The sequence below is a fragment of the Papaver somniferum genome, chromosome 5 (assembly GCF_003573695.1).
Source record: "Papaver somniferum cultivar HN1 chromosome 5, ASM357369v1, whole genome shotgun sequence".
In the NCBI taxonomy this organism is placed as follows: Eukaryota; Viridiplantae; Streptophyta; class Magnoliopsida; order Ranunculales; family Papaveraceae; genus Papaver; species Papaver somniferum.
This window is the reverse complement of record NC_039362.1, coordinates 193,696,812-193,840,990: the sequence shown is the minus strand read 5'-3', so window position 1 is coordinate 193,840,990 and position 144,179 is coordinate 193,696,812. Positions and strand designations below refer to the sequence as shown.

The following is a 144,179-nucleotide window of genomic DNA, read 5'->3' as shown; positions in this document are numbered from 1 at the left end:
AGAAGTCTTATATAGGATGTTAAGAAGGAAAAAGGAATGTAGGGTTTGAAACCTATTGACAGGTTCGTATACGCCCAACTCTAAAACCCTATAAAGAGTAGAATTATCGATAATAACCCTTTCTTTTATATGATAGATAGAAAATAGCAAATCTAAGGAAAGAAGGAAAAACTTTACTGAAGCCTGAATCAACACTCAATCTTGTATCTTTTGGATCAGGCACATGAGACAAGATTTTTCCAACAACACAATCAAGTTGTGTTGCAATGAACAACAATTTGTCCATCTTTTTCCTCAAGGGAGGAGTCTTCATACTTCTGCCTATCAAAACGATTCGACCATACTTTCTTTTCTAATGGTCTTACTCTATCCCTGGAAACCAACTTCTTAGACGAAGATAAGATCCTACATACCTCAGTGGTCTTCTGAGAAAGTTTCAGCTTCCTTGCTAATCGATATGCTCTTCGTTGAATTTTGCTGGCGTGCCTTATTTGGTGCTTGTACTTGTAACACCTTGATAGTTCGTGTCCCTTCATCGAACAAAACGAGCACGTCAAACTTGGATAGTATTCAGGCATCTGAGATGTGCAAGAAGCTAGACATATAGTAGATCCTGAAACATTACTGACAGGGTTCCCAGTTAGAGAATCTTACAGCTTGATTGGGTTTCATTCTTCTCCGAACCCATTGGTGGGCCCGGAGAAGTGTGAAAATTAAGAGCAATAAAAACGCGGGCCTACGTGTAATACCGCAAGTGCACGGTCGTCAGATGTAGCTCGTGCAAGTACGGGTCGATCCACAGAGATTGGGAGTGTTTGGAGTTTCTAGCTATTTTGGGTTCTAATTTGCTGTTGGGCTTTTGAGTGGTAAACGGGCTTTGAGTACCCTTTAGATCTTTTGGAACTGTACTGGGCTTAGTAAAGTGATCTGGGCTTGTGGTTTTGAAGTGCACTAGGCTTGGGCTCAGTGAAGTGAACTAAGCCTCTGATTTAACCAAACAATGAGTTGTGAACTGGGCTTGGTAACCTAGTAATGAGCTGGGCTTTGATCCTTTTGCTTTACAGATTACAGTGGGCACAAAATTACAGAAGATTAAACTGAATTTGGGAAGTGAACAAAAAGTAACAGGACAGTAGCAAGATAGTAAGAAGAAAGGAGCAAAACAGAAAAGAAACTAAAGACACAAAGAACATGAACAAGAGTGATAAAGAAACAGTTGCATACCAAGGCCTAAGCCAAGGGCAGTGATGTGAAGAAAATAGCAAATGAAAGAAAGAAAACAGTAAACAATGGAATGAGTCTAAACATGAAAAAGAGCAAAATAAAAACAAAACAGTGAAGATAAGAGGATGAACTCAACTAATCATGCCAATTCTTCCTTAAAGCAGGTAAAGGTAAAGGTTCAAGCCTGCCTTTTACCTAAGGTGTTTCACCAATGGACAGTTGAATCACAACTAAAGTGTCAATCCTAAGCACTAAATGTCTGACTAAAGCACAATTAGTCAGAGAATTTGACAATATCAATAAGGTATGAGTTGTGGTAATATCACATAGTTTTATCCTAACTACAATGCATACATGATATGCACTGTGAGAGTAAAATGTGGTTTACCTTGATTCAATTCTATCCTAGAACATTTCACACATCTAAGAATGACATGAACAACATGAGAACATTACAAGACAGAACAGAACATACACATTAAACAGGTCAGGAACAGTAAGAACAGAACATAATATGTTTTGAACAATAACAGAACTAAAACAGAACACACATGATAACAATGCTAACAGAATGGATGGAGAAACAGTGAACATACATAAATTCAGAACAAAAATTAACAGAACACAGTTATGGACGCTGGCTATTCCAGCATAACCTTTACATCACACCCACAGTCCCCTTTTTATACCCAGACACCCAATTTGGGTTTTCCCCCAAATTACAAAATTAGGGTTTGGTGAAAATCAAAATTTAATCAAAATAATCCTACCTAATGTCACTGAATCTACTCAATAACACTCACCCATGCCTCTATTTCTAGTTGTAATCATCAATTCCTAAGAATCCCCAATTTGTAAAATTAGGGTTTCCTGTTGAGATAGGAATCGAAATTACTCACCTAACAACTCTGATTTCTTCCCAATAGTCTCGACCCATGCTTCCTCAACGTCTTCTGCTCCTTCCCATGCTTCTATTTCTTCTCTAGCCCTAGCTATTGTACCAATTTCTTTCCTAGGGTTTTCTGAGAAAGAAAAGAAAAGAAATTGGTAGGATAGATGGCTAGAAGATGGGGGGAATGATTATAGTGGAGTTGGTGGTGGTGTTTAGGTGGCTATGGAGTAGGTGGTGGCGATGGCAGTGGCAGGGTGATGGTGGTGTTTCTGCAACAGGGATGGGTGAAGAAGAAAGAAAGAAAAGAAGAAGAAGTGGTCGATTTGGAGGTATAGGTATTAGGTTTTTAGAGTGTTGAGCGGCTTCATCAAATTTTGATGTTCTGTGACTCTGAGCTGCGGGATGCGAAGATGGTTGGTAGATCTAACGGTGAGATGAGAGATGAATCGATGCAACCGTTGGATTTTGAAACACAACGAAGTCAACGGTGTTAGATGATGTTAGGTACTGTAGTGTAGATCGGGAGTATCTAGTTTTGATGAACAGGCCTAGAAGCGATCGTTGGATTCAACTACAATCTAATCTGAAGGCTTGGAATTTATGCGCTGTGGTGTTTGGCAGAGACTTCAGATTTTGATGCTCTATGAATGAGCGACCGTAGGATGATGAGTTGGATCCAATCTGACGGCTGAGAATGGAGGCGGTTTTGGTTATAGAAAATGGGTTTGGGTAAGGGTTTTGGGCCTTGGGTATGCCAAGCCCATATCTTCTTTAAGAGCAATTCTTCCTTCTTGAGCCCATTTCTAGTCTTTTGGGCTTATGCACACCATTCTTCGCGGCTTCCTTGTGTAATTCCTCCCGGCTTTTCACTACTTTTCTGCTCTTTTCGTTCCGCAATTCATCCAAACTTTATTTACAACCTAAAAATGCAAAATTAAGTAAGAAAAATATTTATTCTTGAAAACAATGAAAATACAGAATATGGGATAAAATGTAGAATTAATGCATAAAAGATGAGTTAAATGCCAACAAAAAGATATAGAAATATGCACTTTTTAGGACTCATCACCCATTGAGGTTGATATATGTATTGCTACAAGTATAAAATCGAAGTTTTCACCAAGGAGCCCTACACTTGATTTCCTATCTTCATCGGAATCATAGGTTTCAGACATTTCATCAAGTGTTACAGCTAGACCTTTGTTCCCAATGTATTTTCTACGATTTGGGAATTCGTTAGCAAAATGATTAAAACCCTTACACTTAAATCACTGAGGCATGTCCTCGTCATCATCCTCGTCAGCGTCCCTGTTTTTAGGATGTACGCGACCGTGAGGTTTGTCTGATGACCTAGGTTTGTCTCTTGAAAACCGTTTACTTCTCTTCAACAGAAGATCCCTAAACTGTCTTGTGATCAAGGAGACCGACTTGTCAAGGTCTTCATCTGAAAAATCATTCTCAGACTGATCATCCTCAGAGACACGAACACTTTTACCTTTGGAAAGTAATTTAGTGCTCTTCTGTGCTTTTAAAGGCAACATCCTTACCGACTTTGGATGTATGCTCATGATCAAAGATCTTTAGATTCCAAACCAAGGTGTTTCTGGAAATATTATTGAGGTTATTTCCTTCAACGATGGCATGCTTCTTAGACTCGTATCTAGATGGCATCGATCAGAGAATTTTCATCACAATGTCGTTTTCAGGAATAGTCTTACCCAATGCAAAATATGCATTAACAATTTAGGAAACTTTGTGATTGAACTCATCAAATGTTTCTTCATCTTCCATTCGAAGGTTCTCCAAATCGGAATTAAGGCTTTGAAGCCTAGCTTCCTTTTCACTGGAGTTTCCTTCAAATACGGTTTCTAAGATATCCCAAGCATATTTAGACCTAGTGCAATTAGACATACGGTGTTGAAGACTTGGGGAAATGGCATGTATGATAGCGTTTAACCCTTCAGAATTCTGCTTTGCAGCAAGAATCTCGGCAGCATTATATTCACCAATATTCTTGGGAACAGTTCCGTTTCCAGCTGCAACAACGGGCGCATCATAACCATTCACCACATATACCCATGATTGAAAAACACGCGATTGAAGAAAAGCTCGCATAGAAATTTTCCACCATAAGTAATTGGAGCCATTGAAGACTGGTGGTACGTTAATAGAGATAGCACCTCTGTCCATAGAGTCAGATCGCTACAAACACAGACTGATGAGGTCTTAAGCGTGTTTGCCTGCTCTGATGCCAATTAAAAAAGCGGGGGTCTAACAACACCACCCAATATTTCAATTAGCAATTTGTATGGACTAACTCCGAAATACTTTGCTAGAGAATCAACTAGACAGTCGGACTCAATCTAGATAAAAAGTTTCTCAAAGAGTTATTATATCAATCTCTCGATTTGATCTTTACTCAAGCAAATAGAAATCTGCGAGTCTTTATCAAAGAGAGATAATTTGGACGGTACCAAAGACCAATGTCCAAGGATCAATCAACTACAATCAACAACCAAAGGTTGGATTAGAGAAGTTGATGATCTTAACGCACAACCTGTATTATTTCAATTATATAAAATATAATGCGTAAAAGAAATAACACAGACACCAGAAATTTTGTTAACAAGGAAAGCGCAAATGCAGAAAAACCCCGGGACCTAGTAAAGATTGAATACACACTGTATTAGGCCTCTACAGACACTAGCCTACTTCAATTTAACTTCGGACTGGACTATAGTTGAACCCCTATCAATCTCCCACTGATACAAGGTACAATTGTACTCCTACGCCTCTGATCCCAACAAGATACTGCGCACTTGATTCCCTTAGCTGATCTCACCCACTACCAAGAGTTGTTGTAACCCAAAATCACAGACTTGACAATAAACAGATCTGTCTCGCACATAAAAGTATATCAAAAGATAAATCTGTATCCTACAGTTAAACCCTAGGTTTTGTTCCGTATTAAGATATAAAATCAAGGTGAACAGGAACCAATTTATAATCCGGTCTTATATTCCCGAAGAAAAGCATAGATTAATCAATCACCTCTCTACAATCCTTCCTAACTACACAAGAGGATTGTCGAGGAATCACAAACAGTAAGACGAATATGTTTGTGAATTCTTTATCTTGCATATCGGAGTACTCTCACGATCTCAATCCAATTAATCGATTGTACTCGTACGATAGAAGATGCAAGATCAGATGACACAACTACGATAAAGTAGTATCGGTCTGGCTTCACAATCCCAATGAATTCTTTAAGTCGTTAACCTGATTTTAGAGAAGAAAATCAAAGGTTAATTGAGACCGAATCTAGCGAGAGCACTAGTAGCACAGAGACGTGTGGGGATTAGGTTTGCTCAATGCTAGATGTCTCCTTTATATAGCCTTGAAATCAGGGTTTTTCCTTAGTTACAAAGCAATCCTTATTCACCGCTAATGAAAACCTTATTTAGATTCAAGCTAATATTTCTCAACCGTTAGATCGAAAACTTAGCTTGTCACACACACTTGGGTTTACGCTTACTGGGTTCGTTAAAACCATGCCCAAACGCGTACGTTCATGTTGGTTCAACATAGTAACCCAAAAGGTCAACCATATGAGCATTTCATATTAACCTTGTTCTTCTTCACCATAACTAGTTCAATTGACTCAAATGAACTAGTTAAAGAGTTGTTCAATTTCTATGAGATCACTACACAAGACACAATTGAAACAAAGATGATTCAATTCGATTGAATCGGCTCATGAACATTATAGCCACGGTTTGCATAAAGCATTCCTTAGTAATTTAATGTTTCTTGTTCAGAGCACATCTTTAGTTCATAACCTCTTAAGTTCACAAACAAGTTCGCAGACTTAAGTTAATCGGTTGAGTTTTCCAAACTCAGCAGAAATTCTCGGCAAGAGAACTTCTGGGTTCGCGGACTTAGCACACAAACGAGTTTTGGAAATACGAGCATAAATTTTCGGTCGAGAACTTCCGACAGTTCGCGGACTTGGCAAGCCAATTCCACAATCCTCCCGATTTCTCTTAATCAACAAAGTTCGAAAACTTCGGTTCAAGGAATACATGGTTATGTAATATAAACTCTTATTCCAATTATTGAGACATTCTCATAGGACGCTATGTAGCCGTTATTCACAGACCGATTCACGTCAGAGCAATTCTCAAAGTGATTGAAACTTTCATGACTTTCGTCACTAGGTGAAGATAAACTTGATCAAAGTGAAATGCTTTACCAACACACAATTTCGAGATAAAAGATAAGCAATGAATGCTCAGATCGAAATGTCAAGTGTGTATGATCTAATCCATATAGCATACGACTTTTGTCTAATAAGAAGTAGGAGATAGAATAAATAGACTTTTGAGTGATAGATAAGTTCAAGTCTCCACATACCTTTTTGTTGATGAAGTTCCACGGCTCCTTGTATAGATCTTCGTCATTGTATGAGGAATCACCATGAAGTCCTTGAGCTCAACTACACTTTTCTTATCCTAGTCCGAGACTTAGCTATGTAGGCTAAAAATCAAGACTCATAGTTTTGATCACTAACATTGACAAACATGCTTGAGATAGCAATGCATGCGAGGTTGAAAGAGCTATGCTCTAACACATGGGACCAACAGATGGCCGTTTGAGCAAATTCCAAGTTGGTTGGAAAGAGTTTGGACCCAATATGAGCAATTGAGCAAATTATGTCTAAATTATGAGAATGTGTTAGACCGGCTCCTTGCAAGCCTTAAGGACGGCCTTGTTCGGTAAAGGAAGCATGCCCGTGTCTCTACATTGTTCGTGTCTCAGTCCTGAGAGTTTCGGTATGTTCTGATGTGCGTTTGAGCAATATTGTGGATTTTCAGAAGAGTTTGGTCTTGACTGAAATTCTTGTTTTTTTCCTCGAATGAGCGTGTGTGCTCACTTGATCAATATTTTGAGAATATTAAAATGAGTATCTTTTAATATTTGTATTATTGTGAATAGCCTAGCCGGTCGTGTGACAATGTTGACTTTTGGCTTTTTCGTGGTTTTAGCAATATTTGAGAAAATATGAAGAAACCATGATTTTTGCTCAAACTGAGGAGTTTCATGAGATGAGAGAAATAATAATTATGAAAGATTAGGGACGGTAAGGTGTGGGACCGGACACGTCTAGGGCATGGCCAGCCGGCTAGGTTGCCCGGTCCCGCAACACCTTCCCATATTTTATAATATTATTTTTCATGAAACCGTGAAACCATGGAGAAACCATAATTTTTGTTGAAACGGAGAAGTTTCATGAGATTAGGGAAATAATAATCATGAAAGGATAAGGGATTGGAAGGTGTGGGACCCGCCACAGCCAGGGCATGGCCGTCCGGCTAGGTTGTCCGGTCCCGCGACACCTTTTCCTATTTTATATTATTTTTTCTCATGAAATCATGAAAATATGGAGAAACCGTGAGTTTTTCTCAAACAAGGAAAGTTGCTAGCATGAAGGAGTTTTTCATAGGTTCATGAAAATAACAAAATAAGGAAAAATAACGGAAGAGGCATGGGACCGGCCACGGCCGGCCAGCCGGTGGGCCCGACCCATGAGCGCCTCTTTTTTATTATTTTAATATTATTATTTTGTCTCTCCTGTTTTGTGTAGGATTCCTCGTTGGTCGATATTTTCGAATGCTCGTTCATGCATTCGGATGCTCGGTCGTGCATCATTGTCGAGTAACAATTGCACCATTTTCTTGGGGCTTACTCAGTGATACTACATATGCCCGGTTGTTGAATATTTATTACTAATTTATGAAATTCAGTGGAGAATGATTCATGAAACTGAGTAATAAAGGTGAGTAGTTATTTATTATCAATTCATAGGATCAACCGTGGATTCGACCATGAATTCGAAATAATAAAATGAGCATTACCATTCCATGGGATCGTGGATTCGACCATAGAATCGAAGTAATAAAATTATCTATTACCATTCCATGAGATCAGCCGTGGATTCGTTCATGAAATCGATAGTAATTAGATAAGATAATTATCTATTACCATTCCACGAGATCAAGTCATGGATTCGACCATGGAATCAGAGTAATGGGATAAAATAGATTATCTTCTAGGAATTCGGTGGTGAATGTCACAGTATAATTAATCTATTGCAGAAGGGATATTATCCAGTTAAAGCGTCATAACCGTTCTGAAAGGTGCATAGTTAGGAAACATCGAGTGTTGTTGAATTCCTGAAGGCGTTAATCCTCTCAATATTATGGAGAATCACCTGCATCTATACACGGTATCTCTACATAGTCAGGGAACAGTGAGTGTCACCGACGTCCTTAAGGCGTTATTGCTCTCAATCTTACGGAGAACCGCCCAATCATTCTTCTATATAGAGGGGGGTCTCTCTCATGTAGTCAGGGAACAACGAGTATCACCGACGTCCTGAAGGCGTTAATGCTCTCAATCTTATGGAGAACCACCCAATTATGTTATTCTACATAGAGGGCGTGATAAAATGCGAGGCATCGAACCCTCAGCTAGTGGAGGATTTTCAAGAAACATATTCATCATGGCTCGTAAAATATGAATCGTCACATGCTTGAAAGTCTTGTCAGAAACATGCAGTATCATGATTTTACGGTTTTGACCTTTATTGAAAATCCACCATCAACACTATCACTTGGAAAGTCTATTTATAATATCTCCTATATTGAGACATAAGTCGTGTTACGATATAGTTTTTCATATACGCATTTGAGATTTCGAGCTGAGTATATCTCGCTTACATATTTCTCGAAATATGTGTTGGTAAGCTTTCGATTCGACCAAGTTCATCGTATATCATGAGAAAACTGCCGAGTAACATCTTACATGGTTTGTGTGATACAATCATTTGGTGTAAGACTTGAAAGGTTTCAATAATGATTATTTCAATATCTTGAAAATTGCTTTGTTGTTGATAGTGTGTAAAAACGACTATTAACATTATAGAAGAATGTTTCAATGATTGAAATAAAGCGTTGATGATGTAACCATCTTTGGATATAAGCATATATAGTGTGTTCCCACATTAATGTATAAGTCCATAAACCGGAATCCAAGAGTATGCATATGTGTGTATACGGATTTGGTGAAGGATACAGGTTAAGTATGTGTACCCGTACGCATACTGGCGGAAGTTCTCAAACCGAGAATTTCTACTGAGTTTGGTTTTGGAAAAACTCACAAACCAGTCACCTTAAGTATGCGTATGATAGGCGCCAAATATTGCATTATTTATCATCGTTTTATTGGCACTTATCCCATTTTTCATACCATAATTCCCCCTTTTGTAATGAATTTTGTATTTTACTCTCCTCAAGGATAATTACTTAATGTTGTTTAATTTTGTATTTTTAGGTACCAAATAAAGACTAGATGAGTTGCGGAGCCAAAAGAGCAAAGACACGGGAGAAAGCCGGTGGAATCTCTAGCGGAAAAGAAGTGAAGAATGTGTTATGGAAGACTCAAGGATAAAAATGGGCTTAAAAAGGAAGAAATTGTTCTTAAAGAAGAAGTGGGCTCAAGATTACCTAAGCCCAAATCCAATTCCTAAGCCCAAATCCAATTCCTAAACCCAAATCCATATCCTAAACCCAAAATTCAATACCCAAACCCGTTTTCCTTCTTAACCGTAAGATTGGATCCATTCCATCATCCAACGGTCGCTGCGTCATCATGCATCAGATTTCGATGCACCTTACCAACACTACAGCACCTAACTCCATCTTGAGCCGTTAGTTTCGTTGTATTTTTGCATCCAACGGTCGCTCCTCTCTCCCTTCCATCTCGCCGTTAGATCGATCTATCATTTCCGCATCACACGGCTCAGCTTCGCGAAACATCGAGATTTGATGAGCCCGCTCAACACCCAAACAACCAAATACCTATACCCGCAAAACAAACACGCCCTTCTTCCCAAACCCATCGACTCCATCTTCTCCATTCCTCTACAGCAACCATCACCACCACCATGTCCGCTCAACCACCTCTATCACTGTACCCCATCAATCAGCCTCCCCCTCCATCACTAAAGGACACCACCATGATACTCTCTAGCTCCTTCTCTCTCAACCCTTTTATCTTTTCAAAAACAGTGAACCTAGAAACTAGGTTTGAGAGAAACATAGTTAGTGAAATCAAACCACCAATTACGGAAGAGGAGAAGCAATAGAAGAATGGGTCGAGACCATTGATTGATTTCAGATATTAGGTAAAGGTCAATTTTAGATTTTTTTTGTAAACCCTAATTTTACTGATTTGGGGATTTTGGATTTTTTTTGTTGTAACTATAAAAGGGTGTTAGGGTTTGAAAAATTGGGCATCTCTGGGCTAGCCAGTGAGCACTATTTGCAGTTCATTATTAATTTCGAAATTCATTTTCAATTGATGTTGAATCTCTCTTATGCATAAAAGTTGAATGTGAATTGTATGCTGTGTAATGTGGAGCATGTTTATACCTGTTAGTATCATGATTACAAGCATGTACATGTTCTAATTCACTTGCTAGGGTTTAGAGGAAGCTCTTGATCATATGCTAGGAATGTTAATGTATTTGTATGTTCTTTTATTGAGCTGAATTTCCTTAGGATGAATGCTTAGCCATTTGGGATACCTGCTTGTGATCACCTGTGCTATTAGAAGACAGCTGATACTAGGAGTGGAGCTAGGTCTTTGGCCAAGAATTCAATCCACTAGAGAGACTGCCTTAAGCTAAACTAGCTAGAGAAGCTAAATGCCTGTGATTAGTTGTGCTGATTAAAGACAACTGATGCTAGGGGTAATTTGGCTAGGATAGTTAGTAGAATCCTCATTGTAATCTTTCAGGAAAGAAAAATACATACATTGCATCATAATTTCCTTAGCCTAGGGTCAAGTAGTGGAATCAAAAGCCTTAGTACCTTCCTTTGAACTCAGATAACCTTAGAAATTTAGAAAACTTTAGCAAATCCTCCAAGTCCCTGTGGACAAACCTCTATTTACATTCTATCTTCATCAAGACCATGTATACTTGTAGGTAAAACATAGGTTGTAGTTTTTAGGTCTCATTCCTTGAGCTACCAAGTTTTTGGCGCCGCTGCCGGGGACTCGGTAGCGGTTTGCTTGTTTTCTGTTTTCTTTCTTGTTAATCTTACTTGTCCTGACATGCAACTTGTTCCTTGTTTGCTCTTGCTCTTGCATTGATCTTGTTCTTGCTTCACTAAGTGCATTGCCTTGCACTACCTTGCACTGCTGTTGTTGTTGCTGTGAAGCTGCTGTTGTTGTTGCTGCTGTGAAGCTGCTGTTGCTGCTGCTGTTGTTGCTGTGAAGCTGCTATTGCTGCTGTTGGTGCAATTCTGCTAAAGTTGCTAAGGAAGATCCAAGCCCAACTGGGCTAGTGCAACAAAAAGGGATAAAAAGCCCAAATTTGGGCTTCCCTCCAAAAATCAAGTAAGCCTAACCCATGAGCTAACCCAACTGGGCCTCATTAAATTTATTTGGGCTTGTATTTAAGTATTTATATTTGGGCCTGTAATAATTTTAGTTTTTCTTTTTCTTTATTTTCTATTTGGGCTTGTAATAATTTTTATTTTTCTTTTTCTTTTTCTTTTTCTTTTATGGGCTTGTAATTATTTGTTTGTTATTTTTCTTTTCTTTTGTGGGCTTGCACTTTATTTTGGACTATAGGTTTATATCCCATCCATTGGGCTCCTAACCTTACAAAAAAAAAAGAGAAATTCTGTTGGGACGTGAGTTAAGATTTTTCTCACCAAAATTCTCCAAAGAACCCAAGAACCAAAAGCCTTTTTAGTTGGTTGGGCTTTGTCCCAATTAATCCAAAATTTTTCCAAAACCCATTGTGAAACCAAAACCCAACAAAACCAAAATTCTAGGTCATGTTTTTTTTCATTGACTGTGGGCTTGTTAGATGTTATTTCATCGATCAATGATCTTGTTAGGATATGGTTGTGACCTTTAGAGACCAATCAAACCGACTAATTAGAGTCAATCCAATAGACCCAATTGACATACCCACATCTTCTGAGGAAAACACACCGGACCAACCTGAGATAATGGAAGAACCCCGTAGTCTCAAGGATTACATGTATCCCACAAGGACAAGTCAACCCTCGTGCATTGTTTTACCAGAAGCTGCTGGTCATTGTGAGCTAAAATCGAGCACAATACAAATGCTTCTCGTGTTTAGAGGAATTGAAAATGAAAACCCTTACCATCACGTGAGAGAATTCGAGGAGATTTGTGGAACTATACGTTTCACTCAGATGTCTGACGAAACCCTAAAATTGAGACTATTTCCTTTCTCTTTGAAGGAAAAGGCCAAGTCATGGCTGTATGCTTTACATCCACAGTCAATTAGGACATGGGACAACCTCACAAAAGAGTTTTTCAAAAAGTTTTTTCCTAATCACCAGACTGCGACAATTCGTCAAAATATGAACAGCTTTGTACAATTAGAAGGTGAAACCTTAGCTAGATATCTTGAGAGATTCAATGAATTGTTGCTTAAGTGTCCCCATCATGGTTTTGAGAAATGGAGACTTGTGAAAATTTTGTATGAAGGTTTAGATGTCTCCACCCGAACAATTGTAGAGTCTATGTGCAATGGACTCTTCACAGATAAAAGTGCTGATGACTCTTGGGCTTTCCTAATTGAAGTTGCTGAAAAAACTCAACAATGGGAGTCCATTCGTGAACCTAGAAAGACTACACCTGTAGATAAGGTCCATAGAATTGAGTCTAATTTTGAGGGAAATGCAAAAATGGCAGCACTAGCAAGAAGAATAGAAGCATTAGAACTTCAGAAAAACGTAAAACCTTCTACCACTGCTTTCTGTGAACATGTCGAAATGGCTATCTGTGATATATGTAACGGTTCTGACCATCAGGTCAGTGATTGTCCGGAAATGCATGCATTCCAAGAATCTAGGCTAGAACAGGCACATGCTATGTTTCAAAAACAAGAGCATAACCCTTATTCACAGACCTACAACCCAGGATGGAGGAACCACCCCAATTTTTCATGGTCTAAAGGACCCATTCAAGGTGGACCATCTCAACCCACTCAAAGCTATCAAAACAATCAAGGCTATCAATACCCTAAAAATCCTCAACAGCAGTCGTACCCTCAATACACTGCTGACAAGAAATTGTCTAGCATTGAAGAGAGTATCAATCAGTTGACCCAACATCTGATGAAGAATGAGAAAGCAACTGATCAACGAGTCTCCGCTCTAGAACTACAGATGGGTCAAATTTGCGATGCACTGAATACAAGAGAAAAGGGTAAACTTCCTAGCCAGCCCCAACAAAATCCAAAGAGGATATTTCAAGCAGGCACATCATCTTGCAATGAAACCTCACCCGATCAAGCCCATTCCATCACCACTCTCCGAAGTGGTAAGATTGTTGAGAACAATGTAGGCATACCACAATCAAATGAATCTGAGCCTAGCATATCATTGCCTACACCACCAAAGAACACCTCCAACTTATAAAAGGAGCCTGAGCACATTAGCGAAGCCGACAATCCCACTGTTGTGAATATCCCTCTAACTCCTAATGCTCATGTTGCTCCATATCCTCAGAGGTTAGTTCGCCAACAGATAAGCACCCGCTACAATGAGATGTTAGAACTGTTCAAAAGAGTCAACATCAACATTCCTTTTCTTGAGGCAATTAAGCAAATCCCTGCATATGCCAAATTCCTCAAAGACTTGTGCACTCAAAAGCGCAAGATTAATGTGCACAAACGTGCTTTCTTAGCTGAACAGGTGAGTTCCATCATTCTGAACAAAACTCCACCTAAGTTTAGGGACCCAGGTTGTCCAACAATTTCTTGCACTATAGGAAACCACATGGTCAATAAAGCTTTATTAGATCTAGGTGCAAGTGTGAACCTCCTGCCATATTCTGTTTATGCGCAGTTAGGTCTTGGAGAATTGAAGCCAACACCCATAACTCTCCAATTGGCGGACCGATCCGTCAAAGTCCCTCGAGGTGTAATTGAGGATGTTTTAATTAAGGTTGATAAGTTCTACTTTCCTGTAGACTTTATTGTCTTAGACACTCAACCTGTACAAAACCCGGATAGTCACATTCCTGTCATTTTAGGACGTCCTTTCTTGGCGACGTCTAATGCGATCATCAATTGTCGTAATGGAGTGTTGAAGCTGTCTTTTGGAAACATGACTGTAGAGCTGAATGTTTAATGTTAGTCAACAGCATGTGAATCTTGATGATGAGGATGTACATGAGGTCAATATGATTGAGAGTTTGATACAAGATTCATTGACTGGATTATGTCAAAAGATCCCTTGCAAGCATGTTTGGAAGATGTTAACTTGGAGTTGTATGATGATGAATACATTGGTGAAGTCCAATCTTTGCTCGAATCTGTACCTCAAATGGACATCACTAAATGGCAGACTACAGTGGAACAACTCCCACTTTCTGAGAAGTCTGTTATATCTTCGGATGAGTCTCCTAAGGCCAAACAGGAATTGAAACCATTACCTGATACTTTGAAGTATGCATTTCTAGGTCCTTCTGATACTTTACCTGTTATCATTTCTTCACGATTAAACATAGAACAGGAAAACAAGCTTTTAGAGTACTTAGGAGCAGAAAGAAGCCTTAGGATGGACCATCTCAGATCTCAAAGGGATAAGTCCCACCATTTGCATGCATCACATTAATCTTGAAGAGAATGCCAAACCATCTAGGGAAATGCAAAGGAGACTTAATCCTAACATGAGAGACGTTGTTAAGAGTGAGATCTTGAAGCTACTTGATGCGGGTATCATATATCCGATTTCAGATAGTAAATGGGTTAGTCCCATTCAAGTTGTGCCTAAGAAGTCAGGCATTACTGTAGTTCGGAACGAAAAGAATGAGTTAGTCCCTTCACGTACAACCACAGGATGGCGAGTATGTATCGACTACAGGAAGTTGAACACAGTAACAAGAAAAGATCACTTCCCCCTTCCCTTCATAGACCAAATGCTAGAACGTGTGTCTGGACACAGTCACTACTGTTTTCTAGATGGCTTTTCCGGTTATAACCAAATTCACATTGCACCGGAAGATCAGGAAAAAACTACATTCGTGTCCATTTGGGACATTTGCTTTTAGACGTATGCCCTTCGGGCTGTGTAATGCACCTGCCACTTTTCAGCGTTGCATGATGAGCATTTTTTCAGACATGATAGATAGTTTTCTCGAGATCTTTATGGATGATTTCTCTGTGTTTGGTTCCTCTTTTGATGAATGTTTGGACCATCTGGTCCTTGTGTTGTCTAGATGTAAGCAAAAGAATCTGATTTTAAACTGGGAAAAATGCCACTTCATGGTAAACTCCGGCATAGTTCTAGGACACATCGTTTCGGAAAAAGGAATTGAAGTAGATAAAGCTAAAGTCGACCTCATTCAACATTTACCACAACCCCACTCTGTGAAGGGTATTCGATCATTTTTAGGTCACGCTGGGTTCTACCGGCGATTCATCAAAAACTTTAGCCAAATCTCAAGACCTTTGTGTAATCTACTTGTCAAAGATGTTGTCTTTAACTTCGATGCTGCTTGTGTGAAGGCATGGGAAGAACTCAAGACTCTCCTCACCTCAGCTCCTATTGTCCAACCACCCAACTGGGAACTACCGTTCGAACTCATGTGTGATGCCTCTGATTATGCCGTTGGCGCTGTTTTAGGACAGCGTGTTGATAGACTACCATATGTGATATACTATGCTAGTAAAACTCTTAATGATGCTCAACTCAACTATTCGACTACCGAGAAGGAGTTACTTGCCGTGGTATTTGCATTAGACAAGTTTAGATCTTATTTGATAGGATCTAAGATCATCATATACACTGACCATGCGGCTTTGAAGTATCTTCTTTCTAAGAAGGATGCTAAAGCTCGCCTTATTCGATGGATACTCTTATTACAGGAATTCGACATCGAAATCCGTGATAAGAAAGGTTGTGAGAATGTGGTTGCTGATCACTTGTCCCGATTAACTAGTGAGTCTATTGATGAATCTGAGCTGATTAGAGAATCATTCCCTGATGAACAATTGATGTCTGTGTCAAACCTTCCTTGGTTTGCCGACATTGTTAACTACCTTGCTACAGGTAGAATGCCCTCACATTGGTCGAGACAAGACCGCTCCAAGTTCTTGGCTGAAGTTAAACATTTCCTTTGGGACGACCCATATTTGTTTAAGTACTGCCGAGACCAAATCATTAGGAGATGTGTACCCGACATGGAACAGAAAGATGTGATATCTTTCTGTCATGACCAAGCATGTGGAGGGCATTTCAGTGCCAAGAAGACCGCTGCAAAGATCCTGCAGTGTGGGTTTTACTGGCCATCGCTGTTTAGAGACTGCCATGAGTATTGTATTGCTTGTGAGCGCTGTCAGAAACTAGGAAGTATCTCGAGGAGAAACATGATGCCGTTGAATCCGATTTTGATCGTTGAGCTATTTGATGTGTGGGGGATTGACTTTATGGGTCCATTTCCTATTTCTGAAGGCAAATTATACATCCTAGTTGTTGTTGATTACGTTTCGAAGTGGGTTGAAGCTGTTGCAACCAAGACAATGACCACAAGGTGGTACTCTCATTTCTGAAGGAGAACATATTTTCACGTTTTGGTACCCCTAGAGCTATAATCAGTGACGGTGGTTCACATTTCTGTAACAAGTACTTTGAGTCTTTAGTACGCAAGTATGGCATAACCCACAAGGTTGCAACTCCGTACCACCCTCAGACAAGCGGACAAGTAGAAGTTTCTAATAGGGAAATTAAGCACATTCTGGAGAAGACGGTCAACCCGTCAAGGAAAGATTGGTCATTGAGATTGAATGATGCTTTGTGGGCCTATAGAACAGCTTATAAGACACCAATTGGCATGTCCCCTTATCGTCTAGTGTATGGAAAGCCATGTCATCTTCCTGTGGAATTAGAACATCGAGCTTACTGGGCTATCAAGAAACTTAACTTTTCTCTCGACAAGGCGGGTGCACAACGGAAACTTCAACTCAATGAGTTAGAAGAATTGAGGAACGAGGCTTATGACAGTGCCAAGCTGTATAAGCAAAAGATGAAGTTGTTTCATGATAAGCGTATTCTGCGCAAGTCATTCACACCGGGTCAGAAAGTTTTGTTATACGACTCTCGGCTGCATCTTTTTCCAGGAAAATTGCGGTCCCGATGGACCGGCCCATTCCTAGTACGCACGGTATTCCCTCATGGAGCTGTGGAACTTGAAGATGTCTCCAACAAGAACATGTTCAAAGTGAATGGGCAGCGATTGAAACCGTTCCTTGAACCACTTCCGCCTGACATTGAGGCAACCGATCTGGAGGATCCCGTCTATGCGGCCTGATTGGTCCACCCTTGTACATAAACCAGGTTGAACGTTCCATTTTATTTTATGTTTTTCCTTTTCTGTACAGTTCTTTCTTTTGCACTTTTTAAACATTGAGGACACTGTTTAATTTAGGTTTAGGGGTGATAATCAGTATATACCCTTATAACATGCTATAATTGAAAACAAAACTCCTCCCTCTTTTTGAAAAAATGAAAAATCAAAATAAAAAATTAAAAAATGAAAAAAATCATAAAAATGGAGCTCATTTACCTTGAAATGTTGACTCTTGTGCAAATATGTAATTATTAGGAGTCTTAGTCTAGATATTTAGGCACCCTGATTCTAGCACAATTCACATAGTGATAAGAAATTTGCACGTGCACGATCTACCAATACATGTATAGCCTCGATCTTCAAGGTGTTTGATAGGAAGTTACGATTGCCAATCACTTTAGAATACTGAACGAAACTTGACTAGCTTGTTCTTTGGTTGGTTGGGATAGAAGGTGGAGGTTACATTAAGAAAAACAACCATCGAATTTAACTGGGTGCATCAAAAAGGGCTACCTCTTGCAAAGTGTCATGTAATCTTTTGTTTCCTTTTGTTTATGTATCAAAAGTGTTTTCTTATTCAAAAAAAAATAAAAAAAATCAAGTATTCAAATTCCATTTGTGTCATGTAAAGAAAATAATTCTCTCTTATCCAAAAATAAAAGAGAGTAGTCAATGTAAATAAGAGTCATGTAAAGAGTCATTTTTTGTTTTATTAAGCAAGGAAGGGTGCATGCCATTGATGTACAACGCGAGTAATTGTGAAATACCTCCAACTCATTCACAATTCTCGTAAAGTCCGGACAGCTAGCTAGATTTCGACCTTGGTTCTTAGCCTGAGAAACTATCTCTTGGTGATTAGTAGTCATAACTTCAGATCTTTCTTTACACATGTGTAGATACACTTTACACTCTTATCACATGTATTTTTTTTGTTATCATTGCTAGGATTGTGCCTTTGATAGCTAGATTGACATCTCCATTTTGCTGTGAGCTTAAACTGACTTGCACATGTCACATTTGATGGAATCTGAGCTTATATTTTGACCTAGAACTTTGTAGGTACGTTCTAAGCAAACCTTCACGAGACTTCACTCGTCCACTAGGGACACTTAGTGGTTTAAAAGGCTTAGTGCATACGCTAAATGCATTCGAGAGACCAGCGACAGTGGTATAGGTAGGATTTCCTTAGTTTCTGTTTTACTTGAGGACAAGTAAAATTCAGGTTTAGGGGTATTTGATAGGCGCCAAATATTGCATTATTTATCATCGTTTTATTGGCACTTATCCCATTTTGCATACCATAATTCCCCCTTTTGTAATGAATTTTGTATTTTACTCTCCTCAAGGATAATTACTTAATGTTGTTTAATTTTGTATTTTTAGGTACCAAATAAAGACTAGATGAGTTGCGGAGCCAAAAGAGCAAAGACACGGGAGAAAGCCGGTGGAATCTCTAGCGGAAAAGAAGTGAAGAATGTGTTATGGAAGACTCAAGGATAAAAATGGGCTTAAAAAGGAAGAAATTGTTCTTAAAGAAGAAGTGGGCTCAAGATTACCTAAGCCCAAATCCAATTCCTAAGCCCAAATCCAATTCCTAAACCCAAATCCATATCTTAAACCCAAAATTCAATACCCAAACCCGTTTTCCTTCTTAACCGTAAGATTGGATCCATTCCATCATCCAACGGTCGCTGCGTCATCATGCATCAAATTTCGATGCACCTTACCAACACTACAACACCTAACTCCATCTTGAGCCGTTAGTTTCGTTGTATTTTTGCATCCAACGGTCGCTCCTCGCTCCCTTCCATCTCGCCGTTAGATCGATCTATCATTTCCGCATCACACGGCTCAGCTTCGCGAAACATCGAGATTTGATGAGCCCGCTCAACACCCAAACAACCAAATACCTATACCCGCAAAACAAACACGCCCTTCTTCCCAAACCCATCGACTCCATCTTCTCCATTCCTCTACAGCAACCATCACCACCACCATGTCCGCTCAACCACCTCCATCACTGTACCCCATCAATCAGCCTCCCCCTCCATCACTAAAGGACACCACCATGATACTCTCTAGCTCCTTCTCTCTCAACCCTTTTATCTTTTCAAAAACAGTGAACCTAGAAACTAGGTTTGAGAGAAACAGAGTTAGTGAAATCAAACCACCAATTACGGAAGAGGAGAAGCAATAGAAGAATGGGTCGAGACCATTGATTGATTTCAGAGATTAGGTAAAGGTCAATTTTAGATTTTTTTTGTAAACCCTAATTTTACTGATTTGGGGATTTTGGATTTTTTTTGTTGTAACTATAAAAGGGTGTTAGGGGTTGAAAAATTGGGCATCTCTGGGCTAGCCAGTGAGCACTATTTGCAGTTCATTATTAATTTCGAAATTCATTTTCAATTGATGTTGAATCTCTCTTATGCATAAAAGTTGAATGTGAATTGTATGCTGTGTAATGTGGAGCATGTTTATACCTGTTAGTATCATGATTACAAGCATGTCCATGTTCTAATTCACTTGCTAGGGTTTAGAGGAAGCTCTTGATCATATGCTAGGAATGTTAATGTATTTGTATGTTCTTTTATTGAGCTGAATTGCCTTAGGATGAATGCTTAGCCATTTGGGCTACCTGCTTGTGATCACCTGTGCTGTTAGAAGACAGCTGATACTAGGAGTGGAGCTAGGTCTTTGGCCAAGAATTCAATCCACTAGAGAGACTGCCTTAAGCTAAACTAGCTAGAGAAGCTAAATGCCTGTGATTAGTTGTGCTGATTAAAGACAACTGATGCTAGGGGTAATTTGGCAAGTATAGTTAGTAGAATTCTCATTGTAATATTTCAGGAAAGAACAAGACATACATTGCATCATAATTTCCTTAGCCTAGGGTCAAGTAGTGGAATCAAAAGCCTTAGTACCTTCCTTTGAACTCAGATAACCTTAGAAATTTAGAAAACTTTAGCAAATCCTCCAAGTCCCTGTGGACAAACCTCTATTTACATTCTATCTTCATCAAGACCCTGTATACTTGTAGGTAAAACATAGGTTGTAGTTTTTAGGTCTCATTCCTTGAGCTACCAGCGTACCCGTATGCATACTGGATGAAGTTTTCGAACCAAAAATTTCTGCTGAGTTTGGAAACTTCACAAAATCAAAACCGGTTGCTTAAGTACGCATATCCGTACGCATACTTAAGCTAGTTACTTTGTCAAATCGGTCAAGTCCATGAACTTAAACATTTAAATCATAAGGAATGCAATCTTTGCAAACCGTAGATATAATATTCATGATTGATTCAAGTGAATCAAACCGATTTGTTTTCAATTTTATTTTCTAAACAATTGAACAACTCTTAACTAGTTTTATTTGAGTCATTTGAACTAGTTATGGTTAAGATGAATAAGGTTGATATGAGAGTAATCATATGGCTAACCTCGGTTAACTATTTGTGAACCAACATGGTGTACACGTTTAGGTATGGTTACATAAACCTAAATGAGGGTACATTTTATTTGTGTGTAACAAGCTAAGTTCGATATAACGGTTGAAAGATATTATCTTGGTTGAATCAGGTTTTTCATCTAACAATGAATATTGAATGCTTTGTTACCAAGGTAACTTGGATTGCAAACCCTGATTTGAAAACTATATAAAGGAGAACTCTAGCAACTGGGAAATGTAATCCCCATACCTCCTCTGTGTTACTAGTTTCGTTACTAGAGTCGATTCCCCTTTAACTTTAGGTTTGTTCTCGAGACCCTGTAGGTTAGCGACTTGAAGACTTCATTGGGATTGTGAAGCCAGACCCAACTATTATCTATGTAGTTGCATGATCTGATCTTTTTGTTTCTATCGTATTGAGTGCAATTGAAATAATTGGCTCGAGATTTTATATCTCCGATAGGCAAGATAGAAAAGTGATCACAAACAAACTTCGTCTCATCGTTTGTGATTCCGCAATAACTTGTTTCACTAGTTTATTAAGTTTATTGTGAGGTGATTGACAATACAAGGCTGTTCTTCGGGAATATAAGTCTGGTTTATCAATTGGTTCATGTTCACCTTGATTTTTCAAAAGATGGAGCAAAAATTCTTGGGTATTTCTGTGGGAGACAGATTTATTCAATCCTATAGACTTTTCTGTGTGAGACAGACTTGTCTATCAAGTCTTCGACTTTGGGTCATAGCAACTCTTAGTTGTGGGTGAGATCAGTTAAGGGAATCAAGTGCGTAGTATTCTGCTGGGATCAGAGACATAAGGAGCGCAACTGTACCTTGAATAAGTGTGAGATTGATTAGGGTTCAACTACAGTCTAGTCCGAAGTTATTTGGCAGTAGGCTAGTGTCTGTAGTGGCTTAATACAATGTGGTGTTCAATCTGGACTAGGTCCCGGAGTTTTATGCATTTGAAGTTTCCTCGTTAACAAAATTCTAGTGTCTGTGTTATTTCTTTTGCGCATTATATTTTGTTATATAACTGAAATATCACAGGTTCTGCATTAAGGTCAATCGATTAGAATATCCAACATTTGGTTGTTGATTTACATTGATTGACACTTGAACGTTGGTCTTTAGTACCGTTCAATTAATTCCTCTTATATTCAATCAGGATCGCAGATTTCTATTTGCTGATTACTGATTGATTTAAGAGTTAGAGATATTTAAACTCTTTGATATACTTTAATCTTGATTGAGTATGACTGTCTAGTTGATTCTCTAAAAAGTTTATTGGATTAAGTCCTCTCATATTGCCAAACGAATTGTTGGGTGTGGTTGTTAGGACACCGCATTTTCAATTGGTATCAGAGCAGGCAAACACATTAAAGACCTTATAAGTCTGTGTTTGTAGCGATCTGAGGATGGACAATATAGTCTATTAAAGAGAAAGATTTGTCAATCTCAAATATAGAAGAACCTTGTGTTCAAAAGAAACAGACAAACATTGACAAGTGTTTCCTGACTACCTTACAGAAGAGTCTTTCTCTGAAGATGAAAGGAATACAGCCAAAAAGAGTGATGTGATTCTAAAACTTGTTAGAACCCAGGCTGATAATGTCAACCATTTGAAACACAAAGTCAGTGTTCTTGGTATGATGAGTGAGCGCGAATATTGTTCAAAGATTTTTCAAGAAGTAAATCTCAAAAAGGATTCTTTGAAAATTGAACATCTCTTAAGTAAACTCTCAATTCAAGAGTGTTCAAAAGAGTTCGCCATACAAACTGCTTTTGGTTTAACTGTAAGAGAATCAGGTTCAGAAGCAAAACCGAAAACCCCTTTTATTGAAAAAGACGTGCCTATATCTTCTCCTAATCAAGAAAATCCCACATCTCACAGAAGGAAGAATTCTCCCAACAATGGTGTTAAGACTGTTTTATCTAATCACTCAGGTGATCAGAAAGTGTGTCTCTTTTGGGATTCAAAAGGACTAATTAAACAAAAAGAGAATTCTAGGTTAAATGACAGTTCTATTATTCGTATTCAACACACCTTAGACTTAATTCTTAAAGATGTAAATGACATTCGTATGTCTAAACCAATTGGTTTTAGTACTCACCCTGTGTATTCCACCAGGAAATCCAGATCAATGTGTTCCTCGAATGTTCAAATTAACACATAACAGTCTTCCTAAGCCATTTCGACGAAGAAGAACTCATGGATATTCTTCATTCAAGGAGGGAGATTATGTTGTTCGTGATGTGAAAAAGGTCCTAGAAGAAGAAAGCAAAATTGGAGGAATGGAAGACAACATAAAAACGATAGTTGGAGGATATAAAGAAATTATCAACAGGTTGTCAATTCCCCCGGGCCTAAATTCTTCAGGTAAGAATCAAAACTATGTGTCATATTTTGATGATAGTAAGTTTCATGATATTTTTTCACATCATAATGGTTTCCCTCCAAAGATCAGGAAAAAGAGGCTTAACCATAAGCAACAATCATTTAATGAGCTCAAGGCTCATACTTGTGCTAATTGATCACAAGGTTGAAACCTCACTCTCAATAAAATCTTGACTGAGTGAGATATATTCAGGTATACTTATGATAAAGAATTTATTTCTTGATTCTTTATGTTGATTTCTTATCGTTCTTAGCTGGATTATCATTCATAAACAAGTCTTGCACAAGTATTTGTTTGTTTCAATAAGTGTTAGGTTTTCTACAAATTTTTTGTTGAAATTTCTTTTGCGTAAAAATTGCTACACTTTTATGCTCTGAATTTTTTCTCATGTGAGAATATAAGATTTATTGAGCCTATGTCTGTGAATCGTTTCACGTGGAAAACACCTTTGTGAATAAATAATTTTCTTGGTTGTTTGATCACTTCTCAGGTCCTTTTTGGTAAACGGGCAAGTTTGTGTACGTGCAAGTACCTACTTTCACATTGGCCCTGACCAAACTTGAGAACCCTAATTTCTGGTTTTTGCAAAACCAATAAATACCAAACCTTATATAGAGTACACATACTCTCGTTGTGCTCTTTTAAGGATGGGGTCCACTTCAAGTTCTTGGAATTTACCAGCCGATTCAATTGATGATTCGGTCTATTTGGAGTTTGTTTTGAAGAACAAAAGAACCCTTGTTAAGCTAGACGATCTCGAATCATGTGCGTCATGCTATTATGTGTTTTCTCATCAAGATCGAGAGAATGCTGAGATGGGGTCTCTGCTGAAGTGGTTCATGGTTTTCTCACTGATCTTGGGAAGACTCAACTTAAGATCCAGAACTCTGTAAAGGATCTTAACCTGTTACAAACTGAGTTGAAAAAGATTGATACTGATATTGTTCTCATGAAGTCATAGGTTAAGGATATTCTTAATGAGGATATCTTCTCCGAAGATGCAGTTGATACGGTTAGTCACAAGTTTGAAGGTCTTGGTACCAGTGAAGCTTCCATACCGGAACTCTAATTCTCATGTGTGATTACTCTTAGAGATTGTTTTGGTTTGATTTTATCTAGTAAATCTTCTTTTAGAGAATTTATTTCTTGTTTTTATAAGAATAACTAGGTTTTGGAATAACCATTATTGTGAGTACACATAGCTATTTCCAACGATTTTCATCTTCATTGTTTTTAGATTTATTTATTTAAATTCTAAAGTATTTTTTTTTTGGAAGATGATTTTTGCAATTTTTATCTTTATGATTTTATATATTGCAAATTGTTATGGGATATGTTGTTTACGTCCGTGAACCTTGACTATCCCATACTTGTTCAAAAGTTATCTCTATTATGTCGATATGAATGTATTGATGGAAGATAGAATGGACTTTTGACATTACAAAAGATAAAGCCTTTTATGTCATATTTTGATGGAAGAAAGGATAAAACTTTTGTTTACAAGGATTAAGTCTATTATATGTCATTGTGCAGATAGTGATGCAAAATAGAATGAATCCTTGTCTGTTTTGCAGTATTTGGTCGATCTCCGATCCACAATCTTTGTGCATATAATGTGTTGTTCCATAAGGTTTGTAATGTTGAGCACAATCGACTGAGTTGATTATTTTCTTATGATTAACTTAGTTGTTGCTCCGTGAGGTTCCCAATGTCGAACATGATCAACTAAATTAATCATTCTCTTTTGGTTATTTAGTTGTTGCTCCGGAAGTTCGCTTATGTCGAGCATGACCAACTAAATTGATCATTTTTTTGTGATTAATTTGGTTTTTATTGTTTGATTGAACTAACTATGGGTTTCCTTGTGGTTATTTCAATTGAATTTTGTGGATACAAATTCATGTTTTCATCTGATTTGTTTGTCCAAAAGAAATCTTTCTTTTCTTGTGAAAGTAAGGTCTCCTTTGTTGTTCCTTCGGGGATGAGATTTTATGGGAGATAGTTCATTTTTAACTTGTTCTTAATTGCCAAATATTTGTGGGAGTGCGACTGTGGAATTTTTAGGGGTTATCTTGTATCTTCACTAACTCCTTGATGAATGCATTTAGCTTCGGCTTTATGATTGCATCTAAATCTGTTGGTATGTTAATACACCTTTTGGTCATGATGTATCTCCGTGGAAATTTCATTAGGATCCCACTAATTTTCGTACCTTTGCTAATTTTGTTGACAAAAAGGGAGAGAATTAAGGTGTAATTCACACTACAAATACATATGGTTTACTGATCATTATGTAAGGGGGAGTGTTTTCATGTTGAGATATGTATTGACTAAGGGGGAGTGATGCATATCATCATAGTTTTATTGTCAAAGTTATGGTACAATTTAACTTTGATGTTGTGTAACAATACTATGACACTGTATAACAATGATTGAGAGCATTTGTTTTCTCATTGTTATAGCTACGGATCTTCAACAACTGTGATTCTGAACTTACAACCTTTAGGATCATGGAGTACTTGGAAATGATGAAGATTTCGAGTTGCGTTGAAGATGCCAAAAAGATCAAGCATGTGGATAAAAAGCTTATTTTTTTATCTTTTTTGTAATCCATATGTATTGATAGTTTTGTCGCCAAAATTGACAAAGGGGGAGATTGGTAAAGCACTGCTCGGTCAAACTCGCATGCGTTGTTATCTCAAGCATGTTTGTCAATGTTAGTGATCAAAACTACAAGTCTTGATTTCTAGCCTATTTGTAGATGTCTCAGACTAGGACATAAATAGTGTACTTGAGCTTAAATCTCTCGACGTTCATCTCTTGAAGATGAAGAACTACTAAGGGGACCTTGTGGAACTTCTTCGACAAAAGGTATGTGGAGACTTGAACTTATCTATCACTTGGAAAGTCTATTTCTACTATCTACTATATTGAGACATAAGTCGTGTTACAATATAGTTTTCTCTATATACATTTGAGATTTCGAGCTGAGTATATCTCGCTTACATATTTCTCGAAATATGTGTTAGTAAGCTTTCGCTTCGACCAAGTTCATCTTATATCATGAGAAAATTGTCGCGTAATATCTTACATGGTTTGTGTGATACAATCATTTGGTGTAAGACTTGAAAGGTTCCAATAATGATTATTTCAATATCTTGAAAATTTCTTTGATGTTGATAGTGTGTGAAAACGGCTATTAACATTATAGAAGAATGTTTCAATGATTTAAATAAAGAATTGATGATGTAACCATGTTTATGGGTAAAAACTGATTCTGCTGTTTTTGGTAATTTGGGGTGTGTTGAATGAGAAACGAATATAAAACCTAAACAAATGCACCGCACGAGAATGTTTTTAGGTTCGAGAAATCAATCTGTAAGACTCTGGCCTAAACCAAGAAATGGTCGTTCCAGATTCAACTCGGTCACAAGGTGAAGAAGAAGGGTTGATCTTAGGGAGGGAAGCGAAGAAGGTGTTTGAGATCAATTTGTTGAATGAATGTGTGGCTGTTTATGACTTGTGTATCAGAAAATGGTTTCTGACTACTTGTGTTGATAACACTTGTCCTTATTTGAATATGTTGAAAACCTATTTATACAAGTCATTTGAGCGCAACCTTGATCTCGTAGGAAGTGGATAAAGTTAAGTGGTGGAGTAACAGAGTTGTGTAAGAGGCGGTGAACATTGAGTGATCACAATTTCACCCACTACTCCATCATTGTTAACCATCCGTCTTTTCCTAACAAGTTATCATAATGAGCGCATTGCACGCTGCATGTTGTAAACCGCCAGACTAATACCCCAGTAAGCATCCCCCAGTTTGTGACATGTTTGATGTCTCGAATAAGTGGGTCAAGTCGTAGGACCCGCCACGGAGAATATCATGGTGCTAATATGTGAAACAACTAAGTTGTTTATGAGGCCAAAATAAAATATGTATGTATTCGACACATGTAAAGAAGCTCAAATTAATCGATTTGTATGAAGCATCATTGTTTTTGAGATTGATTGAATAAGTCGTGAATGAGCGTCTTAAAAGTGGAAGCGTGACCGACCTCATTTGGGAGATCGTTTGGTGGCTCTGGGGCCCGCCATTACTTGGCCGATCGCCTCATGTAGAAGAAGGATGGTCGGTCTTCACAATGTTGCTTTGCTTGTTTTCTAAAAATAGATCTATACCATCCAACTAGGCTGGCGAAGTGATGAGTGCTAAAAAGTGCATATTTCTATATATTTTTCTTGGCATTTAACTCATCTTTTGTGCATTAATTCTACATTCTATCCCATATTCTGTGTTTTCGTTGTTTTCAAGAATAAATACTTTTCTAAATTAATTTTGCATTTTTAGGTACTAAATAAAGCCTGGTTAACTCACGGAGCGAAAAGAGCAAAGGAACGGCAAAGACTCCCGCTAGGAGGAAGCGAAGAATGATGTTTGCAAGAGCCGGATCAATTAGAAGTGGGCTTGAAGAGGAAGAATTGTTCTTAAAGAAGATATGGGCTTGGCATACCCAAGGCCCAAAACCCTCACCCAAATCCATTTCCTATATCCATACCCGTCTCGGATTTCAGCCGTCAGATTTATTCTCAGAAACATCCTACGGTCGCTCCCTTGCTGTGCATCAAAGTTTGATATATCTGCTTCACACTACAGTACCTAACTCCATCAAATGCCGTTCGTTTCATCTCTTCATCCGACGGTCGCTCCTCGCCTGCCTCCGAATCGCCGTCAGATCTACCTACCATCTTCTCATCCTACGGCCCGGATCGCATAACATCTTCACTCGCTGAAACTGCCCAACACCCTAACATTCGAGCCATATACCCCTACCAAACACCCCCTTCTCCTTCTTCCATCGACCTCTCCCCCTCCATGCCTGTTGCAGACCACCCCCACCTTCTCCACCTGCTCTGCCTTCACCACCACCATTCCCTGACACCACCAAACCACTCTATTCCACCCTAAAAGCGAAACCCATCATTTCCCCCATCTTTCTAGCCTCCTACTTCATCAATCTCGCACCTTTCCTATCTCTGAAACCCTAGGTTAGAGATTGATGAATTAGGTGAAGCTAGAGAAGAAATTGAAGCGTGGGAATGAAGCAGTGAAGTCAGAGGAACATTGGGTCGACATTGTGGGTAAGATTTGACCCATCAAATTAGGTGAATTCGAAACCCTAAATTCACTGTTTTGGATTTTTTTGGGATAAACCCTAATTTTGTAAATTAGGTATTTTGAGAATTGGGTGTAATTATAAATAGAGTTGTGATGTGCATGAAAAGGGGTCATGCCTGGACTAGCCAGAGCACCACCAAGAGGCCTGGAATAACCAGGACCTCAGCTGTTAATTTTGTTTTCAATATCAGTTCATTTTAAATTTCAGTTGTCAATTCATCATGTTCTAGTTTAATTGCTAAGGGGGAGATGAAATCATGATGCTTCTGCTAATTCAATCCAAGCTAGATATTGTGCTTGTTGTGCTGAAATGTTTAGGATAGTCTTAATCAAAGAACATCCTTTAGGTTGTTAAAACACCTAAGTGGCTTCTCTGCGGGTAGTTGCAGTGTGAGAGCCCCAACTATCACAAGGTTTAGAATTATCTTAGTGCCTTTAGCTTCCTTTCTAACCCAACCCTTTGATGAGCAGCAGGCATAGAACCTCCACTGCCATCTAGTTAGTCAGAAAGCCTAGAAGCTGACTGATAACTAACAAGGGACAAGAGCAGTATTGAACTGAGATTGCCTTAGCTTAGGTAAAATGGTGGATTCGAAGCCTTAGTACCCTGTTGCATTGCTTTACTTTCTGTCACTATTTCAGTCACATACCAAAACAGCTCAGTTGTGTTTCAACACAACACAAAATTCATTCCCACTGTCACTAGAAAAGTAGAAACAACACCAGCTCCCTCCTTGTCCCTGTGGACTTCCCCTTATTTGCTCACTCACTACTTTAGATCCTGTATACTTGCAGGTTTAGGTTAAAACATAGTTTTAGGTTTAATTCCTTAGCTATCACGAAGTTGGATGGTCGTGATCGTTTATGGCAGTTTCATACTGTCGTTGACGCAACTTTAGGGTTTAGGGAGCCGTGTGGCCCACCACTCTTTGGACGCGCGTTTCGAGGCATTGATCCCTAGTTTGCGTAGGCCGGTCAATCACGTGTAAAGGTGGGTCCGCAGTGATCTCGATGACATCTCTGGGGACGTTTGAGATTAAATATAAGCCACTCAAATCAGCTGGCGAAGATGAGTGGTCGATATCGATTTGCGACAATAATGTGTTGCCGCAAAGTAATTTTAGGTTTTTGAAAACAGCGTGCTTACACTACTTTGGGCCGGCGATTTGGTGCGTTTTGGCCGTGCTATGAGAAATCCGTTTCGCCACGTGTGGGGTTGGTTCGACAATAGATGTGTTGGCATCTCCCACATCGTTTGAAATAAAATCTAAGCCGTCCAACTAGGCTGGCGAAGTTGGACGGATATGATCGATTAGCGACAGTTGTACAACGCAGCTTATTAGGGTTTTTAGAGGTTCCGTGATCACCCTTCTTGGGGCCGGCGTTTTAATTTGCTTTGATCCCGTTGGGGACAGGTCGATCGACCAAGGGAGAGCTTCGGTCGATGGTGAATACATCAACATCTCTTTGATTGTTCGAAATGCGATCTAAGCCGTCCAACTAGGCCAACGAAGTTGGACGAACGTAATGCGTTTTTGAGACCGTTTTTTCCACTCTCAATTCGTTCGAGTTATCTTACACAGCGTGAACGCCCATGTTTTGGTAAGCGATTGAGGACTATATAGGTTTGTCGCATGCGAGTCGATCGACTAGGGCACTAGTGCACCCACTGATGATCATGCTTGCGCTTCCTTAACTTTTCGTGGGAAAATCTAAGCCGTCCAATTAGACTGGAAAAATTGGACGGTCGCGACATTTTTTGAGACTGTCTTAGACAGTTTAGCTCATTCGAGCTTATTTCAATAACGCGATCACCCTGTTTAGGGTTAGCGTTCGGCAACACTAGGACTCGTTGAAGCAAAGTCCAGCTGGCAGGGACGTTGGTGGGCCCACGTTCGGTCAATGCAGTAATCACCTATGTTAGAGCATAGCTCGGTCGACCTCGCATGCGTTGCTATCTCAATCATGTTTGTCAATGTTAGTGATCAAAACTATGAGTCTTGATTTCTAGCCTGCATAGATAAGTCTCGGACTAGGATAGAAAAGTGTAGTTGAGCTCAAGGACTCCATGGCGATTCATCATACAACGATGAAGATATACTCAAGGAACCGTGGAACTTCATCAACAAAAGGTATGTGGAGACTTGAACTTATCTATCACTCAAAAGTCTATCTCTTTTATATCCAACTTCTTATGAGATAAAAGTCGTATGCTTTATAGACTGGATCATACACAGTTGATATTTCGAGCCGAGTATATCTCGCCTATCTATATCTCTAAATCATGTGTTGGTAAAGCGTTTCGCTTTGATCAAGTTTATCTTCACCTAGTGATGAAAGTCATGAAAAGTTTCAATTACTTTGAGAATTGCTCTGACGTGAAACGATATGTGAATAACAGTTATATAACATCGTCTGAGAATGTCTCAATGATTGGAATGAGAGTTTAGATTACATAACAATATATTTCTTAATCCGAAGTGTTCGAACTTTGTTGATTGAGAGAAACGGGAGGAATTGGCTTTGCCAAGTCCGCGAACCCAGTCTGCGTACTGACGGAAGTTCTCATACCGAGAATTTCTACTAGGATTTTCCAAAAACTCGTTTGCGTGTTAGTCTGCAAAATCAGTCCGCGAACCTAGTCCGTTAACTAGCGGAAGTCTCTTTGCCGAGATTTTATGCTGAGGATTCCTCCAATGAAGAAAAAGATAGACAAATCATTGTTCATCGCAACACAACTTGATTGTGTTGTTGGGAAAATCTTGTCTCATGTGCCTGTTGGAAAAGAGACAAGATTGAGTGCTGATCCAGGATTCAGAAGAGTTTTTCCTTCTTTTCTTAGATTTGTTATCTTCTGTCTATCAAATAAAAGAAAGGGTTATTATCGACAATTCTACTCTTTATAGGGTTTGTGAAGCCAGACCGATACTACTTTTATCGTAGTTGTGTGACCTGATCTTGCATCTTTTATCGTACGAGTACAATCTATTGATTGGCTTGAGATCTTGAGAGTTCTCCAATAGTCAAGATAAAGAAGTCATAAACATATTCGTCTGACTGTTTGTGATTCCTCGACAAACCGCCTGTGTAGTCAAGAAGGATTGTAGAGAGGTGATTGATTAATCTAGTCTGTTCTTCGGGAATATAAGACCGGATTATCAATTGGTTCCTGTTCACCTTGATTTTCATATTAAGACTGAACAAAACCTAGGGTTTTTCTGTGGGAGACAAATTTATCCTTTGATAGACTTTTCTGTGTGAGACAGATTTGTTTATTATCAAGTCTGCGATTTTGGGTTGCGGCAACTCTTGGTTGTGGGTGAAATCATCTAAGGGAATTAAGTGCGCAGTATCCTTCTGGGATCAGAGGAGTAGGAGTACAACTGTACCTTGGATCGGTGAGAGACTGATTGGGGTTCAACTATAGTCCAGTCCGAAGTTAGGTTGGAGTAGGCTAGTGTCTGTAGCGGAAATATAGTGTGTATTCAATCTGGACTAGGTCCCGGGGTTTTCTACTTTTGCGGTTTCCTCGTTAACAAAACTTCTGGTGTCTGCGTTATTTCTTTTCCGCATTATATTTGTTATATAATTGAAATAATACAGGTTGTGTGTTCGTGATCATCAATTGAAATACGACCTTTGGTTGCTGATTGATATTGATTGATCATTGGACATTGGTCTTCGGTACCGTCCAAGTATTCCTTGTGTTTGATTAGGACTCGCTGATTTCTATTAGCTTGAGTAATATCAAAAACAATAGAGAAATATTAACTCCTTGAGATACTTTTATATAAGAATTGGTGCATTAATCCCGAAATATTAACTCCTTGAGATACTTTTATATAAGAATTGGTGCATTAATCCCGGAATTGGTGATTTCTATCGCTTTCATCATGCAAAGGAACAAAATCCATTTGAAGATGATGAGTGTTCTTTTACTTATATATGTATTGAATAATTCAACATATTTTACTAAATTTATCAGAATTGGTGCATTAATCCCGGATATTCTATAAAAATTCAACCAATTGCATTAATTATTAATTCATTGATCTGCATGGTATTTTCCTATGCTATGTTCTCAGTCGAACCCTCATTATTGACATGACATGACGATGAAGTGTTTACTCTCATCAGAGTAGCATGAATCTCCCGAAGTGTCAGTATTGAGATTTGCATGAAAATACCCCACGAGCTACATCACTCTCTGACAAAGAGAATTCATATCAACGTTCTTTTAAGTCATCTCAATCGCGCTTGAATTTCTTAAAAGAAAATCTAGACTGATTATATCAGTCTCAGAAACAATCGTGGCCACACAACTTGGCTGCATAATTCAACAAACCTAGACACCTCTTGGCAGAACTAGGTTGAAAAAGCGGGGGTCTAACAACAACACCCAATATTTCGCTTAGCAATCTGTATGGACTAACTCCGAAATACTTTGCTAGAGAATCAACTAGACAGTCAGACTCAATCTATATAAAAGTATCTCAAGGAGTTAATATTTCTCTATTGTTTTTGATATTACTCAAGCTAATAGCAATCAGCGAGTCCTAATCAAACACAAGGAAGACTTGGACGGTACCGAAGACCAATGTCCAATGATCAATCAATATCAATCAACAACCAAAGGTCGTATTTCAATTGATGATCACGAACACACAACCTGTATTATTTCAATTATATAACAAATATAATGCGGAAAAGAAATAACGCAGACACCAGAAGTTTTGTTAACGAGGAAACCGCAAAAGTAGAAAACCCCGGGACCTAGTCCAGATTGAATACACACTATATTTCCGCTACAGACACTAGCCTACTCCAACCTAACTTCGGACTGGACTATAGTTGAACCCCAATCAGTCTCTCACCGATCCAAGGTACAGTTGTACTCCTACTCCTCTGATCCCAGAAGGATACTGCGCACTTAATTCCCTTAGATGATTTCACCCACAACCAAGAGTTGCCGCAACCCAAAATCGCAGACTTGATAATAAACAAATCTGTCTCACACAGAAAAGTCTATCAAAGGATAAATTTGTCTCACACAGAAAAACCCTAGGTTTTGTTCAGTCTTAATATGAAAATCAAGGTGAACAGGAACCAATTGATAATCCGGTCTTATATTCCCGAAGAACAGACTAGATTAATCAATCACCTCTCTACAATCCTTCTTGACTACACAGGCGGTTTGTCGAGGAATCACAAACAGTCAGACGAATATGTTTATGACTTCTTTATCTTGACTATTGGAGAACTCTCACGATCTCAAGCCAATCAATAGATTGTACTCGTACGATAAAAGATGCAAGATCAGATCACACAACTACGATAAAAGTAGTATCGGTCTGGCTTCACAAACCCTATAAAGAGTAGAATTGTCGATAATAACCCTTTCTTTTATTTGATAGACAGAAGATAACAAATCTAAGAAAAGAAGGAAAAACTCTTCTGAATCCTGGATCAACACTCAATCTTGTCTCTTTTCCAACAGGCACATGAGACAAGATTTTCCAACAGAACACTCCTTGAGATACTTTTCAATACATAATGACCCCGAACCAAAAGACCACCATCTACATTAAGTCCCCTGCTTAGTACGTAACAATGACATTGTTGCGGAGTAAGCACTAGATGGTGATAGACAAGAATAAATCGAAAAGGAAAGATATGGAAGCATTACCAGGAATCATTGATGCACTGTTATCCCGACCATGTAACATTGGCGCTCACTGGGAAGCTGCCCTCCTCAGTGCGTGGCGTAAAAGAAAACCTTTCCTACATTCGGATTCCAAGATGTTCGTGCGCATAGCAGGGAGGTAGTCCTTCCTCTTTATTATTCGCTCTGCCCGCGCATCTTCTTGTGGCAGTTGGTGCTCTGTGTTGATCTCCCCCAGAGAGGTGGTTGTTGCTTGAATTTGGAACAACGACCTCGCATCCCTAGTCATGATTCCGAATTGGTTTGAACGCATTCCTTTTTTGATCATCCAACGGTCCCTTCCTGGCTTTTAATTATGGTTGCAACAAGAAGCATGACTTAGTCAGTGTTGAACCCTTGCTTGTCGGATGAATCTTGTTACAGCTTTTCAGTCTTGTTGTATGGTTTTTCCATGTATATATACATACGCCCTAATTGTTCCGAGATAAAAGTCCTCCTGCTGGGATTCCCTGCTTTCATCATGTCAGATAGAAGTGGATCATCTTCCTCAGCTCGGTCGGATTCTTCTGTTAAACACAAGCGGATTGTATCCAGAGTACGATTCTGAATACCTATTGATTTTGAAGTAGTGATTCTTCTTTTATTTCGACGTCTAATCATCATTTTCTTTCAGAGAGGCCGAATCCCTGAGCCTTGTGACAGTTCTCCTGCTCGAATTATACGAGTCAAGAAGATCATACCGGTATGACAGTTCTCCTGCTCGAATTCTTTTCTTTTTGCATACTGGTAGGTAACGAGATCTTTTCCTTCTTCACTTTTTTGCATAGGTATCCTTCTGGAACATGTGTAACAGAGGTTGACGATGATGATTTAACCACTCCTCCCCCTTCAAGCTCCAACTCGCCTGCCGCTGACCTGGAAGACGCTGATTTGGGTATCTCCTCATACGAGTACCCCAACGCGGGCTTGCTTTTCGATGTTCACATGAGATGTTTATCTTCTAGTTACCGGGTTGTTGGCGGTTTTCTAGTGAGGAAGGAGTTCATGCCTCTGTATGCAAAAAAATGGAGAAGGTACGGCCATATTGCAACTAGGAACGTGGTGCGGCACTGCTCGTTTGCTTTATTTACTACAGTGAACTGTCTTCTACCGATGATTGCCGAGATGGAAGGCGCATCCATTCGTGATGTTGGTGAATCAAGCATTGAGAAGTGGGAAGATATGATATCCATCTGTGAATCCATGGAGTTCAACGTGAGATGGTTGCGGCAGCGCCTTGATGTTATCAAAGTTGATCGAGCTGGTATCATTGCCAATGTTGTCCCTGCTACAAAAACCATCTTGGAAGAGGAGAAGGCCTTAGCTGCGGAATCTGAGAAGGTGGAGCAGGTGATCCGCGACTTGAAGAATATGACTGAAAGGTATCAAGAGAGACTGAAAATGATGCTTTCCAAGGAACTACAACTTGTTGGACGAACTTTTCTGAGTCGTACTTTTGTCTTGATGTTTGGATCGTTATTTTTTTTTCGGTTTTGAAAATTACTTTGGAAAATAAATTGCATTGGATTTTGTTAAGTGAATGGAGTTTACATTAACATGTTTTCATTAATGGAGAATTTAATAACTGAGACGTGAGAATAGTGACAATGTCTGATTGTTGCGTTGCGATGCGGCAAAAGATAGAATGATGGTCAGGCGTAGTATGCCTTGAGCCATTTTCCGTTGATGATTGCTTCTAAGAATAATCATGTGTTTAAATGGGAACCTAAACATGAAGCTACTTTTCAATTACTAAAGAAGAAGATTTCAGAAGCACCAGTTCTCACTTTACCTAATTTACAGAGGCCTTTTGAAGTAGAGACAGATGCATCTAACTATGCTTTAGGAGCAGTCTTATTACAAGATGGAAAGCCAGTCGCTTATCTCTCAGAGATGTTCACAGTACATGGCCAGTTCTTAACTATCCTACATATGACAAAGAGTTGTATGCCGTGCATCAATCTATGAAGCATTGGAGACCATATTTGCTAGGAAAACAAGTTGTGGTTCACACTGACCATAAGCCTTTACAGTATCTTCAGGCTCAATCGAAGCTACAATAGGCTCGACATATGAAATGGGCATCTTACTTGGAGAAATTTGGTATTCACATCAAATACAAACAAGGAGCAATAAATAAGTTAGATGATATGTTATCCAGGCCACCTTCTAGTATGGCTTTTGTGGTAGCAATGCAGACTCAACCAATACTGCCAAGTGATTATGCTCGAAAATATGAGGGAGATGAAGATTATGAAGAAGAGCACAAGCAATTAAATTAAGGGAATTTGAGTGAGTGCCGCTTAGTGGATGGATTAATATACAAGGGTAATGCTCTGTTCATACCACGCTGTGAAGATAGAATGCACTGGATTAGAGAGGCACATACTTCTCGCGTGGCTGGTCATTTTGGTACGGAGAAGATGTTGCTCAATTTAAAGCGATATATGTATTGGACAAAGATGTGTCTCGATGTCTCCAAGTATATTCGAGGATATGTTCTTTGCAATACTTCAAAACCATCTAATAGGAAGAGAGGGTTGTATATTCCATTACCACTTCCTACCAGGCCATGGGAAATCATTTCAATGGATTTTCTGGGAGGTTTATCAACGACTAAAGCAGAGAATGATTATATTTTTGTTATTGTTGATAGATTCAGCAAGATGATCAATCTGATACCCTGTAAGAAGACAGTGATAGGAGAAGGTGCAGCCAAGCTATTCTTCCACCATGTTTGGAAAAAGTTTGGACTACCCACTTCCATTATCTCCGATAGATATAGTCGTTTTCTAGGTCAGTTTTTGACCAAGTTATGGAGTTTAATGGATACAAAACTCAAGCATAGCATTGCATTTCATCCTCAAACAGAAGGACAAACAGAAGTAATGAATAAAACTTTGGTTCATCTTTTAAGAGGGTATCATTCTAAACACCCTAAGACTTGGGATGACAGTTTACCTTTTATACAATTTTCTTTTAATAGATTTTCATGGAAGTACTCTGAAATCCCCATTTGAAGTTTTTCTAGGTTATTTACCTCAGTCTCCATTTGATATGGGGTTTACTACACCACAAGGTATGGTATCTACAGAAAAAGTAATCGAGCTCAGAAGTTTATGGAGAAAATAAACAAGATACATACTGTAGTAGAAGCTCAGTTACAAAAGTCACAAGATAATTACAAGTCTAAAAATGACAAGCACCATGTTCCTTGCAATTTATATAAAGGAGATTTGGTATGGTTACGTATAGGGAAAGAGCGGCTCAAGGGGGAAGGGAAGAAGCTTAAACCCATACGTTATGGTCCATTCAGGATATTGAAGCAATTGGGAGATAATTCTTTTCAGCTGGATCTACCGCCTTATATGCAAATGTATTCTGTTATTAATGCAGAGTATCTGAAGCTGTTTGAACGTCCACTACTTAGTGAAGAAGAAGATGAACAAGAGTTGAAATTACCACCAGTGGAAGACTTATGGGTAGAACGAGAAGAAGTTCTTAAGGAAGATTGTATTTTTGAGACAAAAGTAACGCCTACCAGAAGAGGAGATCGTGTAATGTTTCGCGTGGGACATGCATGTCAATTACCAAGTAAAGGAAGGTGGTTCAACAAGGAACAAGGGGAGACTGAATTTCCCCACCTTCAGTTCAAAGCTTACACAAGAGTTCCAGCTTCCTAAAATGGGGGAGCCATGATACAGGAGTATCATAGAGAGTTACGTTGAAACATATTAAGGTTAGAAAGTTACGTGAAGATTCCCTTCACAACAGAAGAGCCGTGCTAAAGCTAGAAGAGTGTCTAGAAAGATACTAGAAGTTGGTCGACAATTTATTTGATCAATAAGTCTTTGAGGTTTCCTAACTTAGATAGGATTTCTAGTTTAGATGAGTTCTAAAAACTCATAGCTTTATTTCTTTTTCAGAAAGTTTACACTCCTATAAAAGGAGGAGATTTTTAGGCTAGAGAGATAGAGAAAAATGAGAGAGAAAACAGCCATTTTCATGGTTTGTAATAGAGTTTTTCTTTCACAGTTCAAAGAAGAAGAAATTAGCAGAATCACTCTTGTTATTTACTTTGTGTTCTTATTCTTTTCTTTATACTTCTCATAATTTTACTTCAACTCAGTACTGACTCTAGGTACCACTGATCGATTACGTATCAAGGAATGAAAGAAACCTTACGACTATTGCAAGTATTTATGATTGCATAACAATCTTTAGTTCCTAAATTTTAGAATTAAGTTTTTCTTGCGAGATTTTGATCAAAAATCCTAACATGGTCAAGAAAGGAAGCAATTTGTAAATTTCCATTGTAAACCCATATCCAAGAGATGAAGACTCTAGGTACCACTGATCGATTACGTATCAAGGAATGAAATAAACCTTACGACTATTGCAAGTATTTATGATTGCATAACAATCTTTAGTTCCTAATTTTAGAATTAAGGTTTTCTTGCGAGATTTTGATCAAAAATCCTAACATGGTCAAGAAAGGAAGCAATTTGTAAATTTCCATTGTAAACCCATATCCAAGAGATGAGGAATCAATGGGGATGTAAATTAGGAAAGACACTATAACAAACAAACTTACGTGATGGAATTTCCTAATCAAAATAGCCAATCAGTTTTCATCGTAATCATCATCATCAAATTTGACTATTTTTTTTTACTATTTCTCTCTACCCCTCAATTCTGCAATCATCTTTTTTGAAATGTCGAATAAAATATTATTATCAAGATTATTTTCCACATTAATTGCCGATTTTTGCACACCCTCATTATTTATGTTCGGGGATTTGTGGTGAGTGGTTTTATTTCTTGGGTGTATAGCCTGCGCTTCGATGATAGAATAATATAAATCGTCCCATAAGCTTTTCTAGATTACGATTTACAAAGACAACCGGATCATGATGTCCAGAACCGTTCGAATATTTTTTCTTCGCTCACTTCACTCTAAAACTGTTGGTGTTGTGCTATTTTATATTCGCCTAGTTTTTACTATTTTAATTTAACAAAATCTAAATTCGAAGCAACACTTTAAAATAAAATTCGAAACAACACTTCAAAATATGGTCATCTAAGGAAGAAAGTGATCGAAAGTCGGTTACACCGGTTTTAAATATTGGACGCTTCTGCTTTTCACTTTATACCTATGTTTTTCCTTTTCCTTCTTTTTGATTGGTAAAGAATTTGGTACCGATGAGTTTTGAACTCAAGTCATTGGTGTCGTCACCCAATGGTTTTCCACGGTACTACAAAGATATTGGCAAACTCATGTAAGATATGGAATACGACCAAAAAAAATGGGATGTGAAAGAATCAGTAATCACTAGTCACTACCCCTAGAAGTAAGAGAAAATCTCCTCCGTGCTCTTCTTGTTCCAGCAACCATCAATGGACAACCTCCTCCCCGTCATCGTCATAATCTAGGTATTTCCTCTTCACATTTCAAAATCCAAATAGAAGCTAGCGTTAGTTCCATCTCCTCTCTCTACCCCACTAGCACTAATCTTAATTCATCTTCTTCTTTTGCTGATTCTTCATTTCTAGTTAGTTATCGGATAAATTCATGTGGATTATCTGAAAATGAAGCTCTTTCTGCTCCTAAGCAATTCAAATTTAAAACCACAGTTACTACAGTGTGCATGCTTTCAACCCTAGATTTCAAAATTTATCCGATAAATCTAGTTAGTTACTCAACCCTAGATTTCAAAATTTATCACTAAGTATCCATCATTTCATCCTCTTAAAACCCTAAAACCCAAATTGGATTTTTTAACAGTTCTGAAGGAGTTACTTGGAATTTCTCTGGCTAATCACCAAACCTAGAGCATCTATGCCAGATGCTGATAAATTATAAAGATTGTGAAAAAGGTTAAATGTATGGGTTTCAATGCTTTAGTTACACCAATTATTGTATCTATAGAGGGATTGACACTGAACCCATTTGGAAAATGAAAATGGATGTTTACAGGAAATGGGCTTGGTCTGCTTGTTGTATGATGCATTCCAGAAGAAGATTTGGGCAGTTATGGATTTCCTTGTGAATGAAGTAGGTTATATTCATTGAGTATTGCAGAAAACCTCGAAGGACAGGATTATCCCTGTGCTCTGTTATCAGAATGTTAGTCTTGAGGGGTCTCATTGAGGAAAAAATTTCCCGGAGGTCACTTTCAGTGATGTCAGGTAACTGATATTCGGGCAAGTTTGTAAACCATATGAGCAACAAGCTCCTGAACTAATGAAAGTATATTCCAAGATCAATTGAATAACTAAGAGGCGAGAGCTACTTCTGAAATGAAGGATTTCTAGAGATGAATATGTGTTACTGGTATGTATTCTTTCCCTCGTCTGTTTAGCTGTGCTGCTTATCTTTAGAGTTAGATCAATGCTTGTTTTGTTATTTCGAAACACGAAGAACATCTGTCATGGAGTACTATATATGCTTTATTATCAGTCTGTCCAAAAGGTTATTTAGACCTGCTGTAAGTAAGCTTCAAGATCATTAAATTGGAATGTTGGAAGAATTCGTATTTGCTTATGAAAATTGTAGGCAAACATATTTGTCTTATTGGGTTCCATATCTGTGAACTAGAAACACCTTTAGAGAGTTACTATGATTTATGAAGTTTAATTTATGCCTTTATGGGTGTGAAACATAAATTGCTAGTAAGTTATTTTTGGTATAAAACTCTTAAGAATAGATATGTCCAGGCAAAAACTATAGATTGGTCCATTGATATATAAATGGTGGAGAAGTGCACATATGACTGCTGATGTTTATTTCACTTTCCGGGTGTTAATTTTAGTAACAGGGTGTCTGTAAAATTCTGGCAAGTCCTTTTCTCCCTTAGATAAACCAGTGTGTAAGTTTTTATGGAAATATATTTATTGTGCTTAGCATTCCTGTGCTGTTAGAAAGTTGTAGTTACAAAAAGGAAGCTAAAATTTCTTGTGGTTGGTGAATAGTATAATATGATTTCAACTTTGTAAGGCCAGAAGGACACAAAATAATTAATGTTTTGCTGAATGAAAGTATGTTCTTGCACTTTATGAATGCCGTATGAGACTATTGTCGTTGTGTTACTCTTTCCACATTTCAACCTAGGAGTTTTGACAACATTGCCTTCTGTGACTGCTCTAAAAATGTGATTCTCAGTTTTTCTGGTCATTGGTACTTTTTACGAGGTTGTTGCCATTAAAATTCAACTGTTACTTTGTAATGACAAAGTTACCTATAATTTAACTTGCATCACCTGAGCTTTACTGGTGGTTTATCCCGGCTTACCCTATGTTAGTGGTTGCTTATAAATTGTGTCAACGTAATTACTCTTTGTTGATGTGAGTCGTTGATCCTTAGACGGTGCAAGCCTAATTTTAATGAGGCCGTGGTAAAGATATAACAAAGGTTGTAGGCAGTGTTTACTTCTGCTATACTAGACTGAGTGTTTGGCAATTAGATTGTAGATTTAACAAATGATTGGCATCAGAAATGTGGATAATATGTCAGTAATAATGTATCAAAGAACTGTAACATTGGTTATCCTGGAATAATCAGGTAATCTACTTTTACAGGGTTGCAGAACCAATAAGGTTCTCCAACATATGACATTATACCCTCTTACCATTTCTCAAGAAGAAGGAAAAAATGTAATGAACTAAAAAAGATAAAATTCAATGGATATCTTATTGTGTTGGATAACATAATCTTTGTAATGCGAGTTTTCTAACACCACGTACACACACTAGGTCCATCTGCAAAAACAGATCCACAAGAAGCTGTTCCTTTATTACCATGGACACCCCAACATTTCTCTACGCATTCCTCTTGTATTATACATGCTGCTCTTCATTTTGCACTGCAATTATGCCCTTCAACTTGATTCTGCATCGTTCCGCCACCTGCATTGATTTCAAAAGAAAGAAAAAATAAATTAAAGCCACCCTTTACTTTGTTTGCTGTATGCGTCAGAATTTGCATTTGTCCTTATTGTTGTTTATCCCCTCTTCAGATTCATGATTTCCAGATATTTATTTGCAATGCTCAGTTTCTTGCTCTCTTTTTGGCTGTTTCATCAGGAATTATTTATGCCACTGAGATAAATAATCAAAGACTAATCAAAATCCATAGTATATGAATAATCAAAGACTAATCAAAATCCATAACATAGGTTGCATCTTAAAGAACTTATAGATCAGGATGTAATATTAGCTCAGTCATCCATTGGGGAAGGAATGAATGTTGAAAAATACACATATGATTCTGTTAGTGGATTTTCTGTTCATTATAAGTTTGAAAGAGAACTAAAACTATATATGTTCGTAGATATATCTCCTTAGGTGTATTCATACTGAATCTAGTTTATTAACTTCTTAAAGAAGCTTTGAAAATGGTGACATATATATTTTTAGAGTATATATAATAAAATTTTGAAACTACCTGCGTCTTATCAGAGTCCTAAGATTTTTTTTTTTTGACTTAAAAGGTTAAAACTTTATTAAAAAGGGAAAAAAGAAGTAGAGAAAGAAGAGTGCACTTGAAAGTGCTACAAAGATATGGCATAACAGCCAAAATTCAACATGAAAAGGAAAATAAAACTAAGGCAACAACCATCAAGAAGACAAAAACAGCCGACTAAATCACTGTCTCTAGCCTCTTAGAACTTTTTCTTTGCAGGGGTTCTCTTGCCGCGGCCTAACAACTCGTTACTAATCTCCCCATTCCATGATAGTCTTGCTCGTTCCTTATCAGTTCTTGAGGACCTGTAATTGTCGACGATTCCTTCATAGATGTTTTCCTTTCCTCCATGAGGAACACCTAATAAGGTACTGCATCGCAGAAGTTTATCCATGTGTTGCTCTTTAGTCCAAGATTTTCTGCACGAGACTTCCTCAATGGGTTTAAACTTCTCCACACAAGTCTCTTCATTATCGGTTTCATATTCTGACTCCTCATTTGACTCTACACAATCATCCACATACATAGTGTCTTCATTGTGTTGATCATTGTTGTTGCTTTGAGACACAAAAGTCTCCACAGAGGGAAGGTCTTCATTAACCTCAATAAGAGATTCAAAAGAATTCTTATTTTTGAGCTCATCTACTTTCTTTCCATTTTCTTTGCTACTTCCCTTGTTCTTTCGCCTAACGTATTTCCATTCCACATCAGGGGAGTCTGCCTTCTCCTCAATAGAGATATGCGCAGCATTATCTACCATCTCTTCATTTGATTGTACACGGGACTCCCCTTTTTCTGTTAGGCTTCCACTGTCATTATGCTCCTCATTCCTAGGAGTCTCCAAATTTCCAGCCTTGTCGATATCAGTCTCAGAGACATTCTTTATATTCATATCCGCATTGACCACCTCTAAATCTAGTCTTTGAGACTCTTCCAGCCTACCCAAAGTCTCCTTGTTGGTTTTGCTCAATTTTGGTACCCAGATCTTCTTGGTAACCTTACTAGCAGAGACCTTGGGACATTTAGCACTAGAGTGACTAAATGTTGCGCAAGCCTGGCATCTTGGAGGTTTCCAAGTGTATTCAACCGAGATATCTAGTTCTTTGCCATCAAACAAAATAGGGATGAAGGATGGAAAATCACTAGTTACATCCATTTCAACACAAACTCTTGCATAACTCATCCTTGTCCTTTCTAATGTGTGTTTATCAGAACATATTGGAGTTCCAATACCACTAGCAATCATGCTTAAGCCTTTGGCATTCCATAAATGAATTGGAACTTTTCTCAAATTCATCCACACTGGAACAGACTTCAATCCTTGAATGTTATGCTCAATGAATAATTGCCAAGGTCTGATCAGAAATAACTTCTTTAAAATTGTGACAGATCCCATCTCTATGGCAGCAACCCTGTCCTCATCCAAATCAAATTCAAAGATGTACATTGATTCTTCGTGAAGAGACATTCTAAAGCCTCCCTTAAGATTCCAAGCTTTCCCCATTGCTTCCTTCACTGCATTGAAGGGTGGCTTTCGACCCACAAAATACCCAACTACAAACTTATCGCAAACCCTAAGTTCATCAATAATATCTGTAGAAGAGATTATAGTCCTCTTACCTTCAATCGATTGACGATTTAGAAATTCCAGCTTGCAGGAGGATGAATCCATGATGCTCCCTTTGTTGCTACCAAACAAAGATCTCCATTTACCAGGATTAGGGATTTCAGAAGGAACCCCAATTGAAATTTCCTTATTTCTCTGAGAAGCACTTGTAGACTCTGTTAACGGAGGGAAATCAGCCAACCCAGTATTTGACTCATCAATTGATAAAGATTTATCTGCTCTTTCACTCTGATTTGGATTCAAAATTGGTGGACAAGGAGAAAGACGGCCAGCAGCCATGAAGAAGGAAAAAAATCCCTAGAAGAATCGCCCTTTTTCCCCTTGCCACGTCATCAGAACGGGGTGCTTCTTCTGGAGTCCTAAGATTTTGACCCACCCACATTTGAAGCCTCTTCGTTTTATTAAGAATTGCAGCTAGCTTTGCAGTAGCTCTATTAGCGATTCTGCTCATATTGTTCAAGCTGGTAGTTTCAAAATTACTGCAAGGATTGTGGTCACCGTTTTCATCCAAAAACTTAGCACTGAATCTGTTCTGGCAGGTCTCTGTTTGATATGTTGTTTAAATTTTCTGACAATCAGTAACAATGCTAAATATTATGTAGTAATGAAGCGATGGTAGATTAATATCCCCTTATGGAATGCTACACTTAAACAGTTAACCTTTACTTTTTGAGAATCAAGAAAGAGCTCAATAAGGACTTATTTACATTTTGCAATCAATCAGCTATAGTTAACAATCTTTTTCCTCTGTAACGGTACTTGTTTCTAGTAATACATATTGCCTTTATTCTCTGGGTGTACTTCTAGGTTGTTGTTTGAGTCCATTCATATCATTATTTATTGTCCGCTGAAGTTTGTTGTCATTACCTGCTGATAAAATGGCTGTTGTTGTTATGCATAAGATGGATTCTTAATGGCTGGGCATGAAATTGATGTGCTCAGAAGTGAAATTGAGGTGCATGTTTAAAGTCGTTAGATATTTTTAGCAGGGGGACAGGGCTAAAAGCTTACCTATTATATGGAACTTATTGATAAATTTGCTTGAACCCTTTAACATATTTATAATTCAAGTAAAACTATAAACACAGAGAATTCCTTTCATAGAACTGTGTACTTGATTTCATGCTCAGTTTAATGGGCATTGTTCAATTTAAGGAAGTTCCTTTCATAACTAGCTTCAGCTTCTACCCACAATAAAATGAATTAGAGCAGAAGAAATTGCTTAATTGGTATAGTTGGTATAGGTGTTGATCGTGGATTCATCTCAGTCTAAAAATAGATCTGCTGCAATTGGTTTCTAGGTGCTTATACCAGAGGAACCACACTAAGTAGTAGTTTTTTAGTTGTACTTCCATCTTCGCATGATGTTATTATTCTCCGATTTTGGGTTTTCCAGGGTTATTGAAGAAAACATATTTGTTAAGACTATAGTTATGATTTAGGTAACTAGGGTTTGTGAGAAACGCTATTGCTAAACTATGTCAGCTTCGAAGTGGAATTGGTGAAAAAACAGTGGAATTAGAATGTCACTGTATTTTTCTCCGCTAATTTCTTATTTGTTCTTAACTCTGACCGAGCATGAAGCGAACCTTGGTGCCGTGAACTTGTATTCTTCACTTTTCAATCTAGAGAATAAAGTGTGGTTTTGTGAATCTAAAGGTTTTTATAGACTTTTGTGTTATGGTGTTTTATTAGGTCTGTCTTTAATAATTTATCACTCTTTCAATCGGTTACAGCTCTTTAGAGGTATGCTTGGGTTTCTTCTTCTTACGCATACTTTAATCTTGGACAAGGTTAGGCAGATAGTAGTAGTAGATCACGGGAATTAGGTAGCGATCAATAGGAATTTCAATTTTGGCTTCATTTCGGACAGGTTGAGTTTTTGCATATCCTTGCAACATCCATATGCCCATAGCTTAAGTGGTTTTTATAATCTGTAGGAGTCGCTCTATATATATCCAGAAATTTCTGAATTCATGAGCAAGGATCTAGCGTGCAAGCTTTTGAGACTGGTATTTAGGATAAAGTTGGAATAGGAGTTTGGTTAAGATGAATGTGGAATAATTTGACGATTGGGATTTTTGATTTCATAAATGGAGTTGTTTGTGTTTAAAACATTTATGTCGGCGGGAAACTTTGTCTTAAATAATTAATGTATGCAGTCTTCTGCTTATTCCATCTCTGGGTGCTGGAAGATGCTTCATAATGTTTGGAACCGTGTCTTTCAATTTTGACCATGTTTATCATACTATGTCCATGTTTTATCAGTTTAAAAGTTCAATATTTATTTTTTTCAGTTTCAGCGGTATATCCGTATATGCACACCGGAATAAGTGTTTTTCCACTGTAAGAGGGTAAGAGCTACTTTATGGAAATGTGGAAATTTCTGAATTCATTGAAGGATTTGGTGGCTCCATTTTGATTCAGTATAAAGTTGGCTGCTCTTGCATCTGGAAAGGGACAAATAAATCTGGAGAAGCGGTTGGATGATATAATTTAAGCACATATGGAGGCACATTTTTTGAAGGATGCCTCAAGTTCTTGAAAGAGATCCATCCATATTGGTCTACCCCAAGTCGGTCTTCAACGTTCTGGTGCAAATTTCTCATCTACGTTCAACCCATTCAGAGCTAGTTATGTTTATTGAGTGGTGTTGCCTCTATCTCATCCGCCACACAAAACCAAATGGAGGTAGTGTTGTTGCTGCAGATCATCAGGGACCAAATCCGGTTCCCTTGGAAAACATGTAGGTCTCCGAGTCCTCATGGAAGACAATGGGGTCTAGCAGCAGCGGCACTACACAGATTAGGCCAGCTATCTTTATCTCCATTTCAGCTCCAACAAAGAAACCAAGGTTCTCCTGACGACAGACATATATCCGCTGGACAACAGCAGTCAGTTATTTCAACCAATGATGTCGGGTGGTGCTCAGAAGGCGACTGTTGCACCACCATTGGCTACTGTGCTCTCTCAGAATGCACCCCAGCATGCCTGTGTCTGTGTCATCCTCCACAAGCTTTCTGCATCCTTCTCAAGGTATAGCATCAACCAGTACACCTAGAACAGTCTAGCATCGGCTTTGCCTCTGCACCAAACATTGAAACACTTGTTGTGGCTGCTGAAAGAAGGGGTAATCCATTGAGGTTCCTGCATCTGAGACTCAAGACAGCATATTATTTTTGATTAATAATATTTCATCAGCAAATTTTGAAACCAAAGCAAAAGAGTTGACTGAGGTTTGATTAAGAGTAAGGGTTGACGATTGCAGTGATTCCTTTCATCTCGAAGATTCTGGAACCATGCCAATCTAGTCTTGCATATCAACCCCCAAATCCCTGGACCATGGGAATGGGAATACTTGGTTTACTTCTTGAAATTTACGCACTACCAAATCTAAAGATGAATTTCAAATTTGACATTGAGGTATATATTTCATTGAACCTATTTATGTGATTCTGGAGCTTACTCTGTTACTTTCTTTCACAATTAATTTGATCTCACATCGCAATTTTTACTCATTTGTTTTCTTTTATTTTATGTTTTGCATCTTAGGTCTTATTGAAGAATCTTGGTGTTGATATGAAAGAGTCAAGCGGACCTCTCTTCTGAAAGATCGGGATAGGGAACTTGACGGATATCCTGACTTCTCCAGCAAAGATGTCACGGCCACCAAACCCCAAATAGTTCCTGAAGTCAATCCACCAATAAATGTCGAGCCACAGCCTGATGTCATGATTCCATCTCATCCTGGAGGTCTATTGACCAAGGGTGAAAAGATGCCAGCCTTAAGTTTACCAGAGCGGGTTCCTTCTGGCCAGGGACTGCCAGCCACTCCATCACAGTCACCATTTTCTTAGTCAGCTTCCCACATCAATTGCAAACATTGAAACCGAGGTTATTGCCAACCCAAAGATTAGTGCTCTGGGTCTACGGCTGCAGTTTCAGAGAATTGTTCCCGCAGAAAGGGCCGTCAAGGAGATAATGTCCCCTGTTGTTCAAAGAAGTGTTCTTAAAGCAATTCAAACAACGAAAGAACTTGCCCTAAAGGTCTTTGTTATGCAATCCGACGAGACCCACATATATAATGCCGCTCACCTGATGGTTGTCAATCTCTATGGAGCCTCTCCGTGTTTCTATTTCTAGTCACTCAAGAAATATGATCCAGCCTTTAAATGTTTCGAATGACCTTGAACAAGCTGTACAGATCAGTGCGAACCACAATCTTGATTTAGGTCGTGCTGCGGTTGAAAAAGCTGTTATTGAGAAGGCGTTACAAACAATTGGTGAAATAGACGGACAACTGGTTGTAAAAAGGAAATGTAGAGACGCTGTAGGTCCTGCTTATTTGACGCAACTGCCTGAGGCCCTTCATCCTATACCTGGGCGTTTATCTCCCTCTCCCCCAGCTACGAGTTTATGAGGATTTTGTAAGGTTTCCATGTCAAAATCAAACTAGTCAAAGTTCAAATGCACTGCCTGCTGTTCGATCTTCATTTGCTGGTGGTTCCAGCTTGCCTCGATCTTATGGCCCGGGCTTCAGGTCAGTCAATCCTGCTTTATATTCAACTATACAAGGAGATCCAGGATTTGGTCAGTTGTGCAACCCCTTGCTCTTATTTCTGAGAACGTGGACCCCGCTTCGACATAGATTCAAAGCACTTCATCAGCTCATATTGGGGAATCTGGTGTAGTAAAACAACATGGTTCTGACATTGATTCTGTTGTTCCTTCATTTCCTTCAACAATTGTATCAACTGAACCAATTTCTCTTGATCCCTCTGATTCTTTGAAAGATTCAGGAGCCACTGCACAATCATTAACTGAATGTTTCGGCTTGGAGTAGTTTGGCCTGGTCTAGGAGACCTTTTATCTACCAAGGATGTGATAGAGAAGTACCAAATTGTGGTACAAAAGCTTGAAGACCTTATATCTAAAAATTCTAAAGATGTGGAAGTTCAGGGAGTTATTGTTGAGGTTTCTGAAATTCTACTTAGATCTGTAAGCCGGGTAGAGGCTGCTGTGACTGTGGCCCGAGATGTTTTTAAAAGTTTATAAGGGAATACCTCGACCAATACTTATGTAGGTGCTCAGATTGCAATTTTGGTTGCTATTCAAGATGTTTGTAAGCTTGCTGTGAAGGAGCAGCGTACGAGTTTGGTGATTCACTCCGATGACATCATGACAAGTGTAAGTTCAACAAAGATATTATGGTTGGCCTCATTCGTTATGAACTACTAAACCTGGCGGAATACAGTATGCACATGGGAAAGCTTATTGATGCAGGACAGAATACAACTGCTACGGAGTTTGCAAAACCTCTTCTTCCGAGGCCGTATTTCAGATTGTTTGTAAACTGGCTTCTGGATCTTGGTTCTCCTACCCTGTGCTCGATGGTGCCAGCTTTCAGATTCTTACAGCATTTACAAATGCCTTCGAAAGCACTGCAGCTCTGAAAGTTCCTGGTTTTGGTTTCTCGAGGTTGGAGCGGGTGAGTCACCCTTTGTCCAGCGCGTGTAGATTTGTTTAAGTTCATGGAGCCATGCTCGAGAAAGGCTGGAAAATCTCAGCTTGGAGAGCCTGTTCACTTCCTCTACAAAGGTACTTTGCGTGTTCTGTTGGTGCTTCTTCATGATTTTCCAGAGTTTCTTTGCAACTATCATTTCAGCTTCTGCGATGTCATCCCGTGGAGCTGCATCCAGATGCGGAATTTTATTCTTAGTGCATTTCCTCTCAACATGAGGCTGCCTGATCCTTCCACCCCAAACTTGAAGATTGATAAGCCAATGACCATGAATTTTCTCAGCTGTTAAAGTCAAACAGATGAAGAGTTCGGTAGGATGCCGATGGGTTAAAACATGCTGAGGACTATACGTGTAAAGAAGTCAATTCATATATCGGGAAAGCCCTCCTCTTTCGACTACTCTGAAAAATCTTAGAGCTAAACAAAGAGAAGCAGCTCTTAGCCTCTCCAAACCCTAGTTCCTGATTTGATACAGAAAAATCTCAAGTATCTTCTACGGATTAGTTATTGTGAATAACAAAGTTACGATGGCAACAACAAGATGTAAAAGAAAGCGGTGAAAATCCATTAAAACTAGAACAGGATTCAGTGTTTAGTCATGATTCCGAGATAACAAGGAAGCTTCAGAGTGATAATGGTATTCGTGATGATAATCAAGTAGACGAAGAAGAAGAAGATGGAAAAAATAAGCATGGTAGAGATAACGAAGACAAAGAAGAGGTTGAAGAGAGTCAGCTGGAAGAGAGTGCTCCAGTGCGGAAATTATTCTCCTCTAGGTAATAAGAATCCGCTTTTTCTTTTTTCTTTTTGTTTTATTTTTCCTAATGCTTTAAAAGCATTGAACATAAATTGTGGTGATTTGGTAAGGAAAATTTCTTGTGTGGTCCAAAGTTATTTGAAAACATGGGAATGACTAATATACCCCACTGTTTAAGTACGTGTGAAATAACATACTTTTATCAAATTGGGATTTTATTTATCTGGAGGTTAAAATTTAATTAAAACATATGAAGGACCATAGATTTGAGTACATAACTGCCACACTGCTTACAAATATGAGTACATATCTGCTACACTGCTTAGGAATCTGAGTACTCCTCAATTCACTTTACTTTATTGCAGCACCAGCACCTCTGCAGTCAACCATTCACCACTGCCTTCAGCTCCATCTTCTCAGTAATCTTCTATCTTGCTGCATTGGGCAGAAGATGACGGGATAAAAGAATTGTAAAAAGTAACGGCAACAGCACCAGTTGGTGGTCGGGTTACCTTTCCTGTTGCAGAGGCTGCCGCATTAGTAACTGTGTTCAGCCAGCCAGAGCTGTTATTCTTTATCCGGCATACTACAGATAGGGTGACAGGTGATGGTGGGGGAAAGGAATGCTGATTTATTGTGCAAGATGAAGTAGACCACCACGGGGAAGTTAGACTTGGTAAGAGGATTGGTCCATCACTAACCGAATTTTGTGTTTGAAGACCAACCTCACCACCAAAAGGGGATAAGATGAATACATGGCAAGTCCCCCTCGACGAAACGACAGCTATCCACTGACTATAATGACTAAAACTTATATGTTGAATGACCTGTCACCAAAAAGTAACAAATGGGAGTGAGAAATGCAAAAGTAGAGTACAAAAAAAAAAGGGTCTGAATATTAAGCCTTTCAGTATTTACAGCTGCTGTCATTCCACGATATAACTTATAAAGATGCACGTGATTACTACTCCAGTCATAGCTTGGAGTACCTGATTCATTTTTCAATAAGGAAGGCATAATGCGGAAGATATTTATATTGTTCCCATATACCGAGGCAGTGAACAGAAGGGTTCCGCTTGGATCAAAACATAGTGCAGAAATCAGACTTGTGTGAGCTCTATATTGCAATACAGTTGCTCCGGAGACAAAGTCCTTAATAACAACCTGAATTTAAAATGAGAGAAGGGAAAATTATCAAAGGAACAAAATTTGATTTGAAGAAAGATAATTTAAATACTGCAGAGAATAACACTAGCAGTGGAAAACATACACAATTTTCAATAAACCACAACTGCAACAGCTACATCAACATCATTGTCATTTCAATTCAGCTGCAACACAGACTTGTTATTCTTCCCTGTTTAAACAGCACTACCATCTTCATAAACCCATTGAGACGAACATCTCATCCACTGATTTTGTTCACAGTAATCACCACCTACAATTCCTCCTCTATCTCATCTGTATCTTCATTTTACATCAGCAACCCAACCTTCTATGTTCCTCCAAATCCATTTGCAGCACACCTTCTTTCAAACACACATCACAACCAATTTGTAACTTCATCAAGACCACCACCAATTTCACAAGCTTGCAAATCTGAACCAACAACAACTTCTGTTCCTATCATTCAAAATCTGTCATTTCTTGCAATAAGTTCTGAACTGCAGCTCCAGATCATCTCCATATCCAATTCCAGTACTGAATCAAACGTAACAAAGAGCATCTATTTCAGTACTTCATATACGTACTGAATCAAACATAACAAGGAGCACTTCCTATCAGTATGCGACATATGTACTGAAGATTCATGAACTACAAATCAACAGTATGACAACAACAGGTGACAGATCTATGAAAAATAAGAGAATCGAAAGACATATTACAGTATTTCACATAAGTACTGAAGGGTAAGACTAAAAAAGGAGCAAAAACACAGCAAATAGCACTTCCTATCAGTATTGTACATACATACTCATGGATCGAACTAAAAAAATTGGAAAAACTTCAAATAAAACAAAATTAGAAGAGTTTTGTATCAGTACGCCGTATATGTACTGTCAATTCATACACGAAAAACAACTGTAAAAAACCTAAAAACCATAAAAGCGTCAATCAAATCGATTTTATTATCATAATACAATAAAATAAAAACAAATCAAAAGAAGAAAAACCGAACAAAATAATCAAACAAGATGATTAGAAAGCATACCTGGAAACAAAAAACAAATATTCTCCTCGTAAATCTTAATGATGCACCATCTTGTTCTTCTTCTTCTTAAAAGTAGACTAGGTTTCTGTCAGTACGGGATTTACATACTGCTGGTTCATACACAACAACAAACTGAAATAAATCTAAAACCAACAAAAATGGAATTGGTATAATCAGATCTAATAACGAAATGAACAAACAATCTGATTATTCATCTAGATCTAGTAAAATAATCAACAAATTAGACACGGAGATAAAAGACGAAATCAAATACAACCACGATTAGATCGTGAAAACCCTAATATAAACATTGCAACAAAGAAATTTTCATCTGATTTGGTAGAAGCGAGAGACATTGAAGAAGACCATAAATCGAGAGAGTCTTATTTCAGTATCGAAGATATGTACTTATGAATCAAACAACAACAAGTGATAAAACTAAGAACAAAACAGAATCAAAAGCAATTTGTATCAGTATTCAACATATGTACTGTTGGATAATACCCCTGAAACAACAAACAAGCACGATTTTGATAAAATGAAGAAGCGAAAACAACAAGATAATCAAAACGAAAGTTCAAATATGTTAAAAACATCATAATCTAGCCAAAAAATTAAATAATTACGATCAAGATTCATAAAAAACAAACCAAAACAAAAATAAATGCAAAAAACAAACAAAAACCGAAAGAAGAAGGTGAAAACGTAATCAAAATGATCCGATCTTCATAGATTCAGTTGAAAAAAAAAACAACAACAGCAAAAAGAGATATTACATAACATACCTGTAAATCTTCAAAGAGATCTTCATAAAAACTCTAGCTCGTAATCCAAAAGCAGGAGCAAAATTTGAGAAGATGAAGAAAGAGAAGAGGAGAGCGGAACTTAGATCTGTAAAAAATGGTGATTTTTTTTAAGAAACATATATGTATTATCAGGGAATGGGTAGTTTGAGTATTTTTAAAAGTGGATTATGACATCTCGCACGTGTACCGGACCAGGGGATAAAATTTTTGGTCCAATTTCCTCTTTTTCTTTTTATTATGGACCTCTGGTTACTGGGCTTTAGTGGATGGACCTGCTACTAACTAAGACTACCATAATAGTACCTATTGATAATTCCTACATTTGGTAATGACCTTTGCATTATGGGGCCAGTATATTATTTCTGTGAATAAGATTATAGGGTATTCGATTATCAAACTAGTTAAGTATTTTTAAAGGGATATTTTGTGTGTGGATGATCAATGGTAGTATGGTTTTCGATGTTTTGTTTCTAGAATGAGATGCCATTTTATATTGGGGTTGCAAAGCATCTTGTGTGGGTCTCTCTATTACACATTCTCTGGTGCACAATCTGGGTATGAACAATTCAGTGAATAATGCCTAATTGTGGAGTTTCAGTTGCAGACATGGTCAACCAAATGGTCGTCCTAGAAACAATAAACTTTTGGGTTATCTTTCCTAGGTGTTTTCTGAATCTTCTAGCCATCAACCACTAACTGGGTTTTGTTCCTTCTATTGAGTTTGTACTGCATATCTTTTCCTTGGTACAATTGACCATATGTTAATTTCTTAATAATTTGGATCATCAGAATCTAATGTAGCTTTCTGAACATCTTAGGGTCCAAAAGCCAGAATCTCATGACGAATTTCGTTTATTAACGAGTCATGGTCAGTCTGTCACGGCTATAGCTCTGGCTGATGATGATTTGACAGGCTTTTCTGCCACTAAAGATGGAAGCATTATTCAGTGGGATGTAGAAAGTGGGAATACTGGAGAATATATGTGGCCAAACAAAGAAAGTACACATGTTCTATCAATAGCTGTTAGCTCTGATGGACGATATCTGGCCACTGGGGGCCTGGACAGCCATGTTCAATTATGGGATACCCGTACACGACAGCACATTCAGGTAAACTTCCTTAGTTTACAATGTTGTAGAAGTTCATGTTAAATATTTTACAGGTAATCGACTGTTTTGGCCCTTTTGGGTAAATTTTTTAGCTGCTGACTTTATGCCTGGTTTGTCATACATGAATAGACTACAATTATGATGGAGGTGAATATTTATAGTATACTTTTGTAGACCTTAGAGATTTCTAGTCCACAGATGATGGAACATGTGGCCTGTCAGAGCGGGGTTAAGCCCGGGTTTTCTGGCATGAGACCCTACCATCCCGAAAACTGTACTCCCACCGTTTATAAGGCAATAGGCTACCGCCACTATGGAGGTGGAAATATAAAGAACCACTGAACGTATTAGGATGGTAAGATGTATTAATTTCTAATCATACATGCGGTGAATCAAACAATCTTCGGAGGTATTGGAAAAAGATGAAACTATTGCAAGACATGAGTTTTTTGATTGTCTTCAGAGCGTTCAATTTTTGATTTTCTCCAGAAGCTCTTTGCGAAGAAAGATTGCGGTAGTGAACTTATCTAACGGGGGTCTCATTCTCAGGGGTATTTAAAACCTGTTTGAGGGCAGTTCTTTGTTGTGTTGCTAGCATGTGCTTTAGTGGCCTATTTTTATTCACCCATACTCTTGCAACACTCTTACGACATCTATATAGGCAACTAAAAAGTTAATGTGATTATGCTTTTCTGGTTCTTGTATGACAACTTATATGACAATCTTGTCCACCATTGCTTTACAGGCATTTCCTGGTCATGGAGGCCCTGTATCATGTTTGACTTTTAGAGAAGGAGCTTCCCAGTTAATTTCTGTGTCATATGATCGGACAATCAAGTTATGGAACGTGGAAGATAGAGCTTACATGGACACTTTAGTTGGTCACCAAGGTGAAGTTTTGACAATCGACTGTCTTCGGGAAGAACATGTATTGTCTGTGGGACGTGATCGGACTATGCGCTTATTTAAGGTGAGAGCCCATTTTATCTAGATGTTTCTACTTAAACATGACCCATCTGGATTCCTACTCATTTCGAAGGATTAAAACATCCATTGGTGGACTTTTGGTCCAAAGATAATGATTCTCCCTGCCATGTCAGTTGTCTCTCCTGCGCCAGCTCCTTGTCACAACCATTGTATTTGAGCTAAAATTGGAGTTTAGGTTCCAAGTTTTACTTTCCCATTGTTCATATTATGTATTGTCTCCCTTTAGTCAGGTTGGAAATTAAAAAACTACCACAGTAAATGGTTTATGGCCATGTAGGGGCCTGGTTTCGTACACTTTCACTCATATGCCATTAACAGTTTGGGCTTTTCAAAATTACAGGTTGCTGAGGAGTCTCTACTAGTTTTCCGTGCTCCAGCAGCATCTTTAGAGTGTTGTTGTTTCATTAGCAATGATGAATTTTTAACGGGATCAGATGATGGAAGTATTAAGCTTTGGAATCCAATGCGGAAAGAGCCTGCATTTATTGTAGAAAATGCACATCCGATATTGCCTTCTTATGATGAGTTATCTACAAAAGATAACAGAGTTTCCAATGGAGATGACGCGGGTATGGATGTTTCCTAGTTTCAATTTTAACTTGTTTTGGTAAATATGTCTTCGTGTTAAAAGCTATCAATTCCTTACCTTCTTCCAGCCGAAAATGGAAATATAAAAGCTGAAGGATTCTGTTCATCCTTGCAATCTTGGGTTGGTTCTGTCGCTGTGTGTAGAAGCAGTGATCTCATTGCATCAGGAGCTGGTAATGATTCGGTAAATCTATGGGGAATTGATGGTGAAGCCAAAACCATCCGACCGTTGCATGGTCTTGCACTTGTAAGCTATCCTCGCTTTGACTCTTCCTCACATTCTGCTTATGATGAACTTGAAAGCTTTCTGGGTACTTTGGATACTGTCATTGATGTTGTCATTGTAGTTTTTTCCTCCATAGATACTGTTTTTCTTAAATGTCTTGACCTCTATACTTTTCATATCCCTGCGTTAGTTGGGCATCTCCTGATTGATTGTCATGAACTTTGTACATGCTATGTGGGGATACAGTGAATCCTTATATATCTTTTCCAGTAAGAGTTATTTGCTGCACATGCTATGTCTGTCTGAGATGAATTGTTTGGATTTGTTTATTCAGATTCCACAACCTATGAATGAAGTTTTGGGTGTTGTGGGAATCATCTTGGATGTTGAATTTATTTCCGCGTTAAGAGTCATTTGTATTCTTCGGTATTGTTTTATGTAAATGCTTCAAGCACCCTTGTAATCTGATAATTTAGTTGGCTACAGGTCGGCTTTGTAAATTCCTTGGCATTCGCAAATTCTGGGCGGTTTCTTCTAGCTGGAGTTGGGCAGGTCAGTTTCTGCTCTCCTACATTTTATGGTGTAGCTTTCTTTGTCATTCTTCCTTTTAATGACTTGTAAATCCCTTCACTTAACTATGTATTGCATACGAACATAACAACAAATATGCTTGATAATTGGATTGTTAAAGTCCCACCGGAGCTATCACCAGGAGAGTCTGCCTCAATGGTTTGCACAGAATCTTGTTATGTAGTTGTAGAAGTAAACAGTTATTTATGTCAGTTCAGAAGACTCAGTGACAGTCTTTCCATTTGTGTGTATCCTGAATAAACCTGTTACTAAGTGTAATGAATCAATTATTTTGTGCTAAGCGATGTTTACATTTAAGTACTCACTTGAAGTATCTTCCTTTATCTACTCAGGTAGCTGGTGATTTGTCTTTTTAATTTATATATCTTTGTTAAACAGGAGCCAGGACGTAATTCAGCAGCTCCTAATGGTGTTCTAATTCATCCCCTCAAACTATCCGAATAGGATTCAACGGTTGTATGCTAATCCATGAAGGAACAGTTGAGTTCTCAGATCAAATCGTTGAACTGGCAATAACTCGCCCCAGTGAAAAAGGAACTCAGCTAGCTGAGTTGCGCCCGATTATTTTAGAACGTCATCTCGAGGATTCTAATCTGTTTTTCTTGGCTCATGGACTGTCCTTCAGCCATTAGTTGTTTTTCTGCGGTAACTTTTGTGTGTGTGTTTTCTTGGCTCTTGAAATGTTGGTTCCCGCTTTTGATGAAACTCAAAATAACTGCACTAATGTCAATAGGAAAACAGTGTACATCGACTTAAAGGAATACGATGGGTAGCTCTAATAAATACACATACAGAATATATTTATTATATATATCGCGGTAAGCGTACAAATTCTGGAACTATAGGATAGGACCGTCCGACATTAGCCCTACTGATGCTCCAATCCAGTAAAAATTTTCCATCTAACAACCGTATGATTTGAATAATTACAATTTTAAACAATTCCATGAGATGGTGAAGTTTTTGTATTACCGGTTTAAGTTGATGGATCTGAGAGGTACTGAAATTTGGTCGACATTTTAATGATTAAACTGCTATTGAATTGAATATGATAAGTGCCGAGATGGTGGTGTATCATTCCTTCTCCTCCTCATCCTCCTCGGAATCCCACCATTCATTGGTGCTCTTACACGACGAATAATCTCTTTGAGATCACACCACCTTTTTCCTGTCAGACTGTGAGCAACATCCTTATTAATACTATCGGCTGGAAAAGTAGGAGCACTGAAATTATTTACCATTTTGGTTTAGTAAAACCGTAAATTTATCCAATTTACCTGCAGCTATTAATCCATTTTTTCAATAACATCTTAAACTTCCTCGATTTTACCCTTATTAAATCTTAATCAAAGAATCTCTCGCAGAAACCCTTATGAGGTATCAGTTTGGCTTCAAACACCATCTCCAGTACTTACCTGTTTTCTGATGAGTTGGATAATCAGGTGCCACTTTCTTCTTTGGCATTTCTTCTGTCAGTAGTTTTTATGCTTCGAACACTAACCCATTCTCACAAAGCTTCGCTATGAAACTATTAAAACAAGGTAGATCATGTGTCAAAAATATCCATCGCCAATGGGATGCATATCCACCTTCCATCCCCATCAAACATATAAATGTAACACTGACACACATCATACTTTATGCGATATGTCAGAGGCCATTAAGCTAAATAAACTAACATGTCTTTAAAATCCTTGAACATCCACAACAGTGAAGGTTGAAAAGTCCATACCTTACATTGCACATCGCGATGAATGAATAACTGAAGACTTCGCTGTCCAGACAAATTTTCAGTACGGCAATAAGTACCAGCACCTCCTTCTTATGGTTCATGTTCTCCTACACCAAGATATGCTTAGGAACATAAAGATAATTTGGATAGGCAGCAAGTCTTGTAGTCTTCCAAACTCTTGGAACCCCATGAAATTGATCGAAAAAGCAATTAGTCTGGTATTATAAATAGACCTTTAACTTCCGCATTCCAAGGCATGTTCTAGGGATTCCAGCAACATATTTTGGAACAACCCCAAAACACAAGGTGACCTTATGTTCTAAAACGCGAAAAAAAAATAAAAATAATGTGGCAGTCTAATAGAGCAAAAATTACTAACTTTAATATCATAAATTGAGCAAGAATTTCATAGGTTAGTACTTACAAAGCCTGATTTAGAAAACAGCAAAGATCTTAGATAAATTAGCATATACCAAACAGAAGGCTAAGAATTACTCAGTCATGTATAATAGTCCTCTGACCATGATCGTTGCTACTATCTGGAAATGTAGGAACAGTAAAATTATTCACCATCTGGTCTAATAAAACCTCAACCTTGTCTAGTTTACCAGTATCCATTAATCCTGTTATGACAATCTCATAACAAGTTGAGTCTGGCTTAAAATCTCTTTCTGCTGCTCCCATTCTTTCAATAACATTTGCAACCTGGCCAATTCTGCCCCATTTGTTAATCAGTTGATCAAAGAGTTTTTAACAAAAAACCTTCGCGCGGTATCAATTTCATTTCAAACACCATCTTCTCAAACAATTCTAGTGCATCGTCAACTCTGTGTATCTTCTTCTCGTCTTCAGCTTCTTTAAGATAAGCCTCTATAAGGATTTGGTAAGTTGCGAAATCCGTTTTCACCACCTTGTTTGACAATTTTTTCATCACAAGATTCTCTGCTTCATACACCAGCCCATTCTTACAAAGCTTCTTTATAATGTTGTTCAAACGAGATGCATCCCAATAATATCTGGATTTCTCATTAATTATCATTCGTGCCTCAGAAATCTTGCGCAAATCAAGATAGTGGTTTGCCATAATGTAATACGTTTTGGAGTTGATGACCACAGGTTGTGAACTCATCTTCTTAGACATATTTTTGAATAATTCTGAAACTTGTTCAGTCTTACCATGTTTTATCAGACATTCCAAAAAGGCATTACACATTTCTGGTGTCAACTTGATATGATCAATACGACTTTAAGACGATTTAGTAACTCTCGATATAATTTCATGGCTTCTGCCTCTAACCCATTCTTCAAGTACCAATCCACGAAATTGGCAAACACAATCCCGTCATCATCCGGGCAATCTAATCGGAGTTTATCACAATACTGTAAAGCGCTATCTAAATCACCAATTCTATGAAATCCTGATATTATATTATTGTAAACAACTGAGAATTGATGGTTAAAACAGTTACCTTCCTTAGCTTTTTGTAAGAGAAGTTCCGCTTCGACAAGTTGACCAGAACTGACAAGTGCTTTGGAAAGAGCATCATAAGTTCCTGCTGAAACCCAAAAATCAAACATGTGGTAATACACATCAAGATCATCGTGAATACGGCCAGTTTCACAGTATGCTCGTATGAGAAGCTTTCGAGACTCCAAATTTGGGTCCATGATTGAAGAATACACGATAATGCGAGAACAAATTTGTGTAGCTACCAGCCTTGCACGTTGATTCCAGTATAGTATTACAGAAAACTTCAGGTGGTTTATTATTTCTCAGGGAGAAAAAGGTATTGCGAGCAATAGCAGAGGCAAAATCGATATAATTGGATCGAGCTATTTCCCCAAGTTTTCGATAACTTATTGGAATGCTTGATTGTTTTTGTTTTTCATCAGATGATGATGAGGAGCAGAGTAATCTGAGTGATGAGGTGGTGGTAGAAGGAATTGGGGGAAATTTCTGTAGTGGTGATGAAGATGATGATAAACCCTTGATAATATTGTAGTACCGGAACATGATTGATTAAAGCTCCTCCATGCCTACTTTCTATATTATTTAAAAAAGAAAAAGGAATCTCTGATTTAATGGCATGCCTTGGACTATTCACTGTGTGGTAAAAAAAACACGAATGCTAGAGCATTGGACTGGAGTCTCAGAATTGTTGGACTATTCATACTGATGTTTAAGGGGCTCTGCCCAGACTCACACGTGGTGATAAATGTTCAACCGTAGCCTCACGCTGGACCTTAGTTAGTAATTCTCCCAAGAATGATTCCCGAACGTATCCGAACTGACCGAATCCGAATGATATTTCCCAATTATTTGAACTCCGATCTAGTTCCCGGATTATATGGACCTCACGAATGATTCGCGAACGTATCCGAACTGATCGAATCCGGATGATATTTCCGAACTAGAACTCGGAACCTAGTTTGAACGCCCAACCTCGCTCTCCCATAGGTAACTTTCTGACCAAAGTTCTGTTGGTTGGTTTTCGTTTGATTTTGTATATCCTTTATGTTTAAATACAATTATTCAGTTGAAATATTTTATTGATAGTTGTTTAACCAGTGTTTTATGTGTTGATTTTTGTTTAAAAATCTATAAACTCGTTTTATAATACATTTATGCGATTAAATTGTATATTTTTTGTTAAATAATCACGCTAAAATGTTTTTTTCCATCTTATAAATCATATACAAATAAATAAGGTCATGATACGTATCAATTTATCATATATGTAAGCCGAATTTTAAGTGCCGAACTCACATTTATAAAACGAATATACACGTACGTATGTCGTTCCGAACTACTGTCCGAACAACGAACCGTTGACCGGATTTTTGACCGTATCCGAATATGTATAATTCCCGTACGTATGCCGTTCTGAACTACTACCCGTACCCCGAATTGCTAACTAGGCGCTGGACATATCTATGCTGGATGTAAAAAGCTTCGGAAACTCTTATCTTAAAACTTGAACATTTCTCCAAATACTCCCTCCGTCCCACACTGGATGAGTTAGTTGTAGTTTGCACAATTTTTAAGGTGAGGAGGAAAATAGAATATGTTTTTATAATTATATCCTTATGGGTAAAACTTAGAAATAATTTATCTCTTAAACTATACCACGATTTTTCGTAAATTTTATGATGTTGAAAATCATTTTAAAACACTTACATAACGAATATAAACATGACTATTAAATTATACATTATTTTTATAGTAATAATAATCAATTAAAAGGTAGTTTTAGAAATATCCTTTGATTAGAGAGATAACTCATCTATTTATGGGACAAAATTTAAAACCAACTAACTCATTAATTTAGGACGGAGGAAGTAATCACAAATAAATCTTGCAATTTTGATTTCATAACTTCTTTGATTTTTCTTCATTAAAATTGATGCATAACATTGATTGATGTGATTCAAACAGCTAATTTTTTTTTTTATTTTGGATAACTAAATTTCTTTTTTGAACTAATGGGTCCGGACACAGAATGCATGGATAAAAAATCAACAATCCATGGAAAGTAGTCCCCCATCTCCTTTACAATGAGTTTCTCCATTCTAACTTTTTTAGAAATGGTGTTAGCTATTTGATTGCTATTCTTATTAACATTGGAAATTTTGCTGAAATTAAAAAAAAAAAAAGCAAAAACTTAATTTCTCTAATGATTTTAGAGTTTTCCCATCTTACATGTTCATTTTCAAAATTCATTGAGTTGACTACGACTTCTCCGTCAGCGATCAGGTGAAATTTGTCGACTTTTAAACTCTGCATCCATCTCACAGCCTCTAGCATTGAAATACATTCCCATGCTTCAGCATCCATCACTCCAGCTGCAAATGAGCCTTTTACTCCAACATGCTCACATGTATCGGAAGAAAGCACCATTCTGATGCTAGCATCATTAGTCAATGAATCATAAGAAACATCAATATATAAATGTAACAGTGAGCTTGTCTCATGCAGCTCCCTAGTAGTATCAATGACATTCACAATATCAATAATAGGTTCAATAGGGTTAAGGCACATATGAAAATTATTGAGATTGAAAATGCGGGGCACCAAAACACACCACCAACTTTTTCTTACGCAATCTGTATGGACAAACTCAATACAACTCCGGAAGTTCAACTCAATCAAGGAATCATCTAGAGTTATATGTCTCTCTCTTGTGATTAAAACGTTTACAAAACCAATTCCGTGAACCTAATTACAAACAGATAACTTGGACGGTACTAAAGACCAATATCCAAGATTCAATCAAGTCGTATCCAACAAACAAGGTCGGATGTATCTACTATGATTGATTAACGCACAACTTGTGATCTTTCAATTATGATGATGAACAAATGCGGAAAAAGAAATAACACAGACACCATCAGTTTTGTTAATAAGGAAATCGCAAATGCATAAAAACTCCGGGACCTAGTCTAGATTGAACACCAGACTTTATTAAGCCGCTACTGACACTAGCATACGACCAATTAACTTCGGAATGGAATGTAGTTGAGACCGAACTCAGTCTTACACCGATCCAGGTACATTCACGCTCATTACGCCTCTTGAGTCCCAACAGGACTCTGCACGATTGATTTCCTTAGTTGACGTCACGCCAACTTAGAGTTTCTTCAACTCAATTGAATACTTTAAACCAATTTACCTCCCACAGATTAAACTTATATATGATTTCCTTTACGATCAAAAAGTTTGATCAAGGTGATGGAAATCGATAGCAATAGACAGAGTCTAGCTAACCTCAAAATCCGAACTTATGCAACCCGAAGTGCAGCCTAGATTATTATTCACCTCACAAATATAAAACTTGTAGAATCAAAAAAGTTAGAGATGAAAAGAACTTTTAAGATTTCTATCTATCTTGATCGAGTGAGCAGCACAACAATCTATCAAGATCAGGAGACTCAAGTTATTAAGATAAAAGATAAATAGACTTGGATTCACGATTCCCTATGAAGTCTTTGTAGTCGCTAAACCCTAAAATGGTTAGGAAGAGGACGACTCTAGTTACTACTAGGACACACAAAAGTAGTGTCGGTATTCAAAGGTCTTAGTTGCTCGAAGTTGCTTTAGGTTTAAGCTAAGATAGCTTTGGCACCAAACAATCAATATCCAGCATTAGATGAATCTTTGAATATGGTTTACATAAAAAAGATATACACTCTAGTTAGGTAAACTGTAACTGACCCATGTATAGAGACTATGTTCAAGGTGGTTAGCTGAAACTAGTCAATTTGTACTTATAAGCTTAATATTCATTTTCATGAAAACACAAGACAGTAACCTTGAGTCACAAAAATATGATCAAATAAGTCCAGTGTTTTTAGAGAATTGATCAAGTGCTAATTATCTCTTAGAAATAATTTTACACATTTGACAATATTCGACATTGTTAGTAGATGTACAAGATATAAATACCATAGTCGTTCGTGAGTCAGGTTAGTCATAGTTTGTGTACCGATTTGTGAACTTTTAACCAAAACGAGTTCTAGAGTTCAGAAAAAAATTTAGGTATGTGTACCTTAAGACTATAACCGGTTCCGGAGGCCAAAAAACTATTTTAGTATGCGTACCGGTATGGATACACAAACAGAGTTCCTGAACACATAATTATTTTGGTACGTGTACCAGTATGGATACCAAGCCAAATTTGTTACCGCGGTTCCTATTTGGTTTGCACACGGGTATGCGTACCGATCTGATTCACGAGTCAAACAAATTTTTACATGATGTGCATAAGGATATGCATACCACAGATCTACAAGTCGAAATATAGCTACTCTTCTACGTGTACGAATACATGTATTACGGCTTTAGACCTATAACCGTTTTTCCATCTTGTAATACTGATAACATTTTCCTAGCTATATCTGAATCAATAGTAATATTTTTCTCTAGATCGATTCAAAACATTCCCGAGTAACATCTGTGAGAGCATTGCTCGGTCGAACTCGCAAACGTTGCTGTCTCAAGCTTGTTTGTCAAGTTTTGTTGCCAAAACTATAAGTCTTGATTTCTAGTCTCGATTTAGGATAGTAAGTGTAGTTGAGCTTTATATTCCACGACGTTCATCATTCCTCACAAAAGCCTAGGTTTTCCATTGCCTTTATTAGAAAATCCTCACTTACTCTGTCGAAAGCTTTCGACCTGTCAATTTTCACTCCCAATCCCCTTATTTTTCTTTTTCTTATGATTAATTATATTAATTCATGCACAACAATGGTATTATCAGATACTTGTCTACCTTACAAGCTGACTAATAGGACAATATCAGATTGTCAAATAGGGTTTTATCCTATTTGCCAATTTTTTTGAAATTACCTTATGAGGAATATTGCACATAACAGTTGGTCTGAAATCTGCCGGAGTTTTGGACTCTTTTATTTTTGGTATTAAGAATAAAAATATTTTGTTTTAATCAAGGTTCATCATTTTTGTTAAACAAAAATCTTGAATTAGGCTCACCATTTGATTGCCAACAAGAGACCATTTGTGTGTAAAGAAATAGACTGGGAATCCATCAGGTCCCGGAACACGTTTTTAACCATCTCCCAAATCTTGGCCGTTGTTGCCATTTCCATAAGCATATTATCGTCGGTATCCGTTACACCAGAAGACAGATGGGAGAAGATTTCCTCATTACTATCAGTTGGCATTGCTTGGAATAAATATTCAAAATAACATTTTAGATTGGTAGCAATTTCCTTTTTATCAATTTTTTTGTTGGAATTTAGTAAGCAGTTAATACTCTTTTTTTCCTTCTTTTTAGTGTTTTTAAGTGGAAATACCTTGTGTTTCTTTCCCTCAAGTTTATGATGTTATCCCGAGAAAGCCGTTTTGCAATCTCTTCTCCAGTATCGTAAAGTTTTCCTAAGCAAATCATTTTTGTGTTTATCTGGTTTTGAATTTGTTTACTTTGATTTTTCTTGTTTAGGCTTTTTCGTTAAGAAAGCAGTTTTCTCATTTTCTTCCAAAAACATTTTTATTTTAAGATGCTAGTTGGTTTCCTATAATTTCCAAATTCTTATACATTGTAAGAAGGATTAGAGAATTAATCAGTCCAATGTATGACAGTTCTTTTAACGTAGAATCAAAAAATTTGAAAGAAAAAGACAGATCAAAATTATTTTATCCCTCAATATTTAGAAGCAAGGGACTATGATCTGATCCGTACTGGAACCAAAATTTTAAGAGTTGAATTTCTATATTGATTTTTCCAATCGACATTGATAGAAACCGTATCCAGTCTCTTTTTTATATTTTCCTCACCCTCCCCATGGTTATTCCAAGTGAGATTTACTCCCTCATAATCTTCTAAAGCCGATCTCGCAAGGAGCCTTTTGAAAGCTTCTACCTATATTTTTACTCTATTAGAGTAGTTCATATGAAATGAACAAATCAAGGATTTTGCTCTTATTATGGACTCAACAAACATGAAGAACGGATGGGCAAACCAACAAATTTAAGGATTTGTTGAGTGCGGCCGTAAACTAAATGCGCGCTTGATAAACCATCGTGCAGGAGAAGTAAACACGCTGGCATGTTATCCAAAAACTCGAGCATTCGATGTGTGATCGCCTCTTGGTTTTCTATCTCCTAATCTTGGTTATTATATCTATGACAAAAATATTAGATTTGTTCATTTTATCTTGGTTTCCGATAGAGCAAAAACTTATTTATTCATCCACATGGCACAATAACTTTTTTTTTTATTGATTTCGTAATTCGGTTCGCGAGTTATAACCCCAAAGGTGTCACTATCCATTCACAAAAAACCCATCAAAACAAAAGTAACACGAAAACCCCGTCAAAACAAAAGTAACACAAAAACCCCAAAGAATTTGATGAAACCAATTTTGAAATTTGGGGTTTTTGTATGAATTTTTAAAAATTTGGGGTTTTTGTATCAATTTTGTTTAAGATGGAATTTTAATGGATCCCGACATTGAATGGGGTTTTTGTACCACAAGTTTGGTCACCTTGGATTTTTATGACTAGTTTTGTTCGTAATTTCCTATAGAACTACAAAAGTGAATTTCTAGATACAAAGTATATATCCCATAAAAATGAACCCACAAATTGGGGATACTAAAAAAAAAAAAAAAAATCGTTACTAATTAATATGGAAAACCCCTTATCTAAAAGAAATTTGGAATGTCTTAATTAACCTTAAGTATCCCTTGAAATGGTTCCAATCATAAAAATGGCGTACAACTTTGAAACAACTTGAAAAAATCCATAAGAAATCAGTAATGCAATATGAATAACAACGGATCCCACATACTGCCGAATGGAATGAAACCCATTCTTGAGTGAGTGGATTACAAAATATAGCAACTCATCCGAGTAATCTCTAGGTGTCCATGGTGTCTCACTCCCATATGGCTTTTACACAGTATGAGTCGGTATTGCATTAAAAGAAAAAAACCAAACCGAAAGTCAGTCGTCGGTATTGCGTTCAAACCTATATCAAAATTCATTGTTCCTTGGCCACACCAGCATACAGAGGTACAAATGTAATACCAAAGTGATTTCCCACCTCAATTAAGCTTTTGTTTGACCCAACCACAATGCCAATATCAGCTGTAATCAGGCATAACAAACTGAGTGACCAATGTAAACACTACGGGGAATACGGACATGTTCATGTGCATACTTCGGCACCATGTCATCAAAATATTCAAGTTTGGCTGTAATAGACTGATGTGCCTGACTAGTTACTTCACCCGTAAATATCCCATCTGCATACCTGAACTCATTCCCGTCTACTTTCAACATGGTCTGAACCACTTGTAAAAAAACATTAATATTTTCGCTTAAAGAGTATCCATGCAAAAACATTAATATTTTCGCTTAAATCACTTTGGTATTACATTTTTTTTTCTTTGTTGCTTGAGTTAGTCCCAAGATTCATTGTTAGATGTTAAAGATTTATCGTGCTTGAACAAACAAGCTTCTCTGGTTTAATCGATAAAATTTCTCCGCAAGACTGCCTTTCTCCCTCTTCCTCAAACTTACAAGTAATTATATCTTATACTCTTTATATGGAATCATTCGTATTGGCCTGTAATTTTACTGATTCAGCTTTGGTCTCAAGTTTCGACTAGTCTTATACTTTGGTCTCAAGTAACATGATGAACACTTGGAAAATTTCTCAATTCTTTGAGAACATTTCCATCCTATTTATTATAATATGATCCTCAATTCCGTCTTTTCAAATTTTACTCACTCTAAAATACATATTTCTACATAAGATAACTTTAATCATCAAAGTCATAAAGGAACAATTTCAAAATCAAAAAACATAACCGCTCTCTATAAACTCTTTCTTAACAAATTATAATCAAATGACCTCATAAGCCTCAATTTTTTTTTTGAAGCATAAATTTTATTAAACTACTAACAGACTGTTACACGAGGGTATTTAACACCCCAAGATTCATCAATAACAATAAGATTGGAAAACCATGAATCTTCAGTAATATGATATTGAAACAAAGTAGCGGTCTTCGGATCTGAGTTGCATTGGGTACGAATGTTGGTTTCGAAGGTCAAAAGGCCTTCGGTCAATGCTTTCCACAAGAAAATTTGTATTTTTGATGGACACGACGGTGTCCATAGGAACTGGGGTGGTGGTAAAAGTGTTCGATGCAATCGATTGAAGTTGCTAGTCATGTCTTTATATCTTGATGCTGCGGTGAGATGCTCGTGTGATATCTGCCTACTTCGTTGTTTTTCGACTTGAACAATAATACTAATAACACTATCACACTCAAACTATGAATAATAACCAGAACTCTAAACACTAGCTAAGAAACAAAGAATCAAAAGAAAAAGAGTCACTAGCTTAAAGATGCAGAAACGAAACTAAAAGTAAAAGTTAAAGAAGATGCGAGCTACTAACTAAAATTAATTTGACACTAGAATAAATTAAATATTCAAAGAAAGGTGGGGTTTCCACCGGCCCATGGAGATGCAGATAAGTTACAGAGCAACTTTAGCTATATTTTTGATATTAGAACTCAACATCCTCTATTAGAGTTCATTCTTCTTGATCATGTTTCTATGGTGATGGAGTGTCATCCTTCAGCAGCTGAAATGTTGATAACCTTTCTTAAAATGTTGATAACCTTCATAAGCCTCAAATGTTGATAACCTTTCTTCAAATCTTCAAATGTGTGCACTAAGTTTTAATGAATTTTCATTGGTATTTGTGCTCCAAACTCAAAAATACTAGTAAAAGAAAACTTTTTTTGAGGGAGATTGAAGAAGTTAGGATTTTTCAAAGTTCACCTTGGATTGTAAAGGTAACTTCAACAGAGTAAGTTTATTCAAGAAATTTCTTCTAGTTGAGAAGCAATTGTTAGCATGAGGAAGTTGAATAAGTTCATTCCAAGATATAAGATTTTTGATTTACCACTAAATTTTGTAATTTTTACTTGGATTAGTAATTAATTCAGCAACATTAGAAGTAGCTCGAATTGAAACTGGGTGGAGCAACAGAGTTGTACAACAAGCTTCGCCAAGACCTTGCTCTTATGATAACCACCTCTCTCTAATTTGTGATGGTGTAAAGACTGGTACAGGTTCATTCCGTTGCGGGTATTACTGTCTTATAGTTGCTTGTACTTGGTATACTTTTGTTGTGTCAGGTAGAGCCGTAGAAATGTTTTTTCAAATTGCAAGAAAATGCAGTAAACCTAAATTGAAGCTTTGGAGCAAGAAAGAATATGGAGATTTATATAGAAGAATGAAAGAATTAGAATATATATTATTAAGTATTAGGATGCTAAATAGAATGCTAAGTGTGGTCTCTCAGAGGAGTTGTGGGGTCGATGCAAGAGAATATGCAAGGCAAGAGTTCAGTAAGTTTACCATTATTAACCCAGAAAAATGGAGAGCTATGGCTAGAGTTACTCATATGTAACAAAAAGAAAATAATACGCCATATTTTCTATATGAGAATTCATTAAACTAAAATCTAAGCTTAATTAAATCGATGATCCACTGAAGGATTGATTGATTCAGTGTTGTTGATGGAGTTTTCTGCAGCTTGAATCGCCAATTTTCCGAAGCTCAAATCGATTGAATAAAAATGGACGGAGAGGAAATGAGGAATGTATGGAGATATGTCTCAGGCTCTCAGTTGTTCCCGACATATTTTTCTCTTCTAATTTCATTAATTTTGGTTTTATTTTCTGATTTGTGGTAATTAAAATGAAAAGTTATAACGGAAAAAAAATGTTGGAGAAAAAAAAAAGGGAATCGTTAATATGATGGGTTGCCGTTGAGTGTGAGAAGAAACTGGGAGCTAATAGTAGTAATATAGACGCTAATAATAATAGTGGGTAACAAGGTAACTTGGAAATTAAAGTAGAGGATATGAAAGTAATTTCCCACAAGCCATCCCGAAATCCAGATACCAATTATAGCAATGATTATTCAACATTACAAAATTATCAATGTCGATACGATGTTGCCAAATAAATAAGAAAATTGGACGTTTTGATTTCGTATAGTGAGCGGTGAGAATAATCTAAATTCTTAAAATCTCCTCGTAATTTGCATCCATAAAAATCAATATACCGTCTGCAAAATTGGAGGTAACTTTTAAAATATTTCATACAGGGGTTTTGAGGCCCGATTTTTTCGGAATATATTAATAAACTTGATATGAGGTTGATCATCCTGTTTTTCTGAAAGATACAATGAAAACAAAAAAATGCCAATTATAGAGCAGTGTGTATGCATGTTAGTAATACACCGGAGGAGTACTAACCAACAATTAAATGAGATTACACCGTCTTTAAATTTCCAATTTATATTTGTGTTTGATAACAGAGAAAAGATATAATTTCATGAAAAATGTATTTCGTGAAATCAGTTTTCTGGGAGGTAAATAAAGACATTCCAAGAAATTTAGTTCAAAACAAAATTTAGTTTTTTTTTTCTTTTTTTTTTTTACAATTACAAGGAAATAGATTTTTGATCAGGCGACCGAAAACGTATATTTCAGAGATAGTTGGCTAACCACATGCAAAGAGCAAATGCACCCTCCATGGGCATTTTATTAAAAAGCCCTTATTCAAATTGTACTAACTGATCTAGCGCCCATAAATTTTTATATTTCTTTCATTTCTTAAAGTCAGTGCCCTCATGGAAAATAAAAACATACAATCACTATGAAGGCACGGCATAAACACCACCTACATTCTTCAGATTTAATCACTATTGTGTTGTTCTCTTATCTAATTCCTTTTGCTTCTAGGCTCCCACAAAATACGAATTCTACTTTTTAATAGTAGTATTTTCTTTCTGACCATGAAGTAACTGAACCAAACTCTTCTTGATCATTCTAAATGATGTCGAAAAGTTCTCCAAACAACCCAAAATGTATTTGTTAGTTTAGATTTAGCTAGTTTTTGCCTTCGAAATGTCTCACCATTTTATCGGTATGGCCAAAACCTTAATCTTCTGGCATGTAAATTTAGTAACTTTGTAAGAGCTCCAGCCTTCTGTTTTTCTACAAAGACGATAATGATTGAATAATTAGTCGTCCAAATTTGCATTTTTAAATTTTGTAAAAAAAAAAAAAAAACTAATCCTTTTGTCAATCATACTTTTGATTCAGTTTACCAAATTTCATGACATCGCGGATATCACGAGGCGTTTGAGTTCTGGTTGATCTTCTATGCGTAATCTAGTCGGAGAAAAAGAGATTCTTAAAATAGTCTGTAGTTTTTCTTTTTTTTCTTATTTATTCCAGGAGCACTAAGAGCAAATTAATAATCTGGAAATCGGTATTTAGTTGTTCTTTTAATTCGGTAATTGTTTTAATAATCGGAGCAGTTAATGTAAAAAGTGATTTTCTTGTTTGCCGTGCAGGAACAAGATAGAGTTAGTCAAGGCTCTAGCTACTTAGTTTTGGATAATCTTCCTTGCCCTTGATTGTAGCCAAGGTAAAAAGAGAGTCCAAAATAGAAAAACCAACTGAGCAATTAAGTCTGCCATTACAAGTAATAGCTTAATCATCAAATCCTGATCACAAAATAGAACTGGGCATTTGAGAGGGAAGAAAATGAAGACCATTGGTGATTTAGCAATGAAGGATTATTTCAAATTGCTCTCATATATGGAAACAAAGACATGAGTCATTTAAAAAAGCAAACCAAGGAAAAAGAGGTAAGATCACAACCAAGAACAGAAATGAATTTGTTTTTGAATCAATATTCACTTAATTGCATCAGCAATGTACAATTACACAGGCATTATATACCCATCATCTTCTTCTCCTCCTCTCCTCACATTCACAATAAAAAAATCTCAAATTTTCTTCTTCGTATCTTCACTAATGGCTTCCTCAAGCTTTCTTCATTTCACCAAAAAAACCTTCCAACCCTAACTTAACTGAAAAATTAGATTCTATTTCTGCTAGAACAAAACTATCTAATCTCTTTAAAAACTCAGTTCAAGAAACCTTTATTGAGAAATCAAATATCCCCAAAATTATACCCACACATAGCTACATTAAGTTTTCAAAAACTTTCCATGAAAAGAAGTTCAAAATCATTACACATGTAGGCCTTTGGGATTGGCCTACAGAGATTGATCCCACTTTTACCGAAAACAATTCCAACCCTCCAATTTTCAAATACACCACCATACATGAAATTGGGAACATTCTGTACAAACCCATATGTTTTGACAAGGAAGGAATGAAGAGTGAAGATGGTTTTAAGGGAAATCATCAAGAGCTCGTCGATCAACATTTCACTACCTTGGAAAATCTGATGTTTGAGAAAATTGAAAAAGGAAAAGATACTATTGAAATTGGGAAAACTCACCCACCAAGTCAGGAAAGACAGCCATTGAACATGACTATTAAGAGATACTATATTGTGACTGAAGTCTATCTCCTTGAAGAAGAAGAAGAAGAAGAAGAAGAAGAAGAAGAAGAAAATGAGGAAGAAGAAAAAGATAAGAAGAAAACAAAGAAAGAAGAAGAAAAAGTTGAGTTGTTTCTAGAGGCTATCGAGGAAGAAGATGAACAGTAAAAAGAAGAAAAGTAGTACTTACTAATTATGGTGTGTTTTAATTTCTGATAGGCATTAGTAATGCACTATGTTTTTATTTTATGTTCTTGTTGTAAGTTTCTAGGTAGAAGTAGATTAATTGTTTTCATTTTTATGTTCTTGTTTTAAGTTTCTTGGTAGAAGAAGAAGAAGTAGATCAAGTGGGGTGTTTAATGGTGTATCTTTTACATTAATTTCAAGAATTAGTTAGTCTTTTGAGTTCTGAAGAAGGTCTACTTATGTACTAATTACGAGTTTATAAGGAATATATAATATTATTATGTTTTTAGCAGTTAAATGTCTCTTTTGTCTCTCTCTCTCTCTCATTTATTTACGTTTCCTCCTTCTCTTCTTCTCCTCTCTTCTTTTTTGCACAGACAAAAGCCCAAAATCTCAAAACTCTAGAAAGTTTTTATTTGAATCCTTAAGAAATTACTCTAATTAAGATGTTAAATACTTGTCAGTTTTTTAGATGTGATATTGTTGATTTGTTCTGTTGATATGGATTGTATTGGGAAGTTAGGAAGTTGAGAAGAGAGATATGGGTCTGCTGTTTGTTGAGCAAGTGTTGAATAGAGTGATTGAGTATGTACTGTTGAAGATAATGAGATTGGGAAAGGTGGTTATCTTGCTTAGAAGATGATTATGGTAAGTGCTTTCTGTTCATCCTGGCTTGCAATTTGCTGAGTAGTCAGTCCATAATTACAAGGCATTCACTTAGTACTTGATTGATTACCCTTGTTTAGGTTGTATTTATGCAGTTTTTTTCTGCTTTCTTATTGCCATGGAGTTCTGTTCTGGTCACTGAGTTATTAGATTTTCTGCAATAGAGGTTTCACGACTTGTTCTGACTGGGGGATTGTTTACTGATTGTGGTTCAGTTAATTCACTTGTTACTAAAAGTGTGCACTTAGCTATTCTTGGACTGGGAGATGCCGATGAGAGCAATTATGTTGTTCTTGAACTCAGCAGTGTTAATAAGATCTTATAACTAATCGTACTTTGACATTTAGGTTAGAAGTGTGTTTTATTCTACGATTTCCTACTAAAATGCGTTAATGTATTGGAGTCGTTTCCTTTGGTGATCCAACTGGGCGAGTTCACCAGCACCGAATGCTTTTATAGTGTTTGCTTGATTTCAACTAATCTTTATTGTCCGTCATATTTTCTCAATTGTTGGCCTTTACTCTTTCAGGTTGACGAAGACTACTTTGGGGATGTTAAATTGGTAGTCGACTTCAGGGAGTGTGCAATAAAGCCAGATCCATATACCTTATTGCCATGTCAGCTGTAGTTAAGGAGCTGAACGAGTTCTCTGAAGCACTGTGCAAGTTAAAGGGTTAAAACGAAAGCCAATTTGGTTCCTGAAATTGATATTGAGAAAGTCAGGCTTATTGAAATAAATCAATCAGATCTTGTTGAAAGTCGGGGTCCAATAATCCAACTGGGTGAGTGAAGGAGGAAGCACTGCGGAGTCTGAATTTATACATGAGAGATTGCTGGCTATGTGCATGTGTTGGTCGAGTAATAGAGGCGAAGCGGGAATTGTGGGAAATGGAACTCGTGGGTAAGCAACCTGACAGGAGCTTTATGATGTGGTCTTGGGCTTATGTGCTTCTTAAAGGGAAGCGAATGCTGTAACGCGTATGCTTAGTTGGACGGGGATTGTTTCTCTGTAGATAAGAAGAAAACAGTATTTGAGGGGATACATTAATGGCATTTCAAAGATGCTTATGAAACTTTATTGAAGATGCTAGACATGGGCACTTCAATTCTGTTCTTTGTATTGGTCGATTACATGAAGTCTTGGGATCTTATTCTTTACTCATTTGAGGTTTACCTGCTTATAGTTTTGGAATCATTTTTGTGGAGACTGGCAACATTGAGAATGCCCAGGAGCGGGAGAAATCCAATGCAGGTGGTGGGTGCAGTAGGTATCCAGTTGCACGAAAAAAACTTGATCTGCAAAGATAGTTTTGGAATGTTGACAGAGGTAAGTCTTAAATTTCAAAGATCTCTGGTGAAGAATATATATTCAGAATAGATATTTTGTTCTTTACATGTGATATATATATGGAGATATGAATACAGAATATCTCAAAGATATGTTTCATAAGCTAAAACAGACTCTAACTAGAATACATGGAAGTTTTGAACAACTACATAAGACTCGGACTGTGAGGTGAAGACCCATTCTGGTGGTTGTGTTGCCACTGCCGTGGCACACAATGTGTACACGTCCAATACCCCCCCTCAAGTTGGAGCGGGAGGATCATGAGGCCGAACGCCCAACTTGCTGACAAGATGTTTAAAATGATCCACACCAAGCGGTTTAGTAAAGAGATCGGCTAATTGGGCTGCAGAAGGAATGTGAGTTGGTTTGATAAGTCCAGAGATGACTTTTTCGCGAACAAAATAACAATCGATTTCAATATGTTTAGTCCGTTCATGAAATACCGGATTTTCAGAGATGTGAATAGCAGCCTGATTGTCATAATAGATTGGAATTGGCTGCGAAATACTGACACGAAGATCAGAGAATAAATAATGTAACCATTGTAGCTCAGAAGTTACCCTAGCTAGAGCTCTATATTCTGCCTCAGCAGAAGAAAGAGAAATAGTGGGTTGCTTCTTGGATTTCCAAGAAAGAGGACTAGTACCCAACATAATGAAATAACCTGCCGTAGAGCGACGAGTGATTGGACAACCTGCCCAATCCGAATCAGTGTAACCAGCAAGAGAAAGTGAGCTAGTAGCAGAAAGAAAAATGCCGTTAGCAACCGTACCTTTTAGGTAACGAACAACACGATAAGCAGCATCCAGGTGAACAAAACAAGGATGTTGCAAGAATTGACTTAAATAATTCACAGAATAAGTAATATCAGGACGAGTTACCTGAAGATATAGAAGACGACCAATTAAGCGACGATAAATACTTGGATCAGAGAGAGGATTACCTGAGGTTGGTAATAATTTTAGGTGTTGCTCCATAGGAGAGGCCGCAGGTTTAGCACCTAAAAGACCAGAGTCCTGAATAATATCTAGAATATATTTACGTTGTCCAAGAAAAATGCCATTTGGAGAACGAGAAACTTCAATGCCCAGAAAATATTGCAAACGCCCTAGATTTTTGAGTGAAAATTTGGCTTCGAGTTTTTGTATGAGCTGCTGGATAGCCAAATGATTATTTCCTGTAATAATGATATCGTCAACATAAACCAAAAGATAAATAGAGATGGCGTCGGAATGAAAAAGAAAAAGTGAATAATCAGCACGAGACTGGATAAAACCCTCCTCCAGTAAAGCATTAGAAAATTTAGCAAACCATTGACGAGACGCTTGCTTAAGACCGTATAGAGATTTATTTAGTTTATAAACACGAGTTTCACCCTTTGTTTGAAAACCAGGGGGAAGTTTCATATATATTTCCTCATGAAGATCCCCTTGTAAAAAGGAGTTATTGACATCGAGTTGATGGAGAGGCCAATTGAAAATGGTAGCAACAGATAATAAAACACGAACAATAACTAATTTAGCAACAGGAGCAAAAGTGTCATGATAGTCGATACCTTCCTGTTGTGTGTATCCTTTGGCAACGAGACGCGCCTTACGACGATCAATATCACCATTCGACTTATATTTAATCTTGAATACCCATTTACAACCAATAGCAGATTTTCCAGGTGGAAGAGTGGTTATAGTAAAAGTATCATTATTAAGTAAAGCAGTATGCTCTTTGACGATGGCATCACGCCATTCTTGATGTTTAATGTCTTCCGTAAAAGAGCGTGGTTCATTATTAGAAATAACCGAAGATAGAAAGGCACGATGTTGCGGAGTAAATTTATCAAAAGAAATGTAATTTGTGAGAGGATACAGAGAATTAGACATACCTTTAGAAACAGAACAAACATAATCTTTCAGGTGAGATGGACGAGTATGCGTTCTAGTTGACCTGCGTAAATTAGTATCGATAGTAGAAGTCACTTCAGGAGAAGAGACGGCCAGAGAGGTAGATTCAAGAGTAGGTCCAGTGGTATGAGAAGTATGGTTATCCAGAATGTGCGTGGGAGAAGTCGAGTCAGCAACTTGCAAGGAAGGTAAATTAGAGGAATGAATATCAATGATAGAATTTGAAGGAGAAACAGACATGGAGTCTGCATAGAAAAATCAGTATCTGTAGAGAGTGGAAGCGCAGTGTCAGAAGTGAATTTAGCATCTTTGAAGGAAAACAAATGCTCATGAAAGACAACATCTCTAGATACAAAAGTTGTTTTTGTGGAAATATCCAAAATGATGTAACCCTTGTGGTTATGAGGATATCCTAAAAAGACACCAGTCTTAGCCAGCGGGTCAAATTTAGAATGAATCTTTGTGTTTCTAGCATAACAAAGACAACCAAAAACACGTAGATGACGATAATTAGGAATAGTACCAAGGAGAACTTCATGTGGAGTTTTATGTTTCAAAATAGGAGTTGGCATTTTATTAATAAGATAACATGCCGTAAGTAAACATTCGCCCCAATAAGTGGTAAATGAGATTGAAAACGAAGAGCACGAGCTACGCTGAGAAGATGACGATGTTTGCGTTCCACAACACCATTTTGTTGAGGGGTGGAAACACAACTTCGTTGGTGATGGATGCCATGGGCTTTGAACCAGGATTGCATGTCTTGAGATAAAAACTCAGAACCATTATCAGATTGTACTCTTTGGAATATGGAAAGAAATGGAATGGATTTACCAGTTGATATTCTATTTATTTTGTGAGAATATTGGGTGATAACAAAATTAAGAAAATATTTGAGAAATTTAAAAGTTTCACTCTTGATGTGCATGAGATAAACCCACGTACAACGGGAATAGTCATCGACTATTGTTAAGAAATACTTTGCACCAGTGAGTGAAGGTGTCATAAAAGGACCCCAGATATCACAATGAATAAGTTCAAAACAACGTTTTGAAGACACTGAATTTTTATTAAAAGACAAACGGCTTTGTTTAGCCAATGGACAGACATCACAAAAAGAAGTAGAACTAGATTTAATGTAATCAAAAGTACGACAAAGAAATTTAAAACGATCAAAACTAGGATGACCTAGTCTGCAGTGCCAAACATCGGCAGTTGTTTTATTATATAAGACTCTATTAAATGACTTGTGCGGATGGGCTTGAAGATGATACAAGCCAGAGATAAAATCAGCCCGACCAATCACTGCTTTCGTTACACGGTCCTGAAAGAAACAAACATGTTCGAAGAAATAAGCAATGCAATTAGTTTAGCGAGTTAATTGACTCACAGAGATGAGACTGAACTTGAAATTAGGAATGTGATGTACATTCGACAGTTTTAGTGTAGGCGAAAAAACAACCTCGCCAATATGCTTAACCACGGAGAATGAGCCATCCGGGAGTTGCATGAGAATGGAAGATTGAACAGGTATATAAGATGTAAAGTAATGCAGAGAGTTGCAGATGTGGTGCGTTGCACCACTGTCTACAAACCATGGGTCAACAATGGAGGTGGATAGAATGTTACCTGCAAAATTGGCACGGGCATCAGGTTGTGCAGAGTCTGGTGCAGGGTTGATCAAGGCCAAAAGGCGAGCATACTGATTAGCAAATAGAGAGGGAAGAGCGTGTGGTGCAGCAGATGTGTCAGGTGACAGAGCTGCAGCAGCAGCAGTCATGTGCAGACTTGCATTAGCCAAAGGCTGCTGTGGAGAACTGTTGGCAGGGGGAAAACCATGGAGCCTGTAGCACTTGTCTCGAACATGGCCTAGCCTGTTGCAATAGTCGCAAAAGGGACGCTGACGCTTGTTCTGATTGGATGGCGGACGAGAGCTGGACTGAAAATTTCGAGCCGAAGCAAGAGCAGCAACATCAACAGTTGGCAGAGGAGTATGAGTGATATGCTGCTGTTCCTCCTCCTGCTGAACAAGATTGAAGATACGGAGTGCACTTGGGAATGGATCCATAGTGAGTATTTGACTACGAAGGTTGGAAAACCTGTCGTGTAATCCCTGCAGAAATTTCATGGCACGTTCTCTTTCGAGTCTTTCAAGCATGTGCTTGCCAGCACCACAGATACATGCTTCCGTAGAAGCAACCAGAGAGTCATATTGATCCCAAAGAGTTTTTATTTTGGTATAGTAAAGAGACACAGGCATTGATTCCTGTTTGATTGAAGCAATTGAAGATTTTAAACGAAACAGAATAGGGGCATTTGAGACACAAAACCTGATTTGCAGATCTTTCCAGATAGCATGATAGTTGGCAGCATACAGGCAGCTAGCCCTGATATCTGGTTGACAAGAGTTTAGAATCCAACTTCCCACGAGATCATCACATCTCTTCCAGCATTGAAACTGCAATGGATCTGTTGGAGGAGGAAGGGAGCCATCAACGAAACCAAGCTTTCCCTTGGCATTCAGAGACTTGGTGATTCCCCTAACCTATGAACCGTAGTTGTCTCCTTGTAAAAGAGGAGAGGATAGCACAGTTGCGGGATTATCACTAGGATGAATGATATAAGGGTCTAGAGTTCTAGGAAGAGCTGAAGAATTGGGCAGAGGTTCAGTGTTTTGGGAAGAGATATTGTCATGCACTGGAGAGTTGGGAGAAGATGGAGTAGAGGCAGACATGATGAAGAAAAAAATTTGAAGGATAAAAGGAGACAGCGGTAGAGATGAAGCGGAAGGGAAGATATGTTTCCTAGGATCTACAAGGATACCATCTTAAATTTCAAAGATCTCTGGTGAAGAATATATATTCAGAATAGATATTTTGTTCTTTACATGTGATATATATATGGAGATATGAATACAAAATATCTCAAAGATATGTTTCCTAAGCTAAAACAGACTCTAACTAGAATACAGGGAAGTTTTGAACAACTAAATAAGACTCGGACTGTGAGGTGAAGACCCATTCTGGTGGTTGTGTTGCCACTGCCGTGGCACACAATGTGTACACGTCCAGTAGTAAGTTAATATACTCTATTCTTATAGTTCTCTCATAAATTACGCTTACAGTGAGTTTGGCGCCTTGCTCCAAAAGGGTGATTTCACCTGCAGCAAGTGCTTTTACAGTGTAGATGCTGAAGGGAATATGTTTTGAGTGTCCAAATTCTTTTGAAATATTTGGAAGTTGATGTATCCACAAAACCACCTCAACATAGTGATTTTCATCAGTTAATGTATTGAATATTTACATAAACTTTTTTCCTGCTGATTTCATTTGGACATAAACTTTTTATGTCAGTTTTAAGTCTAGAAAGTGAAGAATGATTGTATACTCTTCGCTTTTATTAGTTAACTATGTGGCCTCGCAAACTGTAGGTTACCCTAAAATAAGTTCTACAAAAATAATCAGCATCGCGTACCTACTTTTATGCTAACTATGCTTGATAGGTTTTGTTTTTCTAGGAGTTTGGGTCACTAAGCCGACGGATTTTCTGCTTCACCAGGAAGAATTATTGGCGGAGCATTTCAGCATTTTAATCAAGTGTGTAAAGTCCAGGTAAATTCGGAAACTTACAAGTATTGATTCAGGTCTTATCATGCTTTACCTTGAAGGTACTTTGGAAGACTCAGTTTTGTTTATTTGAGTATTGAGATAGGTTATTTCTGTAGCTTCAAAGTGGGGTCCGGCTAGCGGAGAGACTTGCATCAAAATTGCTTGACAGAAAAACTTCTGCAAACACTTTCCTGTTCAAACTTCACACTCAGAATTTCCAGAAATGGTAAGCTAAATTTCTTTATAACTCAATGCCAAATTACTGTGTAGTATTGGCTTTTGCAACTATGAGAGAATTGTGGGTTTTGAGATATAAAATTGTTTTTGAAGGTCTAAAGACCTACTGTGAGGAGCTGGAGGTCCAAGGCAAGAATTTCTGCAATTGGTACCAGGGAAGTGAAAGAAAAAAATGCCTAGTGAAATAATGTCAGTGGAATGCTCCTAAACTTTCCTGGATACATTCTTTTCTGGTGTGATGATGCAGCAATAGGAAATCCAGGAACAGCTGGTTTTGTGGTGGTAGCTAGAAATTACTCTTGTCAGGTTATTGGGTTTGTGTTACATAGTCACAGTTTTGGGTTCTTAAATCCAAAATGCTTTGAGGATGTGCTTGTTTATGCAAATCAGAAGAGTCCCATGATAAAGGAATTACGGTTACTGCAGCTTTAATAGCTCCGAGAGATTTGTGGTTTCAGAGAAACGAATGTCTTTGCGAAGGTTAAAATCCCTGTTTGAGCAGATTTAAGGCAAGAATTTTGCAATTGGTCTTTGAGGGAAGTATAGAATGAAGGCTCAGTGTGTAATCGGATATATTATTTGTTGATTTTAAATTTTTTCGAAGTTGGAATAAGAAGATTCAAATTAAGCACCATAAAAGAATGTCAGTTGTTAGCTCCTTCATCGGGTTACACTCTTTTTTGTTGTGATGGATCAGCAATTGGTAACCCAGGATCTTTGGTGTTATTGGTCACAACCATTTGAGTCAGGTACAGTATCTGGTGGAATTGGTACCGCAACTAACTATATCACTGAAGTAACTGCTGTTCTTGTCGCAACTGTTTTTTGTGATTTTCAAAGTGGGAATGTTCCTTGGCTATTATGTCAAGGCTAAAAGTCTGTTGGTGGAGATTCCATATCGGTAGCAAAAGGGGGTGCTTTGCTTGCTGCTGCTGATCGAATTGTTCATACTGGTAGAACTGATTCACAGATCCAAGTAGAAATGCCCGGTACTACATATATTCTGTAATTAGGAAATTTCGTTTTGCCTTTTATTTTTTTTTTCAGATTTGGCTGTAGTCTAATTAGAAAGATTGAAGTTCGTCCATCATTGTGGGCATTGACTGCACTGTGATTTCATTGATGTCCATGTCTTTTGTTGCTAACAGAGTCTTGAGAGCATATGTCCAAGACTCTCTATTCTTGAGTTTGTACTGAAATTGGTTGCTGTGGGGCACAGCATAATATCAAAAGCTCCCACTTAACCTGTCCCCAGTTCTGTTTTTTTGTCAAGGACTTATTGGGACCACAGCTCAACTGGGAATCTCTAAACTTCTCCAAAATCAGTAAAATGTACAGGGGATCCCGTCCTAAATATATTTATGATACTCGCTTTTGCACATTATAAGCCTGACGAGATTGGGGTATACTCAAACTAATTGGGATATATTCAATTTTAAAGGGACTCTTTTTGAGGGTTTTAGGAAGTCATAATGGGTAAGTTACAAAACTACCTTTACCCTTTAAAAACCTATTACCGTAAATCAGTTTTAATCTTTTCATTTCATCTTCTTCTCCTCCACAACCCTACCGGCTCCATCACCCCCACCACCACCACCAAAACTCATCGATTAATTCATCGAAATCGTCGATTCGAAAACTCCGATTAATCTTCAACAATGGATCCGCCAAGACGTAAAGCTACTCGTATGAAAGACGCTAATCGAAAACCCAATGAGTATAACCCTGGAATTGCAAGTTTGGTTGCTAAGAAAGTGAAGAAAAAAACGGTTGAAAAAGGAGAAATTGAACCCGCTCAAAACGAAGAAATCGTGCGATTAAGAAAGTAAGGGCCTACTTAAACTCACTCTAGTACTTCAATTTGATGTTTGCATGTTAAATTAGGCAGAAAAATCGAAAATGTGAATTGGCAGCTGCGACGCCGGCAAGGTACTATGTTATCGACCTTGCCGGCTTTTCATAGTTAGGGTTTGGCCGACAAGCTCTTAGGTTGAAGAACTTGCCGACTGTTTAGTATCTGTAACTGCTACTAGTAGGGACGGCAGGTTATTCAAATATACACCTTGTCGGCGGCAGTTTTTAATTAACAACCGGCATGTTATTAGTTTTTACCCTGCCTCCCCTTATTTTGAATATTTTGTTCCTGATGCCTAGGATTTATCAAACCGGAATGGTATTTATATAAGACCATGCCGGATGTTAGTTGGCCGACAATGTATGGGTAATGGACCTTGCCAACCTGTAATGCGAAAAATTCATGTTCTACTGTGTTCATATTTGTCATCAACCGACAAACTATTTTGATGATACCCTGCCGACTATACTTTAGCCGGCACGTATGTTTTAGTCGACCCTTCCGTCCATTGTTCCGTCGGATGGTTTAAACCTGTCGACCCTGCCGACCTGTAAATTTTTTTCTTAATTGTGCTTGTTTAGGTTGGAAAAGGCAAAGAAGAAAGCTCTGAAAGCTCTTAGTCCTCCTTCAAGACCTCCTCGTGTTGGTGAAAAACTCTTGACTTCAACACATAGAGGGGCATACGTTGTGCCGGAAACGCTCAAGATCCGTGTACCGAATAATTCTGAACCACCGTCGGAACCCGGTGATTCAGACGATACTCCGGATGAAGACCAATCAATTCCATCTGGTAGAAGAGGTGATGATGACGATGTTGATGAAAGCACTCCGGATGCTGGAGTAAGTAACAATGATGATGATGAGGGTGATCAATAAATGCCTAATGTTGGAAGACGTAATGATGATGATGATGATTGTAATAGAGATAAAGATAAGGATATGGAGGATGAAATTGTTGAAGGGGCAGAGGAACAAGAAGAAGAAGGAGAAGAAGGAGATGGAGATGGAGAACAAACTCTAGCTATTGTTCAAGCCACCGAAGCTTCAGCTTCAACCGAAACCGGAATGAGGAAGAGGGTGATCACTAAACCAGCTAATTCCCACATGCGTCCCCCTCACTTGATGGTTACAATAAAACCAGGTGAACCTCCAAGGGGGACCCCAAGAGATGGTGGAGAAGTTCTTTTTGGATACAAAGACTCTTGGGCATCTACGATCCATAATACTATCGTAAGTAATCTCAATCCGTCTTTGTTTTTTATTCAAGTGTGTAACTATCTTAAATTTGTGTCAAATGTTTGTATTTCTTTTCATTTTGTTTTTTTAGCATTTAGGATCACAGGCATGCCGTACGTCTCATGAGGCGCCAAGCTTCGTGTTCAGTGACTAATACTTAGGATCTTGACAAGGAATGTGAGGAGGTGAAAGTGATTGTCAAGAACTCCGGGTTGTGGCCTGCGATGGAGAGTTCCAATATTGATCATGATAAAGTTACAGTATCTACATTCTGTGAGAGGTTCTACGGAGAGAATGATACCCTGTTATTCCCATTCGGTGAGATGGCGATAGCTCACGATGATGCTCAACAAATTCTAGGCCTCGAGGTTGATGGAAAGCAGTCACTGAGGGATTCGATAATGCGATTTCTTTCGAGAAGATTTACGAATTGAGCAAGAAATTGTTCGGTTGGAATCAGGTTTAGACGGAGTCTGTTCTTGACAAGAAGGATGGTCATCTAACCAAGAAGTTTAATGTGAAGAAGTTACATTGCCGACTGTCCCAGGGCCGACAAGGTTATGAATTGTCAGACTGTCGTCCCTGACAACGGAAATTGTATAGTTACCAGGGTCGGCAAGGTAATACGATTCCAACCTAGCCGGCTGTTTACTCGCCGACAAGGTAATATGTTACTGACCATGCCTGTTATTTGTGGCAAAAAAAAACCTTCTCTTGATGCCTAAAATCATATAAGGTCGGCATGGTAACAAAATTCTTACATTGTCGGCTGTTTATTTGCCGGAAGGGTAGTATGTTATCGAGCCTGCCGGCTATGTGTGGCAGAAAAACCTTTCTCCTGATGCCTAAAATCTTATCAGGTCGGCATGGTAACAAAATTCATACCTATCCGGATGTTTATTAGGTCCGCATATTGGAGAAACAAACCTCGCCGGCGGATTCAAAATTCAATTTTTTTGCAAGTACAATTACTTGCACTTGGGCACGATAACGGCCAAATTTGGCCACCATCCTATAAATACAATACTTCTCTCTAGAAAACAACCTACAAATATTTCCATATACTATTCAAAGCTCATATCATCATACAATCCATCTAACTCACCCAATAGCTAAACAACAATGACTTCATTTGATTCAAATGAAGATTTGGCAATCACAAAAGCATGGTACGCGGAAAAACAACTTAGACGTCAATCCTCCGAAAGGGTGGATTCCACAACCTTTTGGGCTAGGGTACACAACAAATTTATCCAAGAATTTGGGAATCCAAATGCACGAAGTGTTCAACAAGTGCATGAGAGGCACCTAGTCATTGAAAATGCGATACTTGCATTTTTAGCTCTCCAACCACGGATTTTTAACACTCGCCCTTCACCTTGTCCATTGCACAATTTGTGAGTATTTTTGTGGTTTGTTTTACCTGATCAATGTTGTTTTATCTTCCAATGAAACACCACTAACAAATGTAAGTTTGTTTTTGTAGAACGAAGTCGTGAAAGCGCTACTTGGAGGTAAAGGGGGAAGCATTCGCGTTCGATGCAAGCTAGCACTTCTTGGCTGAAAGAATCTCGGAGGATAACCCGGACTACTTGGATGCGGTATCGTCTTCGTCGGAGGATGATTGATGGTTTTAGAAGTTTTAGTGTAGGTTTTGTGGGTATACCTCTATGTAAGCCCTCACGAGACTATAACTCGTCCACTAGGGTCGCCTAGGGGTTAAAAGGCTTGATGCACATGCTAAGTGCATTCGTTTTTATGTTTCAATCAATGTAGTAACCAAAATTGCATGAATAAAGTGAATTACATCTACCTATATTATGTTTTATGTTTGATATAAGTACAGGTCAGCAAGGTTATAAATCTTTATCATACCGGCTAAAAGGTCAGCCGACAGTGTTATAAATTATGTGCATGTCGACTTTATGATAGCCGGCATGGTAGGAAATATTTACGTGCCGACCGTAAGATTGTTTCCCAAGATAGTCGGCGTGTTCTTCATCCGAGGACCATGCCGACCGAATACTGGTCGGCATCTTATTCAAATTGGGCACTGCCGGCCGAAAACTGGTCGGCAGCTTATTCAACGTGGACCTTGCCAGCCGAACACCAGTCGACACCTTATTCAAACCACGACCTTGCCGGCCTTGTGCATTTTCAAAACCAAATTTTTGATCGAAATCAAACTCATAAGACATATGAAAGGTTTAATCTACTGAATTCATAATTTCAAAATTTTAATCTAAACTCAATTAATTAACCTAATCAGAATTTTAGTGTTAATTAACCAAGGGCATAATAGCCATTTATAAAATACAAGTTTAATGGGTGGTTTGGTTTTACTTCATAATTACCAGATATTGTCTTATTAGCTATACCCCAATTAGTTTGAGTATACCCCAATCTCGCCAGGATTATAAAGTCGTTTTTTTTTTTGAACATTATAAAGCTGCTGAACTTGTGGAATTACAGGAATGAGCATCCTTCACTAAGATCTACCTGCGGTGCAATGCCACTGCCTTGTTTCATGAATCATACCAGTTGGCCATTCCCCCTAGTACGATGGACAAAAAATAGCAATCAAACCTTCTTTCAAATAGTAAAAAACCTTCTTAGCTTTGGATTTGATGAAAAGTGGATAGATCTCATATTACAATGCATACTTCTTACTCAATCCTCCTCAACGGATCACCAGGGACAAAATTTAAAACCTCGAGAGGTTTAACACAAGGGTACTCCCTTTCTCCATACCTTTTTCTGATCTGCATGGTAATTCTGTCTAGGCTTCTACAAAATGCGATAATAAAGAAGAAAATTTTCGGCCTCCGAATCAATATAAATGCTCCAAATATTTCCCATATCTTCTTTGCAGACGACTGTTTCCTTTTTACAAAAGCTGATCTAGGGGAAGCAAAACAATCTTCCATACGTTCTATCCCTATTTGGGGATATAACGGGACAAGTGATAAAACTACAAAAATCCAGTGTTTACTTCAGCTCAAAAATTCATCCTAAACATGGAAAATAATATATAGAATTCTTAAAGTCCCCCTAATGACAAAAAAAGATAGATATCTCGGAACTCCTCTATTTTTTGATAAAAAAAGGAAAGCGAACTTCGAGTCGCTTCTACAAAAATATTACTCCACTCTGCAAGGCCGGTAATCCAAACTCGTATCTCAAGTGGGGAGGACAGTTCTGATAAATTCTATCCTTCAAGCTTTCCCAACATACCAAATGCAGGTGCTTTCCCTACCGAAAGAAACGTTGAATCAATTAGATCGTATCCAAAGAAATTTCGGGTGGAATAAAGAAGGTAAAAAAAGACAAGGAGGATTCATCAGAGCCTGGAAGTACATATGCAAGACTATTGCTCAAGGTGGCGCATAACCCGGAAATTGACCCAAACTTCCAACTATGCAATTTTCAAGTTTAGGAGACCGAGAATCACCTATTCGGATCTTGCCCTTTCGCCAGAGCTATTTGGTTCAGATTTTCGCTAGGAAATTTAACTTCTTCAGCTAATACGGATCCGATTACTTCATGGGTTAAAGGGTGGATTTCAAACCCAGATTTAGATAATTTGGTAGGAAAATCTCGACCGTATTATGGTTCATATGGAAATACAGATGCTCGGTGGTTTTTGAAAAGATAATCCCAAACTCAATGCAACTAGTTGATCAGATCAACAGATTTTTGCATTACGTCCCTCAAAAGAATAAAACAAAGGGATTGGATAACAATCATTTATTGATGATCAATACCAAATGGTCAGATATAAACACAGACTGGATAATATGTATTGATTCTTCGTTCAAGTAAGAAGACCTTTCAATGGGATACACTCACATCGTTTATTCAATAGATCACCGGACATTTATGCACATTTCAGCGGGTTCGGAGACAGCTACTTCGACTTTTCATGCGGAAGCGAAATATTTACAGAAAGCGGTCATCTGGCTAAGATACAACGTCTTGTCTAGCGTTTCAATAGTAACTGATTATCAGTAACAAACTGCTTGTCCCCAGAGGGATTTACTTCAGGCTCATTGTCGCTCCAATCGCTTCAGCAAGTTCCAGTTCTGTCATTTGTTGCGATTGATATGTATGTCATTTGTTACCAAGAGGCATGATGCGCAGAGAAATTCTCATGCGGATCTTCTGGTTGATATGTGTGAACAGTCCCTATAGTATAATCAAAATAATGATAATAGTCAGGGCAGCTGGAGCTTTCTATCCTTCATTTGTGCGGGCTAGAAGAAAGAAATTTCCGATTTCTGGGTTGTTCAGTATTAACACACCCTTTCTGGAATGATTCTTAGACTTAACATAATTAAGTTTTTCTAAGAATTTAAAAACGCCTTCGAACGCTATAAACAGATCTTTATCAATTGATCCATCACGATAGTATTCCTCATAGAGATGAAGAGTTAATCTAGTGAGGGTCCATATCCTTGAGCACATTGAACGTTTTCCCAATCTTTCTTTCTTTTTATTTTTTCCTTCTGATTGTTCCTTAACATCTAAATCTCCCCTTTTAGATGAAGTAAGATTATCATGAGAAACCATAGGTTTTAACCTTAACAATCTCTGAACAATCTTTAAGGAATTCTAGCGTGCGTTACAGATGCCAGGAGCAAGATTTCCAAAGAAATTTCCCATTGGAAAATTTATAAGGAACGAACAAACACAAACTTATCAGGTTTACCGTGTTTGACTGCTCTGATACCAATTGAAAAAGTAGGGGTCTAACAACACCACCCAATATTTTGCTTAGCAATATGTATGGACTAACTCCGAAATACTTTGCTAGAGAATCAACTAGATAGTCAGACTCAATCTAGATAAAAGTATCTCAAGGAGTTAATATCTATCTCTTGTTTTTGATATTACTCAAGCTAATAGAAATCAGCGATCCCTAATCAAACACAAGGAATACTTGGACGGTACCAAAGACCAATGTCCAAGGATCAATAAATATCAATCAACAACCAAAGGTCGAAATTCCAATTGATGATCACCAATGCACAACCTGTATTATTTCAATTATATAACAAATATAATGCGGAAAAAAATAACATAGACACCAGAAATTTTGTTAACGAGGAAACCGAAAATGCATAGAAAAAACCCCGGGACCTAGTCCAGACTGAATACACACTGTATTAAGCCGCTACAGACACTAGCCTACTCCAAACTAACTTCGGACTGGACTATAGTGAACCCCAATCAGTCTCCCACTAATTCAAGGTACAGCTATACTCCTACGCCTCTGATCCCAGCAGGATACTGCGCACTTGATTCCCTTAACTGATCTCACCCACAACTAAGAGTTTTTGCAATCCAAAATCGCAGACTTGAATAAACAAATTTTTCTCACACAGAAATGTCTATCAAAGGATAAATCTGTCTCCCACAGAAGAACCCTAGGTTTTTGTTCCGTCTTATGATATGAAATCAAGGTGAACATGAACCAATTGATAATCCGGTCCTATATTCCCGAAGAAAAGCCTAGATTAATCAATCACCTCACAACAGTCTTACTTGTATAAACAAGAGGACGTCGAGGAATCACAAACAGTGAGATGAAGATATTTGATTTCTTTATCTTGCCTATGGGAGAACTCTCACGATCTCAAGCCAATAAATAGATTATACTCGTACGATAGAAGATGCAAGATCAGATCACACAACTATGATAAAAGTAGTATCGGTCTGGCTTCACAATCCCAATAAAGTCTTTAAGTCGTTAACCTGGTTTTAGAGAAGAAAAACAAAGGTTAGAGGATTATCGACTCTAGAGAGCGCACTAGTATCACATAGATGTGTAGGGATTAGTTTTGCCCAATGCTAGATGTCTCCTATATATAGTCTTCAAATCAGGGTTTTGCCTTAGGTACAAAGCAATCCATATTCACCGTTAGATGAAAACCTGATTTAGATTCAATCTAATATTTCTCAACCGTTAGATCGAAAACTTAGCTTGTCACACACACTTGAGATATACGTTTATTGGGTTTGTGAAAACCGTGCCCAAACGTGTACGTGTATGTTGGTTCAACATAGTAACCCAAAAGGTTAACCATATGAGAATTTCATATTAAACTTGTTCTTCTTCACCATAACTAGTTCGATTGACTCAAATGAACTAGTTAGAGAGTTGTTCAATTACTATGAGATCTTATGTAACTACACAAGACACAATTGAAACAAAGATGGTTCAATTCGATTTGAATCGGATCATGAACTTTATAGCCACGGTTTGCATACTGCATTCCTTAGTAATTGAAGTTTCATGTTCATAGCACATATTTAGATCATAACCCAGTCAAGTACGCAAACAAGTTCGCGGACTTAAGGCAACCGACAGAGTTTTCCAAACTCAGCAGAAAATCTCGGCAAGGAGACTTCCGCCAGTTGGCGGACAAAACACGCAAACGAGTTTTTGGAAATCCCAGCAGAAATTCTCGGTAAGAGAACTTCTGTCAGTTCGCGGACTGAGTTCGCAAACTGAGTTCGAGGACTTGACAAAGCCAATTCCTCCGGTTTCTCTCAATCAACAAAGTTCGCAAACTTCGGATTAAGGAATAAGACTTATGCACATATGTGTTACCACACAATGCTTATATCCATCATTGGTTATATAAACCTAATCTCTCATTACAACCATTGAAACATTATTAGAGGACGTTATATAGTTGTTACACTATTTCTCGCCAAAGCGATTTTCAAAGTGATTGAAACATTATGACTTTCGTCACTAGGTGAAAATGAACCTGATCAAAGCGAAACGCTTTACCAACACATGATTTCGAGATATAGATAGGCAAGATATACTCGGCTCGAAATATCAAATGTGTATGATCCAGTCTATATAGCATACGACTTTTGTCTCATAAGAAGTAGGAGATAAAGTAAATATACTTTTGAGTGATAGATAAGTTCAAGTCTCCACATACCTTTTTGTTGATGAAGTTCCGGGGTTCCTTAAGTAGATCTTCGTCGTTGTATGATGAATCGCCATGAAGTCCTTGAGCTCAACTACACTTTTCTATCCTAGTCCGAGACTTATAGCTATGCATACTAGAAATCAAGACTCATAATTTTGATCACTAACATTGACAAACATGCTTGATATAGCAACGCATGCGAAGTCGACCGAGCTATTCTCTAACACTCTTCAACCATGGGGTGCATGCACTTGGGACCATTTGCAGAATCTTTAAAATTTTTGGGATCCCGAGGTTTGGTTAACTCATTATTGAAAGGTAGAATGAGGAGGATGGGTAATAATGTAATGTGTAACATACTCAAGGAGATATTTAGGTATATGAATACCCATTCTTGACCTGGTAGTCATTGCATGGACTGGTATAGTTGAGCTTGAAGGAGCAATGGGTGCAACATTCACTATACCAAAATCAGGATTTTTTCACAGGGCCAGGGCCGGCCCTGACATCGAAGGTGCCCAAAGCACACACTTGAAAAATTGACCCTCTGACCATTTGACACAGTCAACATAGTTTAACCACGAGTCGGAAAACGTCTGCTTCAGATTTAGTTTTATTTTCATTTATTTCCATATTACAATAGAATAGCTCACTAGATTATACTGTACTGTTTAGTGTAATTTTTTCTATTTTGAAGCATACAATATTTAGTGTAATTATTAGTCCTCAGCGATAGAGATGATATTACTTGACCACATGTATACATGACATTTTGCTTTACCATATGTATGCAGAGCGTAGAGGAAAAGTGAAGCAGTAAAATGACTTATCAAGTCAACAAGGATTGTGTTACACCTGGTGTGTACGTCCGAAATGAAAATACCATCATTTCCTTGATTTGTTAAATTTTGTCTAGAATGTGTAAAGACTTTCGTAACGCGGTTTCATCTCCAAAATTCTGAACGACTTTCATAAAACTCAACATCCAATCACAGTCTCGCCCTAAATATCTCCAAAATATTCGTCATTTTCTCTTATACTGCCTTTTTAAGTTGTACTAATAAGAGCACTCGAATGGGACATCCGTTTCCTTGGTATACGGATGAGTAAATCTGCTCCTTTTTACTGAAACAATATTACAGTTGTCATATGCTCATAGGTAGAGAGATTTCTTTTTGCTAAATATTAGGGAATTTGATTGTTTAAATCCTCTTAGAGATCCTCTGAAAACTCAACTGCCTGCCATGTAAGCTTCACATCTTCCTTTTAAATTCCCGTTGGAGACGATTTTTTTTGGAAAAAATAACTTAATCCATTAAAAGAGGAACACCACATCCTTCCATTGGAGATGCTCCAAGTAAGCATTACGAAACTGCACTCGATAGTGTTGACTTTTTTGTATTGAGAACAGACAAACAAAAATTTGATGCCCCAAAACAATTGATGCCCGAAGTAGTACTTCGGGTGCTTTGCCTCAGGGCCAGGCGTACCTGTTACTGATAAGATTTGTGATAAGTATAGCCAGTTGAAGAAAATGCTACTATTAATATTGTTGTAATTTCTTACAATAGTTTTTTTCATGACAATTATTAATTAAAGTCACATATAACGAGCATTACAACATTGGATAGCAACAATTGATCTTATTCTTAGATCGCGACACGTGTCTTACTTGCCACAATTATCTTAACGTTAAAATGTTACTCTTGCTTGCAACAATTATTAAGATGCCACGTTTTAGAATTCGTCACTCTTTCTGTAACATTTATATTTGTTAACCTATATTATAACAATTTAAAAGAAGACATGTGTTTTCATTTAGTCACAGTTTTCAAAAATTGATCCGGTTATTCCGTCATAATTAATTTTTGCGAAATCCAATAGAAAAAAATTGGTGCCCTCCGATTATCGTATAAAAATCAACTTTTTGTTAAACAAAATAGTTTTCCTTGCTCCAGTCTTTCAACTTCCGACCCTCCTTTACTCTCCCTTGCATTGACTGGCAGTCTGGCACACACATTAGGCCCATATCTAGGCCCATGCTCGGATACCTTCTCCTTAAATCCTCGGTGGACAAAATTTTCATTTTCATATCCTTGACGACCGAGTGAACTCGGACAAGACCATTTCCCCAAAAACCTCTGTAAGTGCGATTCTAGAACCCTAGTTTCATTTTTTTCCCCAATTGTTAATTTTCTGTAGCAATGTTTCGTTCCTTATGCAGTACATTGATCATCAGTGATCGAATTTTTCTTCTTCTTCTACCCATGTGGGCTCGAATCAAGTATTTTACTGCTCCAAATCTGCTTAGACCTCCATCAGTTTGAAGGAGGGTTAGACAAGAGTATTGAAAATCGTAATCATTTTGTTGTTGGTACCATTATTAGATATCTCTTTTCTAAACCTAATTTCAGCACCATATGCGAATCACTTCGAAGAAACAACAATAACTCTAGTAGTACAGATGATAACAACGGACCTGTTGTGAAATCTGTGTATGTTCTTGGACCTCTGGTTAGAATTTTTATGTTTTGAAAGAATTGCATTTGGACTTCCATTATGTGAGTCAGAAGATGTAGATGTTAGAATGTTCGGGCAGAGCTTCTGTTTAAGTCATATTGAGGAGGTGGTGTTAAGTAATCAGGCTTGCATATGATATGTCTTAACCTGTTAGATGTTTTATGCCAACTTGCTGAGACAGGCCATGCTTGCTCCGTTCGATCAATGCTCTTAAACACTGTCCTGAAGTCTTGCTACTTGGGTTATCCCAGACTAATGTATGATTTTTCCTATCTGCACGTTGGATTGCCTATCTTGTTGATACATGAATTTTGTTAACACTTACTTTGTCATTGTAGACGGCTATCACCTACTTCAACATGAAGTTCTTTTGGCCGTTTTCCCATGGTAGTCCAGAATTTATCAAGAGCAGGTGTTATTCTCCACCTATGGAACATTAATCCTAATGTCATCTTGTGGGGAATTTTAGATGTCCAGAACTTTGAATCGGAGACCATGATTAAAACTTCTGACATTTTCTAAGAGCTTAAGATTCTATATCCGGTGTTGGATATAGCTCCATTTTCATTCAGTATAAAGTTGGCTGCTCTTGCTTCTGGAAAGGGACAAATAAATCTGGACAAGTGGTTGAATGATAATTTAAGCACATATGGAGACACTTCTTTTGAAGGTTGCCTCAAGTTCTTGAAAGAGATCCATGTTGGTGTACCCCAAGAGGTTCTTCAACATTCTGGTGCTGTAGTAATTGCTTATTTGGAGACAGTTCCAATATTCATCAAGGTTCTTCAAGGTCATGCTGGACAGAATGTCTCATGTCAGCATCTACTTGAGGAAATGAAGAAAATCACATGCGGTATTTAACCAAAATTGTACGAAATGTTAGAATGGTGAAGCTGCCAATTCATCTTCCTATGATGGAGTATATCCAGATGATTTAGTGGGAGAAGCTAATTCATACTTCCACCACTTGTTCTCTGGCAATTGAGCACAGATGCAATGATTCAGATGCTTGCTCGTTTTGAGGAATCTCCTGTCAAAAGCGAACTAGATATATATAATAGGAAATCGAGTACAAGTTTTTCCCAAGATATCCTGAAAGGCAGCTTAAGATTGTTGCCGTTCTCTTCGGGTCTCTTATACAGCAGTCAGACATAAATCAAGGTACTCAGAAGGCGACTGTTGCATAGCCAATCCAGGAACCATGCCAATCCAGTCTTGCATATCAACCCACAAATCCCTGGACCATGGGAATACTTGGTTTACTTGATGAGATTTACGCACTACCAAATCTAAAGATGAACCTCAAGTTTGACATTGAGGTATATACTTCTTTGAACCTATTTATGTGATTCTGGAGATTACTCTGTTACTTTCTTTCACAATTAATTTGATCTCACGTTACAATCTCACTCATTTGTTTTCAATTATTTTATGTTTTGGATCTTAGATTTTATTGAAGAATCTTGGCGTTGATATGAAAGACATCAAGCCGACCTTTCTTTTGAAAGATTGTATAGGGGACTTGCAGGAAATCCTGACTTCTCCAACAAAGATGTCTTGGCCATCAAACCCCAAATAGTTCCTGAAGTCAAGCCACCAATAAATGTTGAGCTACACAGCCTGATGTCGTGTATCCATCTCATCCTGGGGGTTTATTGAGCGTCGACGAATTGATGCCAGCTTTAAGTTTACCAGAGCGGCTTCTTCTGGCCAGGGACTGTCAGTCACTCACTCCATTGCAGTCACTGTTTTCTGTTAGTCAGCTTCCCACACCAATTGCAAACATTGAAAAGAGGTTATTATCAACCCAAAGATTAGTGCTCTGGTCTACAGCTGCAGTTTCAGAGAATTGTTTCCATGGCAGTGGAGATGATGTAATGCCGCTCACCTGATGGTAGCCAGTCTCGCTGGAAATTTAGCACATGTCACCTGCAATGAGCCTCTCCATGTTTCTTGTTCAAGTCACCCGAGGAATATGATCCAGACTTCAAATGTTTCCAATGACGTTGAGTGAGCTGCAGTTGAGAAGGCTTTACAAACAATTGACGGTGAAATAGCCGGACAACTGGCTGTAAAAAGGAAATGTGGAGACGCTGTATGTCCTGCTTATTTTGACGCAACTACTTATACAGAAAATCCTATGGGTGGAATACCTGAGGCCCTTCATCCTAAACCTGGGTGTTTATCTCTTTCTCTCTCTCTCTCCCAGCAACGAGTTTATGAGGATTTTGTAAGGTTTCCATGTCAAAATCAACCTAGTGAAAGTTCAAATGCAGTGCGTGCTGTTCGATCTTCATTTGCTAATTCCAGCTTGCCTCGGTCTTATGGCCCGGCTTCAGGTCAGCGAATCCTACTTTATATTCAACTCTGCATGGAGATCCAGGATTTGGTTCAGTTGTGCAACCCCTTGCTCTTATTTCTGAGAACGTGGACCCGCTTCGACGCAGATTCGTTCCTTCAACAATTGTTTCAACCGAACCAATTTTTCAAATATTCAGGAGCCACTGCGCAATCATTAACTGAAAGTTTTGGCAGAGTAGTTTGGCACTGGTGTAGGAGACCTTTTATCTACCAAGGATGTGATAGAGAAGTACCAATTTACGGCACAAAAGCTTGAAGACCTTATGTCTAAAGATTCTAAAGATGTGGAAGTTCAGGGAGTTACTGTTGAGGTTCCTGAAATTCTACTTAGATATGTAAGCCGGGATGAGGCTGCTGTGACTGTGGCCCGAGATGTTTTTAAAAGTTTATACCGGAATACCTCAAACAATACTCATGTGGGTGCTCAGATTGCAACGTTGGTTGCTATTCGAGCTGTTTGTAAGCTTGCTTTGTTGGAGCAGCTTACGAGTTTTGTGGTTTACTCCGATGACAAGTCTAAGTTCAAGAAAGATATTATTGTTGGCCTCATTCGTTCCTAACTACTAAACCTTGTGAATACAGTAGGCTCAGGGGAAAACTTATTGATGCAGGGCAGAATACAACTGCTGCGGAGTTTGCAAAATCTCTTCTTCAGGCTTGAGTTACCTAGGAATATGGAGTCTGTGTCTCTGAGATCCACAATCTCATAGAGGCACTGGCAAAGCTGGCTGCGAGACCTGGATCCCCTGAATTTTTACCTCAGCTTCTTGTGATTGCAAGGGATGTCTCTGCTAATGCCCCTGATCCATCAGGTTATATAGCGAACAATGACGAGAAAGTGAATCAGTCTAGAGACGGAAAGGCTCAGTCTGTACTTTCATCTGTAAGTAGGGGAAAGACTATAATAATTTGTGAAGCTACTGTTACAAATGATGCAGCCGTCACCCGTTTTGTGTCACAGTTGCAGAAAAGTGGACTGCTCAGGTGATGATATGACAGATCATGTTTTCTGCTTGCTCACGGAATTATCAGTAACACAGACTGCTTGTCCCCAGAGGGCTTTACTTCAGGCTCATTGTCGCTCCAATCGCTTCAGCAAGTTCCAGTTCTGTCATTTGTTGCGATTGATATGTATGCCAGTCGGCCCAAACTTGTGTTTCTGATCCTGAAGTATTGTGCAGTAGATCAGGGATCAACTAAACTATTTCTCCTCCCCAAGATTCTGTTGGTTACTGTGAGAATTATTCAAATATACGTTGATGAGAGAAAGATAGCATTTAATCCGAGGCCGTATTCAGATTGTTCCTAAACTGGCTTCTGGATCTTTGTTCTCATGTCCCTGTGCTTGAGGGTGCCAGCTTTCAGATTCTTACAGCATTTGCAAAAGCCTTCCACCCGCTGCAGCCTCTGAAAGTTCCTGGTTTTAGGTTCGCGCAGTTGGAGCTGGTGATTCACATGAGTTTTATCCCAAAATTGCTTTATGGAAATTCTCAGAAGATTTCACCGTATGTCTAGCGCTTGCCTGTACATTTGTTTAAGTTCATGGAGCCATACTTGACAAATGGTGGAAAATCTCAGCTTGGAGAACGTACTTCGCGTGTTCTGTTGGTGCTCCTTCATGATTTTTCAAAGTTCCTTCGCAGCTATCATTTCAGCTTCTGCCATGTCATCCCGCCGAGCTCCATCTAGATGCGGAATTTTATTCCTCGCAACATGAGGGTGCCTGATCCTTCCACAGTTCCACCCCAAACTTGAAGATTGGTTTGTTAGCTGAAACAAGCCAATGACCATGCAATTTCTCGGTTTGTAAAGCCAAACAGATGAAGAGTTTAGTATAAATCATCTTGGATGCGGATGGGCTAAAACATGCTGAGGCCTACGCATGTAAACCCAACCCACCGGTAGTTTGGGCTTTTCAAAATTACAGGTTGCTGAGCAATCTCAACTAGTTTTCCATGCTCCAGCAGTAGGGGTGAGCATTTGGCCCGTAATCCGTGGATTTAACCGGGACCAATCGTTCATTTGCGGATGGATGCCCGGACCATTCGTTAATGGATTGGATGCAAATGGAATATTTGAAATCCAACGGACAGTGGATCGGGCCTGGATGCAACATTGAAAATCCGTTGGACATCCATATCCGTTAAATTAAGGACATTTATATAGTTCTAGAAAATATTATGGATTGTTTCAGAATTTTTAAGATGTTTGTTTTGGGTGTTGTACACGGCATATTTATATTCGTATACATAATTAGGATATGTAGGTTTTATAAGGAGTCATTTGTGTCGGCTTATTTTCTTTACTATAAATTTTAACTAACGTAAATCCATTGGATTATCCGCATCCAATCCGTCTATCCGTGCATCCATTGAATGCAAATCCGTTGGATATGGATTGGATACGGATGCCAAATTTAAAAATGTAGTGCAATGGGTTGGATGCGGATGAGGAGAAAACCGGTCCATACCGGCCCATGCTCACCCCTATCCAGCAGCATCATTAGAGTGTTGTTGTTTCATTAGCAATGATGAATTTTTAACGGGATCAGATGATGGAAGTATTAAGCTTTGGAATCGAATGCGAAGAGAGGCTGCATTTATTGTAGAAAATGCACATCCGATATTGCCTTCTTATGATGAGTTATCTGCAAAAGATAACAGAGTTTCCAATGGAGATGATGCGGGTATGGATGTTTCCCAGTTTCAATTTTAGAGTGGTGTAACCATTATAACTTGTATTTCATAAATATGCCTTTTAGTTAAAAACTATCAATTCCCTACTTTGTTCCAGCCGGAAATGGAGATATAAAAGCTGAAGGGCGATCTTGGGTTGGTTCTGTCGCTGTGTGTAGAAGCAGTGAAGCTGGTAATGGTTTGGTAAATCTATGGGGAATTGATGGTGACGCCAAGAGTCATTTGTATTCTTCGGTATTATTCTAGGTAAATGCTCCAAGTACCCTTGTAATCTGATAATTTAGTTGGCTACAGGTCGGCTTTGTAAATTCCTTGGCATTTTGCAAATTCTGGGCGGTTCCTTCTAGCTGGAGTTGGGCAGGTCAGTTTCTGCTCTCCCCTCACTTCACTATTTACTGCATACTCAAACAATGAATTCCCGTCCAACAAAAACTTGAATCTATATATCTTTGTTGAACAGGAGCCACGGCTAGGCACTTGAGGATGTAATTCAGCTGCTCGTAATGGCGTTCTAATTCACCCCCTCAAACTATCCGAACAGGACTCATTGGTTTTATAATGGATTGAAGTATCATCTAAACAACAGTATGGAAGTGTAGGTTCTTTGAGTTTACTTTCAAGTTATATCCGGATGGTCTGTGTATATTGGGTTGGGACACAAGGCCCAATTTTCATTTTTTTGTCGTTGCTAACAACTTGCTTCTCGGATGGTTTAACTTCTCAGAAGAAAGGTCGTGTACACGTTGGGATCACAACTATTACTATCACAAAAAAATATTTTAAAAATATGTCGAAACTGTCTTGTAGGATCGGACGAGACATGCTTTTTGATATTTGCCTGAGACGCGCTGGACAGTCATATTTGTGTCCTGTAGAAGTCGGATATCTGTGGGATTTAGGCATTTTTTAGGTAACTACTAAGAGAAGTCAACACATGGTACCGGCGTCTTTGGGTTTTATCTGTTTCGTTAGTACTTATTCTTCATTGTACTACAGAAGTAGTTGAAACTTGAAAGAAATTATGGTGAAACAAGAAGCTACTTCCATACACGACTTGTCTTATCCACATTGAAATCATCATAACTCGTGAGGTCAAATCAAGTTGCTCTGCGACTACCTAGAGCATTTTCTTTTTTTCCAGCTTCTAGGTATCTCCTTGCTAAACATGACAGACTAAAAATAGACATGTCTATAAATATTGCCTCTGCCTCCAAGCTGATCCAATTGATAAGCCGTACCTTAGTCGTCTTTCAACTATATACTCCGCACAATGTTATATAATAGGTTTGTCTTTCATTGTAAATGCTTTGTATTCTTCAGCAGTACTATAAATCTAATACTCTCATCTAGCTCAAGACTCTCACTATCTTCTTGCTATATCATGTTCAGCATATACGTAAAGTTCATGGCTTCGATATGATGGATATATAATATATGCTATATCTATTCTTCTTCAATAGGAGCACTCTCCCCATCAATCTTACCTTACCTGTATGCCACTTTATGAATCGATATTATTTTTTGAAGTCCGGAACACCATAAGCCAAGTGTTAGTTGCATGAGACTAGCTCTTATGAGAGCATTCAAGTTGGGAAGAAAAACTGCAGCTAGTACTAATACTAATGTTCCAAGGTTGGTTCCCCAAAAAAGAGGGAGTGAACTTTCGAATCGGTGTTGCAAATGCTGATTGTATATAGGTATATCAAATTTGGGTATAGTTCATTTGATTATCACCAACACACACTTAGTATCCAACTTCAATAAAGGAAAATAGGAAATAGTATTAGAAGAATTCAAATCACATGTATGCTGCAAGGCAGTCTTATTAAAATTTACAAATCGCGAGAGATAATCAATGAGATAAACATCTACTCCATAAAGTACATAACTACTTAGAAAATAGGAAACTCGATTCTTGACGAGCACTTTCCTCGTGGAAGTACAGGGCATTCAATCAAGTTGGTTGCAGAAGTATCGACGCAAATGTAGATTTGGTAGAGCTGAGTGTTACCTGATTCATCCACATTGCATTCTAGTCCTGGGGTAAATCCTGTTGAATCTCTTATGGCTTTTGTTATACTAGTCAAGCTGTAAAACTTCCCATCTGGATTGATTCCTGCATTCTGAAGGACATTGAGGAGGTCAGTTTCTTGTTTCAGTTTTAGAGCTGCTTGAAAGTATCCAGGTTGGTCAAGAATGTCTTCAGAGCAAGTCCCGTGTTTATTCCACTCATGCCTCCAGAATTTGTCACCGTCTCCACTTGGACAAGCTAACGTTGGCCATTCTGATTGCATTTGGCTTTTAATACTTGAAATCTGTAAATTAAGCAATTGAAAAATAGATGTGCCATCACGAAACAAATAATACAAGCCGCTTGTCAACTGAATATCATAAAAATGTCCCATAATCTGTCGTATAATTCATTGTTCGCTCCCATAAGTTAGATCTGTTTTAGGGGACCTAACTGGTAGAAACCATGCTCAAGGAATATATCGTTTTGAGGAAAGTTATCTTAAAACAGAAGGAGATTTTCAGTGTTTAATGCATGCTTATCCTATTGGCCCAAAATACTCCAAAAGTGCATGCAGTGTCTTTAATTGGTTGTAAGAAATCCATTAATATGAGTATATTTTTGTTGCCATTATAAGATAAAGGCAGATTTTTTTTTCATCTTTTTTTTTGCCGAAATTTCAAACAAAAATGCTCTAAAATCTTGAAGAGAGTTTGGCTTATTTAGGTATTGTCTGAGAAACTGAAATTTTATGTGCGGGCAAGAGTAAATGAATTTTACTCAAAAACCAAATACATTTGTTCTTATAATGTTGATCCTTTTTGTTATCACAAAATACTTATTAGGATGAAGTAGTAAACTTACAGATGACGGATCGAAAGGATTGCTGCTATCGCAGTTAGACGGGTACGATCCATCGTTATAGTTTGGCCATAAACCATGAATACCAAAATCTGGAGCTGGTTTTCCTGTAGTTGGGTAACAACAGCTTTGCTTTGAATCACAGTAAGACCCTGGCCACTGTTACAAACATTCATAAATTTCAGAAGTTTTAATAGGAAAAGAAAAACACATAACTATAAAGTGAAGGCTAACAATAAGATTATTCTTCCCAATGACTTACCTGTTGAACAAAGTAGAAGAAGTCAAAATCCTGTGAAACACATAAAACTGCCAACTGCTGGAACACAAAGATTTGAGAGAGCAAGGAAAATAAACTTGATGATTTCACCATTGTGTTTAGAAAAGAGAAATGGGATTGGTTTTTGGAACTTTTTTGTTTTGCGATGTTTTGGTGTGTGTTTTAGGTTCCTAAAATAGTTGGTATTTATAGGAAAAAATATGTAGAAAGATATTCGATACTAGCATATGTACCATTTGCTTAAGATATACTTGATTATGTCGTTATTGTTGTGTTATAGGGTATGCATGTTGGAGTATCAAATAGTGCATGTATTTTGACAACTTCAATTATTTTCCGTGTTTATTTTGTTTAACTTATAAAATGGTGTTTTTTTTATTTCAAAATAAATTTGTTTTTTTGATAGAAATCAAAATAAAAATTGGATCTCCAATAACGAACTCTACATGCTACTATTATTTAAAGATTCAGTCATGATAACGTGCATCCTTTTTTTGAATGCACGTTCATGTATGAACATTTTAATTATTCTTGAATGAAAAACTTTGATTGAAAACAGACTCACTGGAAAAATGAAAGCTTGAAAACACCTCTCTCGCAAGTAGATTTATTCCTGTTATTCTTAAAAATTAGGGATTCAGAAACACAAAATTAGGAGAATCAACAATTCAATAAGGTGGCACTATTTCGCTAAAGGTGAAACTAATTAAATTACGGCCTAATAATAATGAAGAAGATTCTGCTTTAATCACAAAATATTAATTCATTGTTTATTTTTTGTCATGGGAAAGTATAATTGCCATCACCAAGACGACACTACTATCCAACCATATGCATAATAATAGAGCCGTATATTTTGAACCTTGAGAGCCGGATCTTGTTCACATTTCAGAAATTGCCAAAGCATTATTCCCTTCCACAATAATATTCCCATGGTTCAACAGTGACCAGAACCAAGGCACCCCAGTTTCTTGGATAAATAGTAAAAAATTTAGTACAAAGGTGCATGTTAAATAGTAAAAAATTCAGTACAAAGGTGCATGTCGTATTGCAGAATAAAATATGACAGAAAACTATAACAATCAACAGCACATGTACACTTTAACCGAGCGCAGCCGTGTGCGCAGCCAAGATAATTGCTCTAGATTCTGGAGTAGAACGCCCACTCTTGATATCGTCCAATATTTTATCATGTTCGATGAAAGTTTTCATGTTGTCATCAAAATCTTTCTCCGAAATTCTCTGACCCACCTTTAAGGTGGGCGATCTTTCCAAATAATCAGCAGCTCTATTTGCAAAGTTGGTAACGTGAAAAAGATACATATTTTTTGTAGCAATGAACACTTTCAACTCCTTCATTATTCTCCTCACACCTTCTGTAATTTGCTCCTTTACAGGAAACCAACCCACTTCAACAATATTAACAGCAAATGAAAAATTGCTAAAAAATATATATGACAACTTCTTTTCCTTGATGAGTAGCTTCTTTGTCAACATAGTCCTTGGCAAGTTCTGCGGCTTTCAAAAATCCCTCCAAGTGGGTATGCAACTGCGGAACTCCTCTACTTTTGCTTTTCTCAACAAAACCCAATACAACAGTTTTAGATGGGTCTTTCAGAACAATCCCAAACCTGGGATTTTTGTTACGCTTGAAATAAGCGTCGACATAAACATGGTATATAATCCTTCCATCCGTCTCCGTACAACTCCATCTCGTCCTCCTTTTGCTTAATTTCGGTGTCGGCATCCTTCAATGTATCCCACCATGTTACAGGATCACAAAGACGAGCATCATCATTTTGATCTTCAAATCCATCATCATCGTCATCATCTTTACCATCATAAGATTCAACATCTGTGTCCCCAGGTAGATTGATATTCTTTTCTATGTAATATTCTCCACACTGTTGAGAAATAAACCAAGATACTATGAAGAAGATAGAAGGGATCAACAATGTGTGTTGATACAGTATGAAGAAAGTGATATGGATCAACAGTGTGTGTTGATCAAGTCTAGTATGGATCAACTGGGAAAGTTGACATGAAGTGGATGGATCAACAAGAGTTGATGATCTACGGTACGGTATTTAGAAGTTTACTTGGGTTGCAAGTATTACTGGTTTTAAGAGTTTGTTTACGTAAGAATTGTCTAGAAGTTTCTTGTTAGAGTTTGTTTTTGATTAGGAAAGTCTTTTTACTTGAGAGTCAAATTTGTGATTCATATAAATAGGTTGTTGAGTCATGAGATGAAACACATTAATTGAAGAGAGTTTGTTTGAGTTAAGTTTTGTGTTCTTTCATTAAGTCTTTGATATCAGATTTTCTTCATATGGTATCAGAGCACTGGTATCAGGTTCTAGGGTTGTGGGTGTGAGAAGTTAAGTTGAAGAAGATGACAAGTTTAAGTTCAATAAAGGTGTCGGTGTTTGAAGGTAAAAACTTTGAACACTGGAGGTTGCAGATGGATAATATATTAATATTCCAAGAGGTTTGGGATATTGTGAAGGATGGTTATGTAGAACCAACAGAAGGAGTTGTACTTGAAGGAGCTGCGCAAACTCAATTAACTGATAACAGAAAGAAGAATTCTAAAGCTACATATATTCTTCATCAGGATATTCATGAATCTCTCATGGACAGAGTTATCTATATCAAGAAAGTTAAAGCAGCATGTGATGGTTTGGTTAGTTACTACGCAGGGTCTGACAAAGTCAAGAAGGTTAGATTGCAAACCCTAAAGAGAAAGTATGAATTATTGTAGATGGAAAGTACTGAAACAATATCAGATTTTTTTCTCAAAGACTTTGAATCTTGTCAATGAGATGAAGGCTAATAGTGATACTGTAGAAGATTCAACAGTTGTTGAAAAGATATTAAGAAGTTTACCAGAGAAATTTGAATCAAAGGTGACTACTATAGAGGAATGCAACACAGTTGCAACTATGACTCTTAATGAGTTATTGGGTTCTTTACAAGCCTATGAACAAAGGTTGTTGGAGAAGATAGTTGTTGCAAAACAAGTTGAAGAATCTCTTCAAAGTCAAGTTAGCTGGAGAAATAATCAAGGAAAACCTAATGCTGGAGGTTCTCAAGGAGGATACAATAGTGGAGGGAGATCAAATAATGGAAGTTATAGGAAGCCATTTGATAGATCAAAAATACAGTGTTATAATTGTGGAAATTTTGGACACATTGCTACTGAATGTCCAAAACCTAGAAAGACAGTTGCTAATAACTATAAAGCAAATTTCAAAGCTAATATTGCTGAAAGTCAAAAATAAGAAGAAACAGAAGAACAGAAGACTGAAAACATGTTACTAGCATGACATACAATAGAATAACAACCTCAACTTAAGTGGTACTTGGATACAGGTTGCAGCAATCATATGTGTGGCAGAAAAGATTTGTTTGAAAGTTTGGATGAGTCTGTAAGATCCATAGTGAAGTTTGGAAATAGTTCAACTATTCCAGTTATGGGAAAAGGAATAATTAGAATTGTTCTTAAGAATGGTTCAAAAGCATATATCATGGATGTATTTTATGTTCCATGTTTACATCAAAATTTGTTGAGTATGGGTCAGTTGTCTGAAAGAGGATATTCTATGAAAATTTATAATGGTTTATGCTTCATTAGAGATAGAAGAAGAAGGTTGATAGCTAAAGTTCAGATGACCAAGAACAGGTTATTTCCTTTGAATATTCAACATCAAAAGGAAAGTTGTTACAGTAGCAGCGTTCATGATGATTCTTGGTTATGGCATAAAAGGATGTGACATGTAAACTTTAACAGTTTACAAACTTTATCAAAGAAGGAGATGGTGTCAGGCTTACCCTTTATTGAGGTACCAGAATCAAGATGTGAAAATTGCATCTTTGGCAAGCATCACAGAGATCCATTCCCAATCAACAAAGTTAGAAGAGCTGATCAACAATTGGAGATTGTTCATAGTGATCTGTGTGGTCCTATTGAAGTAACTTCACATGGAGGTAATAATTATTTTATAACTTTCATTGATGATTTTAGCAGAAAAGCATGGGTTTATCTGCTTAAACAAAAGAGTGATGCATTTCAAGCTTTTAGAAGTTTCAAACCTTATGCTGAGAAACAAACTGGTAAGAGTATCAAGATCTTGAGAACTGATAGAGGTAAAGAATATACTGTTGTTGACAAGTTTATGGAAGAGCATGGTATTCAACATCAACTAACTGCAAGATATACACCACAACAAAATGGAGTTGCAGAGAGGAAGAATACAACCATAATGGAGATGGAAATAACTATAAGAAGAACAAAAGATTTACCAAAACGTTTTTGGGGTTATGAAGTTGACACAACTGTGTATTTACTCAACAGATATCCTACAAATAGTTTGAATAACAAGACACCAGAAGAAGCTTGGAGAGGTGTAAGACCAAGTGTAAGACATCTGAAAATTTTTGGGTGTATTGCATATGCACATGTGCCCAAAGAACTAAGAAATAAATTGGATGACAAGAGTGAGAAGTGTATCCTTGTTGGTTATAGTTCAGTAACCAAAGGATATAAATTATACAACCCAGAAGCAGGAAAAGTGTTTACAAGTAGAGATGTGGTCTTTAATGAAGATTCAAAATGGAACTGGAATAATGGATCAACAACTAATGTTGATCCACATAATATTGGATCAAAAAGGAATGTTGATCCACCTGTTGCTGTAAGAAAAATTCCAATTGCGGTTGAGGAAGAAGTGCAAGCTCAAGATAATGTAGAAGAACAACATAAAGAAACAAGAACAGAAGCAGTACTACAACAAGAAAATACAAGACCAAGAAGGAAATATATCATTCCTGCTAGATTGAATGACTATGTATCAAGAGATGATGAAGATATGATGATGATAGTGAATTTTGCACTATTTGGAGATTGTGATCCTGCTTATGAAGAAGCTCAAAAGAACAAGGTTGGATTCAAGCTATGAATGAAGAACTGAGTCAATTGAGAAGAATAACATGGAAACAAACTTCCACCAGGAAGAAACCATGGTGTAATGGGTTTAAAAAAAAATAAGTCAAATGGTGAAAAGAAAGAAAGCAAGGTTAGTTGCTAAGGGATATAACAAAGACAAGGGGTAGATTACTCAGAAGTATTTGCACTAGTTGCAAGACTAGACACAGTGAGAATGATAATTGCATTAGCTGCACAAAAGGAGTGGAAGATTTTTCAGATGGATGTGAAGTCAGCATTTTTGAATGGAGTATTGGAAGAAGAAGTTTATGTTGAACAACCAGATGGTTACATTGTGGAGGGGAAAGAGAATGAAGTATATAGTCTAAATAAAGACTTGTATGGTTTGAAGCAATAACCAAGAGCTTGGCATACAAGAATAGATTCTTATTTCATTAAGAAAGGGTTCAAAAGATGTCCACATGAGCATACTTTATATTTGAAAGTTGATGATCTTGGCAATCATATTATAGTACTTTTATATGTTGATGATCTCATATTTACTGGAAATAGCTCTGAGATGATCAAGAAATTCAAGGAGGATATGGTGAAGGAGTTTGAGATGACAGATCTTGGTTTGATGTCATACTATCTGGGTATTGAAGTACAACAAACTGAAAAAGGAATTTTCATCAAACAGCAAAGATATGCAAAAGGAATATTAATGTGTTTCAATATGGATAATTGTAATCCAATCTTAACACCAGTAGAAGAGAGATTGAAGTTGACAAGAGAAGGCTCAGGAGAACTTGTGAATTCAACAGACTTTAAAGGTCTTGTTGGATGTCTTAGATATCTGACTGCTACAAGACCTGACATTATGTATGCAGTTGGATTGGTTAGCACATTTATGGAAGAACCCAAACAATCACATTTACAAGCTGCAAAACGTATTCTGAGATATGTCAGAGGAACAACTATCTTGGAAATTCTCTATAATATTTCAAAAGATCCAAAACTAGTTGGTTTTACTGATATTGATTGGGATGGTGATACAGAAGGAAGAAGAAGCACATCAGGTTATGGATTTCAGTTAGGAACTGGTTTTTTCTCTTGGTCATCAAAGAAACAACAAGTTGTTGCATTATCTACAACAGAAGCTGAGTATATAGCTGCTAGCAACTGTGCTACACAAGCTGTATGGCTAAGAATGATGCTGAAGTCATTATTTCAAGAACAAAAGACACCAATAACAATAGTTTGGGACAACAAGTCTACAATTTCATTAACTAAGAATCCAGTGCTTCATGGAAGGAGTAAGAATATTGATATTAAGTATCATTACATTAGTGAACTTGTCAGTAACAAGGAGATAGCTGTGGAGTTTGTTGAGAGTGAAGAGCAAGTAGCAGATATTTTCACCAAGTCTTTGAAGTCTAACACTTTCGTTTACTTACGTGGAAAGTTGGGAATGATTAGCAAAGAGTATCTTGGTTTAAGGGAGGATGTTGAGAAATAAACCAAGATACTATGAAGAAGATAGAAGGGATGAACAATGTGTGTTGATACAGTATGAAGAAAGTGATATGGATCAGCAGTGTGTGTTGATCCAGTCTAGTATGGATCAACTGGGACAGTTGACATGAAGTGGATGGATCAACAAGAGTTGTTGATCCACGGTAAGGTATTTAGAAGTTTACTTGGGTTGCAAGTATTACTGGTTTTAAGAGTTTGTTTACGTAAGAATTGTCTAGAGGTTTCTTGTTAGAGTTTGTTTTTGATTAGGAAAGTCTTTTTACTTGAGAGTCAAGTTTGTGAGTCATATAAATAGGCTATTGAGCCATGAGACGAAACACATCAATTGAAGAGAGTTTGTTTGAGTTAAGTTTTGTGCTCTTTCATTAAGTCTTTGATATCAGATTTTCTACACACACTTTACAGCTGAGCTAACATCTATACCTAAAATAAAATTTTCAGACTTAGATGCAAGTTTATCTCCTCCTCTATAAGTAGTGCGTACGACAGGTAGCAGAGGAGGAAATTCATACATATCGATCTTCTTTTCTATATCACGTTCCCCAAAATTTACAACTGAGGTAATATATTTAGACTTGGACGTGGAAGAAGAAAGTTCATATTTGCTTTGTTTCTTACGTGTTACCAACTTCCACAGCAGTTCTTTACCTTCCTCGACCTGATTGTTTTCATAGCTGAGACCACTGACAGACCTACAACTGGGCTAACCCAGTCTTTAGCCCAGGTAGCTATCACAGTCCAACAACCTAAAAAGAGAAATGATATGGTCGACCAAAGTCATTAGCCCGGACTGGAAAATGAATTAAGATTTCCTGGATCCGTCCCTGGCTGAGACGGTTGAATTGCTTATTTCCCCTTCCTGCTTCCTTGACCCACCACCCACACATGCCATTAACAAACCCTAGACGATGAGTCGACTCAGTTTTAGTCGCCAGATTCTCTCTCTATTTATTTGGTACTGTAACGGTGTTTTTTAACAAGAGCAAGGTCTATATATGGCATGAAAAAATAGACGGCAAAAGTTCTATGATATGAAGAAAACAATGTTGACGAGAAAAGCAACTACTACGAATCTATGATCGTTTGGTATAGAGTTGAGCGGATACCGAGTATGCAGCTTAACGATGGATAACGTGTATCATAAGAGTAAGGACTATGGTGTGCAAATTTTTGACGCAAAAAGAAATTATAACCAACTTACTATATGAGGGGTGAGCCTCAGGCGATTCTCCCACCCGCTCTTTTCTTCTTTCTCTTACCAAAACTAGTCAAATAAAATCAAGGTGACCAAACATGTGGTACAAAAAATCCAGCCATATTATTTTTAATAAATGAAAACCATTTAATTAAAAAGTGACATAAAAACCCCAAGTCAAATAATAATGTGCAAATTTAATTTTTATTACTTTAAAAAAAGTCAAACATACCCTTTTTACCTTGTCTTCTTCTTCTTCTCTCCTTTCTTTTTTCTATTTCTGCGGTCTTCATCTCCCCACCACCATTAACACCATCAGCAACAAATATCTCTCCATGAACACCATCGCAAGAGCTCCGTCACCACCAGCAACAACACCTCCGTCACCACCAGCAGCAACACCTTCGTCTCCTCCACGAAACCTTCATCTCTTTTTCTTCTATTTCTATTCAGATTTATCACCAACAGTAGCTCCGCCACCATCAAACCAACCGATGTGTCCAGATCCGCCACCAACAGAACCTCCGTCTCCTCCATTAACACCATCATCACCTCCGTCTCCTCCATTAACACCATCATCACCTTGTTCTTCTCCGTCTACCGATTTTCCATCAACAACACCACCTCCTCTTATTTTTGTTTTTCCCACCAGTACATCAGATCCGCCACCAACACTACTTCTACCTCCTCCTTTTATCATCTAAAACCACCACCAATACCTTCAAATCGGCCACCAACAACACCTCATCTACAATCAACACCAGTACCTGCAGATCCGCTCCCAACATCACCTCCGCCTCCTCGTTCAATCCTCTACAATCACCACCACCACCTTATGATGTTTTCATCACCAGCAAATGATGATACATCTTCAAATTCGAAATCAATATTGTGTTGGGAAATGACAGATTTATGATGAAACCAAATTGGTTTCATCAAATTCTGACAGTTTTGGTTGGTGAAAACAGTAAACTAATGATGAAACCAAATTTGGTTTCATCATAAACTTTCCTATTTTCTGTCATGAAACCAAAGATTTTAATGATGAAAATTAAGTTTATGATGAAACCAAATTTTGGTTTCACCTGACTTTTGTCTAGTTTATTCGGTCTGACTTGGAAGACGGAATGTTTGGTTTCATCATTGAAGTTATGTTGGTGAAATGACAATATGTGGTTTCGTTTGTATGTACAATAGTGGTTTTGATTATATGTGTGTATGAATTGGGAGAATGTGTATAGCAGGGTCAGGTACTGGTACTCCAAGTATTGATTAAGAAGTTTTGTTGGTAGTGGTGACCTTAACTGAAGTTATGGAAGTGATAAAGAATGGATTAACTGAGTAAGGGTGATGCTAATGTAATGAGAGTTGTAGTTGAGCTTCAGGTGTTTCATAAAGGACTGGTATGGGTTACAATTAAAGAGGTGTATGTCTGCATTGTTAAAAGTGTAATGAATTGGCTGAAGTTGATGAAACCTAATTAGGTTTCATCGTATTTTTTTCATTTTTTTGAATATTAATATTTGTGAAGCTAATTTTTGATGGTGGGATACAGGTGGATTATTTTTTGTTGAAACTGGTTGTAGTTGAGGGGGTAATGGTAGTGGTGGTTGTGGTGCTGGTGGTTGTGGCAACGATGGGGGTGGTACAGTTGACGGTGGTGGTAGGTTTCATCTTATTGTGGATTGTTTTTTTGTTGAAAGTAGTCTTAGTTAAGGAGGTAATGGTAGTGGTGGTTGTGGTGATTATGGTTGTGGTGGCGATGGGGGCGGTGTAGTTGACGGTGGTGAAAGGTTTCATCTTATTGTGTTTCATTTTTTCTTCTTCTTCTTTCTCCTTTCTTTTATGATGAAACCAAAATTTGGTTTCATCTTATTTTGGTGAAACCAATTTTTGGTTTCATCATTTTTCTGGTGGTGGCACGGTGGTGGTCGGTGGAGGCGGCAGTGATCGGTGACGGCGGCGGCGAAGGTGGTCGGTGCGGCGGCGACGACGGGCGGTGGTGGTGTTGCTGGTGGTGGGTTGTTGTTCGTGGTGATAATATAATAAAATTTAAAGGTTGGGTTTATTTTTGTTTTTGTTGGGGTGATTTAAATAGTAGAAGGGTAATATAGACAGTTTATGTTAAATGAGGTTTTTGTGAACATTTTGTTTTGGTGGAGTTTTTGTGCATGGATGTGACACCTTTGGAGTTATAACTCGCGGACCGTTCTCTTACTAAAGCCCATAACTCCGTTTTTTTTCTTTCTGCTTTGATCTTGAATGGTGCTCAGGGTTGAATTTATTGTTAGTGAATTTCTTCTCGCGTTTCAAAACTCGATTTTTTGTTTTTATTTTTATCAAACTCGTGACCTTAGATTACAGTCTACAGCTTAATGATAACATTTTAACATAAAATAGTTTAAACCGCATGATTAAGACTAGTCATGTAGTGTATTAGTATAATCAGGGACGGTCCTATGGGGAAGCAGGACATGCTCCACTTTGGGGAGTCAAGCCTATGGGGGATACAAATTTTAGATAATGCAGATATACACACATATCATGTAGTGGTATTCCTATATTTTCCATGGATTTTCTTGCAACTATTGGAAAGTGCACGGGCCAAACCATATTAACATATTTTCTTGTGTGAATACAATCTAAAATTAAAGCAGACAAGAAAATATTCTTGGATAATAATTTCTTGAATCACAAGAATTGATCAATGTACAACTTTCTTGTACTTTCAATTAATTATAAAGATAGAATCAATACAATACAAAAAGTAAAAGTAAAAAAAGATGCCCGAAACTTTGTTAATGAGGAAAACTATAATGGGCAGAAAAATCTCGGGACCTAGTCCAATTGGAACATACGTTTCTTGATTCTCGCAACAATTTATAGACTTGTTTCCCCTAGTTGATGTCCTTCGTAACCCCAAGAGTTTATCCAAAGTTTGTTGTGAAGATTAATGTTGCCCAGCCTCCAACAGGACACCTGGTGGCCTTTCTGATTCTATATCAAGGATGTAGAAACCGATTTTCTGAATTTAGACGAATCTAAATCCAAGATTAGGGTTTATACTATTTAAAACTTATAAACATACCTAATTTTATGTAGACACAAGAATCACAAACTAGATCATAGTCGAATATGTGTTCGTATGGCGTACTCATAAATAGGATTTCAACAGATAAGAACATACTCAATCGTGTTCATAGTTTTCTATCAAATATGGATTTTTTCTGCAATTTTTCAATGACCTGATATCAAAATTAAATAGGGGTACCTTATGATAGACAATAATTATAAGAATCACAAATATAGTTAAAATTGACAATACTACCTTTCTTAAAGATAGGTGAACCCATGCTCAAAAATTCCAAGTGAAGTCTTCCAAAGTTGAATCTTAGATAACGAAGATCCTTAGATCTTTAGAGGACAACTTTGCAACAACATACACCAGAGTGAAGGGATAGGTTTTTTCTGTATTGCTGATGTCTCCAATTTATAGTAATCAATCAATGTTAGGTTGCTTGGGATCGTAAGTAATAACTTTTTTGCAACCCAAGATAATTCTCAATTGCTAAATCAAAGTCTTTTCCTAAGATATTAAAATTATTTATTTGGAAAGAAATTAAAGTGAAAAGTTATTTTCATGGTTTGAAGTTGTAGAAAATTGTTAGCTCGAGTGTATTCTACGAAAAAAATTACTACCAAAGATAACTTCAAACTTTCAAGAAAAGAACCAAATTTCCCAACTAAAAGAATTACCTAAGAGTTAAGAATCTGTAAGTGTATAAAACCTTGAAAGCCAATGAATGAGCCTAATAATATTAGAGTTTGTGGACTGACGCCTCATTAAGATTTTTGGTTCATGATGAGTTAAGTCTGTGAACCAAAGAGAGAAAATAGAGAAAATTTCTTTTGTAGGTTTACAAACTCAAATAGGTAAGTTCATGAACTCAAATGCAAAAAGGCTACACGAGAATATTATTCTTGTTAAGTTCCCGTACTTACCTCTTTAGGTTCACAAACTAAAATTCTCAAAAATTTACCTAAGCCTTGTACTAGGTTCCAGAACTCACCTTTTTGGGTTCACGAACTCAAATGAGAATTTAGCTCAGAAGAAGTTTTTTATTATTTTATACGTTCAATATCAACTTATTGTAATAGGTACGCCAACTCAATTTCTTTATTTGGCTTGAATTTAGAGTTCAACAAGCTTATGAGTTCAAGAAAAAATTCTTGGGTTTGTGATTGATTGGAAATCATTAGTGGTGAACTACCAAAATAAAACCTTACAAGAACGTATGCAATTCTTGAAATTTTCATTAACACTTATGCTTTTTTATCAAGCTTAATTTCGAGTTCTATACAAGCATATGCTTGCATATCGAAAAATCAATAGACATAACAAAGAGTTAATCCATGATATGATCTTTTATGACTATGATCAACTACTAAAGTCCTCGACTTTTTCTACGATTGATACATAAATATGTGGAAACGAGTTCAAAAAGAAAGACCAACCTTCGTCACTTATCTCGATGAAGTTCTTCAAATTGATGTATAGTGTGTTTTATCAGTTCTTCATTCCCTTGAGTAACTTGAAAAACCCTAAGACTCTACTAACTAATCTGTTCCAAATTGAAACAGATTTTAGTAGGCTAAATCAAGAAATGTGTTTGGAGACTAAAATATGAAAACATACTTGGTGACATGAAATATTATGTCGTACATCGTCAAGGGAATGAACAATATTTTTCGATTTTGAGAGACTGGTTGTGTATATGGTTTTTAGAAACCAAAATTACAAGTCGGTTATAAGTGATTGACAAGGTAAATATTCTATTTATTAATTTTTCTTTTTGATGGAACAAGTATAACATATGGTTGTCTTGAAAAATATGCATTAAAACTTTGTCCAGAGGCAGGTAATGATAGTTCTAATCTATTTCCAATTCGGGATTCGAACAATTAGAAAAGCATTAGTTAACCAGTATAATTAGGCATGTGGAGGCATATATGATGACCCTTAATTTGTAGAATTAATGAACCTTGTAAGGTTCTTATAGGATAAATGAAACATAAGGAAATAAAATACAGGTTTGAAATGAAAATAAAAAAATCACTAGTTAAACTAGCTGAGATACGAAGTCAGAAAAGAAAAAATGGTAACAAAGACTATAAAAATACCACGAGATGAGAACAATAAACAAAGAACAAAAACATTGTAAATAACCCTATCTATCACCGATTCACCAACCTAATTAATTAAGCATTTGTTGACGGTGATTTTTAGTTTAGGGTTAAAATCTTAAAACTGTACCTCTTCCATGACGTCACTATGATCATTAGCACATTTATTGAATCAATCAACATGTTTACGTAAGAATTATCGGGGTACCTTTTTTTATATGGGTCATGTTCCACGGCAGAACCCTTAATATTGATTGACATCATCTATGCCAAAACCTAATTCTCATGCTACCGCACCATGGCATGCCAATCATGCCAGCCGCACCACTGTGCCGATGGCATGCCATGCCAGCCACGTCTCCGCGCCAAGGCATGCCAACCATGCCAGCTGCACCACTGTGCCGATGGCATGCCATGCCAGCCACGTCTCTGCGCCAAGGCATGCCAACCATACTAGCCGCACCACTGTGCCGATGGCATGCCATGCCAGCCACGTCTCCGCGCCAAGGCATGCCAACCATACCAGCCGCATCACTGTGTCAATAGCATGCCATTCCATCCACGTCTCTGCACCAAGGCATGCCAACCATGACAGCCGCACCACTGTGCCAAAGGCATGCCGGCCAGGCCACATGTATCAATGGCATGCCAGCCACCTTGTCGCGCCATACCATGCCAACCTTTCCTTTGCGGCTTCCAACACAAGGGCTTGCGACGATCAACGGCCGTCTTTCCATCTATGATGCAAATCTTAGCCGTCCAAGGCCACCAACCAACGCATGGTAACCTTTGTCCCAAAACCCTAGTTTCGCCGCACCTAAACCGCGCCAAGGCATGCCGACCATGCCACATGTGCCAATGGCATGCTGCCACCTTGTCGCGCCTAAGCCATGCCATGTCGGCCTTCCCTTCACGGCTGCTAAAACGAAGGCGTGCGACAATCAACGACCACCCTTCCATCTTAGATGCAAATCTTAGCCGTCCAAGGTCACCAACCAACGCATGGTAACCTTAGGCCCAACGCCAAAACCCTAATTTTGGCCACGCCTAAACCGTGCCAAGGCATGCCGGCCACGCCACATGTGCCAATGGCATGCCAGTAACCTTGTCGCGCCATACCATGTCGGCCTTCCCTTTGCGGCTGCCAAAACAAGGGATTGCGACGATCAACAACCATCTTTCCATCTAAGATGCAAATCTTAGCCGTCCAAGGTCAGCAACCAACGCATGGTAACCTTTGGCCCAAAACCCTAGTTTGGTCGCGACTAAATAGCGCCAAGGCATGCCGACCATGCCACATGTGCCAATGGCATGCCGCCACCTTGTCGCGCCTAAGCCATGCCACGCCGACCTTCCCTTCACGGCTGCTAAAACGAAGGCGTGCGACAATCGACGACCATCCTTCCATCTTAGATGCAAATCTTAGCCATCCAAGGTCACCAACCAACGCATGGTAACCTTTGTCCCAATGCCAAATCCCTAATTTTGGCCATTCCTAAACCGCGCCAAGGCATGCCGCCACGCCACATGTGTCAATGGCATGTCAGCCACCTTGCCGCGCCATACCATGTCGGCCTTCCCTTTGCGGCTGCCAAAACAAGGGCTTGCGACGATCAACGACCATCTTTCCATCTAAGATGCAAATCTTATCCGTACAAGGTCACCAACCAACACATGGTAACCTTTGGACCAACGCCAAAACTCTAGTTTTGGCCACGCCTAAGCCGCGCCAAGGCATGCCGTCCATGCCACATATGCCAATGGCATGCCAGCCGCCGTGTCGCGCCTAAACCATACCATGCCGTCCTTCCCTTTACAACTTCCAAAACGAAGGCTTGCGACGATCAACGGCCACCTTTACACCTAAGATGCATATCTTAGCGTCCAAGGTTACCAACCAACGCATGACAACTTTTGGCCCGACACCAAGCCATAGTTTTGGTCGCGCCCAAACAATGCCAAAACCCTAACTTTTGGCCGCGCCTGAACTATGCCATATTAAAGCCATGCCGGCCATGATTTCATGCCACTGGCTACCAAATGTAGTGTTGCAATAATCGACGGCTACCTTTCCTATCAAGATGCAAAATCTCGACCGTCAGGTCACCACCGAGTCGGCAAGTCTCCCAAGCTCAACTTTCCAAACAACAACAACATGTTATATGTTTTCCACGAAAATACTCGAGACATCAATACATGTCACAAACTGGGGGATGCTCATTGGGTATTGGTTTGGCGGTTTACGGCGTGCGGCGTACACTACGCCCACTACAGGACAGTGTCATAAGGATGAAGCAGTTAGGAAATACAGGGAGTAATGGTGAAACGCTTTCCTTTATTATGGAACATCAATTCCAGGCGTTACCAGTTACCGCCTCCTCCCATTTACTCATCTGTTTCCATTCCTTAAGAGAGCAGAGTACGTTTCACTTCGACTTGTATAAATAGGTCTTACCTATTTCCACCGAACAACAAGTTCAGGTCAGGAGCATACAACACTCAGAAAATATTTGCTAGCTTTCCATCTGTTAGCTTCCCACTTTCTGATACAAGTCGTGAAACAACTACTCTTCCAGAATCAACTATTCTGGTCTCAACACTCTCTTCGCTTCCCTCCTCAAAACCAATCCTTCTCCTTCACTTTGTGACTGAAGCAAGTCTGGAACGACCATTTCTTGGTTTAGGCCGGATTTATACAGATTGATCTGCCGAATCTAAAGTACTCCCTTGCAGTACATTGTTTATGGTTTAAACTCATTTCTCACTCACGCACCCGAAATTACCAAAATCAGCAGAAATCGTTTTCACCCTCAAACAATTGGCGACCACAGTGGGAGATTGATCTTTCGGTCACGACGTCAGTTTTCAATCCTCGATCTCATACCTCGACCCAGACGTCAGGACAGTAGAATCAAACGATCCTCTCAGAATCGACGACTCAACTACCAGCCGGCTCGATTATCAGTCGTAACACGGCAAGGGACGACTGGGGAATTCAGAGGGGTTAGAAGCAAACGATCCGACCAGGGATCGGCGGAACGACAAGGAATGACTGGGGACTTTCCACAGTCACGACGATGTTTCCCACAAAACTCGGTCTTACATCCGAGAGATTCCCTTTTCACCAGAAGATCCGAGAAACCGAGTTAGTCTTGCTAGAAAAAATACATGGTCTACTACCTCAAGTATTCACAGGGGAAATAAAAACCAATAGCCATATTTTCCAGTGCTTCATGCCTTCCACTATCGCACAACATTCACAATTCCATGAATCTCCTGGGGTACTCATGACACTTATGTTCATAACCAAAACATCATTATTCTAAAGAGATTCATTCTAAATAATAACTCAAAACCCTCAGGGTAACATTTGTCTACCAACCAAAAAATCCAGGAAATCAAAAGCATAAACTAGGCGTTTCATTTGCTTTTCAAAAAAAAAACTAAAATAAGAAGTTCAGAAGACAAAAATGCGTTCAAGGAAAGTTTTTCAACAATGGCTTGCTCTTCTGGGCGAAAGCCTCCTTCGTGCTTTGGAGAGCCTCCCTCTTTAACTTCAGCTTCCTGGACAACTTTTCGACTTCAGCTTCCTGCTTCTTCACCATATCCGCAGAAGCACTTTCGACTGTTTCGACCAGCAACTTTTCAACCTCAGAGAAACCTTCAACGAACCAAGGAACATTGAAATCGAAGTTTACACACACGTCGCGATGGAACCTCCAGCTCGAGATTACCTCCTTAGAAACAGTACGACCAGTCACGTTGCACATGTCGTCAATCGAAGACAAAGCTTCCTCCACACGCTTAACCAACGCAAATTGACTAGTAATCTTCTTGGTTGTGGCGATATGTCCGTAGATTTCCCATATCTTAGTGTATAGTGTCGTGATGAGTGCCAAATATTATATATATTTATCCCTTTTTATTGGCATCTAACTCATCTTTTATGCATTAATTCTACATTTTATCCCATATTCTGTATTTTCATTGTTTTCAAGAATAAATATTTTTCTTACTTAATTTTTGCATTTTTAGGGAATAAATAAAGTTTTCATGAGTTGCGGAGCGAAAAGAGCAGAAAAATAGTGAAAAGTCGGGAGGAATTACGCAAGGAAGCTGTGAAGAATGATGTGCGGAAGACCAAAAAGGGTAGAAATGGGCTTTAAGAAGAAATTTGTTCTTAAAGAAGAAGTTGGCTCAAGATTTTCCAAGCCCAAACTCATTTCTCAAACCCATATTCTAAACCCAAAATCCTAAAACCCAAATCCATACCCGTCTCGGATTTCAGCCGTCAGATTTATTCTCAGAAACATCCTACGGTCGCTCCCTTGCTGTGAATCAAAGTTTGATATATCTGCTTCACACTACAGTACCTAACTCCATCAAATTTCGTTCGTTTCATTGTATCCCTTCATCCGACGGTCGCTCCTCGCCTGCCTCCGAATCGCCGTCAGATCTACCTACCATCTTCTCATCCTACGGCCCGGATCGCATAACATCTTCACTCGCTGAAACTGCCCAACACTCTAACATCCGAGCCATATACCCCTACCAAACACCCCCTTCTCCTTCTTCCATCGACCTCTCCCCCTCCATGCCTGTTGCAGACCACCACCACCTTCTCCACCTGCTCTGCCTTCACCACCACCACTCCCTACGCCACCAAACCATCCCTAAACCTAAACCCATCATTGCCAACACGTCCTATTTCTTTATCAACCACTAATTTCTCCAATTTCTCACCTTTCTTCTCACTGAAACCCTAGGTGAGAAATTGGGGATATAAGTGATGTTAAAGCAGAAATTGAAGCAAGAGATGAACCAGGAGAAGAAATTGGAGAGTGGGTCGACGAGTTGGAGTGAATATCTCATCTAAATTAGGTAAATCAATTTTACCTAATTTCTGTTTTTGGGGGAAAGTTGCTGGAACCTAATTTGGATTTTTGGGGTATATATTTGTATAATTATGTTGTATCTGGGGGGACGGTATATCTCTCTGGACTAGCCAGAAGAGAATTGAAACAATTTTATTTTGCAATTCCAAATTCCAGTTCTTTATGCAGTTAACAGTTGATTGTGTATGTTGTTTTGATTTATCTTCAATGCTGTATATTGTGTTTAGATTATCATATGTGATGAATGTTAATGTTGTTTACATGCTTAGCATGAGCTAAACTGCACTAGCTAAGGCTCAGATGAAGCCTAGTGCACTGTTGAATGATGTATTGCTAGGATAGTTATCTTGATGCCTGTTTTGCTTGAGCAATGGGAAGTAATCAGTGCTCTGGTATGCCTGTGATTGACTGTGCTGTCAAAAGACAGTCAATACTAGGGGCATATCAGTGAGCAAGCTGATTTTCCTCCCATTCTAATATATGCTCAAGGTCTTCAACTCAACCTAGAATTGCATTGCTTGATTAGGTCACAAGGTGGATTCTAAGCCTTGGCTTAGCCACAAATCTTTTTACAGTCACTTATAATTTCAAGCCTGTTTTGATTCCCTGCTCAGTTAAATTTCTTAGCCATCTTGTTCAGTTTTTCTTGCAAATTGTAGTTGTTGTGCATTGAAATCAGTGCACAAACTCCTCCCTGCCCTTGGCTTACAGCCTTGGTTCTTAACTGTTTTCCCATCTTTGCATCTGCCTTATTGCTTTGCCTTGCTCACTGCTATAGTGCTTTGCACCCATTGATAGCTTAGGATAATTTCTTTTGTGCTCCTACTCCCTGTGGACTGATCCCTTGCTTATTTTCTATACTAAAACTTGGCCTTGTATACTTGCAAGTCTTTTGTGTGTCTTTTCTATCCACACCAAGTTTTTGGCGCCGCTGCCGGGGAGTGGTGCTTGCTGCTGCTGATTTCCTTTGCTGTCCTGACCTGCAATCATTGCAGCAAATCATTGCATACTTGCAACAGATCATTGCAGCATAACCTCTGCAATCATTGCACTGCAATGATTGCATCTTCTGTTTAGCCTCTTCACTATCATTGCACACTGCTTGTGCAATCATTGCAGTTCTGCCTTGCTATCATTGCACTACAATGATTGCACTGTGATCATTGCAGTGAGTTGTCTGAGCTTCTTCACTATCATTGCAGGTGCCACTGATTTGCTGCAGAGCTGTGTTGCTGGCCACCTGAGCTGGGCTTCGCCAAACTTTGCAACTGGGCTTAGTCACCTGCTGCTGCTGGGCTCTGCCTTTTTCTGTTGCTGGGCTCGTGATCTTCTGCTCCTGGGCTTCGCAGCTGATCCTCCTAAGCTCGTGTTGCTGAACCAACTCCAACTGTTGCTGGGCTTGGGCGTGAGCTACTTAGGACGATCCTAAAGCCCAAATGGGCTGTGCAACTAAAAGGGGACCAAAAGCCTATTTTTGGGCTTCCCTCCAAAAATCAAGTAAGCCTAACCCATGAGTTAACCCACTTGGGCCTCATTTAAATTCAAATTCGGGCTTGTAATAATTAATTTAATTATTTATTTGGGATTGTAATAATTTTTATTTTCCTTTATTTTCTTTTTCTTTTTTTTTTTATTTGGGATTGTAATTATTTTTTTGTCTTTATTTTTCTTTTCTTTTTCTTTTTCTTTTTCTTTTATGGGCTTGTCTTAATTATTATTATTGTTTTTATTTTCTTTTATGGGTTGTGCTAACTTATGCTAGGTTTAGTTCAAATTTTTTTTTTCCAAAGCCCAATTTTAAACCAAAAACAAAATCCCTTATTAAAACCAAAACCCACTCAAAACCAAATCATCAAAACCCATTTTAAACCAAAATATTGGGCCTTTTTGTGGTCCAAAATTGTTTCCGATTGCTCTGACTAAAATGTTAGTTAAGGTACCTGCTAGGACATGATTGTGACCTACAGAGACCAAACAAACAGACTTGTTAGAATTAACCCAGACGAACCTATCGAAATTCTAAGTTCTGAGGGAGACAGTCCAGATCAACTAGAAACAATGGGAGAACCCCGTACACTCAAGGATTATATGTACCCAACGATAACCAGTCAACCTTCTTGTATTGTGCTACCCGAGTTTAATGGCCATTATGAGCTGAAATCGAGCACAATACAAATGCTTCCTATTTTTAGAGGTGTTGAGAATGAAAACCCTATCACCATCTGAGAGAATTCGAGGAGATTTGTGGAACTCTGCATTTCACTCAAATGCCCGATGAAATCCTAAAGTTAAGGCTCTTTCCTTTCTCCCTGAAAGATAAGGCAAAGGCCTGGCTGTATGCTTTACAGCCTCAATCCATCATGACATGGGATGACCTCATAAAGGAGTTTTTCAAAAAGTTTTTCCCAAATCACAAGACTGCGACAATTCGTCAAAGTCTAAATAGCTTTGTGCAATTAGAGGGTGAGACCTTAGCTAGATACCTGGAGAGATTCAATGAATTATTGCTCCAATGTCCCCATCATGGTTTTGAAAAATGGAGACTTGTGCAAATTTTGTATGAAGGTCTAGATGTGTCCACCCGAACAACTGTTGAGTCGATGTGCAATGGTCTATTCGTAGACAAAACTGCTGATGCGTCTTGGGACTTCTTGATTGAAGTAGCTGAAAAGACGCAACAGTGGGAATCCATCCGTGAACCCAGAAAGACTACATCAGAAGCTAAGGCTTTTAGGATTGAAGCAAATTTCGAGGGAAAAGCAAACATGGCATCAATAGTTAGGAGATTAGAAGAGTTAGAACTACATAAAAATTCAAAACCTTCCACCACTACTCTCCGAGAACATGTCGCTTCGTCTGTATGTGCCGCTTGTAACGATCCCAACCATCAATTCCAAAATTGTCCCGATTTGCTTGCAGCCAGGAATCTAGGCTTGAACAGGCACATGCCATGTTTCAAAAACAGAGCATAACCCTATTCACAGACCTACAATCCAGGATGGAGAAACCACCCTAACTTTTCATGGTCAAAAGGACCCACTCAGGGAGGACCATCTCAACCCAATCAGAGCTATCAAAACAATCAGGGATATCAGAACAATCAAGGTTATCAACACCCGAGAAACCCTCAACAACAATCAAACTCTCAACAATCATATCCTCAACACAATACCGACAAGAGATTATCCACCTAGAGGAATGTTCCAGAGTTGATGCAAAGTCAGAAAATCTGATCAAAAGATGGTCAAATCTGTGATTCCATGTGAGAGAGAAAAGGGTAAACTTCCGAGCCAACCCCAACAAAATCCAAAGAGGATATTTCAAACAGGCACACATCCTGCAGAAACCTCCCGATCAAGTCCATGCCATTACCACCCTCCGAAGTGGTAAAGTCATCGAGAACAACGTGGGCGAACCTAATGAATCTGATACAAATTCCACGCTGTCTCCACAACCCCAGAAAACCAAAGAATCTGAGCAAGTTGGAAACTGACAATTCTACTGCTGAATGTCCCTTTGCCAACTCATTCTCCTGTTGCCCCATTTCCTCAAAGATTGATCTATCAACAGAAAAGTACCCATTACAATGAGATGTTAGATCTGTTCAAGAGAGTCAACATCAACATTCCTTTTCTTGAAGCAATCAAGCAAATCCCTGCTTATGCCAAATTCCTCAAAGACTTGTGTACTCAAAAGCGCAAGCTCAATGTGCAAAACGTGCTTTCTTAGCTGAGCAGGTGAGTTCCATCATTCTGAACAAAACTCCACCCAAGTTTAGGGATCCAGGATGTCCAACAATTTCTTGCACTATAGGAGAACACACGGTCAATAAAGCGTTATTAGACCTAGGTGCAAGTGTTAACCTACTGCCATATTCTGTTTATGAGCAGTTAGGTCTTGGGGAGTTGAAACCAACATCTATCACTCTACAACTGGCAGACCGATCTGTCAAGATTCCTCGTGGAGTGGTCGAAGACGTTTTGATCAAGGTTGACAAATTCTATTTTCCCGTAGACTTCATTGTCTTAGACACTCAACCTGTACAAAACCCAGACTGTCACATTCCTGTCATCTTAGGACGTCCTTTCTTGGCTACGTCCAACGCGATCATTAATTGTCGTAATGGAGTGTTGAAACTGTCTTTTGGTAACATGACGGTAGAATTGAATGTGTTCGATATTAGTCAACAACCTGTGAATCTTGATGATGATGATGTGCATGAAGTTAATATGATTGAAGGATTAATGCAAGATTCGTTGACTAACATTCTATCCGTCGACCCCTTTCAAGCATGTATGGAGAACTTTAACTCAGATTCCTATGATGATGCATACTGTAGTGACGTCCTATCTCTGCTCGAATCTGTACCTCAAATGGACGTCACTGAAAGGAAATATGAAGTGGAACCACCCTTACTCTCTGATTCCAAGCTATTCCATCCATTGTTGAGCCACCCAAGCTTGAATTGAAAACATTGCCTAGTACGTTGAAGTACGCATTCCTAGGTTCTTCTGATACTTTACCTGTCATTATTTCATCATGTTTAGACACGGAACAGGAAAGTAAGCTTTTAGAAGTACTTAAGGAACACAAAGAGGCCTTAGGATGGACCATCTCAGATCTCAAAGGAATTAGTCCCACCATTTGCATGCACCACATTAACCTTGAAGAGAATGCCAAACCATCTAGGGAAATGCAAAGGAGACTTAATCCTAACATGAGAGATGTAGTCAAAGGAGAGATCCTGAAACTACTTGATGCGGGTATCATATACCCAATTCCCGATAGCAAATGGGTTAGTCCCATTCAAGTTGTGCCTAAGAAGTCAGGCATTACTGTAGTTCAGAACGACAAGAATGAATTAGTCCCTACTCGTACAACCACAGGATGGCGAGTATGCATCGACTACAGGAAGTTGAACACAGTAACAAGGAAGGATCACTTCCCGCTCCCTTTCATTGACCAAATGCTAGAACGTGTGTCTGGACACAGTCACTACTGTTTTCTAGATGGCTTTTCCGGTTATAACCAAATTCACATTGCTCCGGAAGATCAGGAAAAAACTACATTCACGTGTCCATTTGGGACGTTTGCTTATAGACGTATGCCCTTCGGGTTGTGTAATGCACCTGCTACTTTTCAGCGTTGCATGATGAGCATTTTTTCTGACATGATAGATAGTTTTCTCGAGATCTTTATGGATGATTTCTCTGTTTTTGGTTCCTCGTTTGACGAATGTTTGAAGCATCTTGCCCTCGTGATATCCAGATGTAAAAAAAGAACCTTGTTCTAAATTGGGAAAAATGCCATTTTATGGTGAATTCAGGAATAGTTCTAGGACACATCATCTCAGAAAAAGGAATTGAAGTGGATAAAGCTAAAGTTGACCTCATTCAACATCTACCACAACCTGCTCTGTGAAGGAGATCAGATCATTTCTAGGTCATGCTGGTTTTTACCGGCGATTCATCAAAGATTTCAGCAAAATCTCCAGACCTCTGTGCAGTCTTCTCTCCAAAGATGTTGCCTTCAATTTCGATGCTGCTTGTGTGAAGGCATGGGAGGAATTAAAAACCCTTCTCACCACCGCTCCTATAGTCCGACCACCCGATTGGAAGCTTCCGTTCGAACTTATGTGTGATGCCTCTGATTATGCTGTTGGTGCTGTTTTAGGACAGCGAGTTGATAGACTACCATATGTGATATACTATGCTAGCAAAACCCTTAATGATGCCCAACTCAATTATTCAACTACCGAGAAGGAATTGCTTGCCGTCGTTTTCGCATTAGACAAGTTTAGATCTTATCTGATAGGGTCTAAGATCATCATATACACAGACCATGCGGCTTTGAAGTATCTTCTTTCCAAGAAGGATGCTAAAGCTCGCCTTATTCGATGGATACTCTTATTACAGGAATTCGATCTCGAAATCCGTGATAAGAAAGGTTGTGAGAATGTGGTTGCTGATCATTTGTCTAGATTAACTTTAGAGTCTATTGATGAATTGAGCTGATTAGAGAATCATTCCCAGATGAACAGCTGATGTCTATCTCAGACCTTCCTTGGTTTGCTGATATTGTTAACTACCTCGCTACAGGTAGGATGCCCTCACGTTGGTCGAGACAAGACCGCTCTAAATTCCTGGCTGAAGTAAACATTTCCTTTGGGATGACCCATATTTGTTTAAGTACTGCCCAGACCAAATCATTAGGAATGTGTCCCCAACACTGAACAGAAAGATGTGATATCTTTCTGTCATGACCAAGCATGTGGAGGCCATTTCAGTGCCAAGAAAACCGCTGCAAAGATCTTGCAGTGTGGATTCTATTGGCCATCATTGTTCAAGGATTGCCATGATTATTGTGTTGCTTGTGAACGCTGTCAAAAGCTAGGAAGCATTTCGAGGAGAAACATGATGCCATTGAACCCCATTTGATTGTGGAGATTTTTGATGTTTGGGGGATGACTTCATGGGTCCATTTCCCATGTCTGACAGCAAGTTGTACATCCTAGTCGCAGTTGATTACGTTTCTAAGTGGGTAGAAGCCATAGCAACCAGAACAAATGACCACAAGGTGGTACTTTCATTTCTAAAGGAAAACATATTTCACGTTTTGGTACCCCTAGAGCTATCATCAGTGACGGCGGTTCACATTTTGCAATAGCACTTGAGTTTTAGTACGCAAGTATGGCATAACTCACAAGGTTGCTACTCCGTACCACCCTCAGACAGTGGAAGTGTCTAATAGGGAAATTAAGCACATTCTGGAAAGACGGTTAACCCGTAGGAAAGATTGGTCATTAAGATTGAATGATGCTTTGTGGGCCTATAGAACAGCTTATAAGACACCAATTGGCATGTCCCCCTATCGTCTAGTGTATGGAAAGCCGTGCCATCTCCTGTGGAATTAGAACATCGTGCTACTGGGCAATCAAGACTGAACTTTTCTCTGGACGAAGCTGGAATTCAACGGAAACTTCAACTCAACGAGTTGGAAGAATTGAGAAATGAGGCTTATGACAGTGCCAAGTTATATAAGCAGAAGATGAATATTTCATGACAAGCGTATTCTACGCAAATCCTTCACTCCTGGTCAGAAAGTCTTGCTGTATGACTCCCGATTACATCTTTTTCCAGGAAAACTGCGTTCCAGATGGAAGGGTCCGTACCTAGTACGCACATTTTCCTCATGGAGCTGTAGAGCTGGAGGATGTCTCCAACAAGAACGTTTTCAAAGTCAACGGGCAGAGATTAAAGCCATTCCTTGAGCCATTCCACCCGACATTGAAACAACCAACCTGGAGGACCCAGTCTATGTGGACTAAACTGGTCCACCCTTAAAGTCCGTTTCTTTCCCTAAAACCAAAATTTTCCCAAAAACCAAAATTTCTCCCAACAAAACCAAATTTTTCCCAAAAAGTCCAATCCCATTAAAAACCAAATTTTCTTGTGGATAATGTGTTAGTTAAATTTCCTTTTGTATATATTTTGTGCTCATCCATTGTGACTCCGAATATGTTGGAGTTTTGCCTTGGATAACGGAGTTTTAATTCTGCTTTCGCCGAAATCGGGTATTCTCTCTCCTTTTACTCTACTCAGCATGTCCCTTTCCATATGTTGCATTTTAATTCTTTCCATATTTTTAAACATTGAGGACAATGTTTAGTTTAGGTTTGGGGGTATAGAGTAGATACCACGATAATATGCCATAATTGAAAACAAGAACTCCTTCTTTTTGAAAAATTTAAAAATTCCGAAAAAAAAAAATTAAAATTAAAAAATGATAAAAAAAAAATTAAAAAATCATAAAAAATGGAGCTCATTTACCTTGAAATGTTGACTCTTGTCCAAATATGTAATTATTAGGAGTCTTAGTCTAGATATTTAGGCACCCTGATTCTAGCACAATTCACATAGGCACCCTGATTCTAGCACAATTCACATAGTGATAAGAATCTTGCACGCGCACGATCTACCAATACATGTATAGCCTCGATCTTCAAGGTGTTTGATAGGAAGTTAGATTGCCAATCACTTTAGAATACTGAATGAAACTTGACTAGCTTGTTCTTTGGTTGGCTGGGGTAGAAGTTGGAGGATACGTTAAGAAAAGCAACCATAGCATTTGACCGGATGCATTCGATAAGGGCCACCTCTTGCTTAGAGTCATGTAATTATGTTTTTCTTTTTGTTCATGTATCAAAAGTGTCACTATGTTGTAAAGATCAAAGTTATTTCTTCAAAAAATCAAAAAAAAAAATCAAAAAAAATAAATAAAAAAAATCAATTATTTATTCTATCTTTTGTCATGTTAAAGACAATAGTTCTCTCTTGTTCCAAAAATAAAAGAGAGTAATCAATGTAAATAAGAGTCATGTAAAGAGTCATCTTTTTGTTGTAAATAGTCTTGTAATAAGCAAGGAGGGTGCAGCCATCGATGTATAACGTGGGTAAACTGAAATATCACCAACTCATTGGGTGAACATTCACAATTCTCGTAAAGCCGGACAGCTAGCTTGGCTTAGAATTCGGTTCTTAGCCTAAAAACTATCTCTTGGTGATTAGTAGCCATAACTTCAGGTCATTCTAGACACATGTGTAGATACACTTTACACTCTTATCACATGTCTTTTTTTGTTATCAGTGCTAGGATTGTGCCTTAGATAGCTAGATTGACATCTCCATTTTGCTGTGAGCTTAAACTGTCTTGCACATGTCACATTTGATGGAATCTGAGCTTATATTTTGACCTAGAACTTTGTAGGTACGTTCTAAGCAAACCTTCACGAGATTTTACTCGTCCACTAGGGACACTTGGTGGTTTAAAGGGCTTAGTGCATACGCTAAATGCATTCGAGAGACCAGCGACAGTGGTATAGGTAGGATTTCCTTAGTTTTGTTTTACTTGAGGACAAGTAAAATTCAGGTTTGGGGGTATTTGATGAGTGCCAAATATTATATATATTTATCCCTTTTTATTGGCATCTAACTCATATTTTATGCATTAATTCTACATTTTATCCCATATTCTGTATTTTCATAGTTTTCAAGAATAAATATTTTTCTTACTTAATTTTTGCATTTTTAGGGAATAAATAAAGTTTGGATGAGTTGCGGAGCGAAAAGAGCAGAAAAATAGTGAAAAGTCGGGAGGAATTACGCAAGGAAGCTGTGAAGAATGATGCGCGGAAGACCAAAAAGGGTAGAAATGGGCTTTAAGAAGAAATTTGTTCTTAAAGAAGAAGTTGGCTCAAGATTTTCCAAGCCCAAACTCATTCATCAAACCCATATTCTAAACCCAAATCCATACCCGTCTCGGATTTCAGCCGTCAGATTTATTCTCAGAAACATCCTACGGTCGCTCCCTTGTTGTGCATCAAAGTTTGATATATCTGCTTCACACTACAGTACCTAACTCCATCAAATGTCGTTCGTTTCATTGTATCCCTTCATCCGACGGTCGCTCCTCGCCTGCCTCCGAATCGCCGTCAGATCTACCTACCATCTTCTCATCCTACGGCCCGGATCGCATAACATCTTCACTCGCTGAAACTGCCCAACACTCTAACATCCGAGCCATATACCCCTACCAAACACCCCCTTCTCCTTCTTCCATCGACCTCTCCCCCTCCATGCCTGTTGCAGACCACCACCACCTTCTCCACCTTCTCTTCCTTCACCACCACCACTCCCTACGCCACCAAACCATCCCTAAACCTAAACCCATCATTGCCAACACGTCCTATTTCTTTATCAACCACTAATTTCTCCAATTTCTCACCTTTCTTATCACTGAAACCCTAGGTGAGAAATTGGGGATATAAGTGATGTTAAAGCAGAAATTGAAGCAAGAGATGAACCAGGAGAAGAAATTGGAGAGTGGGTCGACGAGTTGGAGTGAATATCTCATCTAAATTAGGTAAATCAATTTTACCTAATTTCTGTTTTTGGGGGAAAGTTGCTGGAACCTAATTTGGATTTTTGGGGTATATATTTGTATAATTATGTTGTATCTGGGGGGACGGTATATCTCTCTGGACTAGCCAGAAGAGAATTGAAACAATTTTATTTTGCAATTCCAAATTCCAGTTCTTTATGCAGTTAACAGTTGATTGTGTATGTTGTTTTGATTTATCTTCAATGTTGTATATTGTGTTTAGATTATCATATGTGATGAATGTTAATGTTGTTTACATGCTTAGCATGAGCTAAACTGCACTAGCTAAGGCTCAGATGAAGCCTAGTGCACTGTTGAATGATGTATTGCTAGGATAGTTATCTTGATGCCTGTTTTGCTTGAGCAATGGGAAGTAATCAGTACTCTGGTATGCCTGTGATTGACTGTGCTGTCAAAAGACAGTCAGTACTAGGGGCATATCAGTGAGCAAGCTGATTTTCCTCCCATTCTAATATATGCTCAAGGTGTTCAACTCAACCTAGAATTGCATTGCTTGATTAGGTCACAAGGTGGATTCTAAGCCTTGGCTTAGCCACAAATCTTTTTACAGTCACTTATAATTTCAAGCCTGTTTTGATTCCCTGCTCAGTTAAATTTCTTAGCCATCTTGTTCAGTTTTTCTTGCAAATTGTAGCTGTTGTGCATTGAAATCAGTTCACAAACTCCTCCCTGCCCTTGGCTTACAGCCTTGGTTCTTAACTGTTTTCCCATCTTTGCATCTGCCTTATTGCTTTGCCTTGCTCACTGCCATAGTGCTTTGCACCCATTGATAGCTTAGGATAATTTCTTTTGTGCTCCTACTCCCTGTGGATTGATCCCTTGCTTATTTTCTATACTAAAACTTGTCCTTGTATACTTACAAGTCTTTTGTTTGTCTTTTCTATCCACACCATGTCGCCCGCATGTTTGGATGGCACGCTAAATCCCCCGATCAACACATGATCCGGATGAGGAACCAAGTATGGAGGATTGAAAGTGGCGCCCGCGACTGCATCAGCGACCGACAAGTGATTTCTAACGACAATTGCACATGCAGCCACTGGAGTACTCTCCATTGTTTGAGTCAGAACGATGTTTTCATCTCGATCAACATCCATTTCAAGGTCGCCCGGTGCGGCTGCCACAGTTGGAGACAAAGTTGTATCTCCGCCAGTCTCCATCTCAGGGCCATCTTCAGAAACGGCTTCCCCCCTATGATATCACGGATTAGATATTTTCCAAGGAGAAAGGGAGAGATGAAAGAAGAAAAAACATGCGTGAGACTCACTGATTCACTTTCAGACCGACTAGAGGAAGATTCGGCACTACTGTCGGAATAACTAGTATCGCCATCACTGGACTCTGAACTTTCATCCTCCTCAGGTTCCCCATCACCATTGATAGGCTAAGCACCGCCACCCTCCGTCTCGAGAAACGATGTTTTCTGACTACTAGCAAGTTTGGTAAAGGCGTTCACGCTGCTGAGACCCTAGGCAAGATACAACGATGGATACTCAGAAAAGAAACAAGGACATACGCGATCCAACTAAAATCAAGAGGAAAACCATACGTACCCGCATATTAGACGAACTGAAAGTCGGTAGGGATGTCGAATCTGACTGGGAACCATCTGCATGCCTTTTAGACCTTCGCTCCTTCACTTGGGGCTACTTGCATCCGGGCTAACAGGTTTTCGCTTGGTCGAAGAAGAATCCCTTAGCAGTGGGTGATCCGCTAAAATCGCAGGAGAAGGCTTACCGCGACGATTTTCTACCAAATCATTCACGAATCCATGGATAGCGAGAAACTCATCCTGCCAAAATATGTTATATTTGGAGGTTTTTGATGGATTTCGTTCCGCGAGAAGAAAATGAAGACTTTTACCAAACACAAGAACACTAGCATCGAGAACAATTGGCAACGAGTCTTCTGGAACAACCGGTTGACGAACGAATGGGACCCCTTGGTGAAAATCCATATGCCGAACCGCCCTATCGATATTTTAAGAGACTGGTTTTCAAGATCCTTGAAAGAAAGACGACACATGACCGGGCGTGCAGCTTCACATGAACACCATCTCTCCAACACTCGTATCCTCTTTATCAGAAGACAAAGACATGCTCGGAACAGGAGCAAAGGTATTGATTTGAGTTATGGACGCATGCATCGGAGCCCATGGACGGAAATTGATCGCGTGCGAGTTGTCAAGGAATCCAATCAGTTTCGAACCAATCTTTGGGCACCTATTCGACCAGCGGAGTATTCTAGAGCCACCCCAAGACTCGGGAAGTAAGGCCAACGGTTTTGGAGCATACCTTTCGAAGTGCTCCCACAGCCACGCTTGGAGAAAGGCGGCATGAATATTCGAATCCACTTTCATGTAGCCATTTGAAGTGCACATGTCCACGACCAGATGATCCAAGTGTGTGTACACAATCTGCCAAAATTCTGGCCTTTTCTCTGAAGCTGAAGTCCAACAGTGCTCGATCAGATCTCGTAACGGAGGTGGACAACCCTTCGGAATAACAGGTCTCAGCTTCTGAACAATTTCCAAATTTGTTCACAGTCAGAAGTTAAACATAGTCGAACTTTTTCAACTACATAAATGCATGACTTCCTCATCAATGGAATAATAATTCACAATGGAAGGTTTAGACCAGTTCAAGAGCCGTACAGAACAACCCCTGGTAGGGGAGTTTCTCAATTAAAATTTACGAGTTTACAAGTTACAAACAAACGAAAAATATTTCTTATCAACCGAGATAGATTGTCCATCCTCGAAGCCGATACAACTAACACTAAAAAAGCTTGCTAACAGAACACAACATATTAATGTTATCTGAGGGACTTACTGTTATGTACAAGTTCTTGCTTGGAGCGTATTATTTTTTTTAGCATCATGGTAAAAAGATGCACATAATATATTTCTGCAGTACAAGAACAAATAGCTTTGTTGTATGAAAATCAGATTGGTACATGTATTGGATACCTCAGATGTTAAGGACAGGACATCTAGGTTTTAAACAAGCAGAACATTAAGTCCAGTGAGACTCTGGATCTCGTTTGCCGTCAAGTTTTCTGGGCAGTTATCCTTATGGGATAATAACCAAGTAACCACCATGGGACAACAATTCGGATGTGAACTTTTGGAGGTATAAGTGGTAACAAGAAAAAAATATGTCGTTTGCCCAAATGCCTCATCATCCTGCCTAAGCGCATTTTAAACTATTAGGCTATGATTCCTAGGTTGTTCAACTAACGAAACATTTGATCGAGATGAAATCCTAAACCTTGGCCAGCATCAAGGCATTCAAACCCTATAAAGATGTTTAAGAAGAGGGAACAAAGTGCATACTTGATGTCTGTGAGTGCAATCGAAAAGAAAGATCCAGGGCAGGGAGGCATACCTTATTTACCACAGCAAAAGCTGCCTGGATGGGTTTCTTATCATCAAAAGGAATTATTCCAGCAACCATCTCTCATAAGACCAGTCCAAAGCTGTCATAGGATTTTCGCTTGATAATTTCAGGTGCCATCCAGCAGCAAGTACCCGCATCATCTGCTAAAGATTCACAAAATGCCTCCTTGCACGCAATTCCGCAGTCAACAATCTTTCACCTGGTTATCTTCGTCAAAGATGAGATTCTCAGGTTTACGGTCTCAAAGAACAACACCTTGCTATGGTAAGAATTCCATTCCTCGTGCAATATCTAGAGCAATACCGATGACCTTCTCAAAAGAAAATGTATCGTATTCAAGTTTGTGCGTGAACGCCCTCAATGAACCCCCGGCTAGATATTCAGTGATGATACAGAAAAGTAAAGGATTTCGGCTTGCAGCAACCAACTACATTAATAGATCAAAAACTTCATTAACAGACCAAACAGTAGCCAACTAAATCTGTCCCTTATTACACAATTATTGCTATTAGTAGAAAACAACCATCTGAATTTCAAATGTTAAGAATCGTCATTCTAGAATCAAGAGACTAAAAAACTAATCAAGTCAGGACACTAGCAACCCATTTTCCTTTTCATCAGTTAATGAGGTGAATTGGACAAGTACAGGAATGACTAGTCAGATTGAGCAACACAGCAACTTGAAAGGTGAATGCCTCATAGGAATCCAATAAGGAAAATATCGGAATTCAAAATTCTAAAAGCAGACTTAAAGAAATGAGCATCTCCCTCCATTCTTTTACATTCTGTTATCAGCTAGACACTGAACAACCATCAATGAAGTTGGGACTAGCATTCACTTTCTAGTCTCTATCCCATAGAGATATAACTAACAACAAACCACATCGATTTGTTCCCACATGTTCTACCAAGATCATGACAACCAACATACAGAAAAGCTAAGACAAGCAATTCAGTGATCAATTGAAAGCAGAATGAACCAACGGTCCCATGCAAAATCAAATAACTGCAAGGAAGAATCACCTTACAGTGAAATTGGAATTCTTCCTATTACATGCCGGTTGAGGATTATCCTTGGTGATCTCCAATTCGTCTCCACATTTCACAATTCTTCATTTGATTCAGCTGGTTTGGTAGATGATTCTTCATCCTATAAACACCCAACCTTTAGATATACCTCTTCTATTTAGGTGTGTATAATTAGACTTCTCCTCGAACCTACGTAGACACATGCACGCAATGATTAAGTTACCCAAATCCGGAATTTCTAAGAGCCGGTATAACTAACAGTTAACCACGCATAAATTCAGTGAGCAACTAACTATTGAGGAATGACAGATGTTGTAGCAAGATCAAGACATCGGACCATAAATCTTAAGCAAGTAAGAACCAATCATAAGCAGAATAAAACCACGGTACTCCCAACAAAATCAAATAACTACAGCCCATAATTATTTTGTATAATCACCTTAGAATTAAATTGAAATTTGACCTCTTCCATGCTGATTGAAGATCATCCTTGGTGGCCCCCAATTATGAGTCAAAGTCAGAAGTTGCCACAGGAGAAGCGGGTCTTATGAGAATCCTGTACTCACAACAGGAATCCGGTTCAGTCTGCATCTCTATCCAAATGAGTCTCTCCTCTGTGTTTATCAGTTTCATTTGGTGTAACGTCTGTATTGCCATTAGACTTGAATGTCGCCCCTTGTTTCCGGCTCGATTTATGTTCATCATAACCTCTTCAGGTCAGAATTTGAATAGCTAAGGAAACTGCACAACACAGTCCATTCATGTAAGAGTATAAACTTCATTTATCTATCTCCATCCAGAATTCAAAGCTACATAAATCCAACTCTAAAAATCAGACATGTTATGGATAGATGAGGAACACAAGATAGGAATGCCCATGTCTTGAGTTTTCCCAAACCCCTTTTAGAGAAATGTTTTGAGTTACCAAAGACGATATGGGGTGGTGAACCGAAAGATGGTGAAGGTGAAAAATCTGAAGTGGATGGTCTTGCAATCCAAAAGTAAGAAGAAGCGAAAAGCTAGTAATGCTGTTAGTGTTTGGAAGGAACAAGAAGAAAGTGTTCAGGTGGAAGATGTTGTGAAGCTGAAAGCAACAGTTGATTAATAAAAAAAATGGTTTTACTTTGTATGTTCTAATTCAGTGTGAGGAATGATTGCTATTTCATTTGCTTGTTTTTACGTTATCTGTGCCACTTCTCTTTCGCATTAGCCTCACATGACTTGTCCTTATGACCCCTTTTCTGATGACGAGCCGTAAGTAATCTTTAGATACATCTCCTCAGGTGTGTATCCTCGAACCTACATAGACATTACAAAGACACAAATATGTCAAGAAAGACATACACGCTATGATTATGTTACCCAAATTCAGAATGCATACCAGCCAATGTAACTACAATTAACCTCATAAATTCGGCAAGCAATCAACAGACATATTGTAACAAGAACAGGACAACAGACACATGAAGCTTAAGCAATTAATTCATTAAAAGCAGAATGAACCTATGGTACCCCATGCGAAATCAAATAATGTAAAGAAGAATCAACCACCTTATGCTGAAATTGAAATTTGCCCTCTTTCCTGATTGAAGATCATCCTTGCTGATCCCTAATTTTAACCACCTTCAGAAATATTTTCGCAACCAAACTTTTGGGGACTCGTAGTACTATCCTTCATGCTAGATGATTTGAAACTAGTCTAAAGACAAATCATTCTGAATCATAACATCGTCTCCAAGTAATAACATGGAAAAAATTCCTAAAATAAATCATTAAGCCTGATTTTTGTGATATCAATCTTAGTTCTTAGGCTAGCTGTGGCATAATCACATTTGATTCTGATTTCTTCCCACCATTCTAAAGAGAAATGATATGAAAAACAAAAATTACCAGAGAAATGATAGAGATCAAACACTCCTTACACCAGTTCTGCAGAATTAAAGAGAGAGGTTCCACTTTTGGTCTGAAAGAGTAATAACTTGCTATCGTTTGATGTATTTGTGTGAAGGCGCTTTTTCTTTTGATCCAGTATGTGTACAACCCGCGAGTCTTTAGATTTAGTACGTACTATTCTACACTACCATCGCTATTCAATTTACAGGTCATGTCATTAAGGAACTACTTCTAACTTCAACGCTAGTATCCATGTATGCCCAATAACAACAGATCTAGACTGTTCAGCAAAAGATATTCAAACAATGCTTATGGTCAATACTTAATATGCAGGGGAGGATGAATCAAAATGCCAAAATATTTTATTATGTTTCAGATGCTACGAATTTGTTTGACCAATGAACAAAAACAAATCAGAAATTACTGACTAGAAATCTACCATTTCGGGGTCATCTTGACATCCATGCATGTTTATCAAGTCTTACTTCATAAACCTCTTCATAGACAAGATCCGTTGTTTCTGTGCATGCTTTAATTCCAGCATAGCACTACAAAATGAATTCACGCAAAGGAGTAAAAAAAAAGTGAAAAAGGCAAAACTGCATATTTTGCATATGCCAAATAAATTTAAATCAAAATTCATTGGTAAACTGATGTTATGCAAGGATTAGAATGCCACTATGAGAACTTACAATTCGTTTTACGAACCCATTCCCCATCTGAGATGGCCTTGAAGAATTTGAAAGTGTGGTGGCAAACACCCCTCTCCATCAGCAGATATAATTACATGGGTCACATTTTACTTTAGGTGTTCAGAGATGGTTACACCAGATATTTTACCATAGTCGGCCAATTTCAGTAAACAATAGATCAGCCAGCCACCACAACATTCAATGTGCAAAAAAGCGAACTTACCAACTCTTACATATCAATTCATTCACTTTTTTCTCTTAAAATTTTAGATTAACATGTGAATTATTTAAACACAAGTCCCTACGGTTTTATAGGATTTAAATGTTGGAACACAAGTCCAAGGTTAAGGTTATGTTTTGGAATTAGGAAAGACTTCTTTTTTAGTTAGATTGTATGCACTCTAATGTCTTTTTTGTAGATAAAAATATTTGGGTGAAAGATTTTCGTCCTAATTGAAACCTGAAACACCAAATACAGGATGTCGGGAACATGACTTCAACACACAAGACCCGAGCATGCAAAAATTACTACAACTAAGTAATATAACAATAACCATACAATTAAAATCAACAGAACTATAAACCAATGTTTGAGATGAAGCTAATAAAAGAAAAAGTGAACGCTGGGTACTAGGGTTACATAAAAGGGACAAAAAATATGTTCGACCAGGGCATTGGCTCAGGATGCGCCATAGAGTTTGAATTATCAAAAGACGCATGCCTAACATAAAAAATATGCTAAACTGACATTTCAAAATGTTTGGTAACCAGAAGTCTTATAATTGATTGGTACGCCCTTAACAAAGAGTAACCAAGCTGATTCGCTAGAAGGACTAGATATAAGATGAACAAAATGGTTCAAACTACAAAAATTACTAAGCAGCAATAGGTTTCCAAGAGAGCTCCCCAATTTCCATGTAGTTAGTGAGTATGATTTTGTTATTGCAACAAAACGTTTTACTGAGAGCTCCCATGGATAAGATATTAACATCAAAGTAAATTAGCATAAGTCTTCACCTGCTAAAGCTGTAGTAGTCTGCACAGAAGGAGGAGGACAATTACCCAGTTATCATCCAACACCTACCACTTGTAGGCTACAAGTCAAAGAAATGATATCAGATTCCACCAATAATCAATATCACTTATCTTGAGTTGCAGCAAGAAATGACAGACAGAGTAAGCAAGAAAGAATAGTACTTGCTCATGCTGATTGAATATTGTTCAAAACAACAGAAATGTAGTCTAAAAGTAACTCCTGTAGTAGTCCAAAACCATCAACAAGTAAACTAAAAAGCATGTCTGTAACTACGAGCATTTTGAAAAAAGAATCAGCAAGGACATCCATAAAAACTAGGTCAGAGATCTTGAAAACCAAGTTAACCATATGAAATAGAGTATCCAAAATTGGCAACAGTAATCGAGTGTCTAGCATAGACATAGTTGATAAACAGTTAACAGATACCTTCAGTCCTCACGTTTAACATTTTTTTTTATTTACAGACCACCACTTATGAAAACCCCATGGAAACGGTAAGAGAATGTAGTGAACACAAGAGACCAAAGCTAAGTTTATGCACAGATGGGTTTAACTTGGTAGAACCATAACGTTATAACTTATAACAGACTCTAGAACACATGGATATGTAAGCACACTATCAGGAAATGTAACAGACCAATAGCAATAGGCATGTTAGATTATTCAGTTTATCCACAAGCTGGGATCTAATCCCTCACAATTTCAGGTTGTGCAAGAAAAACAAGATCTGATTCATATGGGTATGGCATTGTTCTTACAGAAAGCTCTTTCGGAAAAACTATGAACATCAAAGTAACATTAGCATAAGATGTTCACCTGCTAAAACAGCATTAAGCATCTTTGTCAATATACTACATGTGTGTTTGAATTGTACTTTTTCTTTGCTTGTTCTTCTACTTGGTTCCCCACTTCTGCTTTAACATTAGCCTCAATGACTTGTTCTTACAGCCCCTTTTATGACGAGGACCCCTAACTTTTAGTTACATTTTCCTCAAGTATGTGCATAATTAGCTTCTCCTTGAACCTACATATACATTAGGAAACAATATACAGATATCAGAAAAGACGTAAAAGCAATAATTATGTTACTCAAATTTCAGAACCTCTACCAGCCACATTGATCCTAAATAGAGATTTAAGTAACTAAAGTAAAACAAATCAATTTAGCGAGTAACTAACTGTTCCACACATGTTGTAGCCAGATCAAGACAACCAACATATAAAAAGCTACGACAACCAATCTAGCAATCAACTAAGAGCAGAATGAATCTAAGGTCCAATGCAAATTCAAATAACTACAGCCCTAATTATTAAGAATAATCACCTGATATTGAAACAATGTCGATAATCATTAATCCACATGGCCATCAAGTTGCCACTGACACTACTGAAAACTGAAACCGGAATTTTTCTGTTTTCTCTTATGGTGAAACATTTTAATAATATTGCATAGAGCTTTTACCTCCACAAATGGTGGCATAATACCAGTAATCAAGTTAATGGGAAGTTATAGTTTAATATATTTGGTATGATAAGTTTTTGCCTTTTTGGTAAAAAATGAAGAGTGTAATATGCACAGGCAGAATTCATTGACATACAATCATAATTTTAGGACCCATGTCCTGTGAAATGGCTGCTGCCATCTACTATAAAAATAGACCATTGGTTTAACTGAATAACTCAGACATCCAAAATGTAACTTACTTAGCAGCCTAAAGTTATGCATCTCAACCATAGCAACCTCAGGTTGCCCAACAACTTGATAAAATATGATTCATTACAACATTATCATTGAGATATCATATTTTTAATTTTGAGATATCATTCACAAAAGCAAGATCATGACTACCAACATATAGAAAGCAATTAAGAACAGAATGAAACGATATCAAATAACAATTAGAGCCTAAATTAGTTAAGAAGAATCACCTTATAATGAAATTGAAAGTTGTACTCTTCCCGGCCACGAACAAATACTCTGGCAATCCTTATGAAAAACCCGTTTTCGAGTCTGCTCATACCGATTATTCAACTCAAACCAAATATTTTCTGCTTTTCGCTCTTGTGATTCAGTAACAACAACATAGATTGAATAACTTTTCTTCTTCTTCTTAAAACAGTAACTTCTTCTTCCTTTCCTTCCTCAATCTACAGATCGTCTCTCCAAGCTTTTTGATCTAACAACCTTGAGGCGGCGCAGATTGCAAATCTTAGAAGGATTACATTTGGGTCTGGAATGAGATATTCCCATTAGGTTAAAGGCTAGGATTTTTGGATAACTGTACCCACAATTTTACTATTACTCTCTTTTTAATATTTACCATTAACTACTGGATAAGGGCAACTTCAATCTATGGTAGAACAAGCACCAGGCAATAGTTGCCTGTGGCTGTGAGCAGCATATATGGTTTTGGTTTTTTTATCATTGTTTTTTCAATTGGAAAGTTTGACAGAGACCCATACAAACTCTAAGCTAAGTTTCAATCCCACCTACAAAAATGCCTATGTAACTGAGGGCATAATGTCTCTCAGGATTCTGTGGTTAGTGGTGCGGAAAAAGCTCAGTAAATAGCTCAAACATTACACCAGATCGACTATGAGCTGGAGTGCACTTCGGTAACGAATGGAAGAAAAGATAGCAGGCTGTGTTTTTGGTTTTCAAACAGCTAAAATTAACACAAAATGAAGATAGGGAAATATACAATGATCTCTTGCAAAGGTTGTCGAAGTCACAATGTGCAGCAGATGGTTACAGTTAAGCTAAGCATTGATTTAGAACAAAAAAGAGTAACAATCTTCAGGTGTTCTAGCCATTTCTACACCTTTCACCAACACTATTCAATTTACAGGTCATGTCACCACTTCTAACTTCAACGCTACTATCAATTCTAATATCCATGTTACCCCCAAAATTAATCTACTTATGTAACCAGATCAGTCATAAGTGCTTGGCTTCTTAAAAACCCGATGAACCAAACATCCAAACTCCGTGTCCTGTGAATTGGCAATACTCCCATAAAACTAGCTCCTTGACCTACAAAGAGAGTTAACAAGTATCAGTTAAGTGTTTCTGTAACATTGTTTTTTTTTATTTTTCAAAGTAGAACAAAGATACAGGAAGATCCAAACTTCAGTCAATTTGGACAAGTAACGGAATTTGGCTCAAAAAATAATATAATGCTCAAGTTTTACAACCTACTGAACCCAGTTCTAGAATCATGTAAGAAAACATGTAATATACGTAGTCCAGATTGAGCAGCATGCAAGAATTTAGAGGAAGAAGATAGTTTGGGTGGAGGGAAAGTGCAAGGTGAAGGTTCAGGACTTTATATTTATTGATCATTAAATGCGACAACGAATGCTTTTGTAAATTACCCGAAGATCAGTCTGGGACATCCAAAGAACTCCTTGTACCAGGTCATGATGTAACATATTGCACTTTCAAATTATCAAATAGGATAAATAGAAGAAAAATTTGAGCTGCATCTTTCTCATAAGAGCAATGGCTCAACATCAATAAGCCTAAATATGTCAGCTATCTCCCCAATTTCAATTTATCCCATTTGTTAAACTCTATAAAAGTTTTACATCCTTGGCTATACAGAGAAGCTAAGAATGATGTAACATATAGCATTACCAATCCAAGAAGGAATTTGGTTGCATGAATGTGAAAAGTCGAAGAAAGCCATTTTAGATTACTAAATGGAAAAGTAACATTTCAGATACTTTATGTGAGGCTAAAATAAGTAGTTCGGAGATAATAGATTCCCGTTGCAGCTGCAACTTGATATCTTCCACTACACCTGGTAGCTAATCCAGGCCAAACTCCAAAGATAGTATCTACCGTCAAATGGATTAAACACGTTGACTGTATCCCAAACAAAATACTGACATTAACAGTTTTTTACTTAATCTACTGATGTATGTAAAGATGATCAGAACGGTAAGTGAAACTGAAGTTACTCCTAAGGCAAGTATCTTGGCAACCAAATTTTCTGCAGAATGTATACATTTTTCTCATGTGGTTGAAAAACAAATTGAAGAGTAACAATCCAGTAAAGAAAAAAGGGCAAAAAGAAAAAATGCTTCTTTTGCTTTAGTTCCTGACCCTCAAGCTATGTCTAATCCACTATGCCCTTTTTAACCTAAAGATTGTGGTGCAAAACACATTTTGGGTTCAAATATATGGAAAAGTATTAATATCAGACTGCAAGGGAAGTGTGACCCCAATGGATACAAGCATTCCTACACATCCCATGATATAACAAACCATCAAATGAAAAGAAACAAGTGTACCTTAGTAAATTTTCCGCTTCTTGTTGAAATTGTTGCCATGCTTTGCTTTAGGCTTCTGTTTCTTGTTGGCAATGTTTTCATGCTTTCCTTTAGGCTTCTGCTTCTTGATGGCATTGTTGTCCTGCTTTCCTTTAACGTCACGGATATAATTCTTTCCTTTTGCGTCCCTTTTCCTAAAATACCTGACTGTTTTTTCATTCTTCATCTCATCAAACCCCTCCTGCCCAATGACAAAGTCCTTGTACTTCCCTGACTTCAAACCAAGAGTGGAGCACCAGTCGGCTAAGAAATTCCCTTCACGGAACACCGGCATAAACACCAAACTTTCATCACCTGGGTACTTTTGAGCCTTTAATACCATGATGCGCCCCAAAACTTCCCTCAAATCATTTCTAGAACTCTTTTAATTCATCCTTCCATCTTTGAGATACCTTATCACTTGGTTGTTATCGCAACACACAAGAAGTCTTGGAAATTCCACTGGATCAATCTTCGTCAACATGTTTTCGATGCCTAACATTTCAGCCAGAGGTACTAGTCTACCTTCAATAATGTTCCTATCTTCACTAACACCACCTCCAAACCCAATTTTAAGCATCTTACCTTGGGTGTTACGGATAGCATACCCGTTGCCGTATTTCCCACTTCCATCTAAAGGAACACAAGCATCTGTGTTCGCAACGTGCTGATCTGGACCAGGTCTTAACCAGGCAACCCGTCTAAACCCTGCTCTCTTGAAAACATCAGGATCCTCTAATGATCTTATTAACATCCCACTTTTCATATACTTTGGATCAATGTCAGGAAGAACTTGTTGCCTATCCTCTCTAACTCCACATTTCCTTTTTATCCCTGCTGGCAGAGATCTGATGAACACACAAAGACAAAGAAAGATAACAAAGGCTAGTTAGTTTTACAATCGAACAAAGCTAGGTTGTGGAAATATAACTTCAAATGCTACATCTCCCCTGAAGGAAGAATCAAAGGCTATTATATCAGGAATCTCACAAAACCCCCTAGATTTACACACTACAAACATGAGAAATCAGGGCAAATTGTGAAAATTAGGGCAAATTGTGAAATTAGGGCAAACTTTGAAAATTAGGGGAAATCAAAACAAAGAACACCTCAATAAACAACAGACCAAACAGATTTGAACAAGAGAAATCGAAAAAAATAGTTAGGGTTTTCGAATCTTACTGTAAGTGTTTGATGGTAGGATTATGAGGTACTCTCTTCCCTTGAAACCGATTCATCTTACTTCAAACGCTGGTTGAACTTCCACAGAAACAAAATTGACAAGAACATGGTTTGAGAGACGCTTTCTTCTTCCCTGACCTCGTAGCCCTAGTTCATCCTTGAGTTTGTTCAAGGAAGAAGAAAAAAATGACGAATTCTCTACGATTTATTATTATTTAGCGCGGGCGTTTTATATAGACCGTGGATATACGGGATCTTGATCGGGTGTTACCCGTTAGATCTCTTCGCCTTTTGCATTTTAGATATTATAAGAAGTTTGGCGCCTCAAATAACCGATGGCATTCTTGTGATTTTGTTTTTTGATGGAAAGACAAAATTTATTAATCAAATAACAGAGTACAAAAGATTTATAATTCCATTTTTGACAAAAACATTGGAAATAACACTAGCTTTTGAAACTCTTTGTTGAATATTGGAAGACATGTGCCTAAGATGCTTTATCCGAGCTTCTTTAGCAATGTAATCCGCTGCATAATTATATTTCCTGTTTATATACTTTACCTGAGCTTGTGGAAGATTTTCCAGTATTGAGATAGTTTCCTGAATGGTATTATCCGCGTTCCAAGGAGAATCTTTGCATGTCTTGTTGATCATTTCCGCCAGAGTTTTGCAGTCTGCTGTTATCGAGACACTAGATAATATATTTTCACTTAACCATGAGGAGGCTTTTAACAAGGCTTTTGATTCTGCATGAAAAGCTAAGGAGACCCACTCCGATCCCGCTGCAATATGCACGAAAGATTCTTGTGAATCTAAAAATACTTTATAAACACATGACTACGAAAATAATAAGTACAAACACTTTAACCAAATCGTAAAGAATGACTTAAGTAATAAATGCACGGTTGAGATTATTTACTTACAACTATAAAGTAGATTTTATATACCCGTGATTACTTACCACGGCTTCGATTCCAAGTTACTATGTTCATAACTTCATATGGAAACCAATATTACATATAAACAATTTTTGAGATCAAATAAACTTAGAATCCATTAACAATTTGAAGATTTACATAATCAAATAAACCGAAAATCTATGTTATTGAAAAGTGATAAAATCTGGAAATAATATTACCCAGATCTCACTTTGAGAACAGTGTGCTAAGTTACTAGCAACAACTTCCCTATCACTCTCATTCAACCTTCTAATATCCAAATCTCAACCTGTTCGGCTATTGGAAGGTCCCAGTTTAGCTTCTTTTGCACAATTATACACAAACCACATAACACAAAACTCAATAGAAAAAAAAAAGAATGTGTAGAAGCATTGGTCAAGGGACTTTCAGTGACGATAAACAATTATCTTTCCATACCTTTGATCGGGAACGACAA

The 144,179-nt window shown here is 38.1% G+C and overlaps 3 protein-coding genes, 1 long non-coding RNA gene and 2 pseudogenes across 10 annotated transcripts; 2 read left to right on the top strand and 4 right to left on the bottom strand.

Annotated features, from left to right (window-relative positions):
* Window positions 1-49,599: 49,599 nt before the first annotated feature.
* On the top strand, window positions 49,600-98,953 carry LOC113280454 (annotated as a pseudogene).
* On the bottom strand, window positions 50,955-51,697 carry LOC113284160 (autophagy-related protein 18h-like). Its single transcript, XM_026533571.1, has 2 exons — window positions 51,589-51,697; window positions 50,955-51,497 (listed from the first exon to the last, which is right to left on the bottom strand). Exons 1-2 carry the CDS (start codon window positions 51,685-51,687, stop codon window positions 51,087-51,089), a joined length of 510 nt encoding a protein of 169 aa, XP_026389356.1. The 5' UTR covers window positions 51,688-51,697; the 3' UTR covers window positions 50,955-51,086.
* On the top strand, window positions 92,920-97,976 carry LOC113284158 (annotated as a pseudogene).
* A 1,256-nt stretch (window positions 98,954-100,209) lies between the features above and the next one.
* Window positions 100,210-101,675, bottom strand: LOC113278405 (ribonuclease 1-like). Its single transcript, XM_026527254.1, has 3 exons — window positions 101,529-101,675; window positions 101,270-101,425; window positions 100,210-100,709 (listed from the first exon to the last, which is right to left on the bottom strand). The coding sequence occupies exons 1-3, from the start codon at window positions 101,637-101,639 to the stop codon at window positions 100,287-100,289; spliced, it is 690 nt and encodes a 229-aa protein (XP_026383039.1). The 5' UTR covers window positions 101,640-101,675; the 3' UTR covers window positions 100,210-100,286.
* A 28,262-nt stretch (window positions 101,676-129,937) lies between these two features.
* On the bottom strand, window positions 129,938-139,554 carry LOC113284157. Of its 7 annotated transcripts, none has more exons than XR_003327956.1 (11): window positions 139,218-139,553; window positions 138,105-138,312; window positions 136,253-137,346; window positions 136,000-136,108; window positions 134,791-134,966; window positions 134,107-134,408; window positions 133,667-133,856; window positions 132,627-133,065; window positions 130,794-131,758; window positions 130,508-130,708; window positions 129,938-130,431 (listed from the first exon to the last, which is right to left on the bottom strand). It is a non-coding gene; the product is annotated as an uncharacterized LOC113284157 (long non-coding RNA). The 7 variants fall into 7 exon arrangements; XR_003327958.1 differs by having other exon boundaries at window positions 134,848-134,966; XR_003327954.1 differs by having other exon boundaries at window positions 129,939-130,431; window positions 134,107-134,966; window positions 136,253-136,712; window positions 137,270-137,346.
* A 425-nt stretch (window positions 139,555-139,979) lies between these two features.
* On the bottom strand, window positions 139,980-142,947 carry LOC113278404. The gene is made up of 3 exons (XM_026527253.1): window positions 142,785-142,947; window positions 141,585-142,450; window positions 139,980-140,322 (listed from the first exon to the last, which is right to left on the bottom strand). Exons 1-2 carry the CDS (start codon window positions 142,838-142,840, stop codon window positions 141,988-141,990), a joined length of 519 nt encoding a protein of 172 aa, XP_026383038.1. The 5' UTR covers window positions 142,841-142,947; the 3' UTR covers window positions 139,980-140,322; window positions 141,585-141,987.
* Between the last annotated feature and the right edge of the window lie 1,232 nt (window positions 142,948-144,179).

What these genes read in the sequence shown, in the direction of transcription:
- LOC113284160 (XM_026533571.1), bottom strand. Translation starts at nt 51,687, where the DNA reads ATGCCTTCCTTATTGAAAAATGAATCAGGTACTCCAAGCTATGACTGG. An exon ending in ATCGTGGAATGACAGCAGCT is followed by an intron (nt 51,498 to 51,588) that starts GTAAATACTGAA and finishes TTTTGGTGACAG; the next exon opens with GTCATTCAACATATAAGTTT.
- LOC113278405 (XM_026527254.1), bottom strand. Translation starts at nt 101,639, where the DNA reads ATGGTGAAATCATCAAGTTTATTTTCCTTGCTCTCTCAAATCTTTGTG. An exon ending in TCTTCTACTTTGTTCAACAG is followed by an intron (nt 101,426 to 101,528) that starts GTAAGTCATTGG and finishes TGTTTGTAACAG; the next exon opens with TGGCCAGGGTCTTACTGTGA. An exon ending in ATCCTTTCGATCCGTCATCT is followed by an intron (nt 100,710 to 101,269) that starts GTAAGTTTACTA and finishes CTTAATTTACAG; the next exon opens with ATTTCAAGTATTAAAAGCCA.
- LOC113278404 (XM_026527253.1), bottom strand. Translation starts at nt 142,840, where the DNA reads ATGAATCGGTTTCAAGGGAAGAGAGTACCTCATAATCCTACCATCAAA. An exon ending in CCTACCATCAAACACTTACA is followed by an intron (nt 142,451 to 142,784) that starts GTAAGATTCGAA and finishes TGTGTTCATCAG; the next exon opens with ATCTCTGCCAGCAGGGATAA.